The sequence below is a fragment of the Taudactylus pleione genome, unplaced genomic scaffold (assembly GCF_031769625.1).
Source record: "Taudactylus pleione unplaced genomic scaffold, aTauple2 ptg000198l, whole genome shotgun sequence".
In the NCBI taxonomy this organism is placed as follows: domain Eukaryota; kingdom Metazoa; phylum Chordata; class Amphibia; order Anura; family Myobatrachidae; genus Taudactylus; species Taudactylus pleione.
Genome location: NW_028284600.1, coordinates 5,113,095 through 5,251,895, shown reverse-complemented (window position 1 = coordinate 5,251,895; position 138,801 = coordinate 5,113,095). Strand labels below are relative to the sequence as shown.

Here is a 138,801-nt window from a genome sequence, read left to right as displayed (position 1 = left end):
TAGTTGGAGAACCTGTGGTCTAGATATTCTATCAGGGTAACAGATAAAGTAGTAAAAACCTTGCATGACACTTGCGATTGACAAACAAGCATTTGAATAGTAACATACATTTCTAATTCCTATTAAATGGAAGATGCATGCAATGGGCATCAGACTTGTGCGACCAAAGAGTCTATTGTTAATTAATACTGATATACCTTTTAATACAATGGGTAAGAGGCGAATGGAGGGCGAATGTCCCAATCCATGGCTCATAGTCCCCATGGATATAGCGTTTAGTAGAACATAATTGTAGTTTCTCTGTGCTTTAAAGAAAGGTCATCTAATGTGTTTTATATATTTCCTAAACAATAGATATGTACATACGCAAAAGTGCCCACAAATGAATGAATGAGTATGCAGTCTGTCAAAACAATGCAGGATGCAATGACAACAATGCATTTAGCAGCACAAAGGGATGAGATGAACCCAGTGAAATGATTACTGTACCTGGAAATCAATTCCTGGCTTTGGCAATGTGGAAACCATAACAGTATTTTTTTTACCTGTATTAATGATTTAAACCATTTGCTCATCCTAGCTGGGGCTTTTCACAATGGTCCCAACCAGTACAAAGATCCATAGCACAATACAAGTCAGCAGTGTATAATACTGAAGCACAGAACACGGGGCGTGCAAGGTACTGTGCTAGAGAACAAACAGCAGCTCTGGGCCCCAGGTCCCTAGGTGATTGCATGGCCAACAACTGAAGCTGGTTCATACCTAGCTGCCAAATGCAGCAGAATGAGAGCACAATGATGTCTTATACCGAATAGACGTTAGGAAACTCAGGACCCTATGCCAGTGAACTTTCCATGATTTGGTTGGAGGGCACGATGAGAGGGTGACAAGGAGAGAGTGACAAGGAGAGGGTGACAAGGAGAGGGCCTTTGATCATGGGAGCATTGTAAAAACTAGTAAATATACTCAGTTCTCTACTTTCGTCAATCAAGACTCAATTATGTTGATATTTTCAGGTATTTGGCCACATAGCAGCATTTACAAGACAATTCTTGCAGCTAATTAAACATGAGATTATTTCTGATAGAAGAATTACCCATCTGATCACCCTGAAAGCGATGTATAGTAACACAATGTCCTTTATATAGCTAAAGATAAATTATAAACTCAACACATAACACATAAACCAATACCTAATGGCTTGATGATTTCAAGCTGGAATGTGGGTACAAGGGATTTTTTGGGGGATATTACTGACTTGTTTTCATATAAATAATAAAAGCATCATTCTTTGTACTTGAACCATAAGAAATTACATAACCAAAGCGTATCTGGATTATTCCTTGTCCTGAGATCTGCAACATATTATCATCCACCAATAATCCATTATTTCTATAGTTAGCAGAACTTAGCAATAACCTCCCCTGCAGGTGTAATTACTCCCAGAGGCGCTATTCCTGCTCACTTCTCCTTAATTGCCCAACTGCATTCATCCAACATTATTCACAGCCATTTATGGATTATTTCAGGCCTTCTTATTCAAATAACACCCTAGAGCAGTGATTTCCAACCTCGGTCCTCAAGGCACACTAACAGTCCTGGTTTTAGTGATATCCATGCTTAAGCACAGGTGGTTAAATCAAAATAACTAAGGTACTGATTAAGTCACCTGTGCTAAACTATGGCTATCCTTAAAACCTGGACTGTTAGTGTGCCTTGAGGACCGTGGTTGGGAACCCCTGCCCTAGAGGTTATCACTGTACTGATTACGCATATATTCATGGACACTAAGAAGGAGTGAGCAGGTACAAATTACCCTGGCAGGGTCCTCTGTAGGGGCCTAGGAGTGCAGGTGAGGTGTAACCACACCCCCTCGCTACGCGCCCCACTGAGGTAGCATATACCTCAGAAATGTGTACTTTGACAGGAAGTAGCTGTGCCCCCTCCAGTGGCCACACCTCCCAGTATCTAGGCCCGTCCCATGTCTCAACAGCCCTGCATATATTATGAATTTTAGTCTCGTATTAGTGTTTGATTAATTACATGAGACAAATCACATCTGTAGCCAATGACTAGCTAAATGTAACTCTTGTAACATGTAAATTTACTAAAGTGAGAGTTTTTAGAAGTGAATTTTAGAAGAGATGTTGCCCATAGCAACCAATCAGACTCTAAATATTATCTTCTAGAAGGTGCTAGTTAAATGTTAAGTAGAATATGATTGGTTGCTATGGGCAACATCTCTTCTAAAACTTACTTCTAAAAACTCTCACTTTAGTAAATTTACCCCTTGGACTGTGCAGCTTATCCCAACATGTTGGAAAATCACGATTCGCAGATTCCGACCCAAACATGAGTCAGGGATTTTTAACATGTTGTATTTTGCTGATACTCCCCAGAAATCGCTGATCATCAGAGTCCGTCGATCGGCAAATCGGATCGCTGATCGGAGGATCTGCATCGGGATGCGGGTGATGGATGTATGGCCTGCATAAGCTTAAGTGTACAATCACATAACTGATAACACTATTGTAGCCCTAGATTTAGGGATGTGCAGGCTCGGATTAGTTCAGATATTCCGTCCAAATTCGGATTTTTCCCGCCAAAAATCGGGTCTCAGAAAGAGGCAAAACGTCATCTTTCATGGACAAACATCATCATTCCTGGACAAAAGTCCATGAAAGATGATGTATTGCCATGAAAGATGACGTTTTGCCTGTTTCTGAGACCCGATTTTTGGCGGGAAAATACAAACTAATCCGAGCCTGCACATCCCTACCTAGAATTAGTGAACGCTTCTAATGACAAAACATGACACCTACTTCTCATGTATCAGAGTTCCAATAAGATCTGGTAAGTTTCCCCCATGTACTTCCATGTCATGTTTACATTTCTGTAAGAGCAATAAATATTAGACATATATTCTGACATACAAAATTTGGATCGCTAGAACGGGTTTGCTGCCTTAATCAAACTGCACTATTTAACGATTTATCTGTGGTCAAGTATAGGGCACAGTAGATGGAAATATAGTCAAATAGACATCAAATATTTCAAAATGGTAAAAAAAAAAAAGAATACGCTTAAGTTAACATAACGGGACATAAATACACTGCAGTAAACTGAAATGAATGGATTTCTGGTGGTGCTGTTTGTTCCATAGGATGGAAGCATTTGGGTTGTATGGACTTGCGGTCCAGCTTAAGGAAGGCGTCTGGCGTTCACTCTGAAAAACACAACGGACAGAACAGTTACACTTTGGAAATAGTCTGCAAAAATGCACAAAGTAAACAGCGCAGCACTTTCCACTACTATAAGCAGATCAAACACTATTGTATTATTCCATTAATTACAGAAGCAAAAAACAGACCAGGGACTAAAAAGAAACATACCTACAGCATTGTAGCAATTATATAACAGAGTTATAACTGGAGGCAAGGTCATAAAAGGCTGTAAGGTTAAAATGCTTTTAGCATGAACATCAGGTTATGTCTAGATCGTACTTTAAGACAATAAAGCATTACAATATTTCATTTCAGCCTAGTAAAAAAAAAAAAATCTACTTTATTGCTGAATATAAGCTAATATTTATAACATACACTGCAAGGAATCCTGTAATTGAAGCTCAAGAACATTAAGCTGAAATCAGATGGAAAACAAAATATATATTTTGAATTAATAAATCACGCAAGAAGGTTCTACAGTGTATTCAGTTTGTCAGAAGTTTCTTAGATATTCCTAAAAAAAAAAAAGGAATGAACTTTTTATTTCTGTACTTTTGTATGACTGTGGATTGTAGAATTGTCGTGTTTTTTTTTTCTATTCAACATAAATCCAGCAACGTTATAAGTGGGAGAAACATAACATTGCAGGAAACAAATCTTCACTATATGCCAGTGGTTCTCAAACCCCACACAAGTCACGTTTTCCAGGTCACCCAGCAGGTGCACAAGTGTATTTATTACTCACTGACACATTTTAAAAGATTCACTGGTGGAACTAATTATTCAACTTGTTATTCTGTGAGGAGACCTGGAAAATGTGCACTGTTTGGGTTCCTGAGGACAGAGTTTGAGAACCTGTGCTATATGCCTACCCTCCAACATGACCCTTTCCATTAGGTACACAATGCTCTGCTCCTGGAATTCCCACCTAATGTATGATTGCAGTCATCTGTGTTGAACTAGGTCATTGATGAGACAGGTGTTTCAGCACAGGTGTCTGCAATCATACATTAAGAGGGAAGTCCAAGAGCAGAGCATTTTGTACCTAATGGAACGGGTCATGTTGGAGGGTCTGCATATGTATACAGGATTATGATATATTTGACATAAAATATGGCAAAACAACTCTTGGCAAGATGGCATTTCTGCAAATGTGGCATTAAAATTGGACTTAAGTACATCTGGATTAAACTGGTAGGAAAACACAGATTTGCCATGGAAAGAACCTTATTTCCTCCATGAAGTGTCTGATTCTGAGTCAGGGAGCAAAGCAAAAAGTGCAAGTAACTTAGGGCCTGATTCAGTGATGTAAGCAAACCCGATGGTTTATGTACATCTCCGATTGTTGGGGGTCTGTGCTTGTGCAGGACCTGTTCTGCGCAATTTCTGTGCCCCCACGTCACAGCATGATTGATTTGGGGGTGGAGCGGGGGCATGGTTGGCCTGCGTTTATGGAAATGGGGGCGTGTCACTTGTATTTACACATTATACCCTACCCTTCAACATGACCCATCCCATCAGGTACACAATGCTCTGCTCCTGGACTTACCACCTAATGTATGATTGCAGTCACCTGTGGTGAAGTAGGTAATTGATGAGACAGGTGTTTCAACACAGGTGACTGCAATCATAAATTAGGTGGGAAGTCTAGGAGCAGAGCATTGTGTACCTGATGGAACAGGTCATGTTGGAGGGTCTGTTATACTTGTTCATAACATTGCCAGCATAGCGTATTGACAATTTTATTGATAGGGGCCCCCTCCATTTAGTTGCCCTGGGGCCCCCACATCTCGTGTGAGATTGTGGCAAACTCACTGTGAAATAGAAGTTGTAAACACTCGCCTCCTGAGCTGCGAGTTTGGGTGAAAACATACACAAATTGTTTTTTTTTTTAACTTGTTTAAGTAGGGTTAATCATTAAAAAAAAAATGATGTGAGGTCCCCCCTCCAAAGACTAACCAGCCCGGACTTGCCAGCCTGTTCTGGTACCTAAAATTACGGGGAACAAAACGAGTAGGGTTCCCCCGTAAATTAGGTACCAGCACCAGGCTGCAGGGCCAGTCCTGGTTTTCATTTTAGGGGTAAAAATGTTTGCGTTACCCCTAAAGTTAAAACCAGCACTGGACCCTTTCTAGCAGGGGGCTGATGCCACAGCTAGGGGTGCCCTTTCACCGGGCCCACCAGCCGCAGCATCCATTAACGGCTGCTCATTGGCTGGGATCCACGTGGGCTTAGCCAATGAGAGGCTCCTCCACGTGGGTTCCAGCCAATGAGCGACCACTAATGGAAGCTGCCGCTGATTGGCTGGTGCCACAGCACTAATGATAGCTCAAGCCCAGAGCTGTCATTAGCGATACTGTAACAATATGCTGTAGCGTCTTGTTACAGTGTCTCCAGGGCCCTCTTTTGATCATTGCGGAGAACATCATGGGACAAAAGGTGAGTATTGGTTCTTTTTTTACAGGTACAACCATTGGATACTTTACGTTGAGAAGGGGATGTGAACATCTGGGAGCAGGGAAGTATGTGTGTATGTATGTAAGCAATAAATCTTTATTTTCACGGTGTGTGTTGTGTTTTTTTACACATTTCTTTACAGGTGAACTAAAGGTACCAGTGGCCCCGTAATGCCCCGCATGCTGGTACTTGTGGTTCTCCAAGTACTAGCATGCGGGGGATGGCTTGCTGGGACCTGCAGTTCTACTGTAAAGACAATGTTGTTGATTCAATTTTTAACAGTATACCTACACTATCAACCCGCCACCCACCGCCCTTGGGTGTCGGGGATAGTCTCGGGCTATCAGCCTAGGCCAGGGGTGTTCTGGAGAGAGGGTCCCCTTTATTGGAGGGGTCCCAAACTCCCCAGGGATCCCTGGCCTTGGCTGACTAGTGGTCAGGGCTGATGCTGTGGCTGGGGGGCCCGGTGAAAGGGCACACCTGGCTGTGGCATCAGCCACCCGCTAGAAAGGTTCCAGTGCTGGTTTTAATTTTAGGGGTACCCCTACGCAAAAAATTTTATTCCTAAAATGAAAACCAGGACTAGCCCTGCAGCTTGGTGCTGGTACCTAATTTACGGGGGAACCCTACTCGTTTTGTTCTCCGTAATTTTAGGTACCAGGACAGACTGGCAAGTCCGGGGCTGGTTAGTCTTTTGGTGGGGGACCTCACATAATTTTTTTATTTAAAATATTTAACCCGTTTTTTACAGTGTTTACACATACCTCACTGATATGTGCAAGCTGCTTGGTAGAGAGAAAACACTGCAATCTCGGGTGAGTAATCTCACCTAAACTCTCCTTAAACTCACCTCTAAACTTGCAATTTGGAAGAAAAAAACTCACTTGGTGAGCCACTTGGTGGTCACCCACAGCTATGCGAGCGGCCAGGAGGCCGCTCTTAAATTCAGAGGGACGGCCCTGATTCAGAGCGAGCGCTCTGTCAGAGCGTCCGGCTCTGAATCAGGGCCTGAGTACAGTGAGGGCATGTTCACACACCTTACAACCGTGTCAGAGAAGAGGAATCTGCATATACACGCCTCTTAGGAGGCACAAATATGCCTCTCACCTGATGCAAGATCTGTGTTGATGATGATGATCACCACCAGCAGAGATCTTGAACTGCCTGTTTAAAAGAATAAATCATTAGAATTATAACTAAATATATAAAAGATGGCATCTGCATAGATAACAAAATACTTTGTCGTTTCGGGACGCATTTGATGCTTTTAAATGAAAATTATGTCCGTCATGTGGGAGGGGCAGCACCTGCACTTAGGTGCACCTAAGGGGGGTGTCCAAGTAGAGGAATGGTTGTGCAAGGGGGACGACCAATACATCTGTATAAAATATTTTTGCATTCTCTTTACTGCTCTTCTATTTCATTTACACCTGAGTGAAACAAAAAAAAAATGCAAAGTTGAAAACAGCAAGAAAGAAATGTTCACTTGATGTCAGTCAATAAGTTTATGGAAAAAGCTGCAAACACTTCCCTCAGCTATAGCGCAAGTATCGCTCCACAGGTAGGGCTGTATAACAACGAATGGATGCCTCAGAAATATTTACCTGTATAATAACTTCAGTACTGCGTAATCCCATTGTAACTTGGTTTATCAGATCCTGTTGACATGGTCCAAGCATATTCACTTTTACTCAAAAGAGGTTAAGAGCTGAGAAACTGCCCCGAAAGGACCATTTATGGCCCTGGATAAAATGTTGGTTACTCAGGAAGCAGGGAGCTGGCAGATGGTGTGCTCTAGTCTGAACCTATAAACTCTGCAGCAGCTGTGTGCGATCTCTACAGAGAGTGATCTTTTCTCATGTTAATGAGGATATTTAACTCATTGACTTTTATGCACCCAACTGGATATATAAATGCGACGTTTATAATCCAATTCACGGACATGCATCATGCTGGAATTAAAGAGTGTAAAGCCAGAAGGCATTAAAACTCCCTCTCTAATAATATTAACTTGATTTATGTAAGTTTTTTTTTTTACTATTTTTTTTCTTTGCATTTATGTCGATGCTTAAATGCAGTTCAGTTCTAAATTTATTTTTACAGTAAAGTAAACATTTTTATTTTTTTTTGCTACTCCCAAGTGCATAAAATGGTAAAAAAAAAAAATAAACTTTTGTGGAACTGCCTTTATTCTGGTATATAAAGCTCAGTACTGTTCACTTAAGCGGTAGATTTACTGAAAAGTTGTAAAAAGGAGAATTGGAGGTGTTCCTCTTACCAACCAATCAGATTGTAACAATCATTGATATAGTACATGCTAGAGCAAGAATCTAAGTGGTTGCTATGGGCAACAGCTCATTTTTGAGAAGTTTTAGTCACTGTACGTACCAATATGAGCAAGGGTTACAGATAGACTGTTGGCCAGATAAATATCGGTTTTATGTCTTGATTAGTCTCAACTTCTCAAGATTACAGTTGCTTGGTTCATTCATCTATAATAATTTACCATTCACTTTGATTCTTAACTGATTAGTGAACGATTGAAGAGCTGTCAGTAACTCATAAAATACCAACATAAAAGAAGCAACAACCGTCCCACCACAACCTACTCTGACAAAGCTGATGTAGTTATTAAAATATATGTTTATATTAAACAAAAAACTCAACTCTCCCATATGCCAGGCATATGGCATATTATTTACTAATGTCCAGGTACCTTGTAGTAGTATGACAGAGAATAGTTAAGCTGGGTACACATTAGGCAATGTGTACCTAGCCCAACGTTGCGGGCGACGGTATCTGGCATGTAGAAAGTGCATACACACTTGCTGATGCCAAGTCCGACAGGAGGGAGGGATGCATCATGCTGCATTCTGTACCATGGCATCGTTAGCGACATCCCCCATCGGCCCTGCAGTAGGGCTGACATGGAATGTGGCTAACAACCAGGGCCATGGGGAGGGTGGTGCGATCGGTGCCTCCGCACAGGGTGACATCCTCGAAGATCACCAGCCGCAGACTGTCTGGCTCCAGAGGTCTCAATAAAGAGACCTCCTGCAGCTCGGCAGTGCAGAAAAAAATCCCCGCCCTCGGCGGAAATAGTATGCACTCAGGGGGAGGGGTATAGGCGGGGGGAGCGAGAGGGGCGGCCGTGGCAGCCCAGCACAGGGCGCAGTGCCGTCATGATACGGCACTGCTAACGACCCATGTTAGTGTGCATATCATGGGTACACACTAGATGATGTACCCGATATGTTGCTCTGATCCGCAGGATCGGATGACACATAGTCTAGAGCACAGGTTCTCAAACTCGGTCCTCAGGACCCCAAACAGTGCATGTTTTCCAGGTTTCCTCACAGAATCTAGTGAAATAATTATCTCCACCTGTGGATCTCTTAAAATGTGTCAGTGAGTAATGACTACACCTGTGCACCTGCTAGGTGACCTGCAAAACGTGACCTGTGTGGGGTCCTGAGGACAGAGTTTGAGAACCACTGGTGTAGTGTGTACCCAGCCTTAGTTTTGCTGAGCATTCAGAGAATTAGCAATGACTGACATTGCAGATGTCAGGGGTGTTTAGTGACAGACACCAACAATGGCCTCTGTAACAGTGGATGCCTGGACAAACACATCACATATTAGGAAAATTATTATTATTTTTTTTTTTGTAATTTGGAGCACTATCCCTAACATAAATATACTAAATTACATTTCAAAATTACATTAGTGTGCCCTTTCTCTGCCTCTGGTGTTCCTCTCCTGATTGAATTGGAAAGCAGTGCTCCTCGCAGTGACTTTGGGCCGGATTCAGAGATGGACATAAAACCCGAGGGAGCCGTCTTAAGTAAAAAGATGCCCACTGTCAGCTTCTGTATTCCGATGTCTGCATCCAAAGACGCAGCATCAGATCAACTGCGTGACCAGCGGACATCTGAGTAATGCTGCATACACACGTAAAGATTTTCTGTCCAACCAGCCAACTAGTTGATTGGTTGGAATGAAATTCTGGTAACGTATGGGGGTCACTGATGATCAGCTATTTGCTCCTAAATGCCAGAAAACAGATGAATATGGTCGGTCAGACAAGTTTGTTAAATGTTTGATCTAAACAATTTGTTCAAACAACAGTTTTTGTTCATTTTCTGGCATTTGGGAGCAAATTGCTGATTGTCATTTACTTTCATACCTTACCAGATTTTCATTCCAACCAATCAACTAGTTGGATGGCTGGACAGAAAATCTTTACGTGTGTATGCAGTTTAACTCTTACAGTGCTTTTTGGGCACAGCAGAACCTGATCTGTACATGGGCAGTGCGGCTCCTGCGAGTGCAGATTTTCAATCATCTGAGATTTACATGAACATCGGCGTTCCTATACTATATAAACTCTCACTATATAGTTACGTTTTTCCTTTCTGCTTTTCAGATCTGTCTTAATAATAGGTTACAAAATATATACAATGGATTACCATGATTATAGAGAACAAACTGTAAGCTGCATTGGTGCAGGGACTGGTGTGAATGACTGATGTATTCTCTGTAAATGGCTGCAGACTTTGTGTGTGCTATATTATAAATAACTGTTAATAAGATAAATAAAACATTATGGTTAATGGGTTGGTGAATTCATGAGCCTCTCTACGTAAGCAAGGGACATTCTGTGCCATTATCAAATTACATCCCTAGGGATATCCCCTTTTGAGTTAAGTGAAGAGCAGAAGAGGCTGATAACATAAAATATATATATATATATATATATATATATATATATAAAATGAACCTATTTATTATAGGTGCTTTTTACACTGGAGCTATCCACACTGGTGACACTTTAACAGGTATCCTCTGGTATAGCAATAAAGTTCCTAAACAGTGGAAAGTGATAAATACTGCAGTAATGCTAAAATAAATTGTTTGGTTCACTGTAATACCTCTTTTCCACCAAAAACCCAGGTCCGACCTGGGTTTTTGGACATGGTTCCAACCCTGGTCAGACCCAGGTCAGACCCATTTACACTGCACCTTTGATCTGGGTTACTCCCAGGTCAGCCCTGTTCACACAGAACTCAGGTCTGCCCTGCTAAACCTGTGAGGTCATAAAAAGTGGGAGGTGACTGCTCCACAACCACCAATCCGCTCATTTTAGGCATGATCCAGGTCAGATAACCCGGGTTGCACCGTTTACACTGCACCATTACCTGGGTCCAACCCTGGTAGCTACCTGGGTTGGATTGCAGGGTCACTTGACCCAGGTTATTTTTCAGGGACCCTTTTACACTGAGCTGCGACCCGGGTAGACCCAGCAAAAACCCAGGTTTTTGCTCTGGTGTAAAAGGGGTATAATTTGTGCTATTTAGAAAAATAATCCATTTTTTAGTTAGTACTTCATGTAGTAATTCTGCAATGTGTTAGCGGAGTGACAGCTGTAATCCTTAGTATTATGGTGAATCTGAAGGCGCACTGCTTAACTTGTTTTATTTAAGCTGATGAAAAAAGGCAATGGAAAGCCAGTGGCACAGCTATGTAAACTATATATATATATATATATATATATATACATATACATATACATATATATATACAGTATATATATATATCAAATTTTATTTTTTAAATAACCCACCAGTTGTAGTCCAGGCTGCTTACTATAATATACTGTATTGTTCATTAGTGATGTAGTCAAAAAAATTGACAATGAAAATCTAGACACCAAAATATCGCCTGACCTAATGTCGACATGATAAAAATGTATTTTAAAAAAGCCGACATGGACATGAAGTCGACCTGTTCATTAGTGTGTAAAAATTGGTAAAGAACCCTGGGTGCTAGGGGGGATGGGAAGTAATATAACAATACTGCGGCAGATGCACTAGGAATATAAGGTATACTTTGCTTTGGATGTGAGGATTCTCAGTGACGTAGATGTACTTTCACAATGAAAAGAAAATGATAATGATTAATATAGTGCAATATATATAATATATTCTGTAAGGAAGGCCAAGGTGAAAGTGGGTATATAAAATTAATTAAATAGAAAAATAAGCTAATAAGAGCAGAGTCATTGAGAGCAATACACATAAAGTATCATGGAAATTATTTCCAAAGTGGAGCATTATATGAATGAGCTCAATGAAAGTGCAATGCACATAAAACACAATATATAATGCAAATTAGCTTCTAATCAGAGCAATTAAATAATGCAATTAGAGGCTCAAAGAGAGTAACAATGAAAACTACCAAATAGGCCTTGCAACAGATGGGTGATATCGTTCAGCACTGTGTGTGCAAACAGGGTGATTCCAGAAACGCCCTGTGGCTGTGTGTCTCACTGAAGTCAATAGGTCGGCAGTTGCAGACACAAGTCAAAATTTTGTCAAATTAAAATATAAATGCAGGCAGTCAAAATGTCGACAAGCAAAATTTCTACATAGATAAAATAATAAATAATGCTGATCATTCATAATGGAAAAATGGGGTCAGGTATGACATCCGGCGGCTGAAAAGCGGCCGGTTCAAATGCCGACGATGGAAACCCGATGGAGTGAAATCCCGACAGGAGCAGGTAAGTACCCTAACCCTCCCACTCTCCCCCCCTAACCCTCCCTTGGTGGTGCCTAACCCTAACCTCGCACACGGTGGTGCCCACCCCCCCCCCTTCCCGCACCCTAAACATAACTCTTCCCAGGGGGTGCCTAAGCCTAACCCTCCCCCTGATGGTGCCTAACCCTAACCCCCTCCCTGTAGCCTAACCCTCCCCGGGGGTTGCCTAACTCTAATTTCCCCCCAGAGGTGCCTAACCTAACCCCCCCCATCCCTGGGCTAAGTATCATACTTACCCATCTTCTTACCTTTGGATGGTGGGGGTCGGGATACCAACATTGATATCCTGATCCTCTTCGGGATAATGTCGTTGGCATTATGCTGGGCGTCAGGATTCAGGCGTTGGTATTTTGACGCCCGGTATCCCGTCCCCCGGCATATTCAATGTATCCCAGAGCACTACACATGCGCAAACACTGATCCTGTCAAGTCAGCCACATTGTCTGATGTGCCTAATAGCCAGATCATGTATATAACAGGAGTAGGCAACCTGCAGCCATGTGCCCCCCAGGCCGCAGCGTCATGCGGGCCGCGGGCAGTCTGTGTCACTGTGACACAGACTGCACCGCGTGTGTAGCGCTGACCGGACGGAGTTCGGTCAGCGCTACACAAGTGACAAACACACAGCCGCCGGCTCCGGCAGCTGTGTGTTTGTTGTAAGCAGCAGCCAATGAGAGTCTGTCAGACTCTCATTAGCTGCTGCTGCGCCCACTGCGGGAGCCGCTCCATCTTCCGGCTCCCGCAGTGGGTAATGGGAGAGGCGTCATGACGTCATATGACGTCTCTCCCATAATGCAGAGCGGCCCGGACCGGGAGGACAGACGTGGGAGCAGATGGCGGCGGCGGGAGCGGGGATTCAGGTGTTTTCTTTTTCTTTTGTTTTTTATATTACGTGTGTCTACTGGGCGGGGGGGGGGTCTGGCACTACTGGGGCACTACAAGGGGGGCGGGGGACTACTAGTACTGGGGACTACTACTACTGGGGGCACTACAAGGGGGGGACTACTACTACTGGGGGCACTACAAGGGGGAGGGGACTACTACTACTGGGGACTACTACTACTGTGGGCACTACAAGGGGACTACTACTACTACTGGGGGCACTACAAGGGGGGTGGTGGGACTACTACTACTGGGGACTACTACTACTGGGGACACTACAAGGGGGGGACTACTACTGGGGGCACTACAAGGGGGAGGACTACTACTACTGGGGGCACTACAATGGGGGGACTACTACTGGGGGCACTACAAAGGGGGGACTACTACTACTGGGGGCACTACAAAGGGGGGGACTACTACTAGGGGCACTGCATAGGGGGGAGGGGACTACTACTAGGGGCACTACATAGGGGGAGGGGACTACCACTGGGGGCACTGCATCGAGGGACCACTGCTGGGGGCTCTATATAAAGGGCAATACTGGGGGTACTGCATAGGGGGGAGACTACAACTGGGGCCACTATTTAAGGGGCATTGCATAAGGGTTACCACTATTGGGGGCACTGCATGGGGGGGTGGACTGCTACTGGTGGCACTATATAAGGGGCACTGCATACCACTATTAGGGGCACTATATAAGGGGGTTACTACTGGGGGCACAAGGGGCTCTGCACAAGGGGACCACTACTGGGGGCACTATATAAGGGGCTTACTACTGGGGGCACTGCATAGGGGGATCACTACTGGGGGCACTACTGGAGGCCTGCATAAGGGTGTTCTCTCCTGTGGCACATGGGGGCACTGCATATGGGCACTATGACAGGGGGCTGCCCCTAATCTTTATTTTTACCTTACATTAATCCCATATGGACCCGCCTCTTCCCTGGAACACTTGAGGGGGTGGGGGTGGGGGGGCACTGTAGCACGCACATTCTTCGGGCACCCTGGCTACACGCTACTCCTCTGCCAGGGCCGCCTGCATGCATTTGCCCCCCCAGGCAAAAAGTTGCCAGCCAGCCCCTGCTAATGTTCCTGTCAACAATATGGTGTCTATATTATGTTGGTCTATATTTTGATGTCTAAATAATATACCACACCCGTCTATTAAAGACATCCTATGAAGCCAATAGACACACATATATGCCCTGTTCCTGCTGCAGTTTGGGCGCACACGAGTCCTTTTCTTCATGAGTCCAGAGTGGGTTATAAAAAGTTTTCATAGTCTTGTTTAAAGGACAATACTTACAACACAAAATCAGCTACCTGAATACTACACTCATACTACATTCACAAAAATATTAAATAACAACTCCTGGCACTAGGAGCAGACTTGCCGACAATCTGGCCGCCTCCTCCAGATCAGTACAGCACAGGGGCATGATGTGAATTTGGGGGTGAGACTGCACAATTGCTTTATCGCGGCCACGCCCCGCCACACAAAGCCAAGATTACCGGCATTGTGAACAGCCAGGATCACAGCAAAGGCACATGATGTGAATTTGGGGGTGAGACTGCACAATTGCTTTATCGCGGCCACGCCCCGCCACACAAAGCCAAGATTACCGGCATTGTGAACAGCCAGGATCACAGCAAAGGCAGGCTGGTTGTACTGTACTGTATATATTATTTATAAGCCAGTACATTGAAGGCACGGCAGGAAGATGAAAGCTGTATACACTGCACGCTTCATGATGTCCCATATACAGGTCACATCAGCATTTCCCAAATAACAGAATCACCACGTTACCGTTTGTTACTTTTCTACTGTTTGTTGTGTGTTGAATATAGATTTTCAATCAATATATAAATATGGCTCCCGGGTCTTGGAAGGTATTTTCTACCTCTTAGAAATCAAGCCTTGTAAGGAGTGGTCAAGTGGAGAAGATTCCCATAGCAACCAGTAAGCTTCTACCTATTATTTTATAGAATGATAAATGCTAGCTAGAAGCTGATTGGTCGCTATGGGCAATCTCTCCACTTTTTCTCTTCTCCACTCTTTAGGAACTTGATCAGAGGTGTAGCATTGGAGCCTCACACACACTCATATGCACTGAATTTTGGCTAAAGTGGGCGTTACCAGCATGTAAGGCTATTTTGAAAGAAAAAAAAGAAAAAAAGGGAAATGGTCTACAGAGACCCGTTCACATCCAAACTATGAGGAGCAGCTGGAATGATCTGGATTGTTAGTTTCCGATCTTACGTAGCCCTGATCCTCTCTGTGGGGCCTATTCATCATTGATAAATGGCCTGGTAACCATGCGGAATCCATGCATATTTAAGATACTGGGCCATTCATTATCAGGGGTCCCAAAGGACCCTCTTGGTATTCAGCAAACTATGAAAACTTAAATTTTCTAGCGTTATCGTTCAATCGCTCATTGATCGTGCACTATAATGTCGGAAACGACCAGTGAGGGCCTCTCTCCTTTCCCAGATTGAATGCCTGAAAGGGCAACTGAATACCTTTATGTCCAACCGGGCTGGCGCCATTTTACAGAAACTACATCAACGGTTTTATGACAAAGCTGATAAAATTGATAGCAAATAAGCTGAGACGTAAGCAAGCCTCGAATACAATAGATAAATTGTTTTCTCACAAATTAGGTGCCCTTACATATGACCCTGCGGTGATGGTGGAGTTTAGGGACTTTTATAGTTCTCTCTATAATTTAACAGACCCTCCCCTTTCTTCTTCCACTAGTCCCGAGGGAGTGCGCTCATATCTGTCCAATATTCCTTTACCGAGCGGGTCGGAATCCCAACTTTCTGAACTTAATACAGAAATTTAATTAGAGGAGACGATAGCTGCTATCAAATCCATGAGGTCCTCAGCTGCCCCAGGTCCTGACGGCCTCACAACTCAGTATTATAAGTCATTTGTGAAGGAGCTCGCCACACACCTTACCTCCCTTTTTAATAACATTCTGGATGGTGCATCGTTTGCACCTGCCTCCACATTGGCCTAATATCGTGGTAATTCCAAAACCTGATAGAGATCCTACACAGTGCTCTAACTATAGACCAATTTCACTGCTCAATGTAGATATAAAAATATATGCAAAAATTCTAGCCAACCGTCTAGCCCCAGATGCTGAGAAGGCATTCGACCGTATTTCTTGGAATTTTGTCTTTGGGGTACTCCAGAAAAATGGGGTTTTCTGGGAAAGTATCTATCTGGAATTCTAGCCCTATACAGATCCCCTACTGCTACGGTCTCTGCCAATCGCATTACTTCGCTCCCTTTTGGAGTTGGAAACGGTACCAGGCAGGGATGCCCGCTTTCTCCTATGATCTTTGCCCTGGTCATGGAACCCCTGGCGGCAAAGATTTGCCACAATTCTGACATTATAGGTATAAAAGCTGGTGCCTCTGAACATAAAATTGCGCTATACGCAGATGACATTATTATATCCCTTGGGAACCCTGCTCACTCCCTGCAGCCTTTCCTCTCTGAAATTGATCTTTTATTCCGGTTACTCGGGCTACAAAATTAATACGAGTAAAACAGAAGTGCTTGACTTCTATGTTCCTGGGCCAACAAAACTCCTTTTGGAAGCATCTTTTCCATTTAATTGGCATAAACAAAAAATTAAATATCTAGGTATTTTCCTAACACATCTCCATCACCAGTTATTTCAGGCAAATTTTTCCCGTATTTCAGATCAAATAAAGTCGCATCTGAATTCTTGGTCTGGTTACTTTATATCTTGGATAGGCAGAGTAAATTCTGTTAAATGAGCGTGCTCCCTCGGATACTTTACCTTTTTCAGACTCTCCCAATTTTTATTCCTCCCTATGTATTTAGGGAGGATTGTGATTCTACTTAACATTTAACTAGCACCTCCTAGAAGATAATAGCTAGAATCTGATTGGTTGCTATGGGCAACATCACTTTTAAAACTCACTTCTAAAAACTCTCACTTTAGTAAATTTACCCCTAAGTTTCAGGGGTATATTTACTAAAGTGAGAGTTTATAGAAGTGGAGATGTTGCCCATAGCACCAATCAGATTCTATTTAACTAGCACCTTCTAGAAGATAATAGCTAGAATCTGATTGGTTGTTATGGGCAACATCTCCATTTCTAAAAACTCTCACTTTAGTAAATTTACCCCTCAGAGTATATTTACTTAATCATATAAAGTGGCGAAGGATTACACACAGATCGCCTACCACTGATCTAGTACATTTTATAAAATGATAGCTAGAACCTAATGGGCTGCTTGCTATTGGCAACACCCCCACTCTTTAAATCTCCCCCATAGAGTTTGTGCTCTGTGAAATGCACAAGTGTGATCATATATTCTCAAGGCGATGTTTAATAAGCCCATATAAAATTAAACATTTACTTTTCTTTTTGATATTAATTAGAGTGTAGAAAGAAACATTTTAATTGTTGATTAAATGTGGGCAGAGCCAATTAGGAAACACGGTACGGAGTAATTTACTTACAACATCTCCATAATAGATAGTACGTTCCCTGCAGTTGTGTGCTGGCTGTACAATTGCTGCTATTTGGAGAACAAAGCCCTGGCTCTCACCTGCAGCTGGGAACCGTGTAACGGGTCAGAGAGGATTCTGTCACAGATGAGCACAATGTTCTGCTACAAGCATTTCCAGATGAGCGGCTCCAGACAGCGGCACATCTGACATCATGCCGAGTGACAACTGAACTCTTAGGGTTCACACAGACGGTTGATGAAATACAAGGCAAGATTAAAGCGTGCACTTTGTCCTCACCTCTAGCAGAGCGCCAGAAGTATTTACTCAAAGCTTCCATTCAGCATAGCATAGCGAATAGCTTAATATGTAGCTGCTATATAAATAACTGATAATAGTAATAATACTAATAATGATATTATATACATTATGAGTGCTTACATAGAACTCCATTGCAGGGTCATACTAGGGGGTTCGAGCATTGCCACTGTCCAGGGTGCTAGACTGAGGAATGGCACCTTCCGTGCCCCGGTGGCAACTGCAATTGGCTTGCAGCGTGCCTGGAATGGCATCCTGCAACCTGGAGAGCTGCCCGGGGCATCCATGTCTGGCATGACGTCACACGTGCAGGGAGAGCGGGTACAGAGAGGTGGCCCAGGGCACGGCTATGGCACTGCTCCATAGTATTTTACAGAGAATTATGCTTATAAACACTGTGGGCAATATCATAATTAAAAGCAAATCAAAACGTGTACAGGTCTGTTCATTTACATTATTTTTTTGATTAAGGCCCGTATTCAATTAGACGCGAAAAAGCCGAGATCCGTGGAAAAGTATCGCCGATCTCGGCTTTTCGCGTGTCGGAAACTTATCTCCGTATTCAATACCAAATGGTTTTCGCGTACACGGAAACTCAATGCAATGTAATAAGTGAAAAAGATTCACCTCTGAATTGCAGGTGGAAAGAAGGGCATTTTTTTAATTTTGGGGTGCAAAGGTGGGGAAACCACTCAGAACCCTTGGGACAGCCCCCCAAAGGACAACTGTGTCAAAAGGGACAGTCCCCCAAAGGACAACTGTGTCAAAAGGGACAGTCCCCCAAAGGACAACTGTGTCAAAAGGGACAGCCCCCAGAAAAGGACAACTGTGTCAAAAGGGACAGTCCCCCAAAGGACAACTGTGTCAAAAGGGACAGTCCCCCAAAGGACAACTGTGTCAAAAAATCCCTATAAAAAATGCAAGAACACCCCAAAAAAGTACTTTCATTTTGGAGTAGAAAGAGTACAAAGCGGCGGGACAAGCATAAAAACTAACGAATTAGACTTTTGGGGGGTCTGCATTCAGGTGCTTGTAACAGATGTGTTTTTCAAATTTTTTTTTAAGTTCACTTATAGAAAATATGCTTGCACCCATTTTTAAGTACCCCAAATTTGACGGGACTACTTATTTTCACCCCAAAATACTGCTTAATGCCATTCTTCACCACTTGTGCAAAGACGCTAATAAGAAGCTATTGAAACAAATTAAGTGCCCCAAATCGCTTTATTAGGTCTATTCGGGCACATCTACATCTACCCCTTTTTTGGGGGGTTCAGGCTAATTTCCCCATTTATGACTCCACTTTCCGCCTGTTCCGACCTCACCTCTTGCCGTTTTCGCGTGGTTTGGAATTGAATAGGGCGAAAAGGGGGGAGCGCACACGATAAGTTCCCAGCGACCAAAACACACGATGTAGGTGGAAAATCGGGCAGGCGAAACTTTATTGTGGACACAAAAATAATTGAATACCGCCCTAAGGGCCCTGATTCAGACCCGCTCGCTGCCGTTGGCAGCTCGCAGGGTTTGAGGCGTTTTTTACATTTATTTTTTGCTCCGGCCGCTCGCAAAGCTGTGGGAGACCACCCACAGCTTGTGCGAGCAGCCAGGAGACCATCGCGATAATCGCGTCCATCGGCCTTGCGAAGAGACCCTGCGGTAGGGTCTAGCTTACGCAAGGCCGAGTGGACTTCCTGCTCTAATAGAGCAGGAAGTCCACTACTGACATAAGTAGTGATGTCAGTTAGACCTCCCTACAAATGGCAGGCGTTCCTAAGGGAACGCCTGCGTTTGTGCAGCCACCCCCCCTACCCCGTCCACAAGACAGCCGCCCCGTCTTGTTGCAAGCCCCGTAGCGACTAAACTTCAGTCGCTCAGTGGGGCTCGTGCACGACGGACACGGCGCATGCGCAGTGCAGCAACAGCGGGCCGCTTGCGAGCGCACAGCGCTTGCGAGCGGCTCTGAATAAGCTCCTAAGTGTTAAAGTGGATTGAAGCTTTAGTTGGTGCGTTAAATACTTAAACTTATTTTGTATTTTATTGCATTGTGCATTCTCCAGTAGGGGGTGTATACGAGTACAGGTGGTGTAGAGTCAAAGGCATTCCTATAATATGTTCTCTTCCTATGAAAGGATCGTAACTGACTTTAAAGGGGACGGTGGCTTTCTCAGGGGTATATGCTTCTGTGGTGTCTATTTACTAAGCAGTGTTAGGAGACAGAGTGAAAAGTGATAAGAAAGTGATAAGGTACCAGCCAATCAGCTCCCAACTGTCATTTTTCAAACACAGCCTGTGAGATGACAGTTGGGAGCTGATTGGCTGGTACCTTATCACTTTCTTATCACTTTTCACTCTCTCTCCTAACACTGCTTTAGTAAATAGACCCCTAAGTCCCAGTCTGCATCATAGGAGTGGACATGTCCATTCCATACTCTGCCTATGTTAAAATGTCCTCATCCATTTTACTTTAGCACACATGTACGAAGCTCCACTTATGTCTGTGGCCAAATAGACAATCAGGATTCCAGCTCTTTGTGATTTAAAAGGGGCATCGGGGAAGGCCCTACGGTTTTCGGTATTTGAGCAGTGAATATTTTTTTATCTCTCTTAAAATAAAATAGCGAATATTTGCTAGAACTGAAAATGTTTTAACCAGCTTTGTATGAATACTGTACTTTGGAATAGAGATGTGCGCTGATCCCCGGGTTTTTGGTTTGGATTTGGATTCAATTTCATATTTTGATTTTGCAAAACCACCCTCAAGTGTTTTTGATCTGTTTTTTTTTTTTTAAGTTGATAAAAACTTTTTAAAAAACAGCTAAAATCATGTAATTGTAAATCCGATGGATTGCAATAATTAGAATTCCGAACCGCGGGAAGATCAGAACCACTCGGATCTGTCCGGATCTCCTCAGGAGATCAGAACTGTGATTATGATCTGTCCGGATTCATGAAATTTAGATGGATTTGGATTTCTGGAGAACAGAACCGCACATCTCTAATTAGCAATGTTTAGAAATCTAAAATTGATGTGAACAAGTTTCACACCTGCACCCTTGTAACAAACCACATGAGCAAGTTTTCCTTTTGACCATACTGCCCTCTTGTGGAGGCATTTATTATGACAGAGGATTGTGATAAAAATGTATAAGTGAGAAAGTGTGTGTATATGTGTCTGCCTATTTGACCTTTATGCACGGGCAGAGTTTTGTACCTAGCAGGACTATGGAGAGCTACGTGGTGCAAAAGTAGGCAGTGGAGTCTCTGATTTGATATTTTGGTTTAAGCAAGTTCGCTCAGGATATCTTCCACTGCACTGGTCTGAAGGCACTGGCTGATATGTACCAGTGGAGCAGGGAGTCGGAGGATCAACTGTCACAATGCACCTGCACTGACAGTTACTAATTTCCTCCAAGCACATTTTCATATACCCTGGTCTCTAATGTTAGTCTGCAATGTAAAAAAATTAATGCTGTAGATGTACTTCAAGATCCATTCTTCAACTCAGGCAATGCTGAGTACCCCAGCTACTGTAGTAGTTAATATTTACTTATGTATTAATAGGAGCCTTTGGTAACAGCTTTGATGGTTTATAGTACAACAATTTGAGCAGTGTTTTGCAATATTGTCAGATGTATCAAAGTGATGTTATATAGATATTGCTCAAGAATGGAATTCTGCAGAACAACTCACAATGCAGAAATATCATCCATACAGTAATCAGGAATAATTAAACATGCCTTACCTGCTATAGAAAAAATACCTTCCAAAAAATAATAACTTATTGTTCTACTTAGATGGGTAGTACTCTTGCTGTAAGATTTGCTCAGTTCGTCTCCAATAAGTAGATGTGTCAGGGTTGCGCATATACCATTCATCTCTTGCAGGCAAAATAATATGTTGGGTTTTGTTCACAATTTGATACATTGTAATGTGCTGGAAGGATCACAAGTTCCCGGTTTGTGCTTTCTCCACTGATTTGTTTGTATAGATTAGTTTGCTATAAAATATATTTATTTGCTTTTGAGCACTGCTAAAACTCCAGTTAAAACACATCTGGGCGGTAATGGGACTTGTAAGCTGTGAATCTTTTGCCGTAAGTGCTTCACCTTCAGATACTGTATTACCCCCCAAAAATAGGACCATTGGTGGAATAATGTTTTGCATTTTTCATAAAACATCAGCTTAGGTGTATCCTCGTTGGTGCACATGAATGAAGGGTAGGAGACAGATGCGAGATAAGCTAGTAGACAAATACGAGATATGTATGAACTTCTGTACAGAAGCAATTTACTGCCTGCTTAGCAGGAAATCTAAGTGTACTCATTTGTCCTGATTCATGTTTACCAGGCAAAGCTTCTCCCATTTGCTGTGTTTTAAACTCAGTAACACAATGATTGCTGCAAAACCCAGCAGAGCACCACTGCAGCGGAAGTCCCTAAAAACAACGTTTGGCCTTGTTATGATATATTTAGTCCTTCGTGCCTCATTGGCAGATCAGTCCATTCATTAAAAATGTCATGCCGTGGCAAGCTGAAGCAGGAATTAGGTAAGAGATGAGAGAGAGAGAGAGAGAGAGAGATCATGAATAGTTAACTCTAATATTTTAAGAACAATACAGGTAATGAAGTAATATATGGAACAATAAATTTTGCAGTTACAGTATTTGGTGTATAACATATTTGTTTGCATTCCTAGCTATTAAATTAACCAACAGTTAAATATACAATGGGGCATATTCAACTAGACATGAGGTTTACCGCTTGGGGAAAAGCTCTGGGTATACACCCCCGGAGCTATTCAATTATTCCGCATTTTTCCTGTGCGGTAAGCCTGCGGGGCAGCCCGTAGATTCCATGTAAAATGCTGGAGTCTATGGGTTTCCCTGCGCGTGACACCCCAGAGGCTGAATCGAACGCAGATTTTTCCTCGCAGCTTCTGAGGCTGCAAAGAAAAAAAATCAGCGTTACGCACGGAGATGCAGGACCCAACTGAATAGGTCCCGGCTGTCAATTAGCCACAGGGTAAACCCAGTGGCCAATTGGATATGCCTCAATAGGTTTATGACTTTTGTATATCTCTTTAATCACTCTGTTTCTTCTTAAAGGCTTGTTCACAGAAGCGACATTTAAAATTTTGCATTAGTTGCGTACAATGGGCCTGATTCTAAGTTGCACACAATTTTCGCATGGACCGTGTGACCTTTAGCAGCCAGTACATGCATCCCAGCCTGCATACGCAATTTAGAGGATTTACGAGCGCTTCCAAGTCGGCTGCATCACGGCTGCTTCTCAGTCATGGCTGAATGGGCATTACCTGGCGGCAACATTTCAACGGCACGTAGAAGACCCATGGTGGTCACGGGTAGGCTGACAAGAGTTGCGGCTACTCCCAGGTAAACTTATGCAGAGATCCATCCAATGTTAGTCAGGTTACCTGCACCAAAGAGAGGGCTGGCGCAAATATAATAGCGATGATGGCTGATGGGGTTGCATAGATGCGCCCAGCTCAGAATACAGGTGGATGTTCGCTGATCGCTGCAAGCAACCTGAATTGTGACCTCTTTACGTGCGAATCAGACCTATTATTTCCTTCTGTTTCATCTCTTTCGCTCAGAGTACAAAAATGGTCCCCAACCATTATGGCTTTTTTTTTGTTTGATCATATTTGAGTTTTACTCTTTTTACATGATCATAAGATGTAACTCCCCATACTGTGACTATGGCATTTACTAGCCCTTCTAGAGATCTGCAGAACAAGGCCCTGTCACACCCTCCCTTTAACAGACAAATATCTGTGTTCTGTACATTGGGCCTCATTCAGAGATGGGCGCTACTGCCATCCCGTACGCAGCGGCTGTGCAAAAATAGGCAAATGTCACAGCTGCCGGAATTTGTATTGAGACGCCCACATCACAGATCTGCCGATTGTGCACATGGACACAAACATCGTTCGATCCTCCGGGTTCTGAGTAACCCTATCGTGCGCCAAATAGGCCAATGGAAGTAAGATGTTGGAGCCTTAATCGCGTACGGGACCTCAGTTGCAGGCTGTGACACGACACCACTCCGTTCCTGCCCACAAGCGGTCCCTGACTGTCAATCAATAATAAATCCTCTCTGCGACCACCATGGCAAGACCATCACTGCACATGCACAGCGTGACTCCAACGCATGCGCAGTAGAGTAAAAAAAACAAAACATCGGCCACTTACGAAAACATCTGAATTGCGTCCATCTCTGAACCAGGCCCAATATAGCCTCATTGGACATTAGCAAAGGGATCAAAGCTGAACATAGTTTAACCTCTTACTTTATTACCTAACTATAACCTCCCCTTGTTTATAGAAAGCCTAAACACTTTACATGACAAAGCAAACAAAGGCCCTGATTCAGAGCCGGACGCTCTGACCAAAGCGCTCGCTCTGAATCAGGGCCCACCTCCATAATTATGGAGCGTCCTCCTGGACGCTCGTATAGCTGTGGGTCACCACCCACAGCCTATATGAGCGTGCAGGTTGATGGTGGCGATGGTCTTGACCATCGCGACCATCGCCACTGCGAGCCGGAGCCTGCGGTTGAGTTTCTCAACCGCAAGGCCCGGAGTGATTTTGGCTCTATCAGAGCCAAAATCACTCCCACTGACATCACTAGTGATGTCAGTGGGCCGGCTTCTGACGGTAGGCGTTCCCTTGGGAACACCCCCGTCTGGGAGGCACGCCCCCGGCACGCCCACCAAAGGGGGCGTGCTGTCAATCAACATCGACAGCGCTGTCAATCAACATCGACAGCACGCCCCCTTTGATCAGACACAACGAGCGAAGGAAAGTCCTTCGCTCGTCGCGTCTCGCGCATGCACACGACGGAGCTCCCTCCGTCGTGCGCATGCGCAGTGCACACCATCGACCCACTTGCGAGCGGACAGCCACTCGCGAGTGGGTCTGAATCAGGCCCAAAGATTGTACTGTGTTACACAACTTGGAAACTGACCATACAGTAATTAACCATTCATAGTATTCTGAAGTGCTGATAAAATAACACTTACCCAGCATGTGATCTAAGACCATAATATAAACGCTAAAGAAAAAAATAAGAACAAAAATAAAAACTAAAATAAAAAGGGGCAAAAAAAAAATGAGAAGAGGGTTACAATTTGTTACACGTTTCTTAAAGTATCCCTAACAATTTATAACAGCGAAGCACTAACCTGGGGTTATAAGTACATATATAAATGTTCTCATGCAGTCACTGTAACATATACGGTACATGCCAGAAACCAGAAGTCTAAAACTTTCATCTTAAAAAAAACCAAATGCAACTTATAGTAACTCTTCCTTCCCATTGCTGCATATACTGTAACAGGTGATGCAGCTTTAGGGCACGGACCTGGGAAAGGTTTGACTCTTTAAGAACAACAATCCTGTTAATACAATAAGAAAGCCAGGAGGAATGAGACTAGTCAAACCAATCCACTGGTCAAATTAGAATACTAGGAATCCCAGCACTAAACCCAAGAGACACTTGGGAGGCAATTAAATGAAATGTGGGTCTCATTCAGACCCGCTCGCGAGCGCTGTACGCTTGCAAGCGGGTCGATGGTGCCCAAGTGCGCATACGCACGACGGAGGGAGCTCTGTTGTGCACATGCGCGAGACCCGGCGAGCGACGGGGAAGCCGTCGCTCCAGGTCTCGCACCAAAGGGGGCGTGCTGTCAATGGTGAGTGACAGCACGCCCCCTTTGGTGGGCGTGCCAGGGGCGTGGCTGCCCAGACGGAGGCGTTCCCATGGGAACGCCTACCGTTTGGGTCCGGCCCCACTGACATCACTAGTGATGTCAGTGGGAGTGATTTTGGCTCTGATAGAGTCAAAATCACTCCAGGGCTTGCGGCAACGAGACCCTCGTCACAAGCCCGATGGTCGCGATGGTCTTGACCATCGCGACCATCATCATGGACGCTTGCATAAGCTGTGGGTGGTAACCCACAGCTATGCAAGCGTCCAAGAGGCTGCACTATTAAAAAAACAAAAAACGCCCTGATTCAGAGCGGGCGCTGGTTCAGAGCGTCCGGCTGTGAATCAGGCCCTGAGATTTAAGACTGCACGTCCCTGTGCGAGGTATGGGGCACGGGCATTGTGCAGTGTGCAAATAACCAATACATACAGTAGCCTAACACCGTGAAGTTTCTGCAAGTGCCTATGGGTTGCACAGTAATAAGCACAATGTAGTGTACCATTGCCGGCATTTGCATGCTGTCACTGGATACAGGGTGTGCGGTGCGAGCGGGTCAAGGGGAGCCCACACCATACACCTTGCACTCATTGAATTTACTTACCTTGCAGCAGGTTCCATATTTAGTACAGAAATCACAGTGAAAATAGGGAAGAGATATGCCTATGCGCGGTACCAGAGTTCTCAGCACATGCGTCGGCGTGAGAAGGGTGGCCCACATGGGCCCACTCTGATGAAACGCCCCAATATCACATCATCTGCCAATTATGAAAAACGCCCCTACATCACATTGGTTTGCCCCTTATTTTGTCTCTAGTGATCTCTAAAGAGATTTGTAGAAAAAGCAGTAATATGAATATAATATAGGGGTCTATTTACTAAGCAGTGTTAGGAGACGGAGTGAAAAGTGATAAGAAAGTGATAAGGTGCCAGCCAATCAGCTCCCAACTGTCATCTCACAGGCTGTGTTTGAAAAATGACAGTTGGGAGCTCATTGGCTGGCACCTTATCACTTTTCACCGTGTCTCCTAACACTGCTTAGTAAATAGACCCCATAATATATTAAGTCAAACATTTTAAATGCCCTGTCTAGAGAGGAAGAGTAATAGGGGGGATGGAACAACAGGTGCCACAAGTACAGCTCCGAAAACTTATACAGAACATCAAAAAGGAGAAATTATTTGCTGCCAATACAGAAGCACCAAATCTATAACCCATTGACTCCACGTAGAGTGTGGAACCAATGTTTTTTTTTAAAGTGCGTTAAACCCCAGGGAGTGCCTTTTCTTGCGGACTTTTCCTCGCAGCGCCTAAAGCTGCGAGGAAAAGTGAACGTATGTAGTATAACACGCAGTGTAAACCCATCTGGCTGAATCGGAGTCCTCCCTTAATCTTGATTTATTATATTGTACTGCAGCCTTAATTTAGAATATTATATGGTTCCGTAATAGACACACATAGGAGCATGGTGCAGGGTCTCTAAGCACAATAAAAACAAAGACAACTTACAGGACAAGAACAGACCAAAGGCGATAACATGACACCGAGCCTCAGTGATGCAACGTTACCTTTTCCTCTAATTCTTTTATTTGTCTCCTCTGAAATTCTAATCTCTCTTCCAGCTCCTTTATTCTCTGAAAGACAAAGAGCGTAAACACTGTGACCCGGGGATCGTTGTTTGGGTGAGGCCAAGATGTGCGTTCCGTGCTCATTCCTCTTTCTCCTCGCTGACTGACATGTATATAGCAATCTGTATTTTTCTTCAAAGTCCACACTAAATTTTATATATATATATATTTTTTTTCTTTTAAATATATGGGGCCTTTGATTTTAAAAAGGGTTTCGGTATTTTATGACACATACTGTAATATGTGAGGATATATACAGTATGTACTGCTCTGTTTCAATGTTCCTCTTTTTAAGGTTGTTGCAGGGGAGAATTTATTGTATGCATTCATTACTTACGTGACCAATTGCAGCAGCACAGCATAGGGAAACACCTGGCGATATGTGACACGTATTGGTGAGCAAAGATCACCTCCTTCAAATGATTTAACGGGCCCATTTATCAATGATCTAGGCATGACATTACCGCCCATGATCACATTGCAAGATCAAATCATATCAGTAGAATGTATCAACCAGCACACGCAGGGACAGGGGTTACAAAAGGAGCCCGTCCCTGCAATGTGCCCGGAGTGCTGCCGGGGCTACTGCGCATGCACACTCACACTGACTGCACATGCGCGGCCGCCATTGCCGGGGAGAGTTCTGGGGGAACCCTCTCCCGGCTAAATATGCAATGGGCAGCCCACAGGCTACAGCGGCATAGCCATCTTCAGATGGCGTTAGCTGCGGGGGCCAATCTCCGAAAAACATCACCAGGGCGTGTGAAGGGGGGAGTGCTTAATGCAAGGGGGAATGCCGTGGGTCACGGAGGCTGACCTCACGGCACGCTCCCATCTCTTTCCGGTCCAGCACAGCCACCGCTGGCCCATACACGCCTCCACCCCTTCCATCTCCGTGATATCTTAATTATTCCGGAGTCGTTGGGTGGAGGGCGGGGGTCTCTTCCTTCCCCCCTCCTCGAGCTGGTCCTTAGGCAATCGGCCCTTCTGCCAAATGCCAGAAGTGCCCGATGGCCAGTCCGGCCCTGTATATACAAACAATTGCTTGGAAATTTAGTGAAATTCAAAGACTCCAGGCAATGAATAGAATCCACTTTCCAAAAAATGTAGTCTTCAATCACTCAAATAAATAATAGATAATACATAGTGCAATATTGTCAAAAAATAGGCGTACATTTATTTTGATATTGCACTCACATTTTTAAAAAAACTTTAAAAACATATAGGGCCAAATGTAATAGGGTGAGAGTTTAGAAAAGTGAGAGTTTCTGACACTTTTTAAACTTTACCAATATAATAGAGTCCAAAAACAAAGTAACAGAGCAAACTTGCATGTTTTTTTAGACTTAAAAAACTGTCACGATTTAAAATCTCATTCGGATGTTTTCCCATTTTGAAGATAAAACTCAACCAATGTGAGAGTTTACTGCTAAACTCTCACATTTTCTAAACTCTCACCCTATTACATTTGGCCCATAAAGTGGATTCTAGTCATTGCCTAGAGTCTTTGAATTTTATATGGAAAAAGAAAAGTACACATTAAAGAAACCGAAAAACTTCACTCAATTTCCAAGCAATTGTTTAATGTAAGGACTGATTGTTGAATTCCATTTATATGTGTTTTTGCGCCAGTTGAGGGGTAATTTTTTTGTATTATAAGGTGGATTACTTTAAGATTTTGTGAAGAGTCTTCCATTCCTCTCATAGGCAGCATTTCACGGTTTGCGCAGCTAATATTATTATTTGTGAGTAAAGATTCCATAAACAGACACAGACAGTTTCAGTGAACAACATTTCAGTCCTTTCAGTACTTTTATCAAGAACACCAACACGGTATAAGGCCACCGGTGTCAGTGGAACTGCGTCTTCCGATGCATTCCCTGACACTGTCATACCCACCGATGACAGTCACTCCCCCAGTTACCTGTTTGATCAGAGATCTATGTGGCCGTGAAAATTTAGATATTTAATAATAATTTTTTTTAATTGATTATACAACATAGATAATGTCATAGTAATTTTTAAATTATATGCATTGATATATATTATTGGTCTATTAACAATGGTTATATATATAAGCTAAGAGCTAGTAATTCCTATCTAGGAAAGGCATCAATAAATCAATATTTTTTTATTTTAGAACTGTGTGTTAGCGCTCTCTTATTTTTCAATTTTACCGCCCAGGAATGCCTATTGGAGTTGCATGAATTGCCATGCAATTTTGGTTATCATTGGTACATGTGCGCAGTGTATGCACAGACGCCCATTGTTTCAAATGCGTCCACCTCTGAATCAAGCCCTATTTATCTATCTGTGTATCTACCTAAGGAAGCATCACATGGTGCTCTCCCTACCTACCATTTACATTCAAGAATCAAATCCCCAGAGTTACCTTTTAATTATATTTTTATTTAAAATGCTCTGGTATTAACATCAGAGATTGTATGTCATTATCTGCCTGTCTATCCTGCCTGTATCGCCCTACCACACTACAGCCTGCTTGGTGTACCCGCAAATGTCGCGCTTAGATGTTTTTTACATATTTTTTTTGGAGGGGGTGTAACTTCTAAGACGCCCCCTCCATATTGTCACCTGAGGGGCTAAATGTGTACGGGGATGGTGGTGGCAGAAGTTTGCCATGGGTGCCTAGAAGCCTTGCACTGGCCCTGTGCATCACATTCCGAAAGTTGGTAAAGTTGGCAGCATTGCATCCCCCATAGAATCCTGTGGGCGCTGCGGCTGCTGGTGGGAATGGAGGGATCACAGCAGGTATCAGAGCTATCTGCTGCTGTCCCTCTGTCAAACTTAATATTTGCGGTTAACTGCCGAAAATGCCCGTTTTCGGGGATTAAGCCACAAATATACAATCATAAATGGGCCCCTATATCTCAATGCGTTGTACTGAGGCGGTCATCAAATCTCCACCTGTCACTTGTCAACAAAGGAAGGTCATGTTTTCAGCTTAAGAGCTTTTAAAACATCATGGCGTCTCAGCCAGGAAAGCTCAGCATTGAAGATATGGAAGGTATTATACACCCCTGCATTGTGACATTACTTTTCATACAGACCTTTCAGAGCTTTTGGGGTTGGATGCAGCAAAGGGAGAAATGTGGTCAAACCCCCAAAATGCAGGTTTGACCGCATGTATCATATGAACCAAGCCTCGGGACGCATCGTATGCGGTGAGTAACACCATCTCCTGATGGCGTTATCCTATAGAAGCCAATAGGATCCCTCCCAGCACCCCCCCCCCACCGCAACATGTGTCATTCTGCACATGCACAGAATGACACCAGAGGGGCTTCTGGGTCATAGACATGGAAGTACCTCATTTGCAAAGGACAACTCTTACCGAGAGACCAGTCCTCTGTGATTCGCTTCATGCATACATGCATAACTAACGCCGGCATGCATGCAAAGGGTGGCGAGATGCATCTCATCCCGAATGTGTTGCGTCATGCAATCCGACTGACAGGGAAACTGTGTTTACCACTCACTATAAGGAGGAGGGTTTATGCTTTCACAATTCTAATGGTGTCTAGTTGAGAAATCACAACATTCTAAAACTCTCATTTGCTTCCTTAATTTGTTGTTTGTTATGTGTCTCCCACCAAATACTAGTGGGCCATGAAGTATACATTTGTCGTTAAATGGTCTTGTACCTGCTGCGCATGTTGAATGATCTCCATTCGCTCACGCAAGATCTGGGCGTCTCTTTCCCGGAGTTCGCTCATCACCTGACGCTTCCACTGCTCCACCGCGCACCTCAGCTTCTCCTGCTCTTCTTCCGAAAGGATGTGACACATCTTGGCTCCAGTCTCCTGCTGTAAGGCGTCGTATAGCATGGCCTCCAGCTCCAAGATATGCTTGTCAAAAATAAAACATGGTCCTTAGTGACTATAGCGCATTCTAGAGACTTTCCAATAAACATGGGTTAGAAATATATACTTTGGACTATTTATTAAAATTACAAACACACTAGTATTTGCTTTGGCAATAATATTTATAGCTGCAATATATAACTTTAAAGGAACATTTAGCTAAACTAAAAGCTCCCATTTATCAATGAAGCATAACCCCTTTAGCGCTTGCTAGAGGGGTTGTGCCACCCTTTCTGGATTTAACATACAGTGGTATTGTAAGATTATCGCTGTTTGTCAAACATCGCTATTGCCATCTTTTAGATGGCGAGTGTGATGTGGTCCCCATTGCTGGCAATGGAGACCCGGCAGGTGCCTTTCCGGCTTCAGCAAAGCCTTACAGGCACTGCCGGGTCCCCCTGTCATACACATGCACAGACGGACCATTGCGCTTGCACATTACACTGGAGCGCGTCGCTGGTAGAGGAGGAGGACTTCGCGGAACCTCTATGGAGGGGTAAGTATTGGTAAGTACCAGTACATTTTTTGTTTTTATCAGTGATACTAAACTAAAAATTGCACTAGTGTGTACCATCGTTGATAAATGGGGGCCACAGTTTCATACTGATCAGTTCACAATATTGACAATTTGTCTTTGTACTGCTCATCTAAACATTGATGACATCTTTGCTTTCTATGAAAGACTAAAATATTTTACGAGCTGCAAGTGTCCTTAATGTGGGAGCTTCAACAGTCATAAGTCATGTTCTGCACAAAAAAACTTTATTATTATTATTTCCCAAGTACTTGAACATAAACAATAAAGTAGGTTATATTTTCCTTTTAATTGACAAATAAATTTTTTATATGTATTTTATACCTCAACACATTTGTATTTTATCTCCCCTAGGATTTGCAATTCCTGTTTATTAATGTTTCTGCCACCTTATCATTGAATGGTGGTATCTAAACGCAGGGCCATAACTACTAGTTGACCAGGCTGGCAGTCGCCAAGGGTGCCAGTTAAGGGGGAAAGGGGGGCGCCACCCAGCTCAGCCACTGACAAAGTTGGGGGCCCAAAGCCACCTGGCTCTGAGGGAGGCTTTCTGCAAACTACCCTAGCCTTACCTATCAGCCTGGGCTCCACTTTGAGCCTCCATGATCCATACTCCCAACTGTCCCGCATTCAGCAGGGCATGCCCATTTTTCTGTGACTGTCCCACCCACGAGCCGCAATGTCCCGCGGTGGGGCGGGGGGGAGGAGTTGGAGGGAGCATAAACCGCGGCGGGTAAGCAGAAGGAAAAAAGATGCCGTGGGCATCTTTTCACCAGTGTACGGAGAGCCTGGGAACTGCCCAGCATCTCGGAGAGTGCTGGGCACGCCCCCACAGTGATGTAAACGGGGGTTGCTGCAAGACTCCTGAGGTTCCGCCCCTTCCCCCAAAGCCCACCCCCTTTTTAGGGCACGCAAGTCTACGGCGTGTAAACTGTGCCTCTTCAGTGATCCTAAAAGTTGGGAGGTATGCATGATCTTCTGAGCCAGGAGTGCAGAGCTCATGACATCATGATGCAGCTGAACAAGTCCTTCACTTTCACAGGGGTGCACGGACCCCTAGATACGCTACTGTATAAACCTATCATTTATTGACGTGCTAAGGTTTAACTGGTCTTTAAATACTGACTGTATTCCTGGCATAAACTTTTCTTAGAAATATTGAATATTACGGGTAACACTTTATTTTGTCATAATTGTAAACTGTGGTCTCCAGTTGTCCCTGTCAGACAGAAGGTCGCATCATGCTGCAGACATTCGCAACTTATGGCCCCTACACACTAGGCAATTTTTTTTTAAACAATTTGCCCGATTCTGACGCATCGAAACGACAAATTGCTAAATTGTCCAGTGTATACGCACTATATTGTGCAGTGTGCGCTCCCGTGGGGTCATCAGTCGCATTGTCTGATCTTTCAAACATGCAGTACAGACGATGCGGCTGACGACTCCATGCAGCGGGATGCGGCAGGGTCTGACACATCAGGCGGTCAGGCACCGGATCGCCCAATGTGCACGGGCCGCTCGATATGTCTGCCCGTCGGCCGGTGCGCCATTTAGTGTGTGCCCAGCATTGATGGAAAAAATTTATGTATTTTCCTTTTAAGAAATCCAATGTAACATTCTCAATAATGCTCCTATGCTACTCGCCCTTCTAGCCAGAGCACACAGCCCTAACTACAGTATTAGAGTACAGCATAGGTTCCTCATATGGGACCACTGCAACAACTGAGAAACCGCTCCGCTCAGCCTTGACCAGCTTCCCAACTGGCTTATTGTCCACTAAACATAAAACTGAGATTGCCCTGTGTACTAATCCCCCGATCTATACAGAGTATTTCTACATGGCAATACTGCCATGATTCTGTAATAGATGTGCATAATGCAGTACAGTATTGGCATGTGATATGTTATAGACATGTGTGATATGAAGTGGGTATTATATGTCAATTTAACACTGGAAGAAATCCTTTCTGACTCCAAAACACAATAAACACTATTTGAAAAATCTACATTATAACTGTGAATCACAATAATCCATTACACAGATACTGTAGGACCTAAAAGTTCACAGTGTTTATATGTTTAAGAATGTGGCAATAGATACTATGTATAACCTAAACACATACAGTATAATGGATGTTGATTCCTTTTCAGTGAGAAGATACTTTTGTTTCAGAATCCACTTGTAGATCTGAATACAAGATATTGTGTTTCAATAGGATTGCTGCTGCAGTACACACTGATATGTGATGAGCCTGTGAGAACAATTGGTTATATAGAATGGTGGCATACTGTACAATCATTGAACATTTAAATAAACGGAAATGCTCCGATTTAATTGAAACATTTATTTCACTGCCACGTTGATATGATGAGATTATATAATCCGCACATTGCCTTTTATATTTACACCTGCTGGTAATTGCCATATGTGAATAGCAATAATAAACTGAAACATTTAGCACTCTATGAATGCAGCACGATGATAATAACGAGGGACACGGAGATCAGTCATAGCCTTTATTTTAAACTTTCACTATTGACCTATATATCTTTGATTTTGCTGAACTTTGATGTAACTGTTTGTTTATTAGCAAATACCAAATAAAAGTTGAAGTTTATAATGTTTTTGTGCTTATGCAAATACAAGTGCACTCCATGATAGGGACTAGTTTTTCTATGTTTGTGAAGGCTTCTAGCTGCATCAGCCATAGGAACTGCAGAACGGGAATATTTTTTTTAACATAGCCCTTGTGCAGGGATTGGGTATGAAATACCGGCGGCTGAACAGCTGGATCAAATCCTGACAGCGGCATCCCGATGGATGAAGATCCTGACAGGGGTGGTAAGTACCCTAATACTCCCCCTCTCCCCCCACCCTAACCCTCCATTAGTGGCACCTATCCCTGACCTCCCCCCAGTGGTGCCCAGAGCCGGACTGGCCATCTGACACTTCTGGAAGTGCCATAAGGACCGATGGCCTGATGGGCCGCCGTCCCGATCACACAAACTAGACATACAGACAAAGAGCTGATTAATATTGTACGAGTCCAGTAAGCAGTGGGTTCTGCCACTGCTCTGCGCTGTTCTGGATGTCAACTGTGCAGCCTGTCCTCTCTGACATACATCAGCCATCGCGGAGAACAGACAGCACAGCAGGCAGGAGGAGCAACAGAACGAGAAGAGGCTAAAGCAAGAGGTTAGTACATTAGATGAACTATCAGTAAATATAGCATGTACAGTACCAGTCAAAAGTATGGACACACCTTCTCATTCAATGGTTTTGTTTATTTAAATTATTTTCAACATAGTAGATTAATAGTGAAGACATCAAAACTATGAAAGAACACATATGGAATTATGTTGTAAAAAAAAAAGTGTTAAACAAATCACCACCTGCAGAACAGCACCAAGTACCTGGAACCTTCTCCCTGCAGTCACAGTCCCATTCATGATGAGCACTTTCTCACTCTGACTCCCACTTCCCCCGACCGGCTACATGGCATTACTCAGACAGCTACTGATTGGCTGTGACCAGTGTCAGTCTGGCTATCATACAAATTACAACTTACATGCAGCTAAAAGGAACAGACATATCACAGCCTGCCCCCAAGTGTGTGTGCAGTGCTCCTACACCACCACCCTGACCCCTCTCTACCCACCACTACCAATCTGGACAACCTCCCTGACCACTCCATGCCCACCACTACCACTTTGCACCCCCCTAATCCCTCTATATCTACTTCTATCTCTCTGTACTACTGCCCATTCATCTCCTTACTGTACCTGTCACTATGTATCTGCACTACCCCATAACTCCTCCTTACCTCACACTGCCACTCTGCACTACCCCCTGAACCCTACATGCCCACCACTACCTCTCTGCACTACCACCCTGACCCCTCCATGCCCAACACCACCTCTCTGCATTACCATCCTGACTCCTCCATGCCCACCACTACCTCTCTGCACTACACCCCTGGACCCTCCATGCCTACCACTACCTCTCTGCATTACCATCCTGACTCCTCCATGCCCACCACTACCTCTCTGCACTACCCTCCTGACTCCTCCATGCCCACCACTACCTCTCTGCATTACCATCCTGACTCCTCCATGCCCACCACTACCTCTCTGCACTACCCTCCTGACTCCTCCATGCCCACCACTACCTCTCTGCATTACCATCCTGACACCTCCATGCCCACCACTACCTCTCTGCACTACTACCCTGGACCCTCCATGCCCACAACAACATCTCTGCACTACCACCCTAACCTCTCCATGCCCACCACCACCTCTCTGTACTACCACCCTAAACTCTCCATGCCCACCACTACCTCTCTGTACTACCCCCCTGACCTCTCCATGCCCACCACTACCTCTCTGCACTACCCTCCTGACTCCTCCATGCCCACCACTACCTCTCTGCACTACCCCCCTGACCCCTCCTAACCACCACTACATCTCTGCACTACCCTCCTGACTCCTCCATGCCCACCACTACATCTCTGTACTACCCCCCTGACCTCTCCATGCCCACAACTACCTCTCTGTACTACCCCCTGACCTCTTCATGCCCACCACTACCTCTCTGCACTACCCTCCTGACTCCTCCATGCCCACCACTACCTCTCTGCACTACCCTCCTGACTCCTCCATGCCCACCACTACCTCTCTGTACTACCCCCTGACTCCTCCATGCCCACCACTACCTCTCTGCACTACCCCCCTGACTCCTCCATGCCCACCACTACCTCTCTGCACTACCCTCCTGACTCCTCCATGCCCACCACTACATCTCTGCACTACCCCCTGACCCCTCCATACCCACCACTACCTCTCTGCACAACCTCCTGACTCCTCCATGCCCACCACTACCTCTGCACAACCTCCTGACTCCCCATTCCCACCACTACCTCTCTGCACTACCCCCCTAACCTCTCCATGCCCACCACTACCTCTCTGTACTACCCCCCTGACCTCTCCATGCCCACCACTACATCTCTGCACTACCCCCTGACCCCTCCATACCCACCACTACCTCTCTGCACAACCTCCTGACTCCTCCATGTCCACCACTACCTCTCTGCACTACCCCCCTGACCTCTCCATGCCCACCACTACCTCTCTGCACTACCCCCCTGACCTCTTCATGCCCACCACTACCTCTCTGCACTACCCTCCTGACTCCTCCATGCCCACCACTACCTCTCTGCACTACCCCCCTGACTCCTCCATGCCCACCACTACCTCTCTGCACTACCCCCCTGACCTCTCCATGCCCACCACTACCACTTTGCACCCCCCTAATCCCTCTATATCTACTTCTATCTCTCTGTACTACTGCCCATTCATCTCCTTACTGTACCTGTCACTATGTATCTGCACTACCCCATAACTCCTCCTTACCTCACACTGCCACTCTGCACTACCCCCTGACTCCTCCATGCCCACCACTACCTCTCTGCACTACCCCCCTGACCTCTCCATGCCCACCACTACCTTTCTGCACTACCCCCTTGACTCCTACATGCCCACCACTACCTCTCTGCACTACTCCCCTGGACCCTCCATGCACACCACTACATCTCTGCATTACCATCCTGACTCCTCCATGCCCACCACTACCTCTCTGCACTACCCTCCTGACTCCTCCATGCCCACCACTACCTCTCTGCATTACCATCCTGACTCCTCCATGCCCACCACTACCTCTCTGCACTACCCTCCTGACTCCTCCATGCCCACCACTACCTCTCTGCATTACCATCCTGACTCCTCCATGCCCACCACTACCTCTCTGCACTACTCCCCTGGACCCTCCATGCCCACAACTACATCTCTGCACTAATACCCTAACCTCTCCATGCCCACCACTACCTCTCTGTACTACCACCCTAACCTCTCCATGCCCACCACTACCTCTCTGTACTACCCCCCTGACCTCTCCATGCCCACCACTACCTCTCTGTACTACCCTCCAGACGCCTCCATGCCCACCACTACCTCTCTGCACTACCCCCCTGACCTCTCCATGCCCACCACTACCTCTCTGCACTACCCTCCTGACTCCTCCATGCCCACCACTACCACTTTGCACCCCCCTAATCCCTCTATATCTACTTCTATCTCTCTGTACTACTGCCCATTCATCTCCTTACTGTACCTGTCACTATGTATCTGCACTACCCCATAACTCCTCCTTACCTCACACTGCCACTCTGCACTACCCCCTGACTCCTCCATGCCCACCACTACCTCTCTGTACTACCCACCTGACCTCTCCATGCCCACCACTACCTCTCTGCACTACCCCCTTGACTCCTCCATGCCCACCACTACCTCTCTGCACTACTCCCCTGGACCCTCCATGCACACCACTACATCTCTGCATTACCATCCTGACTCCTCCATGCCCACCACTACCTCTCTGCACTACCCTCCTGACTCCTCCATGCCCACCACTACCTCTCTGCATTACCATCCTGACTCCTCCATGCCCACCACTACCTCTCTGCACTACCCTCCTGACTCCTCCATGCCCACCACTACCTCTCTGCATTACCATCCTGACTCCTCCATGCCCACCACTACCTCTCTGCACTACTCCCCTGGACCCTCCATGCCCACAACTACATCTCTGCACTAATACCCTAACCTCTCCATGCCCACCACTACCTCTCTGTACTACCACCCTAACCTCTCCATGCCCACCACTACCTCTCTGTACTACCCCCCTGACCTCTCCATGCCCACCACTACCTCTCTGTACTACCCTCCAGACGCCTCCATGCCCACCACTACCTCTCTGCACTACCCCCCTGACCTCTCCATGCCCACCACTACCTCTCTGCACTACCCTCCTGACTCCTCCATGCCCACCACTACATCTCTGCACTACCCCCCTGACCTCTCCATGCCCACCACTACCTCTCTGTACTACCCCCTGACCTCTTCATGCCCACCACTACCTCTCTGCACTACCCTCCTGACTCCTCCATGCCCACCACCTCTCTGCACTACCCTCCTGACTCCTCCATGCCCACCACTACCTCTCTGCACTACCCCCTGACTCCTCCATGCCCACCACTACCTCTCTGCACTACCCCCCTGACTCCTCCATGCCCACCACTACCTCTCTGCACTACCCTCCTGACTCCTCCATGCCCACCACTACATCTCTGCACTACCCCCTGACCCCTCCCTACCCACCACTACCTCTCTGCACAACCTCCTGACTCCTCCATGCCCACCACTACCTCTCTGCACTACCCCCCTGACCTCTCCATGCCCACCACTACCTCTCTGCATTACCATCCTGACTCCTCCATGCCCACCACTACCTCTCTGCACTACCCTCCTGACTCCTCCATGCCCACCACTACCTCTCTGCACTACCCTCCTGTCTCCTCCATGCCCACCACTACCTCTCTGCACTGCCCTCCTGACTCCTCCATGCCCACAACTACATCTCTGCACTACCCCCCTGACCTCTCCATGCCCACCACTACCTCTCTGTACTACCCTCCTGACTCCTCCATGCCCACCACTACCTCTCTGCACTACCCTCCTGACTCCTCCATGCCCACCACTACCTCTCTGCACTACCCACTGACTCCTCCATGCCCACCACTACCTCTCTGCACTACCCCCCTGACTCCTCCATGCCCACCACTACCTCTCTGCACTACCCTCCTGACTCCTCCATGCCCACCACTACCTCTCTGCACTACACCCTGACTCCTCCATCTCCACCACTACCTCTCTGCACTACCCCCTGACTCCTCCATCCCCACCACTACCGCTCTGCACTACCCCCCTGACTCCTCCATGCCCACCACTACCTCTCTGCACTACCCTCCTGACTCCTCCATGCCCACCACTACATATCTGCACTACCCCCTGACCCCTCAATACCCACCACTACCTCTCTGCACAACCTCCTGACTCCTCCATGCCCACCACTACCTCTCTGCACTACCCCCCTGACCTCTCCATGCCCACCACTACCTCTCTGCATTACCATCCTGACTCCTCCATGCCCACCACTACCTCTCTGCACTACCCTCCTAACTCCTCCATGCCCACCACTACCTCTCTGCACTACCCTCCTGTCTCCTCCTTGCCCACCACTACCTCTCTGCACTGCCCTCCTGACTCCTCCATGCCCACCACTACCTCTCTGCACTACCCCCCTGACCTCTCCATGCCCACCACTACCTCTCTGCACTACCCCTTTGACTCCTCCATGCCCACCACTACCTCTCTGCACTACTCCCCTGGACCCTCCATGCCCACCACTACCTCTCTGCATTACCATCCTGACTCCTCCATGCCCACCACTACCTCTCTGCACTACCCTCCTGACTCCTCCATGCCCACCACTACCTCTCTGCACTACCCCCCTGACTCCTCCATGCCCACCACTACATCTCTGCACTACCCCCCTGACCTCTCCATGCCCACCACTACCTCTCTTTACTACCCCCTGACCTCTTCATGCCCACCACTACCTCTCTGCACTACCACCCTGACTCCTCCATGCCCACCACTACCTCTCTGCACTACCCTCCTGACTCCTCCATGCCCACCACTACCTCTCTGCACTACCCCCTGACTCCTCCATGCCCACCACTACCTCTCTGCACTACCCCCCTGACTCCTCCATGCCCACCACCTCTCTGCACTACCCCCCTGACCTCTCCATGCCCACCACTACCTCTCTGCACTACCCCCCTGACCTCTTCATGCCCACCACTACCTCTCTGCATTACCCTCCTGACTCCTCCATGCCCACCACTACCTCTCTGCACTACCCTCCTGACTCCTCCATGCCCACCACTACCTCTCTGCACTAGCCCCCTGACCTCTTCATGCCCACCACTCTCTCTGCACTACCCTCCTGACTCCTCCATGCCCACCGCTACCTCTCTGCACTACCCCCTGACCTCTTCATGCCCACCACTACCTCTCTGCACTGCCCTCCTGACTCCTCCATGCCCACCAATACCTCTCTGCACTACCCCCCTGACCTCTCCATGCCCACCACTACCTCTCTGCACTACCCCCTTGACTCCTCCATGCCCACCACTATCTCTCTGCACTACTCCCCTGGACCCTCCATGCCCACCACTACCTCTCTGCATTACCATCCTGACTCCTCCATGCCCACCACTACCTCTCTGCACTACCCTCCTGACTCCTCCATGCCCACCACTACCTCTCTGCATTACCATCCTGACTCCTCCATGCCCACCACTACCTCTCTGCACTACCCTCCTGACTCCTCCATGCCCACCACTACCTTTCTGCATTACCATCCTGACTCCTCCATGCCCACCACTACCTCTCTGCACTACTCCCCTGGAACCTCCATGCCCACAACTACATCTCTGCACTACCACCCTAACCTCTCCATGCCCACCACTACCTCTCTGTACTACCACCCTAACCTCTCCATACCCACCACTACCTCTCTGTACTACCCCCCTGACCTCTCCATGCCCACCACTACCTCTCTGCACTAACCTCCTGACTCCTCCATGCCCACCACTACCTCTCTACACTACCCCCCTGACCTCTCCATGCCCACCACTACCTCTCTGCACTACCCTCCTGACTCCTCCATGCCCACCACTACCTCTCTGCACTACCCCCCTGACCTCTCCATGCCCACCACTACCTCTCTGTACTACCCCCCTGACCTCTTCATGCCCACCACTACCTCTCTGCACTACCCTCCTGACTCCTCCATGCCCACCACTACCTCTCTGCACTACCCTCCTGACTCCTCCATGCCCACCACTACCTCTCTGCACTACCCCCTGACTCCTCCATGCCCACCACTACCTCTCTGCACTACCCCCCTGACTCCTCCATGCCCACCATTACCTCTCTGCACTACCCTCCTGACTCCTCCATGCCCACCACTACATCTCTGCACTACCCCCTGACCCCTCCATACCCACCACTACCACTCTGCACAACCTCCTGACTCCTCCATGCCCACCACTACCTCTCTGCACTACCCCCCTGACCTCTCCATGCCCACCACTACCTCTCTGCACTACCCCCCTGACCTCTTCATGCCCACCACTACCTCTCTGCACTACCCTCCTGACTCCTCCATGCCCACCACTACCTCTCTGCACTACCCCCCTGACTCCTCCATGCCCACCACTACCTCTCTGCACTACCCCCTTGACCTCTCCATGCCCACGACTACCTCTCTGCACTACCCCCCTGACCTCTTCATGCCCACCACTACCTCTCTGCATTACCCTCCTGACTCCTCCATGCCCACCACTACCTCTCTGCACTACCCTCCTGACTCCTCCATGCCCACCACTACCTCTCTGCACTAGCCCCCTGACCTCTTCATGCCCACCACTATCTCTCTGCACTACCTTCCTGACTCCTCCATGCCCACCGCTACCTCTCTGCACTACCCCCCTGACCTCTTCATGCCCACCACTACCTCTCTGCACTGCCCTCCTGACTCCTCCATGCCCACCAATACCTCTCTGCACTACTCCCTTGACTTCTTCATGCCCACCACTACCTTTCTGCACTACCCTCCTGACTCCTCCATGCCCACCACTACCTCTCTGCACTACCCTCCTGTCTCCTCCATGCCCACCACTACCTCTCTGCACTGCCCTCCTGACTCCTCCATGCCCACCACTACCTCTCTGCACTACCCCCCTAACCTCTCCATGCCCACCACTACCTCTCTGTACTACCCCCCTGACCTCTCCATGCCCACCACTACATCTCTGCACTACCCCCTGACCCCTCCATACCCACCACTACCTCTCTGCACTACCCCCCTGACCTCTTCATGCCCACCACTACCTCTCTGCACTACCCTCCTGACTCCTCCATGCCCACCACTACCTCTCTGCACTACCCCCCTGACTCCTCCATGCCCACCACTACCTCTCTGCACTACCCCCCTGACCTCTCCATGCCCACCACTACCACTTTGCACCCCCCTAATCCCTCTAAATCTACTTCTATCTCTCTGTACTACTGCACATTCATCTCCTTACTGTACCTGTCACTATGTATCTGCACTACCCCATAACTCCTCCTTACCTCACACTGCCACTCTGCACTACCCCCTGACTCCTCCATGCCCACCACTACCTCTCTGCACTACCCCCTTGACTCCTCCATGCCCACCACTACCTCTCTGCACTACTCCCCTGGACCCTCCATGCACACCACTACATCTCTGCATTACCATCCTGACTCCTCCATGCCCACCACTACCTCTCTGCACTACCCTCCTGACTCCTACATGCCCACCACTACCTCTCTGCACTACCCTCCTGACTCCTCCATGCCCACCACTACCTCTCTGCATTACCATCCTGACTCCTCCATGCCCACCACTACCTCTCTACACTACTCCCCTGGACCCTCCATGCCCACAACTACATCTCTGCACTAATACCCTAACCTCTCCATGCCCACCACTACCTCTCTGTACTACCACCCTAACCTCTCCATGCCCACCACTACCTCTCTGTACTACCCCCCTGACCTCTCCATGCCCACCACTACCTCTCTGTACTACCCTCCAGACGCCTCCATGCCCACCACTACCTCTCTGCACTACCCCCCTGACCTCTCCATGCCCACCACTACCTCTCTGCACTACCCTCCTGACTCCTCCATGCCCACCACTACATCTCTGCACTACCCCCCTGACCTCTCCATGCCCACCACTACCTCTCTGTACTACCCCCTGACCTCTTCATGCCCACCACTACCTCTCTGCACTACCCTCCTGACTCCTCCATGCCCACCACTACCTCTCTGCACTACCCCCTGACTCCTCCATGCCCACCACTACCTCTCTGCACTACCCCCCTGACTCCTCCATGCCCACCACTACATCTCTGCACTACCCCCCTGGACCCTCCATGCCCACAACTACATCTCTGCACTAATACCCTAACCTCTCCATGCCCACCACTACCTCTCTGTACTACCACCCTAACCTCTCCATGCCCACCACTACCTCTCTGTACTACCCCCCTGACCTCTCCATGCCCACCACTAGCTCTCTGTACTACCCTCCAGACGCCTTCATGCCCACCACTACCTCTCTGCACTACCCCCCTGACCTCTCCATGCCCACCACTACCTCTCTGCACTACCCTCCTGACTCCTCCATGCCCACCACTACATCTCTGCACTACCCCCCTGACCTCTCCATGCCCACCACTACCTCTCTGTACTACCCCCTGACCTCTTCATGCCCACCACTACCTCTCTGCACTACCCTCCTGACTCCTCCATGCCCACCACCTCTCTGCACTACCCTCCTGACTCCTCCATGCCCACCACTACCTCTCTGCACTACCCCCTGACTCCTCCATGCCCACCACTACCTCTCTGCACTACCCCCCTGACTCCTCCATGCCCACCACTACCTCTCTGCACTACCCTCCTGACTCCTCCATGCCCACCACTACCTCTCTGCACTACCCCCTGACTCCTCCATCCCCACCACTACCTCTCTGCACTACCCCCCTGACTCCTCCATGCCCACCACTACCTCTCTGCACTACCCTCCTGACTCCTCCATGCCCACCACTACATCTCTGCACTACCCCCTGACCCCTCCATACCCACCACTACCTCTCTGCACAACCTCCTGACTCCTCCATGCCCACCACTACCTCTCTGCACTACCCCCCTGACCTCTCCATGCCCACCACTACCTCTCTGCATTACCATCCTGACTCCTCCATGCCCACCACTACCTCTCTGCACTACCCTCCTGACTCCTCCATGCCCACCACTACCTCTCTGCACTACCCTCCTGTCTCCTCCATGCCCACCACTACCTCTCTGCACTGCCCTCCTGACTCCTCCATGCCCACAACTACATCTCTGCACTACCCCCCTGACCTCTCCATGCCCACCACTACCTCTCTGTACTACCCTCCTGACTCCTCCATGCCCACCACTACCTCTCTGCACTACCCTCCTGACTCCTCCATGCCCACCACTACCTCTCTGCACTACCCACTGACTCCTCCATGCCCACCACTACCTCTCTGCACTACCCCCCTGACTCCTCCATGCCCACCACTACCTCTCTGCACTACCCTCCTGACTCCTCCATGCCCACCACTACCTCTCTGCACTACCCCCTGACTCCTCCATCCCCACCAGTACCTCTCTGCACTACCCCCTGACTCCTCCATCCCCACCACTACCGCTCTGCACTACCCCCCTGACTCCTCCATGCCCACCACTACCTCTCTGCACTACCCTCCTGACTCCTCCATGCCCACCACTACATATCTGCACTACCCCCTGACCCCTCAATACCCACCACTACCTCTCTGCACAACCTCCTGACTCCTCCATGCCCACCACTACCTCTCTGCACTACCCCCCTGACCTCTCCATGCCCACCTCTACCTCTCTGCATTACCATCCTGACTCCTCCATGCCCACCACTACCTCTCTGCACTACCCTCCTAACTCCTCCATGCCCACCACTACCTCTCTGCACTACCCTCCTGTCTCCTCCTTGCCCACCACTACCTCTCTGCACTGCCCTCCTGACTCCTCCATGCCCACCACTACCTCTCTGCACTACCCCCCTGACCTCTCCATGTCCACCACTACCTCTCTGCACTACCCCCTTGACTCCTCCATGTCCACCACTACCTCTCTGCACTACTCCCCTGGACCCTCCATGCCCACCACTACCTCTCTGCATTACCATCCTGACTCCTCCATGCCCACCACTACCTCTCTGCACTACCCTCCTGACTCCTCCATGCCCACCACTACCTCTCTGCACTACCCCCCTGACTCCTCCATGCCCACCACTACATCTCTGCACTACCCCCCTGACCTCTCCATGCCCACCACTACCTATCTTTACTACCCCCTGACCTCTTCATGCCCACCACTACCTCTCTGCACTACCACCCTGACTCCTCCATGCCCACCACTACCTCTCTGCACTACCCTCCTGACTCCTCCATGCCCACCACTACCTCTCTGCACTACCCCCTGACTCCTCCATGCCCACCACTACCTCTCTGCACTACCCCCCTGACTCCTCTATGCCCACCACCTCTCTGCACTACCCCCCTGACCTCTCCATGCCCACCACTACCTCTCTGCACTACCCCCCTGACCTCTTCATGCCCACCACTACCTCTCTGAATTACCCTCCTGACTCCTCCATGCCCACCACTACCTCTCTGCACTACCCTCCTGACTCCTCCATGCCCACCACTACCTCTCTGCACTAGCCCCCTGACCTCTTCATGCCCACCACTCTCTCTGCACTACCCTCCTGACTCCTCCATGCCCACCGCTACCTCTCTGCACTACCCCCCTGACCTCTTCATGCCCACCACTACCTCTCTGCACTGCCCTCCTGACTCCTCCATGCCCACCAATACCTCTCTGCACTACCCCCCTGACCTCTCCATGCCCACCACTACCTCTCTGCACTACCCCCTTGACTCCTCCATGCCCACCACTATCTCTCTGCACTACTCCCCTGGACCCTCCATGCCCACCACTACCTCTCTGCATTACCATCCTGACTCCTCCATGCCCACCACTACCTCTCTGCACTACCCTCCTGACTCCTCCATGCCCACCACTACCTCTCTGCATTACCATCCTGACTCCTCCATGCCCACCACTACCTCTCTGCACTACCCTCCTGACTCCTCCATGCCCACCACTACCTCTCTGCATTACCATCCTGACTCCTCCATGCCCACCACTACCTCTCTGCACTACTCCCCTGGACCCTCCATGCCCACAACTACATCTCTGCACTACCACCCTAACCTCTCCATGCCCACCACTACCTCTCTGTACTACCACCCTAACCTCTCCATGCCCACCACTACCTCTCTGTACTACCCCCCTGACCTCTCCATGCCCACCACTACCTCTCTGCACTAACCTCCTGACTCCTCCATGCCCACCACTACCTCTCTGCACTACCCCCCTGACCTCTCCATGCCCACCACTACCTCTCTGCACTACCCTCCTGACTCCTCCATGCCCACCAGTACCTCTCTGCACTACCCCCCTGACCTCTCCATGCCCACCACTACCTCTCTGTACTACCCCCTGACCTCTTCATGCCCACCACTACCTCTCTGCACTACCCTCCTGACTCCTCCATGCCCACCACTACCTCTCTGCACTACCCTCCTGACTCCTCCATGCCCACCACTACCTCTCTGCACTACCCCCTGACTCCTCCATGCCCACCACTACCTCTCTGCACTACCCCCCTGACTCCTCCATGCCCACCATTACCTCTCTGCACTACCCTCCTGACTCCTCCATGCCCACCACTACATCTCTGCACTACCCCCTGACCCCTCCATCCCCACCAGTACCTCTCTGCACAACCTCCTGACTCCTCCATGCCCACCACTACCTCTCTGCACTACCCCCCTGACCTCTCCATGCCCACCACTACCTCTCTGCACTACCCCCCTGACCTCTTCATGCCCACCACTACCTCTCTGCACTACCCTCCTGACTCCTCCATGCCCACCACTACCTCTCTGCACTACCCCCCTGACTCCTCCATGCCCACCACTACCTCTCTGCACTACCCCCCTGACCTCTCCATGCCCACCACTACCTCTCTGCACTACCCCCCTGACCTCTTCATGCCCACCACTACCTCTCTGCACTACCCTCCTGACTCCTCCATGCCCACCACTGCCTCTCTGCATTACCCTCCTGACTCCTCCATGCCCACCACTACCTCTCTGCACTACCCCCCTGACCTCTTCATGTCCACCACTACCTCTCTGCACTACCCTCCTGACTCCTCCATGCCCACCACTACCTCTCTGCACTACCCCCCTGACCTCTTCATGCCCACCACTACCTCTCTGCACTGCAATCCTGACTCCTCGGTACTGCAATCCACTTCTGTGCCCTCCTCGGTACTCAGCACTATATTTTGTACAGTAACAGAAATGATTGATGTGGACAGAACACCAAGCATTATACACTCCACCAGCAACACCCCATCTGTGTGCAACTACTGTATATTCTGCATGGAGCCCTTAGCAGGTGGGCCTGTGTGCTTTAAATGCCAGGGACGACTTTTGATCCCAGTCCAGCCCTGGTGGTGCCTAACTCTAACCTCCCCCCTGTGGTCCATAAACCTAACCCCCCCTTCCCGCTCACTAAACCTAACCCTAACCTCCCCCAGGTGGTGCCGAACCCAAACCCTCCCTCCCTCCCGTAGCCAAAGCCTAACCCTCCCGGGAGGTGCCTAACCCTAATCTCCACCCAGGGGTCCCTAAAGATAACCAACCCCCCCCCCTTCCCGCGGCTAACAGCTAACATGCCCCGCTTACCTTCGTTCAGGATGGAGGCTGTCAGGATTTTGGCATCGGGATTCCGGTGGACATCCCAGCCGCCGGTAAATGAACTACATCTCCTTGTGCATCCCTCCCACTCCCAAGTGCAGCAGGCCCCCTATACCCTCTATGTTCCATGTGGCGCCATCTTTCTGGTAACATTCGGAATGATGTCGCATGTGCAGAAAAACCTTTGCTCGCTCCAGTTTCCCGAATATATCACTGGAAGGATTGCGACACTTGGGCACCGCATGGCAACTACAGTGGTGAATTGGGCGACCCTGGGCGCAGGGTGTGTGGTGTGGGGCTCCCTGGTCCCATGATAGATAGGCCATTGTCCAGCACACAATGTGCACATGAAATTGTAACCTTAAAATGAGGAAATACCTTGTGCGCCTGATCCAATGATTTTTTCCGGAAGTCCAGCTCTTCATCCAGGTATCCCTTTTGTCTTGTGAACTGGTCCTATGTGGGAAAGGGTAATCATGGGGGGATATAATATAAATACTTCCGGCTGCCTTAAAATATTCCTCCACTACTGTACTATGTCGCTGCTCTTACTTTCTCATTCTCAATGTCCACCATCTTCTGCTGCAGGGCGGACTCCGTCACCTCTATTTGCTGGAGCCACTAAAAAACAAGGTTTAATTCACACAAACTCTATCCTAAGACAGGTATTACCATGTATTTAGGCGCTCCTCAACATAAATGCTGTGACGGAGTCGACATTATAGATGACATAGGTCAGTGTAGACATAAAATAAAATTTATTCATGAATACAAGATGATGCATGGAATATAAATGCATACAGTCAAGACGTGCTGTAGATTCAAAAAGGATGAGAATTCACAGAATCAGTTGATAAATACTGGGTGAGGCAGAAAAATGGTATCTGCCATGGACATTAGACATATGCAATAGGTGAATTATATATATTGTGGATGAATCAAGGCATGAAACATAAGACAAATGACAGGTCTGGTGAGTTCTGATTGCAGCAGGAAATGTGACTCCTGTTTTTAAAATAAGCACTATCGTGCAATGTACAAATAAATGGTAATAATTGTACACTTGGTAGTAGGCAAAAAAGTACAGGATATCATACCCGGTGGGTGATGGGGAGCCAGCGGGTGTTGAATTGCAGGGTGCCCGGGTTGCCCTGCAAGGCTCCTTACGCTTTACCCAAACGGAAATCAGATCCTGTGGAAAAAGTCCAGAGTCCTTGGAAGTGATTACAGGTGTAGCTTGCAAGCTGCTGCTGCTGCAATCAGAACTCAGCAGACCTGTCATTTGTCTTATGTTTCATGCCTTGATTCATCCACAATATATATAATTCACCTATTGCATATGTCTAATGTCCATGGCAGATACCATTTTTCTGCCTCACCCAGTATTTATCAACTGATTCTGTGAATTCTCATCCCTTTTGAATCTACAGCACGTCTTGACTGTATGCATTTATATTCCATGCATCACCTTGTATTCATGAATAAATTTTATTTTATGTCTACACTGACCTATGTCATCTATAATGTCGACTCCGTCACAGCATTTATGTTGAGGAGCGCCTAAATACATGGTAATACCTACCTTTAGACACATAATTCAGACTTTGGTTTTCACTAGGGAAAACCCATTACCATTCACGGCCCGCTTACCCTCAACAGGAGCGCCCGGTTTCACCAATACACCACAAAATCTCTATCCTAAGACACTTATACCCCTTTCCCACTGAAAATGAAATTACCGGGTAATACCACTTTCAGACAGAAAAATCCCTAAAACCTGGGTTTTTCCCATATCTTTCAACCCAGGAAGGACCCGGGAATTTGCTCCTAACCCCCTTTCACACAGCACATAATTCCCGGGAAATTCCCGGGTCGACCCCTTTCACACAGAACACAGATTATGCCTGCAATATACAGTGTGTCATAATAAATGAACTGCTTTTATGGCACACAGAGATGAGGTCATGAAAAGTGCAGCCCCTGCACCGCCATCTCAGCCAATAAGCACTGCTTACTATGCCCGGAGTAGAAAAACCCGGATCGGCACCTTTCAGACAGCCGCCAACCCGTGTAAGACCCGGGAAAAACCCAGGTAAATACCTGGGTCGAAGTACTGGGAATTAGGTTCCGTGTTGACCCTTTCAGACAGAAAAAAAACCCGGGTCGACCCGGCTAGAGCCGGAAAATTACCGGGTTCTTTTCTCTGTCTGAAAGGGGTATGAAAGGGGTATAATTCACTTTTACCCGGTAATTTGCTTAACAACCCGGGATTTTTCCCTGTGTAAAAGGGTCATCCCTGGAATAAGTTCCCGGGTCTCCGACCCTTGTGTTAGAACCGGGATGACCCTTTCACACAGGGAAAAATCCTGGGTTGTTTAGCAAATTACCGGGTAAAAAATGAATTACCCGGTAATTTCATTTTCAATGTGAAAGGGGTATCACACAGAAAATGGCAAAAAACCTGGCATGCAAGGCGTTTTTTTTGCCATATTCTGTCTGAAAGTGGTATTACAGAACTCACTATAAATTCAGCTCTTCTATAAAGTGACTTACCTTCTCTGCCAGATTAAGGACCGTTCTAGCCTGGATCACCACCACTTGCTCGTCATTAGCCAAGTTCTGCACGCAAAGTACAAGACAGGTTAGTGGAATATAGAGAATAACTTCTTCTTAAAGAATAACTCCAGCTAAATCTAAATAAAATGTAATTTCAGGTGGAGTTTAATGAGTATTGTAAAATAATATTGTATTCAAGATACAGTAGATGCGTCCATTTGCCAGATCAGATGTGGGGCCAAATGTAATAGGGTTTTAGCAGTAAACTCTCACACTTTTTACAGAGTGCGAGAACAGGCAAACTCACATATTTTCAAACTCAAAAGACTCTGACAATTTAAACTCTCATCCAGATGTTTTCCCATTTTGAAGATAAAACTCGCCCAATGTGAGAGGTTACTGCTAAACTCTCACATTTTCTAAACTCTCACCCTATTACTTTTAGCACTTGGTTTCTGTCATAGCTTTTATACACCTATACAACTTTTACTGCTAATGATAATTGAAGAATTACTTGCCGATGACTCAGCCCCCACCCACTATGCAATTCAAAATGTCAGGGAAAGGGAATAGACACCCATTCAATAATTTTTCAAAAGGGCCAAGTTGTAGGAGGGAGGAGTACAGAATAGGACTGATACAGACACTGTGACCCTGGTATATACTGCAAACACAGCATCCACTGACAGTGTCATTATATATACTATATATTTTAGAGATGTTCAGGCTCGGATCGGTTTGGATTTTCCCGCCAAGTTCTGATATTTCTGAATTTCGGGTCTCAGATAGAGGCAAACATCATCTTTCATGGACTTGGCGGGAAAATCCGTACCGAACCGAGCCTGCACATCTCTAAGATAGTATATATAGACATATATATATATACATACACACACATCAATGGGTCCAGCTCTCCCAGGTATAAATTAATATGCCTAGGTGCCAGCATGCAGAAATTAGGGGAAGCAGTCGGGAAGCCGACAGCCGCGGGGGAGAGTTGTTAGGTTTAGGGTTCCCGGGGGGGGACTCAGGGATAGGCCCCCCCCCGCGGGAGTTTAGGGTTAGTCTAGGGGAAGGGAGGGTTAGGGTTAGGCACCCCCGAGGGGAGCTTAGGGTTAGGCATCCCCCCGGGTGACTTAGGCTTAGGTGGCGGGGAAGGGGGGGGTTAGGGTTAGGCACAGAGGGGAGATTAGGGTTAGGCACTCGGGGGGTAGGTTAGGGTTAGGCACCCCTATGGGGTAGAATAGGGTAGGAAATACTTACCTTGGGACGATCGGGATTTTCACTGCTGCCGGGATGCCGCTGTCGGGATTTGAACCGCAGGCCATGCAGCTGGCGGTCAATCATACTGAATCCGAAATTAGATACTTGTCAGTAAGGTGCAGCACTCATAGGATTTGTGAGAAGCATTTATAGATAACATTTCTCTCAAATCCTACGAGTGCTGTATCTTACCGATAAGAAGTCTATATATATATATATAATTCACTGAACTCCACTCAAAACAATTTTTTTTCCTTTTAGACAGAGTTATCTTTTAAGAAAACAAATCTGAGGTAAAAGCATTACGATCAAGCAAAGCGTATTGTCACCTTCCTATGTGCTGTAAAATAATGTGTTTCGGTTTTAATTCCAGTCCTGCCAAACCACCCACAGGATGTATGTTTAGGAATGATAAGTGCACTTCTCACCTGGGATACACCGCATCTCCATAGAACTTACCTGTGATCCAAACTCAGAATGGGCTTGATTCAGAGGTGGACGCAATGGTGAATGCTGCACAGTTGAGCGATTATTTGCTACTGCACGTGCACAAAAACACTGAAACCCCCAACAGCGCATGCGTTCCCCTGAGTGTACGCAGATATGTGCTGATGTGTACGGAGGCACTGGCATTAGAAATGGTGAGGCAAAACCATGGGCGTGACTGGTCGGTGACTGGAAGGTGGCCCGAACAGTGGGTCTAATTCAGACCCGCTCGCGAGCGCTGTACGCTCGCAAGCGGGTCTATGTTACCCAAATGCGCATGTGCGCCTCCGTCGTGCGCATGCGCGAGACCCGGCGAACGACGGGGAAGCCGTCACTCGGGGTCTCGCACCAAAGGGGGCGTGCTGTCGATGGTGAGTGACAGCACGCCCCCTTTGGTGGGTGTGCCAGGGGCGTGGGTGCCCAGACGGAGGCGTTGCCATGGGAACGCCTACCGTCTGGGTCCGGCCCCACTGACATCACTAGTGATGTCAGTGGGAGTGACGGCCACGGAAACCACACTGCGCCTGCCATAGACAGGTGCAAGGGTCGACCGTGCAACCGTTGGTGCACCGATAATGGAGTTTTAAAAACCACTGGCGTAGTTGCCCCGTCCACGGGCACTGAAAGTTCGCACCTCAGGGCTTGCACAGTCCAATGCATGCTAGTACACAAAGGGATGGCTGAAACTATCATTTGCATACTATTGCCACTGTGACTCCTCAAAAAGACAGTCGCGGTTGCAATAACCTCCACCTCTGAATGAGGCCCTGTGAGTCACGAAGCTTCCTAGTTGGCTAAGTGAAATCAGAATTTGTATCTGGTCCTCCATGTACGTTCTTGTTGTCTACCTGCATTTTGCACTGTTACTACTATTGTTCCACTACCTTATCTATCCATGTCCGCCACATCTCTTAGATGCTAAGCTCACTTGGGATGATCCATCATTCCCTTCCATTTCATGTCACGGTACATTATATTTTTTACATCAATATCCACTCAATGTACAGCAGCACTGCACTATAAATAAGGTATAATAGCAATGATAATACTATGAAATATAATGATGTTGGTGGGCACTGGTCAGCAATGTTCTGTAGTATGGGGATCGGTATAACAGCTGTCTATGAACTCAGGCTGGTCAACTGAATGAGAACAATTGATAGAGAAATAGGGCCTCATTCAGAGGCGGTCGGAGGATGCAAGCGGTCGCTCAGAAACTGGGCGGCCACTTGCATCCTGACCGCCCGCCTCTGTTGCGGTCGTTAGGCTGTGGGTTTACACCCACAGCTCTAACAACCGCTCCGGTGATGGTCGCGATGGTCAGAGACCATCGCGACCATCGGGGCTTACGACGAGACCCTAGGGTAGGGTCTCCCTTGTCGTAAGCCCCGGAGAGCTTCTGGCTCTGTCTGAGCCAGAAGCTCTCCACTGACATCACTAGTGATGTCAGTGGGGCCGCCCCCAAACGATAGGCGTTCCCATGGGAACGCCTCCGTTTGGGCTGCCACCCCCCCGGCTCGCCTTCCAAATGGGGCGAGCTGTCAATCAACATCGACAGCTCGCCCTCTTTGGATCGAGACCCGCTATGACCGGCGCTATCGGTCGTAGCGGGTCTCACGCATGCGCACGACAGCGCCGGCGCCGTCGTGCGCATGCTCTGTGGGGGGCCATCGACCCGGTCCGAGTGCATCGGCGCTAACAACCGGGTCTGAATGACCCCCATAGTCCCTAAAGGTGCCCATCCACTAGCAGACATGAAAGCAGGCACGCGCATTGCTGGTCGTTTTAGACATTTTTTCAAATGATTTATGAACGACTGAACGATCGTTATCGTTCAATCGCTCAACCTAATCGTCTAGTGGATGGGCACCTTTAGGCACAACTACCAAGCTACCCGGCGTGTATAAAAAATACCAACCAAATCCTTAAGCTTGAAATGGATAGACAAAATATAAATACAAGGCGCTATGGAAACAGATGTTATCCAGTTCAAAAGATCTTTAGAACGAATCTCCACTTTGATGGCAGGGCTGAAACTAGGTTTTTGTCACCCGGGGCAAGGCAGTCATTTGCCCCCCCCCCCAAAAAAAAATAAAAAAATAAAAATAAAAGAGGATGTCCCTCTGCACGCGCAATATGCGGGCACGCTCCCGAAAAGGGGTGTTTGCTTTTGTGACACAATAATGCCCCTTGTAACACATTATGCCACATTAAGTAATGCCCCTTGTAAGACATTAAGTCACACTATGTAATACCCCTTGTAACACATTATGCCACACTAAATAATGCCCCTTGTAACACATTATGCCACACAGTAATGCCCCTTGTAACACATTATACCACACAGTAATGCCCCTTACAACACAGCCCCCGTATGTGTCACTCCCCAGCCCCTCCATGCGTCACTCCAGACCAACTCCCCCCCATGTGTCACTCCAGCCTGAGCCCATACAAACTTACTTTTTTGGGCTTCTGCTCCTGTTTTAAACAATCCCCCAGTGAGCACGCTGCACGTGGCACCACACGCTACGTCTAGAGACTCTTCTCTGTATGGATTAAATCACCGGCACTGCCAACCTATAAATCCACGGTGGCTGGCCTATTAAGTAGTGTAACCAACGTCACATGTCATGATGTAGGCACTTCCGAAAGTCAGGCATGCTATGGAAACCGGCATTGATTACTGGGAAGCTTGCCAGGTGTCGGCACATAACCTGGTCCCTGCCAGAGCTTAGTCATCCTCCTCACCTTCCCCCCTTCCTGCATTCTTTACTCATGGCCTGGGGGCCTGAGTGGCGCCATGATCTGCCATTTTAAAATATGAATATATAATATAATATCATATTATATTAAATATGAAACAGCCGTCAGCAGAGCTCCCCCCTCACATACGGCACCCGGGGCACGTGTCCCCCTAGTTTCGGCCCTGTTGATGGTGTGTATGCCGAAGTCGAAGATTCAAACATGTAAAGCAATATGAAAAAAGCCACAACATAGTCATCCCATAATACTGCATGGTAATATAAACATCCATGGTCGTATGGAGAAATGAAGTGAGAGGGATATCCCAGGATCTAAAAATAAAAGGGATTATGCTTACTCTTAACAAGCTTTCACATCGGTATATCTCAGGTTTTTTATAACAGGTCCTATCAGCGACTGGGACACAGCCTTCCTCTCAATTTTACATATCCACATAAAAATTAAAAATGGTGTAGTATGTATTGTATAGCTTTAATAAGCTTGCATGAGCTCAAAAAATCATAAAAAATAAAATACAATTAAAAAGAGAGGGCTTGGCTTCCTTCCGGAACATAGATGTAATATAGCATGGCAGATGAATCTCTCAGGACCAAGATGGAACCCGGGTAAGAAGTCTGATCATAACCACTGACACACATGCAAGGTCTTGCAATATGTCTCTCTTCCAACGCATTTCGATTTGCAGTAAATGTTTGTCAAAGTGGATTCTTCCTACCGTGCACATGTGTCGGAGATTACGATTGGACTTCTTACCTGGAACCTTGCAGCAGCTTCTAGCTATCATTTATCTAGCATATTTATGGTTAGACACTAGGAGGAGAGTTAGGGATAGAGATTAAGGTTACATACTCACTGAAACCACCGCTGCATCGGAAGTGACAGTCACATGACCTCTGGGATCCGGAAGCTGTGTCGACATGGTCACTGTAGACATGCTGTATGCCGACATTTTGACCGTGTTGACATTCTCATGCCGACCTGATGTATGTCGACGTGATGACTGTAGACCTAGACCTAACTTTTTTGTTTTATATGGATTATTGAATGCTGCACATCATGACCTGAAAGCACTATGAGGATTCAGGTTACAGCGCCGAGTTAAGATGATCATTTTCCTTTTCTTATCTAATTACAATTTGTGAAGGGTCACCTAACAATTCTCACATTCAGCTACAGTAATCAGGTGCACGCTTCCATTTTCAATTCATCACTTTTATGGTTTTTAGAAGGACAAACCAAGCTTGGTGAGATTGCAACTCTCCAGGAGTGTGGTTAATGTGGGCGTTTCGCCTGTTGGAGCTGGCTCATTACGTGTATGCAACAGATCTGTGCACAGTGGGAAGACAAATGAGACAACAAAAACATACGCAATTTAGAAAATGAACATACACTTACGGCGTTATCCCCTAGAATGTCCAGTTTTCTCATCAGCTCACAAACGATGATGTCCTATAGAAATCATGTCACAGTCATCAGTAAAATGACTTGTACATAAATACAGTATTACTCTAGGAATGTTGGTGCACTTACAGTCACTCCTTCAGCTTCACAGTAAACCTGCAGGGGGCTCTTCCCTTCTGGAAAGGGGATGTGATGGAAATTAATAGCAGGTGACCGCCTTTCTCTCTCCTAGAAGAAGAAATATATTTACTTTAAGCAACGTGCTTGGGAAATTTCTGCAGCACCCATAAAAAATAAAGCTGGGATATTACTACTACAACCTCCACTAATGGGCCTATGGAAACAAACAGTTAGTATTATATTATTAAGTATAGCGCTAAACTAGGTTGGATGATAACCACTTAGAAGTGATCAGGTTGCTCGTCTTGATTGCCGAGTGACCAAAACTGTTTGGATTTGTGGCTAAACTGAGCTATGTACTATTGGCAGGATCATCCGGTCTATGGGAAGTCAAAGTTTTCAGTGTATCTGAGAAGAGATGTCACTATGCAAAATTCAAATGAATAATTTTTGTATCGTTCCCCCACTCTTGTCTAACGTTTTAGTTTCCTGTTCAAATTAGGGCCTAATATAGAGTGAGAACCACGACAGCTGCCGAAGAGCAAGTCCTTTGAAATCGCATTCCGCCCTTCATTAAAATGCTCATCCGCACACGCGATATCATTTGATTGTCCGTACAGCAGGTCAATCAAACAATCTTATATGTCATCTGCGGGAGCGTGCAATTGTGCATAAACTTTAGACGATATGCACGATTAGTCATTGCGATACCGCAAATCGTGCCGATATCGTTCACCCTCAGGTCACGCAATTGGGAACACATGCAGACCTCTAAAGAGATGGAAATATTCCTGGAAAAGATGGATCATTTGCAAGTGTTCCGGGCTAGGTCCATATACCAGATAGTAATAATGGCGGTTACTGGATCTAGCAAAAAGCTTGTGATTGGCTACTTGCAAGCACCCCACTGACACGGAATGGTATTTCCTTCATTGTCTGGGCACAGATTAGGCTTCTGCGAGCTTTGGAGGTCATGTTACACGCAAGTAAGCGGTCTGAACATGGGCCCATCTCAGGCGTATGGGTCTGTGACATGTTGTGTCACATAAGCAGCAGTTGCAGAGAGGAAGACATCTTATTTGTAGCTGAAACACGGCATATAGGTGACAATACACTTGCGTACAATTTGCACCTCACTCTGCTTCCCCCCCTTAGGACATTAACAGCCCCTACCAGGATGACAATTCCTTACACTGCTATAGGGGAACTCAGGGGCCTGGGAGGAACGTTGTAATGTTATTTCCAGAGCGATAACAGAAAAAGTAGTCCGCTCATGCTCAGCACAGTAGGTACTAATAATGGGGAGGGGGGGGGACTTCAGTGTAAGGTGTCTGCAAGCTCAAGGAAAAAGATATCCACTATTAGACAAAGAAGCAAAAACTATTTTAAAAAATATTTAAAAAAACATTTTATAGTGTTTGAAGATGTTTTATTAATAATAATAATAATAATAATAATAAATCATTATTATTATTATTATTATTATTATTATTATAACAATAGACTTTGATTGATCTCCTGTTGCTAAACAGAATGAGTTCATGCCCTGGTGCCCAAATATCAAACAAAAGCAAAAATATAATAAGCAGTTTTGATAGAACAGGGGGAGAGTAAATAAGTGGTGACAAATGATCCCTTACGTTACTCTATACTGTATTATGCACTGAGGGCCTAATTGCTAATACTGCAATTCTTTATGGGCAAAATTTAACATTAAATTCACACAGACAAATCCCCAGATCACTTACCTCCAGCTCTAGGATCCTGAACTCTAGAAGTTCATTCTGGTCTTTTGCATCTTGGACATCATGTTTGAGTTTGGCTTCCTCAGTCTCCATTTGTTTGATCTGGAGTGGATTATAGAGGGTTAACCATGTAATATTTTATTGTAAAATACACGGAATGTACACGGTCACTCGCTGGAACTCGCTAAGGATTGCTATGACACAAGGGTGTAACACGCAATCACAGTGCTCCATAGCAATATTGGGAGTTGTGGGGGGGGGGGATGGGGGTGAGGTGGTGATATGTCCACCCCCTATGGAGGACCTTGCTCTGATCTTCTGAGGATACGCAGGGGTCTGTGCATGAGTAGAAATATTATATCTGGGTATTCAATTCTGGAACTGAAATTCCAAATGAGTTGTTACTGTGCGGGTGCCGGCCCCTGCATATGTTGAGTAGGGCGGGGGCAGGATCTCTGCAGTGGATGGACTGCCGCAGCCGCGCATCTTTGCCGGCCCAACAGCTGCTGCATCCCCTGCAACCACTATAGTCCCGCCCCTGCTGAGGCTATATGAAAAAATAGGACTGACATAGGGGGTCTATTTACTAAGCAGTGTTAGGAGACAGAGTGAAAAGTAATAAGAAAGTGATAAGGTGCCAGCCAATCAGCTCCCAACTGTCATTTTTCAAACAGAGCCTGTGAGATGGCAGTTAGGAGCTGATTGGCTGGCACCTTATCACTTTTCACTCTGTCTCCTAACACTGCTTAGTAAATAGACCCCATAGTCATGGAATTGAGCACTGCTATACAAGTATTGACGTGGCCACTAATATTCTTATTTTTCACAGGAGGTGGATAGGAAAATGCATTTAAAATATAACAAGAGATATGGTAAGAACTTACCTTTGTTATCTCTGTTTCTACGAAGTCCATAGGGTCCACAGGGTTGACCTTGGGGTATAGGTTGGGAACCAAATCCAGGCACCACGCAGTTAAAGCTTTTAGCTCCCAGGATGCACTTGGGTCCACTCTCCCTATAACCCCGCCCCCCAGCCAGAGGCACCTCAGATTGTAAGTAGCCAAAGGCCGGAGGAGGAGAGAAAAAGAGAGAGAAAACTGGAACACTCTAGAACCATACTCACAGAAAAGGAGACGGGAAGCCGGTGACCAGTAACACAGCCCATATGAAGCCAGGTGCGTCAGGGCGGGCGCCCTGTGGACCCTATGGACTTCGTAGAAACAGAGATAACAAAGGTAAGTTCTTACCATATCTCTTGTTTTCTACTTCAGGGTCCATAGGGGGTCCACAGGGTTGACCTTGGGGATGTCCCAAAGCAGTTCAACCAAGGGTGGGGACGCTCCTGTGCTGAGAGGAGAATCCGTCGCCAAAAAGGAAGCATCCTGAGAGGCAAAGGAAACCAATGCCTAGAACCTTAAAAAGGTATGGACAGAAGACCACGTGGACACCTAGTAAGGCAAAACAGCCGAGGCGCCACGACGAGCCGCCCACGAGGGTTACACGGCCCGAGAAAAAAACAAGCCTCAACGACAGAAATGCCCACCCATGGGTAGGCCCCTGAGGAAGACCTACGAGGCCATCCAGTCAACATTTCATTATAGGCCGGCCATCGTTTCCTGTTAAAACCAGAAACCGCAGACCACCAATAAGGAGTCCGCTTACCATAAGGAACTTGAACGGATCACATAAAGCCAAAGAGGCCGGACCACAGTCCATGAGGCCACAACAGCCGAGAGGACTGGGAACTGAATGGCCATACCATAAGTTCCAGAATAATATGGAACCTAAAAACCACTTTAAGAAGAAACACAGGGCGAGAGCAACTCACACCCTGACATGATGCCCTCCAGAAGAGGGAGCCACATGAGAACGCTCCCCATTCAGACACTCTCCTGGTTGATTTAAACACCCTGAGAGAGAGAGAGAGAGAGAGCTTAAACAATAGACCATGTAATGGCTATCACAACCAGCGGTTCCATGGACTGTCCCCGGAGGGAACAAAGAACCACTACTAACTCCCCAGGAGTCCCTAGGGAGGATAAGTGGAGACATAATCCAGAAAACACTCCAAAGGATGAACTGGATACCAGAGCGGAGCAATTCCATATCTTAACCATACCGACAGTGTAGAGATCCGCACTGTCAGGAAGGCCAGGCCAAGGGTGAAACCCAAGCCAGCTGGAAGGAATGCCAGAATATCTGGAAATCCTGGACACCGGAGGATCGTATCGACAGGTACGATACCATAAGAATTATGTATGCCACAGTCCGTGGCAGATCCCAGCAAAGTCTGGCCTATCTGCTCTAAACATCTCAATGAAGACAGAGCCAGGGAAGCCCGAGGACCACAGTAGGGGCGCAGTTAAAGACAAGCGATCCAGATCCAGGGAAAAACAAGGACCCTGAGACAACAGGTCCAGATAGTGAAGCAGTAGGAACGGAGCATCGAGGAGGAGACTCCGAAAATCTTAGTACCAGTGATGTCTGGGACGACCTGGAGCCCCCAGAAGGAAAGCCCCTCCGTCTCGAATTAAACTTCCGAAGACCTCGAGGAAGAAGGGAGACCGGAGGACACAGGTACACAAAGTGGAAGGACCACTTCACTGACAAAGAGTCACTGAAGGTAGCTTCAGTACTCCTAGAGCTGGACTGTAACACCGGTAATGTGTGATCGAGTCAGAAGGCCATGGGGATCAATCCCCTCAGGGAGGCCCCCTCTGCTCACCAGGAGTTGAAACCTCTCTTGGAGAAGAGACTAGTCCCCGGGATGCACGCCGTGACGGCTGAGGAAGCCCGCTTCCCAATGGAGAGCTCCGGGAATAAACACCGCAGAGTTGGCCAGGAGAAGACCCTTGGACTATGTCAGAATGGGTGACATTCCTAACATTGCCACCCAACTACCAGTGTTGCCTAGATGGAAGCCACTGTTGTGACACTGTCGGACTGAACCTATTCAGGTTAACCGTGACAAATGGGTTAGGCCAGAGTGAAAGTCCAAGACAGCTTAAAGTATCAACAAGGTAAGTGGCAGGGCAGAAGCGACAGACGTCCAACTGCCCCGAAATGAATGCGGACCAGACACTGTCTTTAGCAAAGAACACCCTGGACGAGATGGCCATAGCCACCCGGACAGAGACCAACTCGCCTCCGTAGAAAGTATCATCGTTCGAACAGTGATCCGATGGAAAAAACTCGATCCATCTGGAGGGGAGTCAATTATGGCAAGGCCTGGAATGGAACTGAGCACATTCCACCCTACCAAAAGGTAGACACTCTGGTAGACCGCGCATCACAAAGAGTAATGACATATGTCGACTGCGTAGATATCCGCACCCTCGAAGTTGAAGAGTGGAGATCTTGTCTTACGCCAGAAAAATTCTCAGATTCTGAGAATCCAGCAGTGCTCCCAGATGAAGAAAACCCTGTGAGGGATGCAGGGAGGACTTTTCTGTGACGAGAAGAAGCCCCGGTTATCCTGACCTGGCGGTAAAGTACCTTGGTGATCCTGCTAAAAGTAGGAGACCGTCCAGAGAAAGGAGCATTCGGATACACTGAACAGGTGAACTGTCAGAAAATCCATAAAGCTGGTAAACCCCGGTGGAGTTGAGGACAGCCCCAAAAGGCAGAGCCCGAAACTTACAAGTGTTGCTGTGGCACAGCAAACCTGAACCCATGCTGATGAGAGGGCTCTGTATGTACCCGTAGGTACGTATCCTGAATACTCGGATATACCATAAAATCCCCAGGTTCCAAACATCGGATGATGGAGCATGGACGATTCCACCTGAGTCAAGGCACCGTTGGAATCTGATTCAGGGATTTGAGACAGAGTATAGGCAAAGGAGGACCAGTCGGTCACCGCCCCAAAAAGAAAGTAGAACAACCAGTCCCTCACTGAGATAGTGAGGTTGGCCGAAATAGCTCTGCTTACCACAAAGACTGTATAGCTTTCTGGGATTGTAAGGCCCTGATCAGTTCTGAAGAAGGGCCCGTGTACCAATGCCTGTGAGGAGGCTGCATGAGCAATGAGAGGCCGTTGAGAATCAGTACCTCACTCTGGAAATTCCCCAGATGTAGACCTGTCCCGTCAGGCTGAGGGTATATCCTCAGGTGTAGAAACAGGGTCGTCCGGAAGTCCAGGACTGCTCGGTACTGGATATGGTGGCCCCCGTGGAGGCCGACAGCCTAGGAAAAAACAGGCCTTTAGGCTGACCCTGAGGACAAAAAGACTTAACAGAGTTAGTCCGAATGTAGTGGGAGTAGCTAAAGACGGTATCTCCCCATTAGTGATACTGCCAATGATGCAACGATCTTGTCAAGGTCAGGACCAAAAAAGAACTTCCCCCTGGAAGGAGTGTGCACCTCTGCTTTCCCATAACGCAGCCATAGGGTACTGCGGCGGATACAGATGCCGCCGAAACCCTGAAAGTTAGAAGACCGGCATCCCATGAGGTAATCCCACATATGACCACTGCATATTTTGTGAGCGGCAAAAAGATATTTGAACCTCAGACGTGTTGGAGGGGTAAAACGTCACAAAAGCATCACCATGCGATGGCCATGGTAGGACGGGCAACAGGCCCTGAAAACGAGTACATTGATTTCAGGCAAAGTTACCACCTACGGATCCGTAAAATCCGTCCAGGCCGGGATGGGAGGCGTATTAATGCCTGTAACCCGTTGATTAACATACAAATCCATCCCAGAAGGGGATTTCCATTACTTGTGAGGACCCTCAGGGAATGGGAAACAGGAGGCCTTTGTGACTCCTCGTATCTGGGGACAGCCAGACTCCCGCTATGAGATCCACCCGCTGGGCAGAAAACGGGAGATGTATGATACAGGTGCAGGATCGACATTCTCTATATCCAGAATGAGCCTGGCTACCAGCCCCAAAGCAGGGATAATAATACTTGAGATCGGCTCCCCCCCATGTGAGAGGGAAAGAGCCGAATATACCATCCAGTTCACGGCAGAGCCACTGGTCAGTAACCACAGGGCGTATATCACGCCAATTAGTATTTCGTATAAAACGACATCCACCAGGGTGGCCGTTGTGGTAATCCCTGCAAGGGGAATGACAGACCGATGTGGTATCGGAGGTAATTCATGTACTGTGAAAAACCCCGGCAGGGAGCGATAGTCTGTGACACAGGGGTAAATTGCAAGAAATTGCGAGATACCCCGAGTTCAAAAGGGCAGTATGGTGAAGTAACTCCAAGCGAGTGACGACAATGGGGCCCGCCCGGCGATCCTCAAAGGAGAGGATCCTGAGAAACAACGCCCTTTAAGGGGGTCGTGCAAGGGGCCCGGCACCAGATGGTGCCGCATACGTAAACCTTTCTGAGTTAAAATCCTCCGCACTAATTCCTGCAGGCTATGACTTGCAGGATAGCAATAATGGGTGCAGTATCGTGTGCAATCTCCTGGTCAGATATATCTGACTATCTTGACGGAAATATTAAGCAGCGCCATACCGGTCCTGACTGACGCTAAGATTAGCTGCAGGAACCCATTATCAGCGTACGCAACTCACAGTTCCATCTAAAATATGGCAACGTGCAGCACGCAACAGTATGTGACAAACCTCACAGATATTAACAAATATATATATGTGAGGTCTCAGAACCACCCCAGGTACACCTGTATTAGGGCAGATAAAGAAAAGGGATAGATATACACTGACAGGTGAGAGAAAAAGCAGACAGTCAGCACTAGCATAAGTCACATACAATGCAGAAAAATATATATACATACATAAGCATGACATATAATATACTGCACAATGTCGCTACATTCAACTGCCCAGATTCAGTGTCTGGGAAGGCTATAGCGCTGTGTACACTCACCCAAAATGGCCAGGTACGCAGGGGGACTGGGCTCACTGACATCCTAAGAGTTCTGCAACACCACAGAGAGAAAATGGCCGCTGGAGACCTCAGAAGAAGCGTGGCCCGCGGAGGAAGCAGCTCAGCGACGCCAGACTGTATTATTGAAAGACGCGCTGAGCTGAGGGGAGGAGCCGCTAGACAGGGAAGGCTTCCTCCCCTGGCTAGCAATTAACCCCCCGGGATGCCGGCTCCCGCTGCCTCTATAATCCCTGGTGGGCTGTGGACACGCGGGGTATGCCTCCATGGAGGGGGAGCCCGCCGCCACCGCTAGCGCCTCCGGTCTGTCCCCAGAGACCGGAGGCATAAGGCTGCATGTACACGCGGGTCACCGCAAGCGGTGACCACGCGACTTACCTGTCCCCGTCGATCCGGCAGCAGCCCAGGGATTCCTCCAGAGCCCGGCTAGTACAGACTCTGGGGTCCCGCTGCGATCCCCAGATCTGTACTGGCGTCGCAGCGCCGGCGGGGTGTAGGAGCGGCAGCTCAGACGTCCATTGGACAGTCTGATGCTGCCGCTCTGAAGAGTAGTAAAAAAATAATAAAACAAAACTCTTTTAAGCTTAGAGGCTGCTAAGCAGCCCCCCTGCAGTAACGGTGACCCGACTCCGGCCGGGCACCAACTTAAACTGAGGTGCCTCTGGCTGGGGGGCGGGGTTATAGGGAGAGTGGACCCAAGTGCATCCTGGGAGCTAAAAGCTTTAACTGCGTGGTGCCCGGATTTGGTTCCCAACCTATACCCCAAGGTCAACCCTGTGGACCCCCTATGGACCCTGAAGTAGAAACAGTAGGTATTTTATTTATCCCCTGTATTATTTTTTATTTATTCTTTGGTAAAAATATTACAAATATGAATAAAATGACTCACAACAATACTTTACATAATTAATTTGAACATAAACCATCTCTGATGAATCAGTCTTACTTTATCCACTAGCTCCTGGTTTCGTCTGTAAAGCGCCTGCTTCTCTTCTATCCATTTCATGTCCTTGAAAATAGAAGACATGTGCTGATGATTTTAAAACAATTGGTGACCCATCTTCTAACACTTCTCTGTAGGCTTGTCTATTTGATGGATCAGTACAGTCAAAATGCTCTAGATGGGGCTATAGAGCATCAGCAAATTTCTAAAAGGTGCTTTATCCGTGTGGTTTCCTAATCTTTCTTCCTCACAGGCTGCCTGTTTGGAGGAAGCAGTTGTGTGGGTGTTTTTGTAACTCAGTGTCAATGTTTTTATTTTTCTCTTTCTTTACTTAGCAAAACCAAACATAAAGCAAATACAGTACAAAACCAAACCTACAGCAAATACAGAGTACAAACTAACAAAGCTAAAGGTAAACAACCAAATGTAAAGCATATACAGTATACAACCAAACTAAATTGAATGCAGTATACAACCAAACGTAAAGCAAATACTGTAAACAACCAAACATAAAGCAAATTCAGTATACAACCAATTGTAAAGCAAATACAGAGTACAACCTTACATAATGCTAATACAGTACAGAACCAAATGTAAAGCAAATACTTTATACAACCAACCATAAAGCAAATAAAGTATACAACCAACTGTAAAGCATATACAGTATACAACCAAATGTAAAGAAAATACTTTATACAACCAACCGTAAAGCAAATAAAGTATACAACCAACCGTAAAGCATATACAGTATACAACCAAATGTAAAGCAAATACTTTACACAACCAACCGTAAAGCAAATACAGTATGCAACCAACCATAAAGCATATACAGTATACAACCAAACGTAAAGCAAAAACTTTATACAACCAACCGTAAAGCAAATACAGTATACAACCAAACGTAAAGCAAATACAGTATACAACCAAACAAAAAGCAAATAGAGTATACAACCAAACATAAAGCTAATACTGTATACAACCAAATATACAGTAAAGCAAACATACAACCAAACAAAAATCAAATACAGTATACATAAACCTAATACAGTATATAACCAAAAATAAAGCAACTACAGTATACAACCAAACATAAAGCAAATATACAACCAAACAAAGAGGCAATACCGCTGCTTTAGCTGAAAATACTATTAGTCATCTGTAATGTATCTTAATAGTCAGTATATTTTAGTGTTGAGTTATTGAAAACATGCAGAGGAAACTTTTCTAAACATATGGCGCATACACACGGTCAGATTTTGTGTCAGATCTGAACGATAACAATTTTAAAATTGTTCACTCGTTCATATCTGATGTCAGATAACGATATCTGACATCTGATGTGTTTGCAGTCAGATTTGGACGATTTCATACATTTTAATACTGTCTGAAATCGTTCAATTGTTCAAATCGTTTGTAAAATCATTCAATCGTTCATCTGACAGATCTGACCGTGTGTATGCACCATAAGTCATTTCTAAAATGAACATTTATTGCATTCAGAAAACTGAAGGTAAAAACAGGTGTCTGTAGTGTATCTACCCCACATTCTGCTGCAAAAGATACCCCCCCCCCCTTCATATGCTTTTTTATTGTACAAGTAGGGAGTCTGTATTAGAGTGCAGACTCATTTAGAAAGCTTTGATCAGAGCCGAGCATCATTATTTTTTATTTGTAATGGCTGTAGCGTCAGAGCATTCTCTGTCTGGTTTAATCATCTGAAGCTAAGATACTCTGAGTGATGTACTGTATATCATACATAAAAGAACAATGTACTCTTGAAGAACAATGTAGATGGAAATGACAAGTCAAAGAAATTATCAAACGTTTCATATTCAGTTCTAACAAAACAAACCTGAGTACTTACCTAAATTCATTTGTTACAGTCATTTAACACAGTAGGGGGGGCTGATTCTGTGTTGGGAGCAAAGCAAAACAGCAAGTAAACTTTGCACATTGGCAAAACCATGCAGCACTGCCGGTGGGGCAGGTGTAAAATGTGCAGAGAGATTCAGTGTAAATAAAACTGCCAAGTACATGCAAATGCAGGCCAGTATTAACCCTGCTTGCAGAAATAAATAAATAAATAAATAAATAGATGTATTTGCTTTGCACCCCTTGCATTGCAACATGGTTTGTCATGGTGCAAAGTTACTTTCTTTTATTAAATATAAGGTACTGATCCAGTTAATGAAAGTTTTCACTTGGTGAAATGGAAGGCAGAATATATTTTGTGTACAGAATTAGTGGCGTGTACTATACAGAAAATCAATACTTATTAATGTACTTGTTAGTTAAAATGGATTTTCCAAGACTATGTAGCACACTGCAAGCTTGCAGTGCAGAATATTTACATAGTAAGCTCTGTTCAGCACAAGTGGGGATGGTGAATGGATTGCAAGCTCACAGCACAATACAGAAGGTCACCTCTCGATTTACAACTTGCAGTGTCAGGTGGGAAAGAAGTGGGGGTGTGTGTATTAGTGCATTTGTTAGTGTGTATATTCAGGGCCTGATTCAGGACCCGCTCGCAGGATTCAGGGCCTGATTCAGACCCGCGCGCTAGGATGCGTTCGCTTGTAGCCGGACGATTTTCGCATTGTGTGCATGCGAGAGATCGGGAAGCGTTCGCTCGCTGCACATAGACAGCCCAGTAGAGTGAGTGACAGGAGAGGCCGTTTGTGGGTGGTGACAGGGGCTGGCCATTAAAAACAGGGGAGTGGAGGTGCAAACTCAGGCGTGCCTGAGCGTCTTAACGCCGTTTCAGAGGCGTGCATAATTAATTGGCAGCGTCATACTACACGTCACCTGGCTAGATTTTACACTGAAGTGCTCACAGTACTTGCAGCTGGAATTGGTCAGCCACAAGTGCTGTGATCGCAATCGATGGCACTCGATGTACCGATAGTTACATACACTTCCTGGAGATGACGTGCGCAAGTGGGCGTCTTTAGACAGGCTGGTGGGCGTCTGCATACACAAAGCGATCACTTATCCAAGACATAGTGGGTGTGCTATTGCCTTGCCGTGCGATCGCCTGCCTTTGCTGGGTGCGAGCAAACGCATCTAGCGAGCAGGTCTGAATCGGGTCCTTCATATCAGCACATGGTTCTTTTCCCTCTTATATAAAGCACAATAATAATACCTACCTGCCCCTGCCCAGACATTGCTTTCTCAAGATCTTCTATTCTTGTTTGATAGCGATATATATCCGCTTGTAGCTGCTCTCGAGTCTGCAGGGTAATCACACATAAGTAACACATCAAGCGGGAACATTTATGTCACAACCTATTTACATTTGGTGCATAGAGGGCCAGCCAGGTGGTACAGATGGAATAGTTAGGGGGTTGTTGCTTGTGATACAGACATACAGAGAAAAGGGACAGGGCAGCCTGATTCTGACTCGCAGGAAGCTCCGAATGCGGACGCATCAATTTGAGCAAACTGCGCATGCGCCATACGTATCATTGCGCTATCTCCATTGGTGAAATGGGTATTTCTGGGTGTCAGCTGCGCAGACGCAGGAAAAAGAACCGTCTTATGAGGATCTCATGGGCGTGTAGCCAGCGCTGCGTTCTATTCTGAGCTGAGGGGAATGTCAATTACAGATGGATCTCTTGCACTCAGCATAGATTAGGTGTAAGTGTAGATACTATTGAAGACAACTGAACTTGCGAACGTAAAACAGGGGGCGCAATGCGTACGCATGGAGAGGTGCATATAGTCGCAATAGCATTCCATCAGCGCTATTTCCACATTAAAAATGTGGCCGCAAACAGAGCTGAGTACGACTCAGTATTAATGTATGCAAAGTGACAATGTATATATTTTTTATCCAAGGTAACGTAAGTTCTTATATTTATTTTGCTAAATAGAAAAGCACCCAAAGCCCTACAAATAGTAGAGATCAGTGTTTGAAAAAAATAAATAAATACATATATAAAAGACACGGATAACATGAATAGAGAACCCTTCGTACATGTATAACCCTTTTATTGTATATCCCGGGGCAAACAGACAAAATGCAAAAGCACCTTAACTTCTCTCTCAGCATCGAGGGTTCCCCCGACTTGCTCCTGTAACAGTGCATATGCGCGTTGCAGAGCCTGGTATTCCATGGTCAGCTGGCGGAATCGCAGGTCTGTCTCTTCTTTGGCCATGCCCTATCAGGTGCAAAGAGTGTGTGAGTGAACCATTAAACAACACCGTTTAGAAGCCTTATTTTTTCCTTCAAATCGGATGTAAAATGATGGAATCGTACTGCATAGTTCTGTAATGTTATGAAGACATCCTCACTACATATATCAACAGTCTAGTTACAAAGATGATCAAATTGCCATTCCGATGTTATTTGGTCCTTCAATGGTGCATTAACAGTTAGGCACCAATGAGGGTTTTCAAGTGCTCATTCCCTGTTACTCGCAGGTTTCCCCATCTTATGTTATAAAGTATGTTCTTTTTTCCCTATGCACCCAATGCACATCTAGTCACATCATATCTCCCAACTGTCCCGATTTTGGCTGAACAGTCCTGCTATTCAGGGATTGTCCTGCCATCCCACCCATGGGAATCCATGCAGTTTCCCGCAGTGAAGGAGCGCACTTTCAAAGCTGCTCTTCACTGTGCGGGGAGAGCCTGGGGGCAGCCCAGCCTCTCCGGGAGTGCTGGCTCGCCCCCAGAGTGATGAGGCCACACCCCATTCAACATGAGGCGACGCTTCCTTTTCGGCCACACATACCTTCACCATGCGGGGGTCCCGATTCTGAGATGAACAATGTTGGGAAGGTATGGTTACATACTGTAGCCTACCTGACCTAGAATTTATCCATTTAAGTAGGGCGAGATCAAGGGCCTAAAAATTATTAAGGGCCTATAGTAAGAAGCGGAAGAACTGTGACCAGTGTTGTGTGGGTGTGGCCAATGCCAGATGGGTGTGACCAGTGCTATGTGGGTGTGGCTAATGTCATGTGGGTGTGGCCAGTGCTGTATGGGTGTAGCCAATGCCATGTGGGCGTGTTTTCTCCCTATATTACCAGCCCTAATGTCTCCCTAAATAATAAAAGAAGAAAAGTTGCATTATTTTGTAAGGAAGATAGAAAACTATTTTAATACTTATGATTGATGGCCAACGTTGTGGCCAGCTGCGTGGTATTACGTTTTAGAATTGGAGGAGCAAGTCAGGGATCTTTTGAGGAGTCAGGGTAGGAGTCCAAACTTGAGTTTATGGTTCGGGCTTAGGCTACGCCTATCGTGAAAACGTCAGTGCAGATTTAGGAGTTGTGCTAATATGAGAGCAGTTAACATATTAGTATGTAGAATCTAAGGTTCAGGCTATCTTTTTCCACTTAACTTTAATATTTTGCTTAAAAGAGGATAATACAGGGCTGTCTTAACAGCATTGGAGGCCCTGGGAAAGCACAGCACTGGGTCCCCTACGATTGGAAACCCGCTGCCCCTTCTCCCCCATTTAATACATTTAGACCTCAGATCAGACACCCAGAGACTCCCCCCTATTATTAAATTCATACCCCAGAGCAGATACCCACTGCCATCTCTCCCGAATGAACAAAATCAGACCCCAGATCAGACGCTCAAATGCCACCCCCCAATTAATAAAATCAGACTCCAGACCTGACAAATCCCCTCACACAGACAAATTTTAAAAAATCAGACTCCAAATAAAAAAAAATAAATAAAAAGAATAACTTACCCGTCCTGTGGTTCCGCCATCTCTCCATGTTTCCATACAGTGAATGATTGTTAACACTTTGATTGGTGGATAGCTCCAGTATTCTGACAGCCATTCACTGTCTGGCTGCAGGCTGGGAGTAAGGTAGAGAATGCTGCCTCCCAGCCGGCTGTTTTATGCACGGAGCGCACGGCCGCACATTTCATATAGTGCATATAGCGCGGCCGCACATTCCATATATTGCATATAGCGCGGCCGCACATTCCATATAGTGCATAGGGCAGCCAGCTGAGAGGCAGGCAGAGTAAGATGCTCCCCGGCCACTCTGAGTTTGGATTACACACAATCAGAGCAGCCGAGCGACATTATTTACCTGCCAACCAAGTAGCCCTGGAGGCACCAGCCTGGATGCAGAGAACCCCTGGCCAAGCGCACCTCTGCTCGAAGGCCCCATGAAATGTGAGGCCCTGGGAGATGCTCAGTGTACCCATACGATGGTACTGAGAAAATATTCCTTTTGAAGTAAAGGGGCAAAGATACTGTAGAAGCTCTCCAACCTACTCTTCATTGCAATGGAGCTTATTGATGGGTCAGAGGGGACACAGGGCATATGCCCCTTTACTAAAACACAGCCTTCATCTGCAGCTATACTATCAATTTGAACTAAGAAAAAAATCTACAGGGCTAAAAAAGTTAATTACAGCAATACATATGTATATATAACGGAACCGAGTAGAACCGAGCCTGCACATCCCTAATATATATATATATATATATATATATATACACACACACACATATATATATATATATATACATACACATACATATACATCCATACATATACATCCATAACAATATACAGATACATAGTAGGGATGTGCAGGCTCGGATAGGTTCGAGTTTGCACGTGGAGTTCGGATTTTTCCCTCCAAAAAAACGGAACTCAGAAAGAGGCAAAACGTCATCTTACATGGACGAACATCATCATTCCTGGACAAAGGTCCAGGAATGATGATGTTCGTCCATGTAAGATGACGTTTTGCCTCTTTCTGAGTTCCGTTTTTTTGGAGGGAAAAATCCAAACTCCACGTGCAAACTCGAACCTATCCGAGCCTGCACATCCCTAATACATAGTAATTTTAATTCTTTAAACTACTAAATGACATCACTACACCTCTTCCACATCCTCGTCAGGAGTGCAGGGAGTGCGGTCTGTTCGGTCGGTTTGGTAGGAGATTGAAGAACCGTCTGAATCCAAAGATGCTTCTTCGTCATACCCGAAAAATGTTTCCACAACCGGCTACGAAGCAGAAAGTCGAAATGGAAAGTACATTATCTATTAAACAGTTTCTGTCTTTAGAGGAGAGTTTTTTTCACTGGCAGGACATTTAATGGGGTTGGGTATGAAATCCTGGGTGTCGGGATGCCGCTGGTCAGAATACCGACAGCAGCATCCTGACAGCCAGAATCCCGACACCCATAGGGAAGACAAGTAAGTATTTTTCTAACCCTTACTCTAACCCTCCCTGGTGCCTAACCCTCAAATCCCCCCCTAGTGCCTAAACCTAACCTCCCCCTTACCGCACCCTAATCCTAACACTCCCTACCCGATGCCTCCACCTAATGCCTAACCCCGCTACCTAACCCTAACCTCCCCCTAACACCACGATACTTACCTTTGGGATGCTGGCGGTCAGGATACTGGTGCTGGGATCCCAACCTGTCGGGATTTCGAAGCCGGTATTCAGACCGTCAAAATCCCACAAGACGGGATGTCGACTACATCCCATTTAACGCATGAATTTTATTGAACAGTGTACAGGTGACGTATGCTTTAAGGCAGAGTTTCACAAACCCCGCCATTACAGTCCAAGTTTTAAGGATGACCATGCATGAGTCCAGGTGGTTAAATCAAATTGACTGAGGTACTAATTAAGTCACGTGTGCTCAGCCATGGATATCTATAAAACATGAACTGTAGATGCGGAGTTTGGGAACCTCTGCTTTAAAAAGTAAAGAGTAGGGATGTTTCCAGTTCCACTGCTTATTACACAAAGAATGAATCACCACCGGCTGAGCCTTTGAGAGCTCTGCGTACAGGGGGGAAGCGTGGCCACATTCCTTCCCCCCAAAAACTAAGAACCTACTGTGGGCAGGGGCGCCGTGACGTGGGGCGGGTACTAATTACCCAGGCCAGGGCTTGCTGGAGGGGCCCAGGTCTGACGCTGCCCCCTTCTCCTTCTTACCTATCAGTAGCCCAGCTAACACTGAAGCAGCAGCAGTTCCCTCTCAGCCTGTGGGGGGGAGGGGAGTGGAGGAGGGGGGGGGTAGATCTGCAGAAGCATATTGGCCACTGAAAGGAGAATGCTACTTACTAAATTCCCCCCAAAATGTTTCTGAACAGGGGCATGTCTGAGCACAGATTTGGACTGTCACATATCGCAAGATGCGAGCAACTTAAAATGCAGCGTACACATATGCATCTGCAGAGTGAATATCTGGATTTGGCCTCCTTAAAGGTACAACAGTCATATTTATCAACTTGATAGAGATAACTGCTACTGTACATATTTACTGTTTGAAAAAGACAGAATATAGAAATATATATATTTTTTTGGTTGAATAATACTTGTTGCTATAAACTAGCTGTGAGTCTGTTATAATATGCATGTTATGGCCTTACATTAGTGTAGGGCTGGTCAGGCTTATCTAGCCTATCTCATTATAAAGCCAAAGGGATGCCCTGTTCAGAGTGCGTAAGTAAATAAATGTATATTTACATGTGTTATTTATGCATTAGGATTACAATAGAAGTAAATGTATTACCCGCATGGGGTGCACCAATGCACGCAATGCGCTTGGAGCCAGCACTTACAGCAGAGACAGGAAGATTGGTTTTAAACCATTTGTTCTGAACATAAAACTCTTAACAATAAAAATGGAAAAGTATTTTACCTTAGGGAGTTTTGTCATTTTTTTCCGCTGCTTCCTAAATCTTAAAAGCTTTTCTCGGTCCTGCGGATATAAATTGATCGAGTCAGGAGTCATTTTCCAATGTATGGCTGGCATGAGAAATACAAGTGTCTCTTTGCTGGGTGTTTTTTTGGTGTATTAATGTTTTTATTCCTGCACTAAAATGGAAAGAGGAACAGATGATTTTTAGGAGGAATTACCACCTAACATGGAAAATAGGCTTCAGCTTTAGCCTAATATCAGTGACTCTACAGTTACTTTTTACATTACAGGTGTAATTATAGTTATTTATGGAGCTGATCTATTCAGAAAACAAACTCAAAAGGGCATGAAAATCAATGCAACAAGCACAGCATAGAGAAAATGGAGACAGTGATGAGTTCAGTGGCCTCTCTGAGGGGTGAATTCTGAGTTGGAAGTAGGGATGGACAACGATAATTACCAACCATCGATGGTTAACCACCGATGGTCAATGGTTGACCTCCTTCGATGGCAAAGAGCTGCACAATGTTTTTCTTTATTTCCAACCCCCCCCCCCCCCCCCGGATGTGCCCTGTGAAGCCCCACCCCCAAATCTGATTGGTGTGCAGCCCAATAGCACATGGCTGGCCAATATTGCAAGGCTGACCATTGGTCGGCGAAAGCCGTCAATGGTTTCATGCCGATTGTTACACACCATCAAAGTTAACCCACCGATGTCCATTCCCTGATGGGAGCAGATATAACAGGTACAGAGAGATTTAGATGTGAGAGGGGCATGTCCAGTGTAAAAACAAAGCTGTATAGCGTCTGTGGTATACATGCAAAAGCCGCCATTATTTACCCTGCTTGCAAAAATAATAAATGTATTTGCACCCCCTGTATTGCAATATGGTTTGTTCCAGATACAAAGTTACCAACTCAGAATCAGCCCCTGAGTGTCCAATGATTAAAGACAATCATGATATGTTCTTGGAGAAAAATTGATCTTTGACTTTTGTTGCAGCTTAACATATTGTGGCAGTATCACCAGAGATGACGCTGTGGGGCCGGAGAGATCCACCCACAGGGTAGATATACTAAGTTTTGCCACACTTATGGTAGTAGTGAGAGATAGTCAGTCTGCAAGACTCTCCAGTCAGGACAGGCTGGGGCCTGTGTGTCCAGTCCAAGTGGGACTACAGTTGGAGACCAGTGTGGGCTGGGAAGCCACTGGTGGGTATGAAGGTGAGTTCAGACCTACAGGAGGTAGGGAGAACCCTAAACACTCTGAAAGACTGTTACTCTGCTGGAAGCAGATTGTGAGACTGCAAGCAGGCCAGGAGCCTGAACGTGAGCAGGCCGGAGCCTGTGAATACCTGCCAGAGACAGGACTGGAACTTTGAGAGACTGTGTTTGCAGATTAGCTGCACAATTATAGTTAGGGGCGAAGAAGAGAGTTAGTTGTCCCAAAAAGGGGCTAGGCATTTATAATTTTGTGTTCATTTGTGTTGCACCCAATTTATGCTGAAAAGTAAAGCACCTTTCCATTTATTTACCTGAAAGCTGTGTTGGATCCTGATTTAGCACCTAATCACTGCACCACTTACACCCATCTACCGGGCTAACTACCCCTGTGTCGTTACAATATTTAATTATAATATTCATGTATTTAAAGCATAAATGTAACATGCCTATAAATGTCTAAGTTCCAACAGCAACAGGTACAGGGCTCAATACAATCATCTGATAGTCACAAAAGAAAATACAGTACAGTACATACTGTAACCAATTCAAGAATAGGATGCCATCTTCTGGACAGAACTGGTACAACAAAAGTTTTTTTTTTTTTACTTCCCAGTCAGTTAAATGTAAGAAACCATTTTCATGTAGTTTTAGCTTCAGGTGATCTGCAACAGAGTGAGTTGTAAGGTTTGGTGTCCCGAGAGCTCAGTGATGGTCACCTTATTCAGGGTCATCTAGAACTGTTTGGCAACTTGGCTTCTGGGAAACCACAACAACATCTAAGCTGTCCAGTTGCTGAAGTCCTGTAATTCTTTCCTAAGCTGCAACAGGAGCTGCTGTCAAACTGATCTTTGTAACAGATGACATAGAAACTTCTCTAGCCAAATCGCTGAATGATTATTATAAGGTTCTAACTATACATCTATAATAGGCATATTCAGACAGGACTCAACAGTGCACATAGGGCCTCATTCAGACCCACTCGCAAGCGGCTGTCCGCTCGCAAGTAGGTCGATGGTGTGCACTGCGCATGCGCACGACGGAGGGAGCTCCGTCGTGCGCATGAGCCAGACGCGACGAGCGAAGGACTTTCCTTCGCTCGTTGTGTCTGATCAAAGGGGGCGTGCTGTCGATGTTGATTGACAGCACGCCCCCTTTGGTGGGCGTGCCTGCCAGACGGAGGCGTTCCCAAGGGAACGCCTACCGTCAGAAGCCGGCCCTACTGACATCACTAGTGATGTCAGTGGGAGTGATTTTGGTTCTGATAGAGCCAAAATCACTCCAGGGCTTGTGGTCGAAAAACCCGACCACAGGCTTCTGGACGCACTGGCGATGGTCGCGATGGTCAAGACCATCGCGACCATCATCCTGCACGCTCGTATGTGCTGTGGGTGGTGACCCACAGCTATACGAGCGTCCAGGAGGACGCTCCATTTTTATGGAGGACGGCCCTCATTCAGAGCGAGCGCTCTGCTCAGAGCGTCCGGCTCTGAATGAGGGCCATAGTCCAGTTCCTGTAAGCCTTTCTAACAAATCTGTTACGGGATGCTCGGTAAAACATTACACTGACTACGTCTCCTGACAAAATACATTTTCTTAGCCTTTGCATATACTAATTTAAAATAATCTTTAAACCAACTTAATTGTTTAGAGCAGTGATTCCCAAATTGTCGCCACGGCTCTCTGGAGAGGTTGTGATGAGCGGGGGGTAGGGGGGACTGTCACTGCGGTGAATCCTGAGGCTGCCTGTTGCTGAATGGGGTCCTGCAGTGCATTGTGGGACATCAGACAGGAAGTGTCTGATTTGATCTGAGGAGCGAAGCTGCAGAACGGTGCTGCAGATTATAACTAACGGTAAGTAAGGAGGGGGGACTTGGAGGGGTCAAAGGGAGAGACATGGACGGGGCAAATGGAGGGACATGGAGGGGGCAAATGGAGGGACATGGAGGTGGCAAATGGAGAGACATGGAGGGGGCAAATGGAGAGACATGGAGAGGGGCAAAGGGAGAGACATGGAGGGGGCAAATGGAGAGACATGGAGAGGGGCAAAGGGAGAGGCATGTAGGTGGCAAATGGAGGAAAATAAAGGTGGCAAATGGAGAGGCATGGAGGGGGCAAATGAAGAGACATGGAGGGGGCAAAGGGAGAGAGATGAAGGGGGCAAAGGGAGAGAGATGAAGGTGGCAAATGGAGAGACATGGAGGGGGCAAAGGGAGAGACATGGAGGAGGCAAAGGAAGAAACATGGAGGGGGCAAAGGGAGAGACATGGAGGGGGAAAATGGAGAGACATGGAGGGGACAAAGGGAGAGACATTGAGGGGCAAAGAGAGATGAAGGAGGCAAAGGGAGAGAGACGAAGGAGGCAAAGGGAGAGAGACGAAGGAGGCAAAGGGAGAGAGATGAAGGAGGCAAATGGAGAGACTTGGAGGTGGCAAATGGTGAGACATGCAGGTGGCAAAGGGAGAAACATGAAGGGGACAAAGGCAGAGACATGGAGGAGGCAAAGGGAGAGAGATGTAGGAGGCAAAGGGAGAGACATGGAGGGGCAAAGGGAGAGACATGAAGGTGGCAAATAGAGAGACAAAGAGAGGGCAAATGGAGAGACATGGAGGGGGAAAATGGAGAGACATTGAGGGGCCAAAGGGAGAGAGACGGAGGGGGCAATGGGTAAGAATAGCACATTTTTTCTCTTTCTTTTTTAAATACTTATTACATTATTTTGAGCCAACTAATTAAAAAAACAGGACAGTAATTATTTTGGCTTAGGGGTGCCTTGATAAAATGATGGAGACCCTAACGGTGCCTTGAATTGAGAAAGTTTGGGAACCACTGGTTTAGAGCTTAAAATCACATCACATAACATTGATACTTACGATGACACTCTTCACATAGCCTGCAGTTTCCAATGTCTAAAAGAGAATTAGGGTTTATTTTTATTTTATTATTGTAGCAGTGATGAGAATAGTGTTACACTTAAAACTGTGTCCATATAAAGTAGTGATAGACAAGCTTTCACAGGAAAGTGGATGGTTACATTATAAAGTTTGATTGTATCTGTGTCTCTATGAAAATTGTGTAATTAACTTATAATAATTTGGGGAGGGGGGTTAAAGGCAAATAAATATATATATATTAAATAAATAAAAAGAATAAATAAAAATAATAAATAAATAAATACCACTTGTTGACTTGTTGGTAGTAGATAACTTAAACTGAATCCAGAAGCTGATGCACAGACAGGATCCATCATAAGCAGATAGGAGCCATCAGGCGCTCAGGGAAACTTGCAGGCTTAGGGCCTGATCCTGAGGCGGATGCATTGCTCCAGCCTATGCGGCCATCGGCGACTGTCATGTTTGCTACCTTATGCTGTTGCTCCAGTATCCTTCTGTCTATGCAAGTATCTGTGCTGCCACCAGACGGATCTGTACCGGGCATCTGCTCGTTAATAAGCCCCCCCCTCCGGTTGTTGCCATGTGACAACTGCAGCAGGGCCGGACCGCTACCAGTGTTACTATCCACATGGGCATAGAGGGGGAATATAAACCTATGGCGAGCAAAGCGAGCTACAGTGCCTGAAGCGTGGCGAGCATAGCGAGCCCTCGAGGTGACACTTTTGGCCCCAGTTCTAAACTTTTCCCCTGCCCCTTTTGCCGCGGGTCACGTGGTTGTGACGTCAGAGGTCCTTTACAGCACCTCGTTCTAGACCTAACCTTTACTATATAATGTAATATAATAATGTAATGTAATATAATATAATGCATGATCAATATTTTTGCTCCTTGGAACACTGTATACTGTAATCTACTGGCACTACTAGACTGGCGCCACCTATCTACATTGTCATGAAATACCAGGGAAGTCTTAAATGACTTTGCAGGGCAATACCCCAGACATGTGATGTTCTTTTACTCAGTAGAACAAATGTGTTTGCTAGAATAAGTATTATTCTCAGTGCAATGGTCATTTTGCTGAAGTTTTTTTTTTTTTTTTAATAGTTAAGCAGACCCAAATCATATACTGTACCGTAATAGACGTCAGTCCTGTGACACCCAGAAATGATTGTCTCTCTGTCACTTTGTGGTTTACCAGTGGTTAAATAATAATGCCATTATCAACCATTACACAGGAAGCATATAACTTTCTTACAATACAAAATAGGTAACAATACTAATAATAATCAGGAAAATTTGCTCCCTGCAAACTGTACCTTAGAGAGTTCATCAATTATTATTTGTTGTTCATTAATTTGTAGCCTTAGAAAGTCAATCTCTCTCTCGTCTCGACTTCGGTCCAGGTCATTTAAAGAGCTTGGCCTCCTGATGGTCCCAACCTTTTGTCTCTAAATAAGATAAAGGTGTATAAAATATAAAAAACGATAAATGGGGAAAATATACTTTAGTTTATTTGCAAAATTAAATTTGTGTTATTTCTTTGAGATGAAAAAAATGCAGCAGTGACATAAAGGGGCTTTTCTGTATTGAAGGTGGAATAATAGTGCATGATGTGTCAGTGATATGTATATGTAATGCTCATTTGTACAATAAATAATCTACCCACCATTTCTATGTTTTCTTGTGTTAAAAACTTTAACTTGTTCGACATACGTCGTAAGGAATGGGACATATCTTCATTCTTCCGGCTAAGACGCTTATTCTTATCCAGGATAGGCTTATATTGACTCTCTGCTTCCCGTAGACGTTTTACCTGGAACACAGAGGGATTGTAATGTAACAGGCAACTGTTTAGGTCACTTTGTGATGTCTGGAGACCCTGCTCTTTCTACTTTCAATCTCCCTCACTTATGCTGGGTACACATGATTTAACAAAATTAGTCGATGGATCGGTCAGCAGACTGATCCGCCATAAGAGCAGCCGATAGGTTAGCATAGGCGTGTGCGGACGCCGGGTCATGGACAAACCGGTCAACACCTCCCAACAGGACATAGACTACTCACCTGGATGGCCAGGTAAGTCTAGGTGAGAAGCGTATGTCCCGGAGGAAGGGGGAAGTGCCGACGCGGCACCCCATGTGCCGGCACCTGCGCACTCCTATGTAGGTAAGCTATACACACTTCCCAAGCAGTCACTCGGTATGTCTGGGCTGACATTACAACTGGGTCGCCCGTACACACAGCCAGATGCACTGATATATATATTTCAGATACATCGGTATTGGCTGGGCTGCAGCGCCAACATGATATGTTTGTGAACAACATTATTCACAGACATATCGGGCGCACACACCCAAATAGCGATCTATCGCCAAGTGTGTACCCAGCATTAGCTTCCATTTTCACATCCACTACTCTCTTCAAATTATATCAAAGCCCATTCCACAAGCAGCTCTGCACTCACTACCATAAATACAAGTGTGGGCAGGTCACAGTTTCCCATAAAATGAGCATACATCTCCTGAAATTCTCTGTGCTGATGCAAACATCCCGACTCTCTGACTGACTACTGGTGCTCAGATCTCAGTCACACTTTCCTTAAAGTAATAAGACCACGCAGCTAAGTGAACACTCAACAAACATAACGCCGAACGAGTAGGGCTGTGACTTTTACAACACGTTGCCAGTACTTCCAAATGAAGGGGGAAATTGATCAAACCTTCTAAAAAGGGCAAGTGAAGGTGTTACCCATAGCAACCAATCAGATTGTAGCTGTCACTTATCTAGTATAGTCTAGAAAATGATGGCTAGAATCTGGTTGGCTCAGGGTCTGATTCAGAGATGTACCCTAATGCCACCATTGCTGCCAATTTGTATGCAGCGGCTGTGCGAAAATATGCAAATTGAGCAGCCACCAGGATTTGTATTCAGATTCCCAATGGCAGCTTCGCAAGTCCAAACGACTGCGTTCAAATAACAGCAACCATCACAGTTTAGTCAGTTATCGGAACTGAGATGCCGGAGCCATTTCTACTGCGTATGTGATCGCAGTCGCAGGCTGAGACATACCCCAAAAATGGTTGCAATACGCCTGCATTTGAGTTGCCACCCCCCCCTCTATGTTGCTGCCCACAAATGGTCCCTGTCTGTCAATCACTATGCGAATAAATTCTCACTGTGAGCAATAACGGTAATGGAACTTGATGCATGCGCAGTGCGATTCAGAAGCATGCGCAGACCACCGATAATCACTCAACTGTGCATCATCGGCGTTGCGTCCATCTCTGATTCAGAACCCTCAGTTGCCATCACTATCAGTGCCAGGTAACTCTAACACAACCTGCATTCTTAGATACTATGCAAGCCAGACAAAGGGCCTGATTCAGACCCACTCGCGAGCGGCTGTCCGCTCGCAAGTGGGTCGATGGTCTGCACTGCGCATGCGCACGACGGAGGGAGCTCCGTCGTACGCATGCACGAAATGCGCCGAGCGAAGGACTTTCCTTCGCTCGGAGTGTCTGATCAAAGGGGGCGTGCTGTCGATGTTGATTGACAGCACGCCCCCTTTGGTGGGCGTGCCTCCCAGACGGAGGCGTTCCCAAGGGAACGCCTACCTTCAGAAGCCGGCCCCACTGACATCACTAGTGATGTCAGTGGGAGTGATTTTGGCTCTGATAGAGCCAAAATCACTCCTGGCCTTGCGGTTGAGAAACTCAACCGCAGGCTTCTGCTCGCAGTGGCGATGGTCGCGATGGTCAAGACCATCGCGACCATCACCCTGCACGCTCGTGTATGCTGTGGGTGGTGACCCACAGCTATACGAGCGTCCAGGAGGACGCTCCATATTTATGGAGGTGGGCCCTGATTCAGAGCGAGCGCTCTGGTCAGAGCGTCCGGCTCTGAATCAGGGCCAATGTACACAGAATTCTAATACAATAATATAGTTACCAGTTCGTTTCTCTCTTCAGACAGTAAAGCGTTGCGGTCTTCTAATTTCCGGATAATTGCACTTAATTCTGCAATTTTTAGCTGGAAGCGGCGCGTGTCCTTTTCATCCAACTGTTCCTGAAACAAAGATCCACTGCAAATAACTGGACATTGAAACCTATTAAAAAGGGCATTCTGTGCCAGATAACATGATCTCCAGAACGCTCTGACATCCACCAAGAGTCGGACCTTTAAAGTAAACGTGGAACATATGAAACATGAGGACACTAGGGGAGAGGAAATGTCGATGAAAGCACAAAGAAGCCACAGACATCAAATGAAATAATAAACCATTAAAGTCGCTGAAGTCTATAAAAGCAAACTTGTTCTTCCGCCTAAAACAAAACAAAACGTACACGTTACATTTCTGCCGCATTACTCACCCAAAGGCTTTTCTATTCTGCAACAGCAAAATGATTTTTTATGATCAAATACAGCTGCCTCTAATGACGACTGGACCCAACAGGCACGAATGGCATAAAACCGGTCACTTATGTTGGTATATGCGTTTGGTAGAAATTGATTGAGGTGGTGGTAAACCCTTTGGCCCCAACGATGGTAGACCGACTCCAAAATGCAGCTTTAAAACTGTATCTGATTCCATCATACAACTGGTACAGGAGAGACTTTGGGTCAACAACCCTAATAATTAGGTTGTTCAGCTCAGTAACATAAAGAAAAGCAGCACGGTGAGCCTCGATTGGCGCCAAAATAAAAAAGCGCCTCTGTTTTCATTTAAACTAATTTAGCAAAAAAAAAAAAAAATTAAAAAAGCACATGGTATTAAAGCTTAGGAAAGGTACAGTAGTAGCGATAGGCAGGATTGGAGAGACAGAGCTACTGTAGTTATAATGGATTCCACTTTGAACAGGTGCTGTGAGGAAGGACAATACAACAATTAGTATTTTAGAAACTTAAGGCCCCCATACATCAGCAATTGATTGCAGCAATCGTGCAATTTGCAATCGATTGTGTATAAAAATCTTTCCCTTTTTCAATCGATTGTGGCATCTCTGCAATCGATTGAAAAAGGGAAAGATTTTTATACACTATCGATTGCAGATTGCACGATTGCTGCAATCAATTGCTGATGTATGGAGGCCTTTAGAAGTACACACTGGGCGTCATTTGACAACTGGAAAAAATATGGTGTGTAAATGTGAATGTAATACACAATACATTGTCACGGCACTTTGCTGTATGGAGAGTATTGCGCGTGTCTACAAAAGTAAGTAAAAGTGTCGCCCCCAATTTCGTCATTCTATCATATTAGCTTAAACATTATTTTTTTTTCTCCTAAAAAAACTGCTAATTATTTATCTATCCATAATATAATTCAAGAAAGAAAGCACATATAGAGGATGCCCTCATTTCACCTTTTTTTTAAATTGTGCCCCTAGTCTGAGCAACAAATAGCTCATTGAAGGTTTGCACGTGTTCCATGTACTGACAACCTCCAATATGGTGCAACTCTGCAGATCACCGTTTAATCAGGAACACATTGAAATATGTACAGTATCAATAACCTTTCCATATATATGAATAGAATAAGAACTCCTGCAAAAATGAATTAGCATTTTTGCATACAGTAATATAAGGATAAGCTGCCCAATTGATATACCAGTCCTGTACAGTATTGCATAAAGCTATGACCCACCCACGACCTCCTACCACTCTGAACAAGTAACTGCATAACCCATAACAGATGGGATTGGTCACATTTTTTCTAGTTTATAAATGATGCCCCCTGCTATCTTTTATGGATGTTTGTAGGACCTTCTCTTTCGTGCCATCTTGTGGTCATAAAGGGCGGTATTCAATTGTTTCTACCCCCTTTGCGCCCGACGGAGCTATTCAATTATTGCTAATGTCAGGTGCAATCAGCTGCCGGCGCACCATTTCAGCTCGCAGCCCCAGCGGGGTGCGAGCTGAAATGTGCGAAAAGTGACCTGTTTGGGCACCCAAACATCACTTTTCGCAGTCGCGCCCAGCACTTTGGTCGGGGGTAGCTGCTTTACGCGGCTAAAGCCGACCACTTTGGGCGCGATCAGCGCGAAAAACGGCAACAATTGAATAGCGACACACGATCTCCCGTAACTTTAGACGGGAGATCCAGACCGCATAAACAATTGAATACCGCCCAAAGAGTCAAGGATATTTCCAGTTCAGACCCCAGTTCAGGAAATGACATTGCTGTAAGTTACTACGTAGAAAGTTTATTATCATTGCTTTAAAAGTATAGGAGAATTCACTGCAAATCAGTAGATTAGGCTACTTTTTGGGCTGTTAAAAATGGAATCCACCAACAGAAATCCATATGCACAACTATGGGGTGCATTTACTAATTGGCAGTGTGTCAAAACCACCCATCATCAACCTGTCTTATTTAATATAAATATATATATAATATATATATATATTTTGCCGATTTAAACCTAGTAATCAAAGCCACTGATTTGACAAGCTACGCCTTAGCAAATATGCCCCTTTAAAAGTCTCATTCAAAGCATTGTCAACAAATGCAGTAAAGTAAGCAGGACTAATCTGTAAAGTTTTGTTTGGGGTGCAGGTTCTTCAATTATATTTAGAAAAAAAGATGTTCAGGTTAATAAATAAATATCACATAAATGCCAGGCAACAGTATTATAATATTTATCATCAATGTGCCTCTGGAAGTTATGCATAGGGGGTAACTTATTTTTTAGCACAAAAGATTTTTCCTGTTAATTAAATCATTGCTAAGTTTAAATGGGATCAAATGCATTATTCATAGGTAAGAGTTTATTTTCCTGTTGCGGCAAAAAATAGTTTTTGTCAACTAAGCTTGGCCAAAAATATATTTTCTTGATAGTTTACATACTTTTGCAAATCAAAAGCGATAGAAAAAGCGGTCTTTGATATATTTCTATATAAAAGATACATATGTACAGTATGCCAATAATAATTTATTTTGTGTTCTGATCACTTGACTTCTCTGTACATTTGCATGTAAAACAAAAAAATAATAATTATAAAATATATGAGCAGAGCCTGTCCAAAAAGCAATATCAAAGCACCATGCCACCATGAATCAGGCGTCAGTTCCTTAGGAGCGTAGAGCTATTAGAATACTCAAAACAAAAATAATTTGTCATTATTATGAAGTGCTTTTAAAAATATTGCTTCCAATAACAAAGTGCGAACTCGAAGAGTTAACGAGGCAACTAAACACTACACAGAACAGCAGGCTAGTAAGCAGTCTAAGCAAGGTCTGCTTTATCAGGCTGATGGATTCTTAGCCAGCGACAAAATATTCTTACAGGGCTCCCAGAATGATCAGAAGCTTCTCCTGCACCACTTGCATAAGGAAGTTCTCTCTTTGGGCTGCCAAGATGGCGATCAGACTCTTTGAACAGGATAAGTTGCTCGTCTAAAGCTTCCTTTTGGAGTTGCAGTCTCTGAGCATGCCCGGCTTGCACACCTAACTCTCTCTCCAGCATGTAGACTGATCTGTCTTTAAATTTAATTTCATCCATCTACAAGGAGAACAAAAGAAACGTCACTTGTCTGACCACTTATGACTGTGCTGAGTGGTTTCAGGGTTCTGTGGAGCCTGCTTTAAGACATTGATAACGTATTGTTCTTCCTACCTCCTGTGCATGTACATGGCCAAACTGGATGATTACATTCTAGTCCAGTTGGAATATGAACAGATCCAGCCAATTAGCATTCAGGCTGAGCTTACAGATCTCAAAGGACCCAGGAGGAGATGTTTCAAACCCTCGAGAGAGATAAAGGGGAGAAGTTTCCCATAGCAACCAATCAGCTTCTAGCTAGCATTTATCTAGCACAGTTTGTAAAATAACAGTTAGAAGCTGATCAGTTGCTATGGGCAACTTTTCCAATTTATCTCTCACAAGGGGGGGATGTATCAAAACTTCAAGAGAGAAAAAGGTAACTTGCAGTTTCTCAAAGCAACCAATCAGATTCTAACACAGTCTTTGAAATGACAGAAGCTGATTGGTTGCTTTGAGAAACTGCTCCACTTTATCTCTCCCCAAGGTTTGATAGATCTCCCCTCCAGAGTGGTTTGCCAATTATTACATAACATGATGATTTTTGGGGGCAAGAGCTCACATTGATTTGGGTGCTTTTATCTACATTCATAAGCTTACGCTTTTGATCAAGAGTTTCCATAGGTCAAGCCACCATGTTTGTTTTGTGACCTAAAAGACTGACCTAAAAATTGAAGGAGGAACTCCTCCGCTTCCCTCTACCACCTACCTGGCCGTCTGGCTGCAGCCACGGACCCTGGACCTCCCGTCTGAAGATTATTAATTTTTTTAAAACTTTACTGTGTTCTGCCTGGAGAACACAGTGCCAGAGCAGCAGCCGGAGCTGGAGGAGGGACTAGAGAGTGATGGAGGGAGCCGAGGAGGACCTGCTCACGCTGAAAGCAGGTAAGTATACCCGCTGTACGCCACCTGACAGAGGCATATAGTAACACCATCAAATTCCAAAAATATTTGATGAATAGCCTAATTTCTACATCCCCATACTAATGTATGGGGAGTGTGGAAATTAACACAGACAGACTTAACCAGTAGATATCAGTGATATCTCCTGTGTTAATGAATTAAAAAAAAACGGTAATTAAGGAAAATGTGGTTAAAACCGTTATTTTAGTGTTGATGAATAGGCCCCACATTCACATAGTTTGGTGATCCTTCTGTCTAGTTCATAGTGGGGCTCAGGGCTGGTGCAATGTGGTAAGCTGGCTCCGCAATGCAGGAAGGCGCAGGGCTGGAGAGGCTGCGCCACTGCCTTCTCCATTTGTCGGGTGCCCGCTGAAATTTTCTTACCAGCGGGCGTCTGGTGGCTCCTTCCCTGCAGCTGAGGCTTGAGCTCACTCCTGAGCCCCGTCTTCCGGCTCCCTCAGTGTGTGTAGGGAGAGACATCATGACGTCTCTCCCATAGTGCCCGAGCACGAGAAGCTGTCGGACAGCTGTGGGCACAATAGCGGGGCTTCAGGTAAGTACAGTGCTGTGTCTGTGTGGCATAATGTTTAAGCAGCATTACTGTAGGCATTATGTGCAAGGGGCACTACTACTGTGGGCATTATATGTATAAGGGGCACTACTGTGGGCATTATGTGTATAAGGGGCACAACTGTGGGCTTTATGCATATAAGGGGCACTACTACTGTGGACTACTGTGGACATTATGTGTAAGGGGCACTACTACTGTGGGCATTATGTGTATAAGGGCACTACTGTGGGCATTATATATATATATAAGGGGCACTACTGTGGGCATTATGCATATAAGGGGCACTACTACTGTGGACATTATGTGTAAGGGGCACTACTTTGGGCATTATCTGTATAAGAGGCACTGCTGTGGGCATTATGCATAAAAAAAAGGCACTACCACTGTGGACATTATGTGTTAGGGGCACTACTGTGTGCATTATTTGTATAAGGGCACTACTGTGGACAGTATGTGTATAAGGGACACTATTACTGTGGGCATTATGTGTAAAGGTCACTACTGTGGAAATTATGGGCCTGATTCAGAGATGTATGCTAACTTGATGGTTAGCGCACATCTCCGATATTTTAGGACTGCGCATGCGTAGCAGGTGTACTGCACATGTGCAGCCCTCCGACTGCGAGCCCGCTCGCAGTGTGTCCCAGCCGCAGCCTGTCACAGGCTGCGGCATTTGGGAGGCGGAGCAGGGGGCGTTCCCTGGCAGCGTTCCCGGAAGGGGAGCGAGTCGCCCCCGTTTTCCAGGAGGGACGAGGCCAGGGTCTGCATGGGAGCACGCAGACTTCCTGGCCTCGCAAGCTGCCAGGACCTGGCCAGGCTGCAGGAAGCTTTAGCTCCCGCAGCCTGCCCAGTGGAAGATCGATGGTGACCCCAGGCTGCGACCTGGGCCGCAGCACTGGGATCACGCAAATGCAGCAAGGAAGTGTGCGACACTTCCTTCTGCATTTGCATTTTAAATGGACAGAATTGCACAGAAGCTTGTGTGTGGCTGTGCAATTCCGTCCATCTCTGAATCAGGCCCTATGTGTATAAGGGGCACTACGGTGGGCATTGCGTATAAGGGGTACTACTACAATGGCATGTATATAAGGGGCACAACTACTGTGGCATTATGTGTATAAGGGGCACTACTACTGTGTAGCATTATGTGTATAAGGGACAGTACTACTGTGGCCATTATGTGTATAAGAAGCACTCCTGTGAGCATTTTGTGTATAAGGGGCACTACTACAGTGGCATTATATGTATAAGGGGCACTACTACTGTGTGGCTTTCTAAATAAAAGAGGCAGTACTGTGTGGCATAATGTGTACAATGGGTACTACTTTGTAGTGTCACATGAATAAGTAGCACTACTGTGTATCATAACATGAACAATGAACACTACTATGTGGTGTAATGTGAATCAGGGTGATGTGAAGAAGATTGCGCTACTGTGTGGTGTAATTCGAATTGGGGGTACTATTGTGTGCCATGCCCCTTCCTTGTGAGACCACACCCCTTGGGCATGCGTTCTCCCTTTAAAAAGTATCAGAGGGAGGACGCAAATGCATTGTTTGCAGGGGGCGCCAAACACCCTAGCACCGGCCCTGCTAGGGCTGATTCAGAATTAGGAGCAAAGCAAAAAAGAGCAAGTAATATTGCACCTTGGTAAAAGACTGTTGCACCGCAGGTGGGGCACATGTAAAATGTGCAGTGAGATTTAGATGTGAGAGGAGAGTGTCCAAACTCAAATCTAAATTGCAGGGTAAACATAACACTGTCCAGCATTTGTGGGCTACATGCACAAACAGCCAGTATTTACCCTGCATGCTAAATAAATATATTTGCACCCCTTGCATTGCAGCATGGTTTGTTCCCAATACAAAGTTACTTCCATTTTTCGCTTTGCTCCCAACTCAGAATTGGCCATACTATGGGCCTGATTCAGACCCGTTCGCTAGATGCATCTGCTCGCTCACAGCGTATGCAAATTCGGCTGAGTGACGGCAAGGCAGGCGATCGCACGGCAAGGCATAAGCATGCCCACTATGTCTCGGCGTGCGATGGCGGTGTGTATGCAGACGCCCACCAGCTTGTCTTTAGACGCCCACTAGCGCACGTCATCTCTAGGAAGTGTATGCAACCATCGGTACATCGGGTTCCATCGGAAGTGAATGCAGTGCTTGAGGTTGACTATACCCTACCACAAGCACTGCGAGCACTTCAGTGTAAAATTCAACCTGGTGACATGTACTATGATGCTGGCTGTTAATTATGCACGCCTATGAAATGGCATTAAGATACTCAGGCACACCTGCGTTCGCACCTCCACTCCCCTGTTTCCAGTGGCCTGCCCCTGTAACCAACCACAAACGGCTTGACCTGTCACTCATTCAGCTGGGCTGTCTCTGCTGGGCGAGCGAATGCTTCCGATCGCTCGGCCTAGTTCGCGCATGCGCACTGTGATGCATACGCATGCTCACATTGCAAAACACCGCTCACTCCGAGCGATCGCTTGCTAGCGAACGGGTCTGAATCAGGCCCTATGTTCTACTCACCTTGTGATGAGCAGAAAAATAACCCTCAAAAACATTTTAATAATGGCTCTCCTAAAATTGACAACAAAAGATGGCAGTGAAGTGAACAAGGGTGGGGAAGGTATGAAACTGCTGTTACTTTACTTAGCCAGTACTCATTCTTATGTCTGGTGATGGAGAGTACATTTAGGTGGTTAAACACAGATGACAGCTTAATATTTGCTTCAATTCACCGGCATCTCACCGGCCATGAAGTCAGTCTGTTTAAGCAAATGTTCTGTCAGTAACTGGGTAGTGGACACTAATTAAGGTTTGCAAAACACTTAACATAATGGTAAAATGTCTGTCAATGGTACAATGTTTTTCAATGGCACAATACCTTTCAGTGGTACAATGACTTTCAATGACACAATACCTTTCAGTTGTACAATGACTTTCAATGGTACAATACCTTTCAGTGGTACAATGACTTTCAATGACACAATACCTTTCAGTGGTACAATGACTTTCAATGGTACAATACCTTTTAATGGTAGAATGCCTGTCAATGAATTGGTTTCAACCAAATGAGATCATATTAGTGGCGGATTTTACCTAGGTGCTGTAGCCCCCCAGTAAAATCTCCCAACTCTAGAAAGCCCCCAGTCCATGCACTGGCCCTTGCTTCATATTGGAAGCCCTTTCTGCTGCTAATCACAAGCCGGACTGACAGTCCCAGAGGGAGGTGTTTTCTCTCCATGGGACTGTTAGTCCGGATGGCCATTAGCAGAAAGCGCTTCCAGTGTGCAGCTACTTCTGCTTCTAGTAAGCCAGCATTACTTGGCTTCTAGTGGCTGCAGCTGATGCGGTCCATGGAAGCTGGAATTTGTAGGCATGCACATTTTTTTCTTTACCTCCCCGGATAGATTTTCTGTGCATGCCCAATAGATACTTATAGAGTCCAAACCAAATCTGTCTGCACTATACCTTAAAATTGGCTTAATAGACCATTCATATAGGATGGTCAGCGTTATGCATCTGATCCTTGGGGAATAAGATTTGGAGACACCAGAGCCGGCCCCAGGCATAGACAAACTAGGCAAATGCCTAGGGCATTTGGAATGCCTAGGGGCATGCATTCCAAGTCTAGGGCCAGCTCAGCTTGACAGCAGGCAATGGTGGGACTGGGACAGGTGGACGATACCTCTGCTCTTGCTGTCCTACCGCGAGTGGAGCTCTCAGCACAGCTCTGATTGGGTGGCAGCTCATACAGCCTGCAGCAGCAGGACCGGGGAGCAGAGACAGTGGGGGCTGCGGACAGTAACAAAAATCGCCACAGGAGGAGGGCTGGGGGCCATGCCCAGCCTCAGCAGCTCCTCCTCCCATGGACCTTTGTGGAGTCCAGCAGGCTGGGCCTGTCTTCAGGGAGACAAACGGGGTGGGGGCGCCAATGCTCTTGCTGGCACAGGGCACCAAAATGTCTAGTTACAGCTCTGTGGATGAGTATTGCAAATTTGCAATGGGTGAGGGGTGATGAATGTTGCTGGTTGCTGCTGTGATCTGTGCTGCTGGTTGATTGGTGCTGTGCTGGGAGAGGGGTGCTGGGTCACAGGCGATACTAGGGATGGTGCTAGGGGGCACCACCCAAAATCTTGCTTAGGGCATCTAACTGGTTAGGGCCGGCTCTGGGAGACACCATAAGCTATAAAGTGCTCAATACCTATAAAAAAATTGTAAGGGAATAGAATTGTATTTTTAATCAATAATACTGTCATCTCTTGCTGGTCCTGGAGACAGGGGCGCCGAGAGGGGGGGGAGCGGGTACAGATTACCCGGGCCCGGGCTTCCTGAGGGGCCTCGCGGGGGCCCGGGTCCGACGCCGCCCCCCCCCTCCCACACAGCAGCCCAGCACACAGCGTGTGCTGAGCTGCAGTTGGAGACTGCTCCTGGCTGCTGAGCAGTAGCCACAGCAGTCTCCTATGCCTGTGCGGGGGAGCGATCACACTGATCGCGCCCCCCCTGGCTTTGCGCCGGGCTGAGGGGGCTCAGAGCGCCCCCCTCCCCGGTGCGCGGTGCTGCAAATCTTTTTTATTTATTTATTTTTTGGCAAGGGGGCGTGGCCACGCCTCCCGAGATTAGGCCACGCCCCCTATTACCGGGGCCCGCCTTGGCTCTTGGCGGCCCTGCCTGGAGATATATAACAGCTATTCCGCATCCAGTACCCATGATCTGTCTAACTTAACTAATTATAATGTGAGTACATACAGTATATTGCATGATTTTAGTATTATCTTATCTGTTCTTGCCCTTGATCTATTGTGTTTGTTTTATGTCTCTCCTAGTGCCAATTCCTCATCTTTAATGTTGTGCCTTCTAATGACAGGTTATCTTGGTATTTATTAAATAATAATAATTCGTCTTGTATTCCCACTAAACATTCACCTTTCAGAAGCGGCAACACTGAATATGTACAATTGAAAACCACCCATTTATTTATATTGATTAATTTTATTTATAGAAATTTTATTTTTATTTACAAGCAGAAAAAAAACTGTTAACACAATAAACTATATAACAGCAGCTACTGTTCCCGGAAAACTGACAACTGAACTTAGGGGTTCCGAATTGAACCGAGTCCGAGTTCGGAATCATTTCTGGGTACCGAGTCGAACCAAGTCCCAAATCGGATCTTTCCGTGGTTCGGGACTCGGATTGCATGCTAACCGGTCAAAATTACATAATTTTAGCTGTTTTTTTTTAATTAAAAAAAAAAAATACAGAACCAAAACATGAAGATGAATCCGGACCCAAAACCGAAACACAGGGGTTGACGCACATCTCTAATTATAATGAAGTAACCTAATGTTTCCCAAACTCCGCAAGGCACTGTAACATTCCAGCTTTTAAGGCTATCTATGCTTGAGCACAGGTGACTTAGTTGGTGCTGCAGTCATTTTGATTTAACCATCTGTTCTAGAACATGAATATCATTAGAAACTGGTCTGTTATGGACCTTAAAAAGTGAGTTTGGGAACCAGTGAATGAACCAATACATTAGTGGAAGGAAAGTAAATGCATAACCAATGGAAGCACAGCACCTCTGAATTGGCTAGAGATTCGGAATAGAGTGACTGCGCCTTGGTAAACGGAGACCAGATATTCCATAAAAGGTCTGCAATAGGTCATCTTGTTGCTGTTTAGGGGTCTCACCGTCTTGCTGGTGACAAAAACTAGTCCGTTAAGTGCAAAGTATCTGCTCTTGCACTTGTCTTCAAGTTTAACAGCTCCAGACTTATAATAGCTAATGGTACTAAAGAGAGTCAGCAGACTCCACTCAACTCTGAAGTCTGCAATTCCACCTGCATGCCCACAATATGTCCTCTGGACACTAATCTGACGTGTGAACACCCAATTGCTGAATAACACTCATTCAGCCCCAAGAAGAGATGCAGCTGAGATGTGTACGACTTTGAATTGCCCGTGGTTGCTCATAGTTATGTACAGTATGCTTGGCTAGCCTATGGAACATGCACAGTGCAAAAAATAGCAAGATCTGTCTACAAAACTGACTTTTATTTAATTTTTTTTATTATTTTACTGTTCAGCTACTGTGTAACTTCCTAACATATAAACATGCAAAATCTGTCAAAAACCCAGCTCTGAACCACAAAAACACCCTTCTGGGGCCCAGGAATCTGGAAATTTGTGATGTCTGGTATAGGTATTTAGGGATGGTCATCGTAGCCTTCATCAACGGTGACATTGGTGCTTAGCATCAATGGCGTGGAACCAACTATCGGTGGGCATTCTTGTTCTGTAACATGGTGAGCCAATCAGAGAAGGGGGCAGTGCTGAGTGGTGTGACAGGTGGGGGTGGGTTTACAGGGAACTGAAAAAAGAAAACATCACTGGCTCTGTGCCATCAAGGGTGGAGCACCACTGGATCTCAGCCATCGATGTCAAATCCATTGACCATCGGTGGCAAACCATTGATGGCTGCTAATCATCGATTGTCACTAACCATTGATGGTCGATGGCCAGCCGTAGTATAAGGCCATCATTGGGGCCGATTCTGGTTTTACTAAGGTGCAAGGTTACTTGCTTTGTTTTACTTTGCTCCCAGCTCAGAATCAGGCAATCAGCCCCCTTATATACTGAAACCAACCCAGTGTGAGTAATTGCAGCACCTTGTACGCTTTCCCCTAACTTTACATATTTGTGGCTTTAGAAGACTCTCCCTCATTTCTTACTTTCCAGGATTTATCTAAAAAATTCTGGTGTCTTGAAAGTGTAAAAAGGAGGATTAACTGCAGATAACTAGACTGCGGGAAATAGAACATGTACAGTCAGTCTATTTATTAACAATGTAATGATTAAGTATTAATGTAATCACGGTGACACTGTGCAGGGCTTGGGAGAAAGCATCGCATCCCCTGCTTCATCAAATCCGGATTCAGGGAAACAAAGTGCATTCGGGGTCACACAGAGATCACTGTGAAGTTTTAGCACTAAGCAGCTTAAATCTGTACATAATGAAATAGAAATATGATGCAGAGATGCAGTGTGCCAGGATAATAGGAGATCTGCTGCTCACTGGGCAGCCAGGGGTACACTTTGTGCAGGAATGAGGAACAGTGAGAGGGAGATCATTCCCAGGAAGCCCCCACCCTGAGGATCCGTGACAGACTAGGGTTAGAAGTAAGGTTAGTATTATTCCATGGTGAGAGGGGAAGGGTATCACAGACAGGAAGAGAAAATCAATGGAATATCTACCCTTTATTAGTCTGCCTCATGACTCCGGAATATATGTGTTGGGTAGCAGGGTACAGTACCTGGGGGCAATATAAAAAAGGGGATTCACATGTCCCTCCTAACCACAGTAATGTTCTCTGGTACTATGGACCTCATTCAGAGGCGGTCGTTAGATGCAAGCGGTTGCACAGAATCAGGGCGGCCGCCTGCATCCTGGACGGCTGCCTCCTTGTCGATCGTTAGGCCGTGGGTTAACACCCACAGCTTAACGACTGATGAGGTTGATGGTCGTGATGGTGAACACCATCGCGACCTTCGGGGCTTACGACCAGACCCTAAGGTTGGGTCTGGGCATTCGTAAGCCCCAGGGAGCTTCCTGCTCTGATGGAGCAGGAAGCTCCCCACTGACATCACTATTGATGTCAGTGCGGCCACCCACAAAATGGTAGGCGTTCGTAAAGGAACACCTCCATTTTGGAAACCACCCCCCCGGCCCGCCTACCAAACGGGGGCAGCTGTCGATCAACATCGACAGCCGCCCCTTTGGTAGCGAGCTCCGGAGAGACAGAGTTTCTCTGTCGCTCCGGGGCTTGCACACGCGCAGTGTGGCCGCTGCACATGCGCAGGCCAAACCATTGAGTCGGTTACGAATGCATCGGCGCTCGCGACCAACTCTGAATGAGGTCCTATATTCTTAGGGTATATTCTTCATAGTAATGCTGATGTCACAAGTAAGGCACAGTGATGTCATGTCAGTGATGTCTTCTCACCAGCTTCATCTTTAGGTCAACTGTACTCTCTATTCGGATTGCATAAAGGCCATTCTGCTTCTCTGCAGTGATGAGCTGCCCCCTTGTGGAACCAATAGCCACATCATGTAAAATAGAACTCCATCCACCTCTGGTCTAGGCTTACATGCAAGACAAAGGGGCCTATTCATCATTACTAAAAATTCTCTGGAGGTAATTAGGTTTAGAACTGGCATGGAGTTTTACCTAATTACCGGAGGAATTCATCATTCCTCCTCTCTATAACTATCTATTCCGAAAAGCTGTCATTTTTGCGATGACAGCTTTTTGGGAAATAGATACTTTTCCCTGCCCAGTCCTACCTTACCACAGCTGGAATCAGTGCTGCGCATGCGCTGTTAGGGCCACAAAAGCGGTACGTCCACAAAAGCGGAGCATGCGCAGCACTGCCTACAGCTGCGGTAACTGTATATAATACATAATCTTCGGAAATTTGATGAATAGCCTAATTTCCATATCCCCATACTAATGTACTATGTATGGGGAGTGTGGAAATTAACGCAGACAGACTTAACCAGGAGATATCAGTGATATCTCCTGTGTTAAGTGTCTTCATGAATACTAAAATAACGGTAATTAAGGAAAATGTCCTTAAAACCGTTATATTAATGTTGATGTATAGGCCCCAAGGTGAGAAGCTTTCAGGTATTTTCCACCTGCATACGACAAGTGGTTAAGTTTCCCTCAGGCTGTAGTCACCGGCTGCCCATTTCCTGAGGCAACCAATGGTGCAAATCGCACTGAATCACATCTTCTTCATGGGTCTGCCCCAAGCTTCACAATGCCTGTAATTGCGGCACAGTATAGCGGGGGGCGGGGCTGTGATGACTTGATCACTTCACTATGTCCCCAGTCCCGCCCACATTTGCCGCGCTCCACCCCTTGCAGTGCCGACCTGACTGCCAAAAGGTCGGCAAGTATGCACACGGTATATATATATGTGTGTCTGTGAGTGTGTGTGTGTTTTTATGACGGGGAAGCTTTCCCTCATTAGAGAATTATCAATGTTATAGTACATATCTGCCTTCTTGTTAAATACATAGTGTTTCCATCATAAGTATACTGTGATTTTTCTACTCCTGATTGGCTACATAGGTGATGCAGATTTACCCCCCATCAAAACCGCTGAATAGTAAATTCATTGGTTTGATGCTTCAATCTGTTGGCAGTGTGCAGGGGTTTAAAAACCTCAGGTATACCTGCGCATAGTAAATTTACACCTCACTCTCAGTTACTTATATCTATTTTCCACCAAAAACCCAGGCAGACCCCATTTACACTGCACCTTCGATCTGGGTTACTCCCAGGTCAGCCCTGTTCACACTGAACCCAGGTCTGCCCTGCTAAACCTGTGAGGTCATAAAAAGTGCGAGGTGACTGCTCCACAGCCACCAGTCAGCTTATACCACTTTTACACCAGAGCAACAACCTGGGTTTTTGATGGGTCTACCTGGGTCGCAGCTCAGTGTAAAAGGGTCCACTATGACTGTCTACACACATGACCGATAATAATGAAAGCACACATTCAGTACCTTTCTCAGTTCTGCTGTTTCCATCTCAGGAATATGTCCAGGATCAGACCCTTTCTCACCCTGGAGGCAACTAAGGGCTCTATTTATTAACATTATTTTGACTAAAATAAGTGAAAAAGGGTGTTTTCACACCCTTTTCACATTATTTTAGTATCATCTACAGTTATTACAGGGCAATTGGAGTAGAATTCGTAAAAAATTCTACTCCAACCCCTAAGTATCACTTATTTTTAGTAAGCAGATCGCATTTCCCATAATTGTAATGGGAAATGTGATTCGACCAACGTTACTAAAAATAAATGTGAAAAAAATATCGGGGAAAGCCCTGTGATAATAACGCCACCTGTAGGTGGCGTTATACAGGGTCTCCCCCGGTTACCGGACTCCTGCCCTGCTCTAACGGGGAGAGCAGAGCCGCGAGTCGGTCCCAGTAATCAGCTGTGTGGTGTAAACAAACTGCAAGCTGACTACTGTAAAAATAAGAAAAAAAAATTGCTAAAAAAAAAATGTTACTTACCTGACTCCAGGGACCTGTGATCGGGGCTCCGGTGATGTCTCCCCTCCGGTCAGCTGGTCTCCCATAGTGCACTGCTGCCCGGTCATCAGGTGATCGGGTCCCAGTTCAGTATGGGAGATCACCTGACCGGAGGCATGGAGGACATCACCGGAGGCCCAGATCATGCAGGTAAGTGTAATTAAGGGAGGGGGGTTGCGGGGTGTCCGCGATTGCGGGGGGCGGGGCTTAGCACCAGGGTCGGGCTTAGCGCCGTGGGGGGGTAGCAGCGGGGGCCGGTCGGCGCATGTGCGGGTAATTTGTCTTGGTATTTTTTGCGAAAATACAGTGATAAGGCTCCGAAAGGGATTCGCAGGGAGAGAGTTTTATCACAGGCTCTGTCCCTGCAAGGGATTTGTAGTAAATCCCTGTGATATTGCCTGAATTCGCAATGCTAATTCATTTGTTAATATCACACTACAATCTGCAAGAAACTCATCCAGTCACTGGTCATCTCCAGAGTGAACTACAGTACTGTAACTTTCTCTTATCTGTTCTCCCTGACTCCCACCTCTCTCGACTCCAATCTGTCCTCGATGCTGCTGCCTGGCTCATCTTCCTCTCCAAACATACTACATCTGCCCAGGGCCACCAAGAGCCACGACGGGCCAGGGTAACAGGGGGCGTGCTGCTGTGGCTGCTGCTCAGTAGCCATTAGCAGTCACCCACTGCAGCCCAGCACACGCTTTGGCCATACACTAGCGTGATTTCGGGCCTATTGCCCGATTTGCAACTCGTCGTACGATGAATCGTGTCGAAATAGTGTAACATTTAGGTAGGATACGATCCGATGTGCGCTCCCGCCGCTCTTAAAACGTATCGTATGATCAGATGTGCAGTCCATATTATCTATCGTAATCGTATGCAGATCGTGTGCGTTAAAAAGCACCAAATTGTGTCGTCAGGACTGCCGGGGAGTTCAAGGGAAAACGTACGATGAATCGCATTGTACTACATCGTACTAGAGCATTACTCTACCCCTAACCCACCTTTCCCACAGCTTAAACCTAACCCTCCCCTCCCGCAGCCTAACCATAACCCTCCCTCTAGTGCCTAACCCTAAAACTTACCTTCGGGATCGCAGCCGCCGGGAATGAGCCGGGATTCTGACCCGTAGGCATTCCGGCACTGGGCTTGTGAGTGCCGGCATTCCATCCGCTGGGATGCCAACTAAATCCCCTACATATTATGCCTGCTGATGCAGCAATGTTTATAAGCCTTGTCCATGTTCTGCAATGTTCTGTACAGTAAGTCCCTTTTTTCTTGTTTTGTTCATACTGTTTCTCTACTTTGTAAGGCGCTGCGGACCCCTTGTGGCGCTACATCAATAAAGGATAATAATAATCTACTATATATTTAGGCCATTCAGTTATTCATGAGTCATCTATGATTATTGAATTTGGACTGAATTTCCAGGCTCCATCAATGATAATTTGATATTGGAATTTATTGGTCTTTATTTGGCATAGTGGCGTCACTATGGGTGGTGACACCTGACTTAGCTAATCCTCGCAAGCAGGAAAGGAAGCATGGCCCTGTGCCCGTGAGGCCATGCCCCCTTACATGTACTGTTTTGGGGCCATGACCGGGTGTCACGCCCCCCATTCTCGTCACGCTGGAACGGCACCCTGCAGAGCTACAGAAGGACGATTCGGCACACACCATACAGCCTCTAGAGCCACCATAAGTGTCATAGGGACACTCTGACTCTGGGCAGTGCTCGTCTACCTGGCGTTGACCCTGCCCCCTCAGTGTGACATCACACAGTTACATGTTCGCCCTGATCCGGCGCTGCGCGGTATCGATGTGTATAAACTCTGCATATCAATTGTATGCAAATATTCTTCATCTGTTACTCTTGTAGATATCTATTACAAGGATACAAGAAGCAATCATGGTGTAAGATGCACAAGAAATAGTGAAAGTTCCATCTATGCCATCAGATAAACCAGTAATAATGCCAACAACTGTTATGAGCATGACATGACTCTTCCTCAGGGCATTCACACTACGGGGGTTGCTTTCAAAGCTCATGCGCCACACCTCATTTAATCTATCAGTTACCATAGCAACAGGGGAATGCCAGTCAGTAACCAAGCCACTATCGGTGAATATTAAATGGAGACGTGTTACACATGTATTAATCGAAAAAAAGAAGTGAAACATATCAGCAATCAGTAATCAGAACGTAAAAAACACAGGTGTGGCTATAAGTGAATCCACAGATTTAAAATCTGATACAACATGTCTCTGTAACATAATAATAACCTCTGCAATGAAATTGCGAATATGCTGTTCAAAATCCCTATAGTCAGTGACCTTTAGAGAGGAATGGACAAATATTGTTAACAGCGACAGTAACGGTGGGACAGTAACGACATCGCATTGTTTGCAGTTTTAAACTAGCAAAGGGGAGGAGGATAACTCAAGCCCCTTAATCTGGCCACACACTAGACGATTTCCTGCATGATTTCGACACATCAGAACAATAAATCGTTCAAATTCGTGCAAATCGTGCAGTTTCCACGAGCGATAACGATCCGATGCGCGGTCCCGCGGGTCGTAAGTCGTATCTTCAGATCTTCCCTATTGCAGGGAAGATCTGTCAATCTCGTTAGTGACAGATTGTGGAAAGTTGTGGGGAGTTCAAGGGAAATCGTTAACGACATTCCCTTCAAAAAATGAACAAAAATCGTTTACTGAAATCGTTCATTTACTAAATCGTTGTGTGTGTGTATGCAGCTTTAGAATTTATTGCCAATTTAAAGCTAAAAAATGTGCCCCCTATTAAAAAAGGAGGATCTATAAATAAAAGTTCCCCAATGTAAAGCCCAGTAATTTGTGAATTGATTGAATCTACAACTGGTTCAGTCCACAGAATGGCAGCTTCCAGTATGTCTGGTGAGAGAGATATAGGACCTCATTCAGAGCCACTCGAAAGCGGCAGTACGCTCGTTCCGAGCGATATTTGCACATCTGCGCATGCATACGGTTTTTAATACGCATGCGCGAACCAGTCAGTGCGGCCGAAAATCGTTTGTTCGCTATATAGCGAGTGCCTGCTATTTTGAGTGACAGGAGGAGGCGTATGTGGGTGGTAACAGGGGAAGGTGCTTGAAAACGGGGAGTGGAGATCAGAACGCAGGCGTGCTTAAAGGTCAAAGCGGGCGTTTTATGGGTGTGCATAATTAATACAGCAGCGAAATTGACCACGTCAATGGGTTATTTTATAGCCAGAACTGCTCTCAATATAGTGGTAGGAAACACCAACCCCAAGAATAGCGAGCAGTTCATACGCTGTTCGATGTACTCGATTAATCTAATAAATAGCGGACATAACGTATGATGCGAGCGGCCAGGGGGCGTTTTTATCAAATAAACGAGCGCATGTTTTGTTCGCTCGTTCAGACATGGAGGCGGCAACAGACCGCAAGGAGCGTACCGTTCATTTGAATAGCCACCCCCTTTTTCTGAACGAGCGAGCACTAATTGCGAGCGGCTCTGAATGACCCCCATACTCCCAAATGGAGGATCTGATACGTGATTAGACGCATGCAGAGCCCTTAGCTTTCAATACCTCCTGCTCCCATATAAATTCTGCTTCAGGCTGCTGATGTTCAATAGTACCAATGATCCATAGTGGTCAATAGTTATCATGCTTGAACCATTGGGCAAGCAGTCTAAAGTGGCACGATGACAGGGACAGGAGGTGGGACCAACAGTGCTGTGGCAGCTGTCACTAGCCTGTATGGGCTTCCACTACAAAGGCCCAATGTCATTATATGGACCCATGCAGCTCAGAGAAGTAACATTGGACAAAGATCCACAATTCAGGCTAGGGAGAGCAGGAGTCGGTGGCAAAATACTTACTATACTGAGGGACCCATTTATTAATTGCATTTGCGATGCGATCTGGGCGCAATATTAGCATTCATGATCGCATTGCAGATTACAGCGGCTGGATGTATTATAGAGGACCCGCAGGGACAGGTACCCCGAAAAGAGCCTGTTTCAGCAATGTGCTCCGAGTGCTGCAGCGGCTACTGCGGTTCCTCTGACCGCACATGTACAGCTGAATCCGCAATGTCTAGTCCATAGGCTACAACGGGCTACCACGATCTTCAAACGGCGGTAGCTGCGTGAGCCAATCTCCGGAATGCATCACATTCCGGAAGTTTGTAAATAAGGCAGCATCACATCTCCAATACAAACCTATGGGGGTTGCAGCTGCCGACTCGAATGGAGGAATCGCAGCAGGTGTCTTACCTGCTGCCATCCTCTGTGACACATCTGGGGGAAACTAAATATTTGTGGTTAACCCCCGAAAACGAATGTTTAAGCCGCAAATATACAGTGATAAATGGGCCCCATTACTAATTACTATCATAAATGTTAAATTAGCTGTTAATGGAGACAAACTACATGAATACGCTGTTGCAGTGCCTCATCATGAGAATGTGCAAATACTCTTCACATCCCAAACTATTGTCCTTTTAAAAAGGCAAATGTACTAGGGGGTAGATGAAGAGAAAACTGTGATGTGTGTAAACTACTGTTCCCATGGTAACCAACAGACATTGATTGAATTAAACAGTTTTACATATAAATCAGCAGCGCAGCAGTCAAAGGGGCATATTCAATTGGCCACAGTGTCGGACTGGGGCATGAGAGGCCCACCGGGGGTATGCAGTGGTAGGGGCCCATGCTTAAGAGGTGTAGCCAGCCACCAGAGGGGGTGTGACCAGCCACTACAGCCACTCGGCTAACCATTTGGCAAAGTTTGGTGTAGTTTCTATAGAAGTGCTCCAAGCATCCATGTTTATCTGTGTTCCTGCTCCACCAGGTAACTGCCAGGTAATTGACCCACTCATAGAGTAAGAATGTATAATTTGAGTGCGCAGTCTGGGCCCACCGGGGAATTCCCCTGTACCCTGTGGGCCAGTCTAACCCTGATTGGCCACGTGTTTTTTGCAGTTTAATGACCGTGGGCATAGCAACCATTTTTTCATTACTGCGAGTAGGCGTGCTTCCAAATTTAAAGAAAATGTTTTTTGTAATTTTTACTGCAAAAACCCACTGATAATTCAATTTTTTTTTTTAGAATAGTCTATACCCCTAAACATTGCCTGCAATTGAGTATGCCCCACTATGGGGTGAATCTAATTGGAACTTCTGCTAAGGGAATGCTAAAAAAGGCAGCAGAAGAGAAATGCAGTGTATATTACACACACACACACACATAATATATACACAAACATACACTACACATTTTTATATAAAAATCAGGCATACGATACTGTACATACCCATTGCCCACAAGCAAGCAAATGCAGTTAAAGTGTCATTAGGAATCCTTCCATCGCCCCCCCCCCCACACACCCACCTGACAGTAGAATTAACATCATTGATTTATTACTGAAATCTAATCGCACAGCTACCATTTGCTGGCTGCCTGGGAAGCTGTCCGTGCTGTCTGAGCTGGAGACTTATGTGGGTCTCAGATGGCTTAATATGTCATTTCAGAACCTTGATGTCTGGAGATTAGACATAAAACATCGGTTCGGGATGGAATTGAGGGATTTCTATGCAGTGCCATAAACATCCTACATTCTGTCAGCATTGCCTGTAACATCTGCAGAACACTTTGGTTGGCCATTGCCTCTACAGGGGACAAATATGGTTTTAATAAAATAATATTTTCGCACTTTTTGTTCTCTATCCGTGTGAAGTTGATATGAAGTCTACTTGCTACTGGCTAAAAGGGGCTAAAACACAATGCGACTATTCCAATACATTCACTCATTTTCATTCTAAAATGATATAAATAAGAGAATGAAATATACATTTATTTATGCGGAACGCTGCGGAGACACACCTGCCTCCACAGCGTGCCTCAGTGCAACCGCCTGCAGTGCAGACTGAACGTCCTGATTGTAGGACTGTGGTACACTACGGCGGCCCAACCTAAAGAGGGCTGGTTGTCAGGGAGGTATGAGGTGTTATATTATTCTCAATTCACTGAAGCACTTCCAGTTCATTTTTTTCCTATGAGTCTGACCCAGAGGTGGACGCTAAGACAGCCGCGACTGTGTATGTTTATGCAGCAGCCAATTGAATTTGTTCAGACTGGCTGCTTCACTAATCTGCTGCTTTGCGTACAAAGGGCCTGATTCAGGGACGGACGCAATGGCAATTACATATGCAGATCGAGCGATTGTCTGCCATTGCGCATGCGTATAAGCTGCACTGTGCGTGCGCAGTGATCGCACTGCGATTATGGATGCACATAGGAATACATCGCAGAGTGAGTGACAGGTTGTCAGCGTTTGGGGGTGTTAATGGGGAGTGGTCAGAAGAACGCAGGCATGTCTGTCCGTTTGAACGCAGTTACATGGGCATGCATAAATTAGCCGCTGCAAGTGCATACGCAGCTCTATGTGTCCGAAGAGCCCCCAAGGCTGCGGCAGGTCAGTTCTTCCGCAAGGGCAAGATTGCCGCCGATGCTACTGATATTTATGCAGGTATGCATCGTCGCACGCATGTAAGAAGGCAGCAGTGGGCGTCTTTATGCTCGGGTAATCTTTGCTAAAATTAGCATATTTTCGCAGTTGGGTTGTGTAACAAAATGGCAAATGGTGCTACCCGCGCCTGCCTAACCACCCCCGTTACACCCTAGGAATGCCCACTAAAAACCACAGGCCCTGCGTACACCCAGGCCCTGCGTACAGATTTCTGCTGCGTCTCTATGCGCAGACAATCGGGACTCATTCGTGGTGCAAATCGGACGCTGCGCCATAAAAAAACATCGGACAAATGTGCGAACATCAGCAACGAGTCCATCTCTGAATCCGACCCTGTATGTGCATGTGCCACTTTTCGCTTTTGTAGGGTGAATAAAGCAATTGTGCGTATTATGGCACCATTGTTGCCGGCTGATTTGTGATTGGTGAGTGTGGGTTTTATGTTTATAAAAGTGACCACTGCAAGTCAGAGACACATTAGGGTGATTTCAGAGCAACCGCTCTGTCTTCTATATATCTTTAATGGAGCAACATCACACAATTTGAAAATTGATCTCAAGAAGAAAAACATTTGTGAAAGATTTTTTTGCATCATCCGACACTATGATAAAATGAATTGAAGCTACAATAGAAGCTATACAGAAGAGTGAAATTGTTGCAAAATTTTGTTAAAGATTAGTTTTTCGTAGAGGTGTCAAGCTTCAGCAAAACAATCTTCGAGTTGCCGGTCTGTTCTGTATGTATCAATTGCATTTTGATGTTCTGTGAAGAAATCTGGAAGAGCGGCAGTGAATTCATTCTGCTGTGCGGTTGGGGTATGACCTGTGAAGTCCCGACATTCTCAGAATATCGACATTACAGTTAGGCTGTGGGATGGGAGGGTTAGGTTTAGGCACTAGGTGGAGAATAGGGTTAGGCTACGGGGAGGCGGTTAGGGTTAGGTACTAGAAGGAGAGTTTGGGGTAAGGATTAAGTTAGAGCTAGTGTGCTCACTGGAATGCCACTCTGTCAGATGACTCCCCCGGAACTCACAGTCACATGACCGCTTGGAGTCGGAAGACGCCACTGGAGCCACTGCAGCCATTGGGAGCAGGTAAGTCACCACTGGGTCCCCAGAGAAAGATATGTCAACATTCTATATATATCTGTTCCATCAGTGTTTACATTATGAATGTCGGCATTATAAGGCAGGCGTGACTGTGTATGTTTATGCAGCATGACTGCGTCTTTAGTCTAATGCCACAGGAAATTGAATTTGTTCAGTTCACATATCATACCACACCCTACTCGTAGATTGAGTGGCAATCGCTGGTAGATTACAACATCCTGCTCACTCCCGTTACTCTGCTTGTTTTTGGTTTTAGCAGCATAAGAATTCACTGAACAGACAGCGGTAATCAATTAGGAGCGCATCCTTCCTTTGAGTTTTTCAGGCGTCACATCTGCTCAGAGTAACCCTCCCCCTTAACCATAACCCTGCCCCCGCAGCCTAACCCTTCCCCCTCTACAGCCTTTCCCCCCCACCCTCAGCCTAACCCTAACATCCCCCACCCTCCCACTGCAGCCTAACCCTAACCCTCCCCCTAGTGCCTAATCCTAAGGCTAACCCTCCCCCCTAACTCTAATACATATCGTTGAGATGCTGGTGGTCGGGATTCTGACGCCGGGATTCCGACTGCTGTTGAGATTCCGGCACCGATATTCTGGGCGCTGACATCCCGGGGAAGAGCCATGCACCTAACCCCATAGAGGCTACCAGCCCCATGATTAAAAGATCACCAAGACCCCTGCCTATTATACCAAAAGTGGAACAATAGATATCAGATAAACATCATTTTAAAATACTTTTTAATTAAACAAATGGCATTTGAATCCATTGTTCTTCATGTCTTCTTGCTTCAATATCCAATATCCTGTTTTATAGTTTATATACTATGTAATTTAGGGTTGATGTGCGTCAATGTAGCTCGTGTTACAGTACAGTAATTGAACAAAAAGTAAATATGTTGCAAAGTCCGACCACATCTGCTGTAAAGTAAAGCTGTCTGGGAACCAGACACTTTAATGGCTTAGCAAATATGTGTAAAAATGTACTGTAGCACCCTATCAATAATTAGGAAGTAGTGGCATAGCTGAGGAGGGAGATACAGGGGGAGATACTGTACATCAAACCTTTTATAGAGGGCAGGTGAAGAAATTGCCAATCACCTTCTAGCTGTCATATATCTAGCGCATTCTATAAAATGATAGTCAAGCTGGGTACATCATACTGATAGATATATCGCCGGTTCCATTGAACGGGGATATATCTATAGTGGTATGTAGTCAGGAAACCGACGGTCGAAATGCCGACCGCCGGCTTCCCGCCTGTGTAATCCCAACAGGGGACTAATGATAGGTGTTGAAATCCCGACACCTATCATTATCTCTATCATTATCTCAGAAAATCGTTCATAAAATCGTTGGTAACAAAATCGTTGTGTGTGTATGCAGCTTTAGCTGCATACACACACAAGGATTTTATGAACGATTTTATGAACGATTTTCTGTCAGATTATCTGTCAGATTTTTTAAAGTGTAATGAACGATTTTTTTGAACTACAAACGATTTTTGCATATTCCCTTAATGAAAATCGTTGAGTTGACAAGTCTGACTGAACTACAAACTACAAACGTGAATGCGCTTGAACGATAATCGTTCATCGTTTCACTCAGAAAGTGAACGATTTCTTCAAACGATTATCGTTAAACTATATAGTTTAACTATAATCGATCAAAAAATCGTTGTGTGTGTATGCAGCTTAAAACACACATTTGTGAAATAAATAAATGCAGGTTTGTGGCAAGAAGAACCCCATTGCTCTTTTCTCATATTCAATTGATCCAGTGACATGCTCTGTAAAAAGGGAAATCAGTCTCACCCTTCGGCGTTGATCAACCTTTTTTTGCTCCAAAATCTGTAAATCAATAAAAACAAAAAGCTTAATAAGAGCTTACGGGGAGTCTCCCCGTCTGTATATAAAGCTCCATGCACACGGCGTCTATTGCGGCTTCTTAACCTCTCTATCGCAGGTCTCATTCTGATCCATGCCATCCATTCCTCTTCTGGGTTTGTACACAGAATGGAGCATCGTAATGACCTGTACAGTTACTGTAAAAGGGACAAAGGCCAGCTTCTACATTTGTCTTGAAGTCCTCAAAAGATCTTATGGAGGGATCATGGGTGAGAATGGATGAGTGAAAATTATGTTATCCATAAACTTACTACAAAATGGTTAATTAATTATGTTTTTTAATGATAAATGACAATCTAATACATCCTCTGTCGGTATGTGGCGGAAGATACTGACAATCCATTGTGCAAGTTTTTATTTATTATTATAAACTGCACATATTTTTATTAGTACAATGTAGGCTAAAGATTAAAAAATATAATATGTACAGTATGTCACTATTTCTATGTAAAGATTCATAAATGTATATAAACCCGGCATTGCAGGATCAGAGGGGTGTTATCTAAACTGCATTTTATACTTTTTTCTATACACTAGCGCATGCAGGGGGGGTTTCTGAGTAACCAGAAAACTCCCCTGACAGACTGGAGACAGGCACCATCTTCTTAAGCCCCACCCCACGTGGCAAAATTCCATGATTTGCAGGTCAATTGGGAGGAGGCAGGGCCAATATGACGTGATTCCATTAGAATCGCATCATTTGGCTCTGTCCCCTTCCGATTGGCCCACGAATCGCAGCATTTTGTTGCTAGGGGGAGGGGCCTAATAACATGGTGCCAGCCTGCCAGGCCCCATCCTTATCAGGTCTACAACCTGCAGCTGCTGCAAGGTAAGTAAGTGTGTAATGTATGTGGGACATATAGTAGGTGTATGTGTATGTGTGTATATGTATTGTATGTGGAAACCCCCCTGTAAAAATCCTGCGTTTACCCCTGCTATAGGTATTGCCTTGGTTACGGCTGTCTGTCACGCCCCCCAAAAAGTCATACATCAGGGGGCGTGACCTGGTAGGCACGAGGCCATGTCCCTTTTCGCACGCGAGGTGTCTCGTCAATACATTTTAAAATATTGGGAGGTACTCTAGTAGAAGATCCTATATTTTTCACTAACATTTTCTCATTAACTTTTTTTTAAAGTAATATCAGTAATTATTACATTGAGTTGCATCCAGGATAAGAATTAGGAATACAGGATAATGATTAGGAATACAGGATAATGATTAGGAATACAGGATACTGATTGAACATACATTGAATGAATTGAAAACTTTCTGTATGTTAAGAGTTTGTCACCCAAAAGATGTGTAGAACTCTTAGGGGCATGTTTATCAAACTTAATTCTGTGAAAAATCCCCCGATATGGATATAAACGTTAAGTATCACCAGAGATCGCTTATATCTTCTGCGGGCCCCTATTTTCGATTGAAAAAGCAACCGCCATGTTTTTCTCTGGTGGTAAATTGTGAAATCTAGAAAAGGATACGAAGAAAGGGCTTCTCTCAGGGGCATACTTGAAAATGTTAAAAATTATTTTTATATTTGGACTTACTGTACTTAGACTAACCATACATATAACAAGAAATAGAAATATACGCACACAATGTATGGGCAAAGCGAAGGATTATGACGAATATAGTAATGGTTTGTAAATCACAAGTCCAATGTCACTATTGCCAATTAATATACAAAAACATTAGACAACATGTGGGCGAAAATATGTGAGGAGTGTGAAAAGAATGACAACAAGATTGAGACAATATTAAAGACCGCCACTTCAACCTGTATATAATAACATATAGGTCATATTCCACTAATTGTCAAGTTCATATAAGTCCGTCAGTAGTAAGTAATTAAACTTTCAGTACTGCAATTAATCCATCTGCAAGGTACATAACATGTATATGTTTACAAGTGGGAAACCATGCACAGGGCCTGATTCAGAGCCGAACGCTCTGACCAGAGCGCTCGCTCTGAATCAGGGCCCTCCTCCCTAAAAATGGAGCGGCCTCTTGGACGCTCGCATAGCTGTGTGTTACCACCCACAGCTATGCGAGCGTCCATGATGATGGTCGCGATGGTCAAGACCATCGCGACCATCGGGCTTGCGACGAGACCCTGCGGTAGGGTCTCGGTGACCACAAGCCCTGGAGTGATTTTGGGTCTATCAGAGTGATGTCAGTGGGGCCAGACCCAGACGGTAGGCGTTCCCATGGGAACGCCTCCGTCTGGCAGCCACGCCCCCGGCACGCCCACCAAAGGGGCGTGCTGTCACTCACCATTGACAGCACGCCCCCTTTGGTGCGAGACCCCGGGCGACGAATTCCTCGTCGCTCGCCGGGTCTCGCGCATGCGCATGACGGAGCTCCCTCCGTCATGCGCATGCGGCCACCATCGACCCGCTTGCGAGCGTCCTTCGCTCGCGAGCGGGTCTGCATCATGCCCACAGTCCCTACAAACAAAAATCACTTTGTAGATAAAAATTATATGAGCTAGGGCCTAGGCATTAGTCATTAGAGATAGAATATTCAGCATAAACACAGTATTTGATATAGTAGTAAGTAATATGGTGCGTACACATGGTCAGATATTACAAGACGATAAGAGCGTTAACGATATCGATCATATCGTTATCGTTCATATCGTCCTGTTTTTGGGCCCTTCCAACCCCCAAACGATGGTCGATGCGCGGGCACGGATGGTCAATATCGATATCGACCATCGCCCGTGCATGCAGGCCAACCTGGTCGATATCGACCAGGTTAACCTGGTTACTATAGGGAGGGTCTTTATAGTTGTTTGGGGGTTGGTGCATGTGCGGATGTTCGATATCGGACATCCAGCACACGCAGGACGATCAGACAACGATATCTGATCGTTGTCTGATCGCTCCGTGTGTACGGAGCTTTAGAGTTGCATTCTGCGATTAACTATATTAATCAACAACCTGTGTGTTCATGAGCATGATTATGACTGTGGAATGTTTTACGGTAAGTATGCCAGGAACGATCCTGTGTGAGCGTAAATCTTGAGTCTCATAAACCAGGTGTGTTACGCTGAGATTTTGATATATAGAAAAGTAGGAGGAGGCTGAGCACTTACAAGTCGCTGGCTGCTGCTGCTGCCTCCGTTGTACCTGGGTATTGGGTGGAGATGAGCGGGTAGGCACAGCGGCTCAGTGAACTAAAGCAAAGGTAAAGTACTGCATTTGCTGTCAGGGTGGGGCTGCCTTGTTGTATGCCCTGATGCAGCCGCAGCGCAAGCACCGCGGCGCGGCTGATGAGAGTGCAGCGGAATAAGAAAACACCTTGTAGGTGGTGGGCTCAGGAACAAAACTTATCTACTAGTAAAAAGTAAACAGTTCATTGACTTTGGGTTCTGTACCATCATGAATATCCCTCCAGTCAAAATCCCCTTATAGGATAATTATGTAATTCACGAAGCATTAATTATGTGCGAAATGGATTATTAAGCAAGTAGTACAGTAAATGACACAGTTGTAATTATATTAGAGGTTCATTCTGCGATTACCCATTTTGATCAACAACATTTATGTTCCTGAACTTTAATTACTGGGGTATTCCCACATGAGCAAACCAAGATGGATCCTATACAAGCCTTAATCTTGAATCTCATATAGCAGGTATATTATGCTGAAGTTGACACGTAGGAAAGTAAACGAAGGCTGAGCACTCACAAGTCGCTGACTGCTGCTTTCTCCGTTGTACCTGGGTAGTGGACAAAGATGAGCGGGTAGGCACAGTGGCTCAGTGAAAGTAAGTAATAGAGCAGTACTGCATCTGGTGTCAGGTGGGCCAGCAGTGTAATGCCCTGTTGCAGTCACAGCGCAGAGCAAGCACCGTGGCGCGGCTGATGAGAGTACAGATGAAATAGAAAATACCTTGCGGTTAGTGGACTTCAGAACAGCAGGTGAGTAAGGCGGAGGAAGAGCCCTGGAGTGCTGCCAGGGTCCCCAGGTCCAGACGCGCGTTTCGCTGATCTGGGCTTGTTCACTACACAGCAAATTGTGAAATCTACCAAGCTCCAGAATGCAAAGCCCATTGTAGCCTATGGGATCTCTCCCCATCTGCCTGTACTAGGGCATGCAAAGCCCGATGGGCGTGTATCTGCAACAGGCAAACTGCCAATGCTAACTTCGGGCCCTGGTAGTGCTGGGCGGCTCAGATGTGGCCTCTAAAGTCACAAAACGCATAATGTCCTAGGTCACACATATTACTATATACCTGCTGGTACACAGTAATATAGGCAGGGCCGGCCCTAGGTTTACTAGCACCAAGTGCGAAAAATTTTGGAGCCCCCCTCCCGTCCAACTATATACATAATTAGTACTTTAATTATTATATACTTATACTATAGAAGGGAAACTTGTAAACACATTTATAATGACACAGGTTTACAAAAGGAGGAAACTGTAATCAGTTTCACTTTGTTACCTTTAATTTAAGAGGAATTAGAATGTCTGTGTGGAACATTAAACATGTCCTCTAAGTACAGACCTTTTCTGACTTTGGGCGGGATGCACTAAAGGAAAAATGCGGTAAAAACCCCGTTTTCGGGATTTTTACCCCTATTTTTGGTGTGAAGGCTAATGCCAGTTTTTTTTGGTGTTACCCTATAGAAGTCTATGGGCTTCTTACCGCATCCGCTTGTCGCCGCCTTGCCGTCCCGCACCTCTCCTGCCCCACTTACCTCAGCCTCCAGCCTCCTGCATGCCGGCCCGTGCTCCTCCTGGGCCGTCCTCCTCCTTCTCCCGGGTGCAGGGAGGAGGAGGAGGAGCCTGGGACTTCCTGCAGAGGTCACCAGCAGTAAGCTCCCTGGCTCGGAGGGGGGGGGGGAGACCCTCGGAGACCCCCTCAACTGGTGTCGGCTGCTTCACAAAGGGCAGCTCTTATAGCAAGAGCTGTCCTTTGCGATACTAATCACATATGTTAGTACATATGCGATTAGTAATTTTGCAGTGACTGGCGGGATGTACAACGCAAGGTTAGAACATCCTGCCCTTTGTTATAACTATCTAGTTTTTATGGAATGCAAAAGTTTATTGCTCATGTTTTTGGATATTATAAACTATAACTATTATATTTTTAAGACTTTTTTATTTTCACTGTATGTATTTTTCAGTGTAATGTTGCAGCAATTGAACTTCTAAAATATCTTTACAGGTTCAGCTGTGGACATCCAGTATTTTTGCTTGTGAGAAACATAGAAGCACATGGAAGATTTAAGTGATATATACTATATGTTGAGTAATGATTTTGACAAAAGACTTTAGATTTTATTGGCTGCTTACATGTCAAATGTATGAATTGGATGGGTTTTATGTAAGTCACAGAAGGCAAACACATTTTAAAGAGAGATGCAATGATGGTCTAATTATGCTTAAAAACTTTTTTAGAGAATCATTTCCAGGAGTGGCCCTGAGCGGAGAGCTGCTCTCAGCTTCGGGGCGGGGCCAGACTATAGCCGTCATTAGGCCCCATCCTCTTTACAGGAAAAGCCCACGATTCGTGGGTCCACGAGGAGGGGGCAGGGCGAAATGATGCATCATTTAGCCCCACCCCTCCCTACGGTCCCACAAATTTCTCGTAAAATCTCCCCATCCTGCCCACTTCACTAGGAAATGGGTGGGATGCGGGAGATCTGCCTACTCTTTCAGGGGTGCGGGATCGGGAGCCTCCTGAGACTCCCGGAAGAGTAGGCAAGACTCTAATGTAGTTGAATATGACATGGTAATTGTTTTTAAATTGTTATTCTTAGATTATTTAAAAGGAACCAACATATATCAAACAACCGATCTACCCACTGAGGACATCCAAGACTTGCTCCAACAAACCCTAATGTAGGGAATGGAGCAGCAGAGGTACAAGCTAATAGACAAGCTTCATCATCCAGCCCTGCAGCCTCATCATCCAGCACTGCAGCTTCATTATCCAGCCCTGCAGCCTCATCATCCAGCCCTGCAGCCTCATCATCCAGCTCTGCAGCCTCATCATCCAGCCCTGCAGCCTCATCATCCAGCCCTGCAGCCTCATCATCCAACCCTGCAGCCTCATCATCCAACCCTGCAGCCTCATCATCCAGCCCCTGCAGCCTCATCATCCAGCCCTGCAGCCTCATCATCCAGCCCTGCAGCTTCATTATCCAGCCCTGCAGCCACATCATCCAGCACTGCAGCTTCATTATCCAGCACTGCAGCTTCATTATCCAGCCCTGCAGCCTCATCATCCAGCCCTGCAGCCTCATCATCCACTCCTCAAGCTTCATCATCCAGCCCTGCAGCCTCATCATCCAGCCCTGCAACCTCATCATCCAGCCCCTGCAGCCTCATTATCCAGCCCCTGCAGCCTCATTATCCAGCCCCTGCAGCCTCATCATCCAGCCCCTGCAGCCTCATTATCCAGCCCTGCAGCCTCATCATCCAGCCCTGCAGCCTCATCATCCAGCCCTGCAACCTCATTATCCAGCCCCTGCAGCCTCATCATCCAGCCCCTGCAGCCTCATTATCCAGCCCTGCAGCCTCATCATTCAGCCCTGCAGCCTCATCATCCAGCCCTGCAACTTCATCATCCAGCCCTGCAACTTCATCATCCAGCCCTGCAGCCTCATCATCCAGCCCCTGCAGCCTCATTATCCAGCCCCTGCAGCCTCATCATCCAGCCCCTGCAGCCTCATTATCCAGCCCTGCAGCCTCATTATCCAGCCCTGCAGCCTCATCATCCAGCCTTCCGGTCATTCCGGAAGGGTAGGCAAGTATGATCTCGGTCCTCTCCTCTCTAGCCAATAGGCGCACAGACTAGACTCTGGCATTTTGGATACTGTATTGTAATGTAATGTTCTGTGTACCTTTTACCTTGTGTACGGCGCTGCGGACCACTTGTGGCGCCCTATAAATAAAATGTAATAATAATAATAATAATAATAATTGTGCCGGAGTCTACTGTGCATGCGCAAATCGCCAGTAAAATTACCATTGCGCCATTTTCCCAGTGATTTGGGCAGATATACAAGACAGAGGCACCAAGAAGAAGGGGGGGTACTAATTACCTGGGCTTTTGCAAGGTGCCAGACAGGAACCATAATGTACACCATAATTTTACGATGGAGCACATAGTGTTTTTTTTTTTTTTTAAATTAATCTATTCAGAGGGAGCGTGGCCACACCTCCCAGATCTGGCCACTCCCCCTCTGTATCTCCTGGGACCACCGTATACCTCCGCTGCCCTGAATCCAGCTATAGCATAATAAAGCACTAAAAGTCTCGACTAATACTGTTTTAAGATCTAAACTCACTAGGGCCTTATTTAGCGTGCACTGCTGAACACAGATTCCTGATGGTCGGGAATCTGCGCAGGCGCCTGACCCGTACTGCGCATGTGCAGCACGGGTCCTGTGTATTCGGACGCAGAGCGGCAGCAGACTTTCAGTGATTGACAGTCTGCTGTCATTTCACAAAATGGAGGCATGTTGCCGCCATTGGGGGGGAGGGAAGAGGCCAGGATCTGCGTTGACTGATGGAGATTTCCTGGCATCTTTCCCTCATCTGCGATGGCCGGTCTGTGTGACCCCATTGTCACTCAGCCGGCCAGGGATCATGCAGATGATCCAATGCTGCGTCTATGGACTCAGGTCGCATCATTAATGTATGCGGAAAGCATGACGCCTCCTGCTGCATAACCATAATTGCAAGGACGGAATTGCAAAGCTGCTTGCGTGCAGCTTTGCAATTCTATCTACTACTGAGTCACCCCCTATAGCTGTACATCATGCATTATATGAGCTTGTTATTATAACTAACAAGCAATACCTTTCCACCACCAGATTTACAAAGTTTTTGCTCTTTGTCTCGTGTTTCTAACTCTAAAAGCTCGGTACTAAGGGCCAGATACAGAGTCCAAAGATGCGGCAGGAATGCTAATATATGCTAATACCGCACGAGGTGTCTTGTGTAAACATCTTTGATTCCCTACTGCATCCGAGGGCCCAGCATCGGATCACTAACGGCTATCTGAGTAAGCCTAAGCTTACTCAGGATGGCAGCCTTTGCTCCTCTGCCGGGACCAGAAAATCTGCGTCAGTAGGTGCAGACCCCTGCCTCTGTACGCCCAGAAAACAGGGCCGACGCGCCTTAACGTGTGAAGAAGGGGTCATGCGCATGCTTAGTCAACCCGCCATCGGGATTGCATGCATCTCTGAATGAGGCCCTTAATTCTGCTTCGCTGTAACCAGGTGAGCAGATGACTGTATTTAGGGCCTGATTCAGCACGGATCGCAAGTTTGCAATCACACGCATCCGCTCGCTGCAAAAATATGCAAATGAATGCAATCTCAGCACTATACCAAGACGCCCACCACTGTATAAAGCCGCCCACTTCCATTACACACATCAGCAAGTCAGCGAAAACATTGGTAACATCGGATAACATCGGACCCATACGCACAGTTGTAGGTTGAGCTGACCCTGACTCACAGACTGCGAAACTTCCTGTCGCCATCTAGACCTCTGGCTGCGTATACCATCGCAGGGCTTAACTATGCACGCCCCTGCAACGGCGTTCAAACGCACAGGCACGTCTGCGTTCCGTCGACCCCTCCCCCTCTCCACCCCCAAACAGTGCTTCCTGTTAATCGTTTCTTTGTGCCACTGCGTGTCCTTTGCATTCTTAGAGATGCGTCTTTACAAAATCCCAACATTACGTTCTATGTTGATGGTTCTTTATGAATAGTTTGTGCATTGTTAACTGGTAAACTCTACTATTATATCAGTGAATTGAAATGATGCATTGTTAAGTGTAAGGGCATTAATGTTTTTAGACATTAATAATTAACAAAATAGTTATTCTAACAGCATAAATCTGTAATATTGTTACAAATTTCGACTTTTACTGGTAGCGTTCTGGACTCATTTTTAATTCGTTACATTTGTTTCATATTTCTGAACTGAAGGCACTATATTTTTGGAATATTTTATGTAATCTTGGAGGAACAATCTTTATGCAGTAGCAGACAGATTTTTAATTTACAAAATCATGTTTGATGTACAGTACTGGATCCCATTTTAGAGCACTTTTTCTACATTCGTGATATATAACTGTGGTTGGAAATCATCTGTATAATTCATTGCAATTATGATTGTCAATATTAGAATATTTGCACAAATTATTTGTTAAATTATTTTGCTAACAAGGTGATTTGTTTTTCTTAATGGAAGTGTGTTATTTATTGAGTAGCACATATATATATATATATATATATTGCATCATATTGTTCCAATTTCAGTCCCAATTATTACAACAGTACTATGTATACATAAGTTTGGTCTCCTGGGCTTTTTCCATCAAAAAGTTGTAACGTAAAAATACTGTTGATGGTTATTGTTCAGAAATGAACTTTGTGCTGGTTATGCAGGTCCTGATATTCCAGATTGAGGTAGCTGAGGGTGATAATCTAACCTGGGGCAGAACTATGGGAGACAATGGAGGCACCTGCCGCCGGGCGCCAGCACTGAAGGGGCACCTCCTCCATTTCCCACAATATATTCACCCCACTTAGGGCTGTAACTATGTACTCGGAGTGTAACATCACGGCCGCCCACTACATGGCACCCCTTCCCCGCACCTGAGAAGCCACCATACACTAGTGGAGAGCTCCGTGTCAGACCATCAGCTGCCACCTCCGTCTATCTATAGCCTGTCCCTACTCATTACTCCTCAGCAGCTTCTTTTGTCAGTGTGACACGTCCAGCACCCCCCTCTTTTCCTCACTCCTCCCTGGTGACAGCCCTAGCCGTGGACCCATGCAGCCGTCCTGGCACCCCCCACACCCACAACTCTCTGTCCCACTCCTCCCTGGCGGCAGCCCTAGCCGTGGACCCATGCAGCCGTCCTGGCACCCCCCACACCCACAACTCTCTGTCCCACTCCTCCCTTGCGGCAGCCCTAGCCGTGGACCCATGCAGCCGTCCTGGCACCCCCCACACCCACAACTCTCTGTCCCACTCCTCCCTGGCGGCAGCCCTAGCCGTGGACCCATGCAGCAGTCCTGGCACCCCCCACACCCACAACTCCCCGTCCCACTCCCCTATATTCTGTGTGCAACTGCGGGTGAATCTGCATGCAAAATGCTAAATTACAGTGTCAGCGGGTGTGACAGGGGGGTACCAAATTATAACTTGCCTCCGGGCATCCGGGACTGAATTTACGCCACTGAATCTAACCGCTGTCTACTCAGCACATGAACCAGACCTTATACTGTAGACCTGACAAGTATCTGTTTTTTTGCCAAAAGAGCTGATTTCTCCACTTGTAATAATTTACAGAGAACTAGATTTAAAGCAGCAATAATTTAAAAAGCCAAAACCAACCTAGCAGCTAAATCGCAGAGACTGCGTCAGGGCCTGCAACACGCAGTGCTGGCTATCACATTGGAGGCATAGGGCTTTATTTACGAAGCTGCGGCTTTGTAAGCTGCCGCTGCCCAGTGGCAATTGCAGTCAGTGTAAAGCCCAGACTGCCATTTTAAAGTTTCACCTCCAACCCACTGGGCAGCAGCAGCAGCTTACAAAAGCTGCAGCTTCGTAAAGAGAGCCCATAGTGTATTTTGTATCATGTAGGAACACAAGAACATTCCAGTTCTACCTCCACTGCTGCATTGATTGGTTGAGCCTGGAAACACAGGGAGGAGAACAAAGGGCCTGATTCCCTACAGGTCACTATTGCGTTCGCAACTGCGGTGACACACGCAGTTCTGCTGCAAAAATATGCTAATGCCTGCAACTGCTCACCCGACATAGAGATGCCCACTACCGCTTTCACACATCTGTAAGACCTCGCAATCCTGCGTATACATCGGTAACATCAAGTATCATCGGACCCTAGTGTCCTAGACCAGGGGTCAGGGAACTTTTTTACCTTTTACCTCAAAATATATTTAGATATGCCGACGTTACCCCCTTGATTTGAAAGGAAGGAAATCATATAGCAGTGACCCCATAGTTATGCCCCTGTAGTAGTGCCCCCATAGTTATGCCCCTGTAGTAGTGCCCCCATATAATGCCCCTGTAGTAGTGCCCCCATAGTTATGCCCATGTAGTGCCGCTTGTACAAAAAAAACCACTTACCTTAATCCCTGCTCCTGCATCCGCCGCCGTCCTGTCCGCCCGGCTGCTCCTCGGAACTATGGGAGAAACGTCATGACGTTTCTCCCATAGTGCGCATGGAGAGAGGTGGAAGCTGGAGTTCAGAAGAGAACTCCAGCCTCCGGCTAACGCGGCGCTGCAGGGAAGGAGCCGGATGCCCGCTGGTAATAACATCTCAGCAGGTGTCTGGCTTAGAGCCTCCCTGCGGCACAGCCGGGCATGCATATGAATCATTATAGAATGATTCATATGCATGCCCTGCTGTCCGTCCATTACCCCCAGGGATTTCATTTTTACCCCATGTGGGGTAATTTACCCCTGTTCCCTGACCACTGTGTTCAAGGCTGCAATCTGCAGCGAGGCTATGATATTGTGAATCAATGTGAATCGCATCATTAAACCCCTGGGCTGTCCACTTCATTCCGGATGTGAACAGCATGCGGGAGACTGGCCAACACTTACAGGAGTCTGGGAGCGCCCCGCAATATCGGAGACCCAGACATTCTGAAAGATTTGGCACGCTTGGCCTAACCATAGACTGCTCAGGGTGTTGCTATTTGGAAAACAACCTTCCTGCTGTCAGATACATTTTCCCTCTGCTGAGAACAGTCGATGGAAAAGACAAGCACCTGGGAACAAGGCTAAAATAACAGACGTCCCCTGAGATATTGGGAAGGGTCAGTAACGATGAAACTGCACATGACCTATCTAATATGCCACCTTAGGACAGTAGCTTTACAAAACAGTATCCATTAGGTTTCCATTTGGCAGAGGAATGTTTATGAAAAAAAAATACGATTGCTATTAGGATTTTTATTTAACCAACTAGTATTTGTCCTTCTCTAGGTAGTATTGCTTTATTTACAATTTTAAATACACATCACTTCACAAAGAACAGATAGTATGACGTAAAAAATAAAGAAAAGAAAAATAAATCCAATAAACCTGTAAAAGTGAAAAAGAAAATTAATATATTTCAAAATGGAAAGCGCACGGAAGCACATTTTGTTCATGACATAAAACCATTGCTTGGTACGTACAGAAGTATAAGAAAAACTGACTAGATTTACTTTACAGATACGTCCTCTATTAACTTTGATAGACTGGCCTGGAGTCGGGCGTATTTATAATGGTTGCAGGGTGCACAAGGGCCCCTGGGTCCAGGGGGGCCCACACTGTACACCCTGCACCCATACTTTCTAATGCTTACATCTCCGAAGTCCCACGTCGGCTGGAGAGGCACTACACAGAACGCCTGTAAAATGGCCGCCGCAGCCATTTTCCCGGCGTTCTGCGCATGTGCAGTAGGGAAATCACGGGGGAAAATAGCTGCCGTGCCATTTTCCCGGTGTCCTGGGCATGCACAGTAGACTTCGGGCACTAGTGCCCGGAGTCTACTGAACCTGTCAGTGCGCCACGGCCGCCGGAGAGAGTAGAGGGGGCCCCAGACTGTGAGGAGGGGACTCCCTGCCTGAAGCTAAAAAAAAGTCTTAAAAAACAAAAAGAAAAACAACTTGCTTTAAGGTATCACGCCTTGCCGTACATACTATACTGATTTTAAACGACATATGGCATTTTATACCTATATGGCGCATGTATGTCAACCATCTTCTGTATGACGACTATTGCAAGCTCAGTATGATGTCAGCTGTATCTACATTTGAACTGTATGCTGTGTAATAATAAAATGAATCAAGACAAAAAAGAAGAAATGTTGCAAGTTATATTATTCGGCCTAATTTTAATTTATTATTAATTTATCATTATTATTACACAGGTCCCCAAAGCCCCAACCAGCTTTCCTATGAGTCATTGCTTTGAAAGGCGTGACCCAAGATTGATAGCAGAGTTCTGTATGAAACTACAGCAGTAAATGGGCTGCCCATGGGATTCACTATGTATTGTTGCTTGCCAGCAGGATGAGACCATGGTGCGAGAACTCTGTTGCTAATAGGTCCTTGTATGAATGAAATTCCTCATAATAGTTTTTTCATGCAAAATTAATTACCGTTTTAAGGGGAATATGTATCAAATCTTCTAAAGAGGACAGGTGGAGCAGTTGCCCATAGCAACCAATCAGCTTCTACCTTTCTTTTTATAGAATCTACTTGATAAATCATAACTAGAAGCTAATTGGCTGCTATGGAGTAAACGTCTCGACTTGTCCTCTTTAGAAGATGTGATACTTCTCCCCCTAAATCTGTGGTAGGCACCTGAGACTGGAAGATGAATTATAAATCCTTAGGGGTCTATAAACTAAGCCTTGGAGAGAGATAAAGCTGAGAGAAATAAAGTACCAACCAATCAGCTCCTAACTGTCATTTTTCAAACACAGCCTGCAGAGTGACAGTTAGGAGCTGATTGGTTGGTCCTTTATCTCCGTCCACTTTATCTCTCTCCAAGGCTTATTGAATAGACCCCTTAATCGTTCCAACTTGAATTTATACTGCAAATACAAGACGAAACTGCATTATTGGCACTAGAAAATTTAAGCACAATATTTAATTGAAAGTGATTTCGGCACATACCAATCTGCGGATTTCTCTCTCACATTCCCTCTTAATTTTAAAGATCTCCTCTTGATGTAAATGAAACACACTCCTAATTTCCGCGGCCTTCATTTTATCGGCTTGGATAACCACAGTCAACGTTTCCTCCATTTGCTTTTTGGCTCCTTTTAGCTCAAAAATCTCCTGCTGCATTTTGATTTTCTCAAATTCAAAACTTTTTTTGGCTTCCTCCTTTGCCTCATTGTAAAGAACGGTTTTAACTTTGTCCGGAGCGGCATCTCTCAGCGCGTTCACCACAGCTTGCAGCCTCTGGTTCTCAGTGTCTTTTATTTTAATAACCCGGATCATCTCAGAATCGTGCTGCCTTAGTAAGGCTTCCCGGACAGCTTGGAGCTCCTTCATTTTCTCCTCATGCAGCTTGGCCTTTAGCTCGGTCACAAGGACAATATTTTTATGCTGCCCGTGTTCCCGAATTTGACGGATCTCTTGATTTTTCTCTCTTTCAAGTTTGCTGACCTAGACATAGAAAAGGACCCAGAACAAAAACTGATGTTTATTTATGAATTAATGGACACAATGTGAACATTGTAAATGATAGCTAAAAAAACCCCATAAAAAATACTATAGCTGTTCTAAAGGTGGTATTTTAGTGGTAAAGTCTGATAGTCACAATAATACACATAATTTGCAAGTGGTTTGTCATTTACAATCAGCAAAATACCTTTAGGTTATAGAGAAAAAGAACATGGTTTTGCCACTTTGTGGTAGGTCAGAGGATCCAATAATATATTATCAGTGCAAATACAGAAATAAACTAAACAATAAAAGGAAATTTATCTATCTATCTATCTATTTACAGTATCTATCTTTCAAACATTGGTGTCTTGGCCGTGCTTGTCCTGTCTAGTAGTGTCATGTCATGGTCTCCTGTGCTTCTCCTGGCCGTCCACAGCAATCCTGAAGCACTGTCCTGCATTGTAAACAAACAGCTTGGTTGCATGGATGCAGCCATTTTGGATTCCTGTCAGGTGAACACTGCAGCCCAATCGGGACCAGGATTGCACTCACATTACTCTTCCCACCAATGACTGCTATGAGCACCATATTTTAACCAGCCCCTGTGACTTACTTAGGGTCAGAGTGGGAATGGCCATCGGTGGCCTATCCATCAATGGTTTTATATATCTACATAGATCTATATCTATCTATATCTAAATATCACCAATATGTACCAAGAAGATATAAAAAAATTGTTGTATCAAAAATGAGCTTCAGTAACACATGCTTCCTTCCTTTTCTATACACTGCCTGTCTGGCACAACATGCAGCCCCATTATTTGTTTGAAATTAATGATAAACAGTACAAAATTAGATATTTGTATAGACTCATCTAAACCACTTAGGAAGGCATTGTGCTGCTAACGCACACAGAATTACTGTTATTTACAATATATTTGCTTTGAAAGGATAAACATGGAATCTCTAGCCAGGGCTTAACAACAACCATTCTGTAGGCATGAATAAGCTTTGTCGAGGAAATCTAAATATCTGTTGATGTGGCATTTTGAGACAGAAGGGCTCATTATATAAGGTGTGTGTCTCACTGGTAAGGTTACATCTCGTTCACCAAGTCTTGTTTAAGAAACACTGATGCTTATTTATAAAGCTTTTCGACCCCTTCAATCATGCATAAACAAAAGCTGATGCCCTCTTCTGATGCCGTTAGCATGTTCTTTCCAATGGCAACAGCTATCAGAGGGCCTGATTCAGACCCAATCACTAGGCTGCTTTCGCACGCAGCCATCAGCAGCCAAAGTATGCAAATCCCCCTATCGATAACAAGACATTAGCACGCCCGCTATGTCTTGCCGTGCTATCGCGGTGTGTATATAGATGCCCACCAGCCTGACACAAGACGCCCACTTTCCCTTAGTAACATACGTCATGTCCAGGAAGTGTATTAAATAATTGGTAACATCGAGTAACATCGGACCCATACGCAGCAATTGTGTCTGACCATACCCTACTGCAAGCACTGAGAGTGCTGCTGTGTGTAATTCAGCCATGTGACGTGTATGCTGACGTTGCGTCTTAATTATGCACGCCCCTGAAATGGCGTTCCACGCACAGGCATGCATGCGTTCGCATCACCACACCTCCGTTACCATCGACCACCCCCTGTCACCACCCACAAACGGCACGTACTGTCACTCATTCTAGTGGAGCATCTGTGTACAGGGTGCAAACGATTTGTGATCGCATAAACTGGTACTTGTACTGGTAAATTGCAAACATCGGCAGGCTACGTGCGAACGCAGCCTAGCGACCGTGTCTGAATCAGGCCCAGAGTGCAAACAGGATCTCTCTGCTCCCTCCTGGTCTTTTAGTGCATATGCTTATCAGAACAGCTGTCCCATCATGGCTACATTGGTAAATAGCCCGGAAAATACATTCATAATTGCACTGATATGTGCGATAAGGAATGTTAACATTCAGGGCTGTACTGCAATTATTAGTAAATAGGCCACACTGGGTTTTCTGGACACAGGGGTCAATGCAACTGTAATCCTTCTGCAGTTGTGTTTAATTCACTTGAACTAATTCAGACACTCACAGAAGGCAGGGCATAGAGCCAATAACATAATGTCTTGCATTCATTTCTTCTATGCTATAAAACTTACAGACCATGCAATATTCTGTACTGTAGGAAGTAAAATGGTTGTTTACTTACAGGCAACTTTAATGGATTGTTTTTTGCAACTTCTAAATAAGTACATGGCTTTATCATTCTTAATTGATGTGTGTTTTTCGCCAAAGCCTTCATATCATTTAGGTAATAATGTTTGTTTTTTTTAAATTATATTAATATTTTAATTTTATGGCGCCACAGTTTCCGCAGTGCCGTACAAAGAAAATACAAAAATAGGGAAACTGACATTACAATTACAATGAACAGGGAAACTGACATTACTATTACAATGACTAAGTAGATGTAACCACAGCACAGTACAGTGTAACAATTGATTGACTAGGTATGATGCAGACAAATATCAGGATAGGGTGACTCCCCGTGTCTTGACTGTAATGGTGAATACACACAGGACAATCGTCAGCGATAATGATATCGTTGAACGATCTTTCAGGTATGCTGGATGATCGATATCTATTATCCAGCACACCACCAACAACGGCCAACGACCTACAATCAACGATCGCTGGTCCCTATAGTAACCTGGTCGATATCGACCAGGTTGGCCTGCATGCACGGTCGATGGACGATATCTTTATTGTCCATACGTGCCCGCGCACGTGAGTTGGAGGCACCAAAAAATGCACGATATGAACGATAACGATATGAACAATATTGTTATCGTTCATATCATGCAATTTAATCATACCGTGTGTACGCACCATTAGTGTTGGAATGTCAGTAGGATGGGGGGTGGGACACGGGGCAGTTCAGCATTCAGTGAGACTGATCCCAGGTAAGCATAGAAAAGGACTAAGAGATCAGAGAAAGGATTTCTGAAAGAAAGTATAGTGCAAGGGATTAAACATGAGCAAGGAGGGCCCTGCCTGTGAGAGCTTACATGCTAAGAGAAGGGGTGTACAGTTCATGGGTGAACTTGGGAAAAACGTAGTATAGGGGAGGAGGGAGTAGTAGAGAATTAGGAGTGGTGATGTTAGGCTTTGGTGAAAAGGTCATTTTTTAGTGCCTCTTTGAAGCTGGCAAGATTGGAAGAAAGTCTGACTTGGTGAGGGAGTGAGTTCCAGAGGAGAAGAGCTGAGTGGTACAAGTCCTGAAGATGGGCATGAGGAGAGTTGAGGTAGAGCAAAAGGGATGAGAAGGAGTGCAGACAGAATAAGGTCAGAGATGTAGAAGGGTGCAAAGGGATTAAGGGGTTGAAGTATCAAGCAGTGAAAAGAATAAAGAAGTGGACCAGTGGAGAAGTTGCCCATAGCAACCAATCAGCTCCTACCTATCATTTTATAGACTGTACTTGATAAATACTACCTCAAAGGTGATTGGTTGCTGGCAACATCTCCAGTCTTTTCACTGCTTGATACTTCAACACCCAAGAGCTTTGTAAGTGAGGGTTAGGAGTTTGAACTGGATTCAGAGGGGGATTGTGAGCCAATGAAGCAGGTTGCAGAGGAGGGAAGCTGACACAGAATGGTTAAGAAGGAAAATGAGAGTTCATGATAACTTTAAATGGGGAAAATAGAAAGAGGATGAGGCCAGAGATTAGGAGGTTACAGTAGTCGAGGCGGGAGACGATGAGTGCATGGATAAGGGATTTGGTGGAATCTGGAGTAAGTAAGTGCCTGGTCTTATGGTTGTTTCAGAGGTTGAAACTGCAAGTGTGAGATATATTTCTAATGTGTGGGGTAAAGGACAGGGAGGATTCCAGGGTAACATGTAGGCAGCAGACTTTAGAAACAGACAGGAGCGGGATAATGGTAACTAGAGACAGGTTGAGAGGAAGGGGGGAAGACTATGTGTTCAGATTTGCCAATGTTTACGTTTGTTGGGGATTTCTAGGATGAGATAGATGAGAGGCAGTTAGAGACCTGAGTGAGCTGATGAGTTTTCCATAGGAAGAGATGTGCAGTAAGAAGAGAATGTGCCCAAGGACAGAGCCTGGGGGGGGGGGGTAGAGAGAAAGAGGGTAGGAGGTGAGCATTGAGAAGAAGAGGGACCCCTTGGATGGGGGCAGAATGGGGAGGAAAGGAGGATGAGAAGAGGAGGGGCCTCTTGTAGAGGAATGGGTAGATAAAGAGGGGAGGAGGTGGAAGTTGAGGTAGATACAGAAAAGGAACGATCAGTTAGGTAAGAGGTGAACCATGAGAGGGAAGATTCATGGAGACCGATGGAATGGAGTGTTTGAAGCAGATGTGAGTGATCAACATTGCAAGTGCCACAGATAGGTTGAGATGAATGAGAATGTAGAAGAGACCTTTGCCTTTACCAGTGAGAGGGTCATTGTTGACCATGGTGAGGGCAGTTTCACTAGAGTGGTGGTGATGGAAGCCAGGCTGGAGAGGGTCTAAAGAGGAGTGGGAAGAAAGGAATGAGGTGAGTTAGCAAAAAACATTCCTCTTTAGTAGTTTTGATTTTATCTGTGTTTCCCTTGGATAAAGTATTGCCTTGACCCCACCCCCCTCTTTTTCACTAATGGCAGCATGCAAACACCTAACACTAGCAAGATCTGACTTCCCCAGTCCCCTACGTACATGCTCTCATTATTACCAGCAAAGATATGATTTAGGCATCAGGGGGATTGATATGGTATACTGCCGGTTCTAATCCCGACAGCAGAAGACCAGCAGTGAAGATCCCAACATGTACATATTTTAACCATTTACTAACCTAACCCCCCCTAACCCTCCCTTAGGAGTGCTAACCCTAACCCCCCCTGTAAGTGCCTAAACCTAACCCCCCCTTCCCACAGCCTAAACGTAAGTCTCCTTGGGGGGTGCCTAACCCTAACCTCCCCCCGGCGGTGCCTAACCCTAACCCCCCTTCCCCTAGCCTAACCCTCCCGGGGGGTGCCTAACCCCAAGTCCCTCCCGGGAGCCCCTAACCTAATCCTCCCTCTCCCTGCAGCTGTCCGCGCCCGCAGCACCTTCGATTGGTATGCCGTGATTAGACAGTTGGGATGCCGATGGTCGGCATTTGGACCGTCGGCATCCCGACAGCCACCCGCATCAGGTTTGTCAGTAGACATTTTGCCAGCATCTATTTGTAATATGAGGCTCCGAGTCCTGATTGTACAGAAGCCCCAGAGTCTCCAATTACTGCACCCCACCATCCCAACTTACATAGATAACCTGTTCCTCTCCCTCCAGTAAGTAATAATGAGCTGCTGCATTATAGTAACAGTGGGAGACCGGGGCAATGGGTACTATCTATAACTGGAGGTTTTTTTACCTCAAAAGGTGCAGGAACCAACTAATCTGGTTTAGTGTTAAATTAAAAATGTACATTTTCTTTGATTGGACAAAATACCTATTGTACAGTAACTTACTGATTGGTAAAAAATACAACCAAAACACTATTTAAACCTAAAAGAATAAACTAAAATACAGTAGGAATAGAGATTGAAATACAAAAACTAACACATTTAAGGGGAATGTTAAACCTTCTAAAGAGTGGAAAAGTGGACAGTTGCCCATAGCAACCAATTAGCTTATAGCTAGCACTTATCAAGTACATTTCATAAAATGATAAGTAAAAGCTGATTGGCTGCTATTGGTTTGATACATTTCCCCCCATTAACTATCTTTGCACCATGATCTCACTGGGCTTTTCTTGGGGAATAGAGAATAGAGCACAATGTAAAAACATCCTATTTGTAGATTGCACTGTGGCAATACTAAAGGTTTTGTTAAAGTAGATCGTACACACAGTTTATAGCACAGCATCCTCTGGGAATTAGAATCATTGGTAATAGCTTTCATCATCTATTGTACTTGCATTACTGTACATACTGCTTGTAAATGCAAAACCGCTGCTTTAAGATTTCCCGATCAATAGAGATGGAAATGTTATAAATACAAGTCGCTGCACTGTAGTTTATTCATAAAATGCAACACACTTTTTTTTTTTTTTAATTAAGGGGGAGATGTATCAAAGCTTGGAGAGAGATAAAGTGGAAAGAGATAACGTACCAACCAGTAAGTTTCTGTCATTTTACAGGATGTGTTTGAAAAATGGCAGTTAGGAGCTAATTGGTTGGTACTTTATAGCTAGGTACACACTAAACAATATATTGGACGATTTGTCATTTTGAGGCAAATCGGAATGTTAAATCATCCACATCTCCCAGTGTGTAGGCACTATTGCGCGCTCCCGTGCATCGTTCATCGGCAGTCTACACCATGCTTCTGGATGTGGTTGGGGGAACGATATATCGGGCGGTCAAACACCAGATCGTGCAGTGTGTACAGACTGCCCGATATATCATGCCGTCGCATCTTTCGCCGCTGGCCACACTCATCGTCTAGTGTGTACCCAGCTTATCTCTCTTCACTTTATCTGAAGCTTTGATAAATCTCTATTTATTTTATATGAAAAGGTATTTATCATTTTCAGAGATTGTAATAGAACTAAAAGCTTTTTTCCAATGTTCACCCTTACCCCATTGATAGGGTCACCAGGTGATTCGAGAGAAATGACTCTTTCAAACGCTATAGTGTTTGCCAGTTTATAGCATATGTTTTGTCATAATAAGTGACACTTTATAAGCCTCAAACTCATTCTTATTATACTTCTAGATATCAAATATAGCGTCTGAAGTGTTTTAATACTTACATTGTAACAATTTGTAAGTGTTTGAGTTTTTAGATAAGAGGGGGGATATTTTAAGAAGTTATACACACTCCCCCTTGTTCCTCATTCCCTGGACTTTCTCTCTCCTGTGACCCCAGTCTGATAACTAGGGCCCAATTTAGTGTTATAACGCCACTTTGGGCAGAGGATGTGGTGGCCCCAGCAAATAACCATTCGACCAGCAGTGACATGAAGACTATTGCTATGCTAAATCCTTTGATCCAGACATGAAAATGTCCACTCCGATATTTCAGTGCAAAGCAAATTATTTATTGAAAGTTTATAGATTGACATGCATATGACATGGAGCACAGAACTGCTCCCCTTAGAACGGCATCTATGGGTCTTATAGCCCCAATTACGTTGGCAAATCACATAATTATACTTTATTATTTGAACATCATATCATGAGGAAACTTTAAGAAGTTGTCATGGCTTTATGCCAGGAACTTTCTCAACTCTTGCGGTTTAAAGTCACAAGACAAGAGGCAAAATGAAATGTACAATGTTCCAAACAAAAAACAGCTTTAAATCAAAATCTAGAATACCAAATTTTAAATGATGCCAGCATGCAATCCTATTATTAGCTTTTGGTTGTAATGATTGATTGTTCATATAGCATAGTATCATCTAGGTGTTTTGCCCTCACCTAACAAAGTGACCTTGTGATTTCCCACAGGATGCCATAAAAAGCCTCGACCAGCTTGCCGGTTTTTAAGGAACCATTACCAATTTGGAAGTCCTTACTTGTGTTTATCTGGACCAAACCATCTATGTACACCGTGGACATCTGAGGGCTCCGAGTGCCGCATATGGATCTTTTATGCTAATCGGATCATCCCTCTACCGGTGCATAAACTTGGTAATTATATATACCTACTGGACAGTACTAATCTAAGTTATTATATACCATCCGGAAGAGTATATGGGAACAGGCATTGCAAAAATGGACATTCATTAGGGTGAGGTATGTTGCTCATATGTATTGTATGACTTTATGCAATCCTTTTATTAAAGTATTACTTTTATTTGTAATTACTATCCATCTATACGTATTTATTTGATTTCTATGTATTCATTTTAGCACTACTATTTTTTCTATATGTATTTATGTTCATAAGCGCTTGACTACCCCTGTCTTAGTAGCTGCTTAGAAAAACAGACCATTCCAGCGCCTGTATCTAAACCATCTTGGCATCTACACAGAGGGCTTCATTCAGAGGCGGCTGTACGGTCTACGACCGCACGGCCGCCTCAATGTTTGTCCAGTGCGCATGCGCACGAGGGAGCCGGCTCCTTCGTGCGCATGCGTGAGACCCGCTACGACCGACAGCGCTGGTCGTAACGGGTCTCTTTCCAAAGGGGGTGAGCTGTCGATGTTGATTGACAGCTCGCCCCGTTTGGAAGGCGGGCCGGGGGGGTGGCAGCCCAAACGGGGCGAGCTGTCAATCAACATCGACAGCCATGGGAACGCCTGCCGTTTGGGGGAGGCCCCACTGACATCACTAGTGATGTCAGTGGAGAGCTTCCGGCTCTGACAGAGTCAGAAGCTCTCCGGGGCTTACGACAAGTGAGACCCTACCCTAGGGTCTCGTCGTAAGCCCCGATGGTCGCGATGGTCTATGACCATCGCGACCATCACCCTAGCGGTCGTTAGAGCTGTGGGTGTAAACCCACAGCCTAACGACCGAAACAGAGGCAGCCGGTCAGGATGCAAGTGGCTGCCCAGTTTCTGAATGAGGGCCAGAGTATCATCTATATCTATTTCTTTCAAAGAATTTATATTATTTTCTTGAACAGGTGAGTGTGATAATGGTCATCACTCTTTAGATGGACAAAGTAACAGTAACAGAAAAATATAGTAAATATCTATAGAACAATGGGGCGGGGGTGAGGGGGATGGGGGTACTGGTGGCCGAGACCCTGCACCTAATCTCGTGAAGAAAGAAAGGGCAGCCAGGGAATACTTGCCAAAGGCAGAAAGTTGGGTTATGGAGCTTCAGTTTGCACCGTATTTACTGCATGATCTGGTGTATGACGGCTCAATGTATTGTTCCATGCTGTAGGTTACAGCACCGCATCATTCATTGCATGCGATGAACGACCCTTGTGAACCTGCAATCGGGCATACACACTATTATATCTGTACGATATATCATTCCAATTCGCATCAGAATGAATAGATCTTGTAGTGTGTACCCTGCTTTAAAGGTAATGTTCTGAAAAACCCGATGTAGGATCTCTGGTGGTTGCGGAATTGTTACAGATTAGACAGTCACACCAAACCTGAATATATTTATGGGACTTGTTGTGGAGATAGATTAAATGTTCTCCATGGCTGCTAGATGCCAGATCTTATTTAAAGGATTCCGATGGGAGGGAGGCTCTGGGCATATTCCATGTATGGCCACCAAGCATCATGCAGCATTAAAGATATGAGTCCAAAGTTTGTCTCTATCAAGACCCTCAAATGGGCAACCAAGGTCGAAAACACCGCAGGGATTTGGAAACCTGGACCATCTATACTTTATAAAACACTTGTGTAAGAAATAAGAAGGAACATAGTTTGGAAATGAGACAAAACGTTGTCGTTAAGCCACCTACAGTATTTGTAGATAAGGCAGAAGATACCCACCTTGCTCTTTTCCTGTTGAAGTTCAATCTGGATGTCAGTGAGTTTTGCCCTTAGGTCTTCATTGGCAGACTGCAAGGAAGCGAGTAATTCGGGTCTGTCTCCCTTGGTTCTGCTGCTGCTAGCGCCCTTCTTTGACATTGTGAGGTGGAGTAGCAGGAAGGGCGCAGTTCAGATCAGAGAGAGAACCTCTCTGCTTCACAGTGTCTCTTGTTCTCTTTCTACATGTTTCTTGTCTGAAAGAGGGCATAACATGACATTAACAATCATCATAATGTTGATGCTCCATAATAATAATACAATGCAATCAGTCTTTAAATTGGATGAGATACAACTAGGGAGTGGCTCACTTAAATAAATTGATAAGGATATAATGATAATAATAATAATAATAATAATAATAATAATAATAATAATAATAATAGTAGTTAATAATAAACTTAATTTATAAAGGTGCCACAAATGGTCTGCAGCGCCTTAAAGAGTACATTTATAGATAAAATGCAACCATAACAGGATATAAAGTGCAGAACATTACAACGATAGGATATAAAATGCAGAATATTACGATAACAGGATATAAAATGCAGAATATTACAATAATAGTATATAAAATGCAGAACATTACAACGATAGGATATAAAATGCAGAATATTACGATAACAGGATATAGAGTGCAGAACATTACAATAATAGTATATAAAATGCAGAACATTACGATGACAGGATATAAAGTGCAGAACATTATAATTCAGACATTCTAGATAATTATGTAATCAGATCAGATGGGAATCTAAAGGTGCATACACATGTAACGATTTTGTAACCTATGATTTTCTGTCAGATTTTCCCTTGAAAAAGTGAACGATTTTTTGAAGCGTAATGAACGATTTTTACAACGATGAACGAAAAATGTTCCTTCCCTTAATGAAAATCGTTATGTTGGACAGCCTGAAATGGACGATGAACTACAAACGGGAGAGCGCTTGAACGATTATCGTTCATCGTTATAACTCAGAAACTGAACGATTTTTTTGAACGATAACGACATCATTAACGACAAATCGTTCAAAAAATCGTTACGTGTGTACGCACCTTAACTGTTTAGTTAGCAGGTGGTTGAAAAGGATCTAACATGTTGGGGTATTTTTAAGGATATTATATCGTATCAAGCACAAATCAAATTTGATACAATATTGGGCAGACTTGCAGATATATGGGTCTATTTACTAAGCCTTGGATGGAGATAAAATGACCGGAGATAAAGTACCAGCCAACCAGCTCCTAACTGTCATTTTTCAAACACAGCTTGTGACATGACAATTAGGAGCTGATTGGTTGGTTCTTTATCTTCATCCAATGCTTAGTAAATAGGCACCATAAACTCTGAGCTTGAGCCGCATGCAAGTCGCGATGAGCATAGATCTTGCGGATCTCAGCATACCTGCACAAACAAGAAATTGGTTTATGAGCACGTGCCAAATCATGTATATACGCACACAGGCGGAGATCAGTGCACATGGATTGCTCTAACCATTGATCGAGCACACTATGCATGAAATTGTCATTTCCGGGCACAGGGGCGTATGAAGAGAGGAGGGGGCCCATCGACAGTCTCTGTCCAGGGCCCCCTTCTCCCTACCCGGCACCCGGCAGCACACTGAACACAACAGTAGACTATATTGCTGTGCCAGAGTCTACTGCGCATGTGCAGGTCACTGGTGAAATGGTGCGGCAGCCATTTTCCCAGTGATTTCCCTACTGAGCAAAACGGCAGGAAAAAGGCAGCTGCACCATTTTGCTGGTGACTTTTACAGCACTGCTGCCAGCGACGCAGTAGTCCGGAAAGGAAAGTATTGATGAAATGGGTGCAGGGTGTGCGTGTAGGCCCCCCTGGACCCAGGGGCCGATGTGCACTGCACACCTTGCACCCATTATTGATACGCCCTGTCTGGGCGGTAACCATTCAAACCCTAGTAACTGTTCTGTCCTAATGGAGTGTTGTGGGTGTGTATGCCAGCTTTTGCGCTCAATCGCAGCATGTAGACGGGAAGTGGGATGCCTGTTTAGGACATATTTTTTTGCACCCAGTATTGGGTGTGGTGAAGGTTTGAAGGAAGTAAGTAGCTTGCTGCGGCTGCACAAAAAAGTACGGCTGCAGATGCATCCAGCAAAGAATGAGACTCACAGCTGGAAAAATCTCTACTACGGGCGTAGTACGTGTCACTCGACAATGACGGCCTACTGTATGTTTTCATGAAAACTGCTCATTTGGACTAATTTTTTTTAAATTTAATGGCCAATTAGCAGCAGCCAGGGGAGTAGCAAGGGTGGGTCCAGTGGAGCATGAGCTCCGGGCGCCAAAATGGGCAGAGGGCGCCATCCAGGGTTCATGGAGCGCTACATAGTATGACGGCCGCCTGTTAGTTTTATCTCTGTTTGTTTGCTCCATGTTTTAAATAAGTTACGGATCTGAGATCTGTTTCTACATTTCATGCTCCCTCAAGATGCCCAGGTTCCCTCCACTCCAGCCCTCCCTCCTCTGTGATCACCTTCTGTCACCTCCCCTTTCCTGTCAAGATTGATTACATTCACTTCTCACCTCTTTAATTCCATCCCTTTCTAACCTGTGATCGGCTCTGTCCACTCCTTTCTTATTGGCTTCTGTCACCACCCCTATCTGATCGACTCTTTGCCCCTTCCCTTTCTTATTGGCTTCTGTCACTACCCATCTCCTCTACTTTTCTTATTGGCCTCTGTGACCTCCCCTCTCTGATCAGAACTTTCCTCTCCCCTTTCCTCTTTGATTCTCTCCCCTCTCCTTCTCTCCTCATTCTGTGCTTCAACGGACTTAAAAGTGACACATCTGAGGTAATATCCTAAACTTCAATAAGGTATGAGTTTTAAAAAAGTCACTGCTTTGCTATTTAAAGCAATGGAGCGGTTCCCAAGCATGACCACACAGTGTTATTTGAAAAGTCTTTTAAAAAAAATATTAGGAGACCTGGAATAATAATAATGGTGGTAGACAGAACATTGGCCCTCATTCAGAGCCGTATGCTCTGAGCAGAGCGCACGCTCTGAATGAGGGCCGCCCTCCATAAAAATGGAGCGTCCTCCTGGACGCTCGTATAGCTGTGGTTCACCACCCACAGACTATACGAGCGTGCAGTTTGATGGTCGTGACCATCGCGACCATCGAAACTGCGAGCCGGAGCCTGCGGTTGAGGTTTTCAACCGCAAGGCCCGGAGTGATTTTGGCTCTATCAGAGCCAAAATCACTCCCACTGACATCACTAGTGATGTCAGTGGGCCGGCTTCTGACGGTAGGCGTTCCCTTGGGAACGCCCCCGTCAGGGAGGCACGCCCACCAAAGGGGGCGTGCTGTCAATCAACATCGACAGCACGCCCCCTTTGATCAGACACAACGAGCGAAGGACTTTCCTTCGCTCGTCGCGTCTGGCGCATGCGCACGACGGAGCTCCCTCCGTCGTGCGCATGCTCAGTGCAGACCATCAACCCACTTGCGAGCGGACAGCCGCTCGCGAGTGGGTCTGAATCAGGCCCCTTGTTAGTAATACTCACATTAATATAGGTGCAATGTATATTTGCGAAGTAGGGGCATAGCTGAGAAGGGAACGTCCCATAGGTGTCCCCACCCCAGTGACAGCTGCTTGCGGCAGTAATTGCAGTAATAAGCTATGCACCCTGTGATATCGCACTCTAGCACATGTACTCTGTCAATTTAAGATAAATGATCAGAATATATAATACAATCTCCTCTATTGACTAATAACAATGATTTAAAGGAGATAAAAGTCAGATCCTAGGTGATATACATAAATCAGCAGTGCCAAAGGAGCTACCCCTTAATGTCAGATAGTGCATCACCGAAGCATTCTATTCCCCCAATGGGACATCAATGCCACTGTTTGCTGTTTTTCTCTTCACTTCAGTACTCCCCCCCCCCTCCACAGGCTGGCCAGACCCCACTGGCACAGTTCAGTACAGGCAGGGGCGCTATGACATGTACTTTCTCCGGGCGCTATGGTTCCATGCTACTCCTCTGGCAGCAGCTATATCGTACAATGTGCACAGGGGCGTAACTGGAAGTTTGTGAGCCCCGTAGGAAAATGTCAATGCTTTAATCACAGCGATACACTTGCATGCTTAGGTCTGCCCAGGGGGCGTGCCTAAAACCACCTATCACTTTACTGCATTATCTTACTCAAGTCTCTTTTCACCATCTTTACATGTAGAGCCCTGTTTCAAGGGGGTCCCTGCACAACACACCTTGCACCCAGACCAGACCCCAGAGAGTATTAGCAGTGGGTCCTCCCCCTACATTTTTGTTGGCAGTGCCATCTTTCATGTGATATATTCAGAAAGATGGAGAGATGCAGGTGATAGCATCTACAACTGCGCATGTGCCATCTTCCGAAATATTATACAGTAGATGGTGGCATCGGTTAAAGGTATGGGGGTTGCTTTTTGAAGGGGGTGCCACCCCCTGCACCAACTATAGTTACACCCCTGACTGTGCATAATGAAAATAGTCACATTAAAGGACACATATGAAAAAAATTAGGTACAGAAATTAACCATTTAGTAAATACACCATGACATATGTAGAGGAGTAAATCTGCATATTTAGTGGTCACATCTGTCTAGAAGTAGCCCAGAGAAATACTTTCCTTTCCAAGAAGGAAAATGTTCCTATATAACCCTATACAGTATATACTTGCTTTCAATGAAATGCATTCAATACAACTATTCAATAACATCAAGTTCAGACATTAGCCTGCAACAGAGATGAGAAAATTGGTCACGTTCTGAAATTCGGGCAATCTTTTTATATTCACCAATAGCAAATTAATTTGTGTATCATTCCTGCAGGAGATGTCTTGAAGTTGGCAGACGAGCATTCCCAACATAGTAATATTGTGTGCAAAATCTGCCAGTAACGTATATATTCTGACATATAGTAATTCATATGTTGCATGTTATAGAGCACCGTCTTTTCTTTTGTTATAATATTCCCACAAACATTTGCTGACAGCCAATCACAGTGCATGGATCACAGAAAAACCAATCAGCAAGCATAAACGACAGTCATGTTTGTAGCCTTAGGGGTACATTTACTAAAGGTCAATTTTAGCTCAATTAAATCTATCAACATCGATTTTGTGTTTCAGGGGCTAAATCACACTACTAACTTTAAAAATCTAATTTAAAAAATGAGCTGTTAGTAAATGTGTGATTTAGCCCCTGAAACACTACATCGATGTTGATCAATTTAGATGGATTGTTAATCAAGTAAAATCTATTTTAATCGGCCTTTAGTAAATTTACCTCTTACAGCGTACAGCCAGTGGTCACACTACATTTTTTTCTGTAGGGTAAAACAAATCTTCATTATTAAGGGGTATTTCAGTCCAAAAAGGCATTTGGCATTATAACAATAATTAAAACTTAATGATAAATGAGCTTATGACATTAAAAACTCAAACTTCAACTGTATATTTTATATTTATAAAAGTTACAAAAAGAACACATATAAGTAAAAGCTGACCGAAGCAATCAGTCAGAGCCAGGGCAGTAATGATGCACAAAAACGCAATAAATATTGCATTCATTTGGCACCACTATGACACTGGGCTAAGGCCATGTTCTGGCTGCATGGTGATATATAAGTATATAATGGCACAAAATGTTTCAGAAATAGTACTTCAATCATGCACCATTGATACCGTTATATAAAATGATTATGAAAACATCTCATCTGAGAAACTATCCTGATTAATGGAAATCTAGGTCATTGCAATGCACAGATTTTCTCTGCTCGGAGCCAGGAAAAGGTCAAATTATTTTCGTTCCAACCACAGGAAATCTCATTCTAGATATAGCAGCTGAGTTACATTTATCCTAGTGATTTAGTTGCTCATGATCGAATCCCTGGCCCATAACCTTTCCCTATGTATGGTGTAATGTGTTACTCCTTTGTACATTGGGCCTGATTCACTCGCAAGCGGGTCGATGGTCGGGCAGTGCACACATGCGGCGTGCGCGAGCCCCGAGGCGAGTGAGAATTCACTCACTCCGGGGCTCGCTACAAGACGGGGCGGCTGTCGATGTTGATCGACAGCTCGCCCCGTTTTGTAGGCGGGTTGGGGGGTGGCTGCACAAACGGAGGCGTTCCCGTCACACGTCAGGTCGGCTTAAGGCACGTTTGGGGTGTCATTCCATTGTCACAGGAGAGCAGTGCACTGAGGACTGGAGGAGTATAAGGCGCAGTGTAGTCCTTTTCAGCAATAGGGGGCAGGCGGGTCCCTCCTCCTTCGCGGTGCCATCTTCCCAGTCATCTTCATTATAAAGAAGATGGCACCATGTAGTGAAAGCAAAGATCCTGGTGCTGTGCCAGAGGCATTGCTTTCTTGTGCACATGCGCCATCTTCCCGAATATCACTGGGAAGATGGTGCCACAGGGGAGTAGGGACCAGTTAGCTGGCAGATGCGGGACTTGGGGGGGCACTGCACACGGACCCCCCATGGGCGTTAATATGCCCCCTTTGATCGTTAATAGGTCCATTTGTTAAGTCGTCCCTATAATGACAACTCAGAGACAGGACAGAAGAATAAAATCACTATATGCAAAGGACTTTCTCCGACTTTATGTTCTGCCAATTTAGAATGAATCACATTATAAATCTGAGAAGGTATTTGCTGAGCAGGTAGCAAAATGGTTATACTAATGAAGGCTAAAAGTCAGTAATAGTTTAGTAAATTAATCTATTTTATTAATGTGTTTGGTAATATGCTTTTAATGAATATCTTAAACATGTTTAATAAAGTTGCTTCTATCATTGCAAGAACATAATACCAGCCTACGGTTCCATTTCACTTCCAACAAAAAGATCTCTCATTTTGGGCAAATATCTAAGAACACCTGAATAGTGGCTGCATTTAAAAGTTTCCTATTGGAGAGAAGCCCTATATAAATAGAATTATTATCATTACTTTGTCCATCGTGCACCAATTCATCCTATAAAACATTCACTGTTTTGTGTGCAAAATGTGCTAGAGATGCTACAGTCATGTTACATTAGGTTATAAGACTATAAAATTCCCCTACCTATATATAAAATTAGATGACTGCCTATCTTGTAACTCCAGCCATGCTTTAAAAGAAAAAGGTACAATGCACCTCGCAATTACCCAGAATGATCCAGTAGTAACATCCCCATGACATTCTCTTTACACATCTAGCATTGTGCAGAACAATCCACCCTTCTAAATCTGCTGAAAGCCATTCACAGGATTAGCAAACTGCAGCCGCTTTGACGGAAAAGAGCTACATTTTTGTGACCTGTATTCCGGCATAATCCTTATATATCTTGTGAATGAAGAGAGGCAAAAGAAGCAATTGAGAAATGCTGCTGAAGTCCATTCTCTCTCCCTCTCTCTCCCTCTCTCTCTCTCTCCCTCTCCCTCTCTCTCCTCTCTCTCTCTCTCTCTCTCTCTCTCTCTCTCTCTCTCTCTCTCTCTCTCTCTCTCTCTCACACACACACACACATGTACTTTACAACTATTATTACTTTATCAACAGTTACATATATAGTGCCAGCAAATTACGCATATATATATATATATATACAGTATATGTATATATATAGTTATATATATATATTTATATATATTGTAAACTTACATTCTATAGGGAAATAGGCATTGATACACAAGGATGGGTGCTACTTATTGAGTATTGGTCGAGCCAGACTGCAGAGGTTCTTGGTGGGCTCTATGATCCAGGCACACAACAATGTCCTGAAGTGAGGAGGATGAGAAAGTGAAGAGAGAAAAAATACTGTATATCAAGTTATGTGTAGACTGTATAGAGGTGATGTAATAGGGTAGGATAGATTATGAATAAGCTTGTCTGAAGAGGTGAGTTTTCAGGGATGGCTTGAAGGTTTGGAGACTAGATGGAAGGGCAATCCACAGGGTGGGTGCAGCACAAAAAAAAGTACTGTAACCCGTGAATGGGAGCAGGTGATATATGTGGATGAGAGATGCAGATCTTGTGCAGGGTGGAGGTCAGAGATGTACGAGGTATGCCTATTAAATAATGAGACTGATTAAATATCTCATCTTTATTTATTGGTATTACAAATTTAATGTTTGTCCCCTTCAATATACTTCCCATTTGCACTAATACATCGCTGTAGTCTTGTTTTCCACTGGTCGAAGGCATGGAGCAAATACATTTCTGAATAGTTGTTTCAACATATCTGCCGTTTTCTTCTTTACAGCATCAACTGATTCAAAATATGTCCCTTTAGGCACTGATTTAACTTTTGGGAAAAGATAAAAGTCACGAGGTGCTAAATCGGGCGAATATGGAGGATGTTCAAGTGTAGTTATGTGAT

The 138,801-nt window shown here is 45.8% G+C and overlaps 1 protein-coding gene across 1 annotated transcript; it reads right to left on the bottom strand.

Moving 5' to 3' along the window:
* Positions 1-22,342: 22,342 nt before the first annotated feature.
* On the bottom strand, positions 22,343-130,517 carry JAKMIP3 (Janus kinase and microtubule interacting protein 3). Its single transcript, XM_088476950.1, has 22 exons — positions 130,379-130,517; positions 120,429-120,926; positions 85,342-85,557; positions 82,004-82,120; positions 79,722-79,868; positions 79,372-79,503; positions 78,035-78,070; positions 73,941-74,000; positions 72,160-72,285; positions 69,328-69,456; positions 68,443-68,526; positions 65,300-65,362; positions 58,490-58,588; positions 56,751-56,849; positions 56,616-56,669; positions 50,706-50,771; positions 48,705-48,773; positions 48,531-48,608; positions 30,996-31,199; positions 27,274-27,339; positions 25,022-25,084; positions 22,343-22,510 (listed from the first exon to the last, which is right to left on the bottom strand). The coding sequence occupies exons 1-21, from the start codon at positions 130,514-130,516 to the stop codon at positions 25,034-25,036; spliced, it is 2,532 nt and encodes an 843-aa protein (XP_088333076.1). The 5' UTR covers position 130,517; the 3' UTR covers positions 22,343-22,510; positions 25,022-25,033.
* Positions 130,518-138,801: the final 8,284 nt, after the last annotated feature.

What these genes read in the sequence shown, in the direction of transcription:
- JAKMIP3 (XM_088476950.1), bottom strand. Translation starts at nt 130,516, where the DNA reads ATGTCAAAGAAGGGCGCTAGCAGCAGCAGAACCAAGGGAGACAGACCC. An exon ending in GTGAAGCTGAAGGAGTGACT is followed by an intron (nt 56,670 to 56,750) that starts GTAAGTGCACCA and finishes TGATTTCTATAG; the next exon opens with GACATCATCGTTTGTGAGCT. An exon ending in TGGACATTGAGAATGAGAAA is followed by an intron (nt 48,609 to 48,704) that starts GTAAGAGCAGCG and finishes TTTCCCACATAG; the next exon opens with GACCAGTTCACAAGACAAAA.